The sequence below is a fragment of the Anabrus simplex genome, chromosome 1 (genome assembly GCF_040414725.1).
Source record: "Anabrus simplex isolate iqAnaSimp1 chromosome 1, ASM4041472v1, whole genome shotgun sequence".
NCBI lineage: Eukaryota > Metazoa > Arthropoda > Insecta > Orthoptera > Tettigoniidae > Anabrus > Anabrus simplex.
In genome coordinates, this window is record NC_090265.1 from 999,586,285 (window position 1) to 999,730,463 (window position 144,179).

Below are 144,179 nucleotides of genomic sequence, written 5' to 3' on the forward strand. Positions count from 1 at the left end.
GTGTGACCAGAACAATCAAGCGTTTCTTTCATAATTAAGCCAAGATTTTTAACCGGTTTACTGTGGGGAATAATGTTCCCATTCAGTAGGACAGGTGGGATTGCGACATTGTTTGAGCAGCTCAGTAATTTTCGTGGTCCAATTATGATTGCCTGAGATTTTGTGGAGTTTAGTATAAGAGAATTTCGTTGTGCATATATACTGAGTCATCAGAGGTCATTGTTAATATCTTGTCTTGCAGTGTCGATATGTTATTTCCTGTCACGGATGGTATGTCATTGATATAAATACAGAAAAGTAAGGGTCCTGGAATACTGCCCTGCGGGGCACCACTAAGTTTCATTTTCCATTTAGAGGCCTTGTCGTTTACTGTTACACGCTGTTGATGGTTACTCAAATAATAACTAAGAAACTTAAGCGCAGCCAGGTCGAAATTTAGCAGTTCCATTTACTTTATCATAGTCGGAATTTCTATAGTGTCAAAGGTGCTACTGAAGTCAAGAATGATAAGTTTAGTGAGCAGTCGTTTGTCTATAGCGTTTCTTCTTACCTTCAAAAGTGCTGTCGCGGTACTGTGACCCTTCTTAAATCCAGATTGCAAAAGGTCCAAAGGAGCATTTTTATTTAGGTATTCCAGAACTTGCTCATATACTAAACGTTCAAAGGCTTTAGAAAGCGCAGGGAGTATGAACACAGGACGAATGTCAGAGAGAGATTGTGGGTCTAAACTCTTAGGTACCAGTATAATATTCAATATTGTCTGTTTTCCAGATAGTAGGGAAAATTCCGTTTAGTAAACAGTAGTTCAGTATGTGCGACAGTATAGGCAGGACAGCACCAATAATGTTATGTATAAAAGTAATAGGATTATCATCTACACGCGTGGCCTTTGATTTAATCGAGTACAAAGCCTTTTTAACCTGATTTTCTGTGACACTGTGAAATGTGAATGGTGGATTGGCTGGAGGGGAGGGCGGTGATTCGGTGCAGTTAATTGGGGTAGGTTGAATATTTATTCTACTAGAGTAATCGTTCAGTTCGTCAAGTAGAATGTCAGGAGCTGTCTGGCTCTGTTGATGTTTTAATATTTCCAGAGCTCTAAATTGGTCCCATGCGCGATTGGAATTAAAGTTTTTAGCTAAATTCCGGAAATATGCACATTTTTTATTTCTGATTAAATGCTTTGTGCGATTTCTTAAGATGCGGTAAGATTCGAAGTCTGTGTCATCTAAGGTTTGTTTATAATGTCGAAATAACGAGTCACGGTGGGCCATCATTCTCTTGGTTTCAACATCTAGCCATGGAGAAGGGCGAGAAACCTTTATTCGACGTGTAGGTGTGTGTTTCTTTGTCGCATTAATCGTATAAAATGTCACTTCTTTATAGCTTATCACATGACTATTATTATAATAAAATTACCGTATTTATATTCTGGCTTGTGGACTTGGTGTTTGTCCCAACATTTTCCTCTTCATATTCAGACAACATACTACACTACCAGGCACCAAAGAAACACACAACAGTGATTACATCCCTCCATATAGGGTTTGTTGGGAAGAGCATCCGGCCGTAAAACAGGGCCAAATTCACATTTGCGACACAGTTCGCACCCGTGACCCCACAGATGTAGGAAAAACGGAAGAAGAAGAGGAGGAGGAAGAATATTATTATTATTATTATTATTATTATTATTATTATTATTATTATTATTATTATTATTATTATTATTATTATTATTAGCTTCCGGAATCCGCACGAATCCACCACTCTTACTTGGATCCAAGGACACTAATTTCCTTTTTAGGTATTCTATACCACCTAAACTCTGGAAGTTTGGTCACCTATCAAAATAAATGCCCCCCCAAACTGAAATCCTGGCTACGCTACTGACCTATAGAGAGCGAAAAATCAGGGGCTAAAGGCCCGAATAAGAGGTCAGAGATTGGTGGTGACAAACGGGCGATGGGTTAGGGAGCATTCAGTGGCGAAGCTAAAGGAGATGGACGATGGCCTTATTTCCGAGGGAGGAGAGATGACAAGGAAAGATGGAAAGAAGAAAGAAGCAACAAAGAGGAGGGAAGACGTGGAAGGAGAGGAGATCATATCAGAAGAGAACGGGCAGTGCAATATGGATACAGAAGATCAAAATAGTGAAGGGTCAGTGAGGGTGAGCAGCAAGAAACTGTGAGAGCAGAGTGTAGTGATGTAGCGAGCAAGAAAGGACACGAGAAGACTGATCGGCAGGAAGGTAAAGCAATTCTGAATAAAGGAAGAAGTAGGAGTTTAAAAGACCTCTGGGGAAAAGTACGTAAAGGGATGGTGGATACGGAGGACATAGAACGGAATTGGGCGGTGAAAAAAGGGGGAATGGAGACAAGGGATGAGAGGTCGATAACTACAAGGAGCAGGAATAGAGGGGGACTTAGAAGGGAGGAAGGGAAAGTTATAACCATATTGGAAAATAGGATGTGTGAATATTGAGGGATTTATGAATAAACTAGGAAATAAGAAAGTTCGGGAAGTTATAGAAAGTTTCGATGTTGTGGCACTCTTGGAGACGTGGCTGGAAACAGGGAGGGAGATCTCATGGAAGGGGTTTGTGAGAAAATATAAATATAGAAAAGAGAAGAATAAGGGTCGCGCATCAGGAGGGATGATAGTTTTAATTAGGGAAGAAATTAGTGAAATGGTAGAGGATATAGAGACAGATATGAAATAATCTATATGGTTGAGATTGAATATGTGAGGGGTTGAGGGAAGGAGGAAGAAAATAAATCTAGCGTTCGTTTATTGCCATCCTAGTAGTTCAGCATATGCAAATAAGTATTTTTTGAAGAGTTATTGGTGGATATTAATAGGATAAGAGGAAAGTTGGCAGGAGAAGAGGATATGTTGTTATTCGGAGACTGGAACGCGAGAATAGGGGGACAGAGCCCAGAATATAGTAGGGAGGATGGAATGTGTATGTTGAAAAGTAGAAGGAGTGAGGATAAAATTATAAACAGTTATGGGGAGAAGCTCCTAGAGATGTGCGCTGTGGAGAATTTGTATATTCTGAATGGATGGATGGATGGATGGAGGATGACAGTACGGGGAAATTAACATATGTTACTGAGAAGGGTGGTAGTGTGATAGATATGGTTTTAAACTCGGAGGGAGTGATAGAGGATATTGTAAGAATGGAAATAGGAGACTGGATTGAATCACACCACTTTCCAGTGTGGGTTATGTTGAAAAGGGGGGAAGAGAAGTGTATAAGGAAGGAAGTTGAGACGGAGGATAAACAAGGGAGTATATATAATAAGTATAAATGGTCAGAGAAAGTGGGCCGGGATTGGAATAGAGTAGTAAAGGAGGAAGTACAACTTCTGAAATTTGGGTGGGAAGGTGCGTTAGAGGAGAATAATATTGATAAAGCCTTGGAATTGCTGCTACATCCAACAAAGATGATAGCGCAGAAGGCAGAATGTAGAAAGAGAAATAAAAAAGACGGTGAAGAATGGTTCAATAGAGAGTGTGAAGGAGTGAGGAGGAGGGTGCTGGGGGCGTTAGGAGAGTACAGAAAGAAAGGTGGGGGCACAGAAAGGGAGATTTTCTGCAAATTGAGGAAGGAGTATAGGTTAAAAAAGCGTGGTTAGAGGAACAAATTGAAGCCATAAATAAGGATTGTAAGACTAACAACATTGAGAAAGTATGGGAAAAGATTAATAGAATAATTAAGGGTGGAAGGAATATAGAGAAAACGAGCATTGAGGAAGTTCAATGGGTGAGGTACTTTGGTGAATTACTAGGTGAGAAGGGGGAAGAAAGATGGAGAGGGACGGGGGAAGAAGTAATTTGGAGGAATAGGAGAGTGGCGATTTATGAACTGGACAAGGAAATTACAAGGGAAGAAATTCTGAGAGTGAAAAGCAGAGTTAGGGGTAAGTCGGCCGGGGGATGTAATGGGATAAATAATATGTTTTGGAAAGAATTTGGCAAAAATGAGACAATGAGTTAAACTATTCAATAAGATCTATGAGGGAGGTAAGTACCCGAAGGAATGGGAGACAAGAATTGTATGTCCAATATTTAAAGGTAAGGGTAATAGGAACAGTTTGAACAATTATAGAGGAATACCTCTGTTAGACTCTTTAAGTAAAATATATACTGGGGTGTTGGCGAACAGGTTAAGCGAGTGGGCTGAGGAAAATGAAATATTGACAGATTTCCAGGGGGGATTTAGGAAAAAGAAAAGAACAGTGGATAATATAATGATAGTAAAAACTATTTTAGAAAAGTGTAAGAGCCTGGCTAGAAGTACGGTTTATGTGGCAGCAATAGATTTTGAGAAAGCGTTTGATAAGGTGAATAGAAAGGCTCTATTGGAGAAATTAGGCAGGCTGGGGATTTCGGAAAAGATGTTGAGGGCAGCGGAGGTAATATATAGGGTTGTCAGGTTTTGTGTAAAATTGGGAGACGAGAGACTGAGTAGACCCTTAGAGTCCAAGGTGGGTTTAAAGCAAGGGTGTAAGTTATCGCCATTATTGTTTATTTTATTTATTAACGATATTTTGGAGGGGCACGGGGCAAACAATTGGGCCGTGCCGGTAATAAATGGCCTGGAGGTACCGGGGCTGATATTTTCTGATGATGTGTTATTGATGACTCTAACTTCAGGAGGGATGAAGAGAGCGTTAAATACAGTGTCGCTGTTTGCGAGGAAATGGGGCTTGAGAATTAATGGCAATAAATCTAAAATATAAGTAGCCCATGTAAACAAAGGACGAAAGATGGATGGGAAATGGGTACTTCAAGGAGAAAGGTTGGAACAAGTAAGGAAATTTGAATATTTAGGAGTTATGATTAACAGTAAAGGAACCTCGAACGATCAGATTAGTAGGGTGAAAATAGAGGATTGGCAGCCCTAGCCTCAGTCAGAAACTTGTTAGCTATATTCCCGGGTATTAGTTATAAAGCCTTGAGGCTAGTGCTAAGATCGGTTATTTTCGGGAGGGTATTGTATGGCGCAGAAGTTTGGGGGCTGGATGAGAAAAGAGGGGAATTAAGAATTATTATCAGTAGTTTTGGTAAGATAGTAATGGGTTTGCCGAGGTGCACAGCAAATGCAGGGGCGGAATTAATGTGTGGGGAGGATTTGGAGTCGGAGGGTGTAAAAAGAATAGTTAGATACTGGATGAATTTAAAAAGACGGGAAGGTGGGAGGATTTTACAGGCAGCGTATGAACAGCAACGTAAGAGCATGTATAAAGGCGGATGGCTAGAAAAATTTAAGGGATATTTGGAGATGATAGGATTAGGGCACCTGTGGGGGGAGGTTTGGACGAAGACAGAAGTTAGAGGGATGAGGATGCTTGAGAGGAGGATTAGAGACATTCATAGGCAGAAATTATTGGGGGAAAGTAGACTGAGAAATTCATTGAATGTTTTTATTAAAATAGAGGAGGTAGCAGGGATAAATATTAGATACGTGGACAGGTCAAAAAGGTATGGGATGATGTGGTGGTTGATGGGATTGCATAGGAATAAAGAGTGGCTGCAAGGAAGGGACAAGACAATGTGTATATTTTGCGGGACAGTGAATGAAGATTTTCATTTATTAAGTGACTGTAAATAAATGAGTCAGATAAGACATAGATTACTGAGTGCCGAGCATCGGAAACTATTGGGAAGAGGGGATGAGTAATCTATTTTAAGATGGATTATTAAGCAATGGGAAAGCGGGGGCGAGTTGAACAGGTATTTATGTGCGGTAAAAAGTCCTGTGAGAGCAGGATGAAGGAGGGTGAGTTAGAGGGTGGACAAGGGGGGTATGTGTTTGGAATAGGAATGTATATCTATGGGAAGCGTGTTTAATAATCGGATATTATGCAATGGGATGGAGTTAGTATGAATTTAATAGGTAAGGAGAGTAGTGGTGTTGAGTACATAGTTAAGTGGGTGGAGTTGGGTAAATGATATGTGATTTCATAAAGGTAAGGACTTTTGTTTGTGATATGGCTGGTTAGAATGTAAGTGCTGGCTGTCGATGTTTTGGTATTGATCGGGAGTAGGTCGGGGAACAATGAATGTTACGAAAGTTGCTGTACGCATAAGGACAAGTGATGAGTTTGCTGGATCCTCGAGCCGATGACTGCTACAGCTAATTGTTATCATTTTTGTTATTATTTATTCCTATTATCACTATTATTACATTATTTATTTAAATATTATTATTATTATTATTATTATTATTATTATTATTATTATTATTATTATTATTATTATTATTATTATTATGAATATTATGTTTCAATAGTCTTATTGCTTTGTGAACATGTATTGGGGCGGAAAGCCTGTTTGTTCATAAATAAATACTAATACTAATACTAATTAACTGTTGTACAGTTGAATGTTAAGCTCGGAATACGAATTGTTTATTGGGGATAGCCTTCTTGATATTCTCTGATTCCAGTAGTCTGATTTGGATTAGTTTTTCGTACAACTTTGCTAATCCATCCAGCAGACTAATAGGTAAAAAATTTCTGGGTTGCTATCGTCCTTGTTTGGTTTAGGAAATGTAATAACTCTAGCTAATTTCCACTTGCCTGGGAAAGAGCTTAATTGCAGCGCCGCATTATATATTTCTACCAGGTGTTGGATTACTGATATAGAAGGTTCCTTCAGTGCCCTGTTCGTAATCTGATCCGGGGTTTTCTGGTTTTTCAGTTTGCGAATGAGGTGCCCTTTAATCTCTTCTGTGCACTGCTTTACTAGCCTATTATATTCTGTCGTATCAGCTTGTAGGCGGTACGCCTGCCATCGCTTTCGCACTTGGCGCTTATATTTTAATAGTGCCTGAAGCTTGTCAGGTATATCTGTGTTGTAGCGAGCTTCAGTTGGCAGCCTGGTGTGCTTGGCTGCTATCATTTTGCTCGCATTTACGTTTTCAATGGCCTTTTCTATTTCCTCAGCTATGATGGTTTTAGGCGTGGGGTTCTTATAGTATTTATAGATATCTGTGTACTTAGCCAGTCCAATCTTTTCCAGTTTATGGAATGGGCGTGGTTCTATGCAGGAGTGTCCCCTATGGTGAGTAGTACCGGATTCTGGTCTGAATCTGTGGCTATTGAGGTCATTACCAGTGTGTGCCTGACGTCCTTGCACATGGCGATGCCGCGTACATCAGGCAGATGTCATCCGTTGGTATACTTGTTGGTTCAATGGGCCCTATGGCGTGTATATTGATATTTATGTAGTTAAGGAGAAGTCTGCCTGCCGTATTCTTGGCTCTTGAATTCCAGGTGCCATGCTTGCTATTTAGATCTCCTGCTATTATTACTGGGGTTCCATAGCCGAGGAACAAGTCGAGGTCGCCGGTTTTTAGGGACTGTTTGGGTTGTTTGTAGGCCGATATCAGAGTCATTGTCCCGTGATGTGATATAATTTGTACTGCCGTGGCCTCGAGTACTTTGAGCATTGGAGTAGCTACCTGTTCGTGCTTAATGTGTTGCTTGATTAGGATCGCCGTTCCTCCCATATCTCCTTGGCGATCAGTACGGTAGACCACATACCCTGGGATCCTGAGCTTATTGTTTGGTTTCAGGAATGTTTCCTGGAGCAGTACGATATCTATGATGTACTCCTGAAGGAGATACTTAAGTTCCTATATCTTAGGCTATAGGCCTTGTGCGTTCCATACGAAGCAACGTGTACTACGGGGTACATGTAAATTATTCACTCTGTTGTTGACCATGGTTGATCGTTATGTATTCAAGGGAAACTTGCTTGGAGTACTGTGTATCCTTCCTTGGGGTAGAGGATATTAAACAGCATTTTATTTTGTATTTGCTCTGCGATACCCGATGCGTGCAGTTTTATTGACAGTAGATGGAACTGCTCATAGGTTGGGAGGTTGCTTAGCTGTCTGGCGGCTTCTGCTCTGTCGTCTGACAGTTTGATCTTTCTTCTGGCAGGTATTAATACCTGTTCGCGTTGTGGCCCGGTCACAGGTACTCTGTGAGTGTTAGAAATACCCGCTACTGGGCCAACCACAATTTCTTCTGTCGGGGGAAGTTCAGTCCTGCTGTCAATATTTACTGCAGGTTTTGTTGCTTCCTTTCGTTTCTGTTACCATTGCTTAGCTTTCGCCTCGGCCTCTTTGAGGGTTTTACAGCCTCAGTCGTTTGCGTGCCTCTGCAGTTGCAGCATTTGAAGTCCTTCCAGGTGTTTACGGGGCAGTCCTAAGTTGCATGCCTTTCCGGGCATTTAACACACCTGGGTGCCAGGTGGAAATTTCGTTTTATATGTCCTGGCCTTTGGTACCTTTTTATTACGATGGTCCGGTGTCTCCTGTATCTCTCTATAGTTACAAAGTTTTCTAGGATCGATGTTTCGTTGTGAATTTTCATCCCTTCTTGTGAGGGTTGCTCTCTCTACCGTTTCCCCTGTATTTTCTTGCTATACTGGGTAGGGTTTAGCCACCTGTACGACTCCTCTAACTGGGTAGCCCTTATCCAGTAGCGCTTGCTCTTTTTCTTCCGGCGGTGTATCCAGCGGTAGTTTTCTAATTACCATCTGCAGGGTTTTAAGTGGTTCCGAGTTGTGGGTGAAGTATTGAATCGTATCACCTGTTCAGGTGTCCGACTCGTTGGCTGAATGGTGAGCGTACTGGCCTTCGGTTCAGAGGGTCCCGGGTTCGATTCCCGGCCGGGTCGGGGCTCTTAACCATCACTGGTTAATTTTGCTGGCACGTGGGCTGGGTGTACCGGTATGTGTTTTCTTCATCATCATTTCATCCTCATCACGACGCGCGCAGGTCACCTACGGGAGTCAAATCAAAAGACCTGCACCTGGCGAGCCGAGCATGTCCTCGGACACTCCCGCCACTAAAAGCTATACGACATTTCATTTTTGTACAAGTACCTTCAGGATGAAGAGTTCAACTTCTGGCTGAAATTCTTTCATCATGTGCATCATGTTGGTTTTTTATATAATCAACTTCAAAATCGGCAGGCAGATGTAGCAAAAATTCGTTGCCATGTTTCAAACTTTGTTAAAACTGCTGATGATGTGAGAAATACAATACTGGACTCCAACGAAAATTCTGAAACCAGCCGGTTTCAATTTATAAATAATCTCCAAGTGTCAATTCTGGTGATGCCATCAAATTTTTCTTCCTTCAAATCAGATTTTCCTGAGAAAGAGCTAATTGACCGCGTACGACTTTTTCCTACTTTTGACAAAAAACCCCCTACAAACTGAACTATCTGTTTTATATTCCAGAGAAGAATTCAGATCACTTCCTGGTGCTATCCAGCTGCTTCAGTTCATCATCTCTAACAATCTTCAGTCATCACTTTCAGAAGTATTGAAACTTCTTCGCATTGCAACAACTCTGCCAACTACCACGAGTGAACCAGAAAGGTGTTTCTCAGCCATGAAGAGGATAAAATGTACCTCCGTAGCACTATTGTTGAAGAAAGGCTGACAGCTCTGGCAATGCTGTCAATGGAAACTACTTTGATGAGAAATATACCAATATTCAATGAGAAGTTTATCAACATATTTTCAACCTACAAGTCTCACCGAAAGCAGCCTATTTGTAAATAAGGTAAAATTCCGTAATTATACATGCAGCCCGTCCTAGTGTTAAATGCACGAACCGCCACTGGTAATATGTCGCGGAGGAGGATCACTCAGGCGTGAAGATTTGCACCTTATGTCCTTGTGTTTTTCCTGTGTTTTTAGAAACTCGGTCAAGCCCCATTCACAATGCAAACGTAAACTTAAAATTAACGTTAACTTAGAAGTTAGCGGCCATGTTATCTAACGGAACCGTTCACAATTTGCCGACGTAAACTTAACTGCGAGTCCGTAAAATTAAGGGATTGCAAACTCCAAGCTCTTGCGGTTAATTTTACGTTAGCTTTAAGAACCAGCCAATCAGAGCAGATGTAAACAATATATTTTGTGCATGATATAATGACTTCTTTCGACGAAACACTTGTAATTCTCTTTGAAAAGAATTACAAAGACGCTGTACCGAAAAATAATACATGGAAATAAATATCCCGTAGCAATGAAATCTGACGGTAAATGGCGAGAGACAAGCTCGCAGCCCTGGTGAACGGACGAGAGACCATCCCTGACATAGATAAAACAGTGTCCCTGTGTATTTCTTAATATTATGACGGACTACTACACGAAAACGATGTCATCGGAACAAATAGATCCAAACATCTCATCGGGGTGTGATTGCTAGGGGCACAGGAGACCTTACAATTCTTTTTATTAGGAAAGGGGAATCAAATCGTAAGATAGTGCCAAAAAGTTCAGGTTTCATCCACATGTACAAAACAAACTGATGAGGGTCATTTCTTACATTAGATTACCGAAATCGCCCTGAGATTCAAGGGATGAACCCATTTTCTGCACCGTTGCATAGTTCGCCTTTTCAGGTTCACAGCTCCAAGGATCAAAGCAAGAGGTGTTTGAAGTAATATGAATTTCACTACCCATTGATCCCATTGAGGAATTAAAATATAAAACTGCGAGATAGCCCAACACTTCCGTGTTAAATAACATGGCAGTGTTTTGATTGGCTGCTGTGTAGACCTACTCTTAACGTTCATGTTACGTTCCTCCATTGTGAATACCTCAAATTTTACGTTAATTTTACGATTACGTTACGTCGTTATTAAGTCAAATACAGTAAAGATAATACGCGACACTTACGGATTTCGCCTTGCTAAAATGGGAGACAATTCGACGGTGGCGCTCCTAGTGAGTTGACCTGAACAAATCGCGCTAAATTCAAATATCAATGGAAATGTATATACGGAAATGGATAAATAAATTATGTCTAGAAAGAAAGTGTTATTGAGATATTAACTTCAAAGTTGCTAAAGCAATTCTGGATAAATGAATGAAGAATTATTTAAAAGGTTATTTTTAAAAGACTGAAATTAGACATATAAACAAGAAGTGAAATGGACTGGTGTGAAATGGCTTGATCTTTCATTTATGCATTACATTTTTAGCTTTTGCATTCCTGCCTGAAATCTTACGGTTGGATTTGTCTTTTTTTTCATTTAAAAACATTGTATCATCACATTAAGACACTTGTCAATAAAAATATCGGCACATTCCTTACACATATGATGCAATGAATTAACATTTAATAGCTGGACAATTTTCCTCTTAACATGAAGCCTACTAACGGAAAGATATTTCTTACACATATGATGCAATGAATTAACATTTAATAATAATAATAATAATAATAATAATAATAATAATAATAATAATAATAATAATAATAATAATAATAATAATAATAATAATAATAATAATAATAATAATATTTTTTGTTTTACGTCCCACTAACTACTCTTTTACGGTTTTTGGAGACGCCGAAGTTCCGGAATTTAGTCCCGCAGGAGTTCTTTTACATGCCAATAAATCTACCGACACGAGGCTGACGTATTTGAGCACCTTCAAATACCACCGGACTGAGCCAGGATCGAACCTGTCAAGTTGAGGTCAGAAGGCCAGCGCCTTGACCGTCTGAGCCACTCAGCCCGGCGAATTAACATTTAATAGCTGGACAATTTTCCTCCTAACATGAAGCCTACTAACAGAAAGATAATCTATAAAATCCCGGCTTTAATCTGAGAAGTGGGATAAAAAAAGAAAAGTATGAAAATGTTGTCGATAGTGATGCTTTAAGGAATATTTACGTACCGGTACAATTAGAGCAAAAATGTAACATACCCTTGGCTGTATTGTCGAGAATTTCTAAAGTCGCTGGCCTGGAAATGTTCTGAACAGATCTTATAATTCTTATATAAGCGTAACGTCCCTTCTTTCTTGTACACCTTATCGAAATCGCTACTGTGACATTTCAAAACCCACAGACCACACCTACAACAACACATCGGTATTGAAGATTAACTGCTGCACTATAGAATAAAATATGCGTATTACATTTTATGCCAGTTTTAAAATATGGGTCGAGCAGGTCTGAAGATTATGAAGTACTATAAAGATCTCTGTCACTGGAAGAATATATATGCAAACATAATATTACTTACATGTTCTTGTCACGAGGGGACCTGAAGAACGACCGCGCATTTTTCTCTACTTCGTAATTACTGCAGCCAAACACAGCATATACCTTTCCCATGTTGAGAGGAGATATCAAGGAATGACACACACTACTATTTTTATTTATGTCAACTCACTGAAAACGCATAAATAACACCAAAAAATTCACACAAAAATACACGTGCTCTTATGAGAGAATCACTACTGTTCAGGTCTATCCGCTAGAGTGTGCTCCAGTAGCTGTCCCTCGATATCTCGCTCAGTGTCGCGTATTATCTCTACTGTATTTGACTTAATAACGACGTAACGTAATCGTAAAATTAACGTAAAATTTGATTTACGATTACGTTTGCATTGTGAATGGGGCCTTAGGTAGGTTTCCTCACTCAGCTTTTCAGTGTCATACTATATCTTGAGCTCTTCCTATGTTTCTCAGTAGATACTTGATTGCCTCACCTCTCTGTTTACATCTCCACCCAGTGTTGTAAATACGGAAATGATGAGCTGTTAATTCATATAAAAAATTGGGCGTGGATTGAGCAAGTGATATCAAATACAGTAGGGACAATACACGACACTGAGCGAGATATCGAGGGACAGCTATTGGAGCTCACTCTAGCGGATAGACCTGAACGGTACTGATTCTGTCATAAGAGCACGTGTAATTTGTGTGAAGGTTTTGGTGTTATTTATGCGTTTTCAGTGAGTTGACATAATTAAATAGTAGCGTGTGTCATTCCTTGATATCTCCTCTCAACATGAGGGGAAAGGTGTGTGCTGTGTTTGGCTGCAGTAATTACGAAGTAGAGAAAAATGCGCGCTCGTTCTTCAGGTTCCCTCGTGACAAGAACATGTAAGTAATATTGTTTTTGCATACATATTCTTCCAGTGACAGACATTTTTATAGTACTTCATAATCTTCTGACCTGCTCGACCCATGTTCTAACGGGCTTAAAATATAATACGCATATTTTATTGTATAGTGCAGCAGTTAACCTTCAATACCGATGTGTTGTTGTAGGTGTGATCTGTGGGTTTTGAAATGTCACAGAAGCGATTTGGATAAAGTGTACAAGAAAAAAGGGGCGTTATGCTTGTATAAGAATTATAACATCTGTTCAGATCATTTCCAGGCCAGCGACTTTAAAAATCCTCGACTATACAGCCAAGGGTATGTTACATTTTTACTCTAATTGTACGTAAATATTCCTCAAAGCATCACTATCGACAACATTTTCAAACTTTTCTTTCTTTTATCCCTCTTCTCAGATTAAAGCCGGGATTTTATAGATTTTCTTTCTGTTAGTAGGCTTCATGTTAAGAGGAAAATTGTCCAGCTATTAATTGTTAATTCATTGCATCATATGTGTAAGGAATGTGCCGATATTTTTATTGACAAATGTCTTAATGTGATGATACATTGTTTTTAAATGAGGAAAAAAGACAAATCCAACCGTAAGATTTCAGGCAGGAATGCTAAAGCTAAAAAAGTAATGCATAAATGAAAGATCAAGCCATTTCACAGCAGTCCATTTCACACCTTGTTTACATGTCTAATTTCAGTCTTTGAATAATAACCTTTTAAATAATTCTTCATTCATTTATCCAGAATTGCTTTAGCAACTTCGAAGTTAATATCTCAATACCACTGTCTTTCTAGACGTAATTTATTTATCCATTTCCGTATATACATTTCCATTGATATTTAAATTTAGCGCGATTTGTTCAGGTCAAGTCACTAGGAGCGCCACCGTCGAATTGTCTCCCATTTTAGCAAGGCGAAATCCGGAAGTGTTGTGTATTGTCTCTACTGTATTTGGTGATATACAGAGTGGGTGAAAAGAAGTTCCCGTTAACCTTTCAAGTAGCAGAAGTAGAAAAATAAGAAGAACACTATGCGAGAGCCGGTGAAATGTCATCAGAGTAAGTTCGGTTGACCGGTGTTTCATAGTGCGATTCTGTGGAATTAAAATAAATCTACCAGCATAAAATCACCTTTCTGATACATGATAAGATACGGAAGAAACCTATCCTCATTGTTAAAACTGTGCGCTTTTCTAATAATAATTGTTAAAACTGTAGAAATAATCTGAATAGTTTCATAACCTATATCTTCGGAAAATCCCCCGTGGTGTTTGCAGAATATTAATGCTAATGAATAAGGAAATTACCTGAACATTACACTCGACAAGTTTACATACCGCAGTTTTAATTTATTTCCACGTTTTTTGGCACTTCCTAGTTTAGAAGTTTTTGGTAATCTTAGGGTATGCTGTTTCAAATTGTAATAGTGGCAGCTATATTAGCTTGCTTATTTGTTATTAAACAGTGGTTGTCATCAAGGAAACAGACATTGGACAAGAAACATGTAGTGGTAAGTTTGAAGCCTACTGTCTTGTATGAGGTATCATAATGCTTTCGGTGTCTTCTTGTATTTGATGAGATGTTGAGGACTCATAGTCTTACTTACAAAAAACGCACCTCATGTATTTTTTAATGTTTCATGTGTAACGTACCGGTACTTCTTTCGTTGTTCCAGATTACTGGAGGATCTAGTGGCATTGGGAAATCTGTTGCAATTGAAGTGGCGCGTATGGGAGCGAATGTCACTCTTATTGCTCGAGATGTGCAAAAATTAGAAAGTGCTAAATTAGAAGTTACAAAGAACTGTCTAAATCCTGATCATCAGATAGTTCAATATATTTCTTGTAAGTAAGAATATTCATAAAAGTACTTACCAGTACTAGAATGATTAAGATGTTCTGTGGGTAAGTTAGGAGTCTGTATTGAGTGCATATTTATTTATTTGGTTCATGGTGTGGGTTACTGTAGTCACGTCCTAGTTTGTGAACCATGGGCAACGGCTGAGTGGCCTGTTAAGTGATTGTGAGAGTCAGGATACCAGCTGCTATGGAATGGGAGTGAGCATCTTGGACATTCTGAGTCGTGGCCCTCCTTGTGCTCGGGCAACTAGGACTATACAATCCACCGTGGTTCCTAACCCGTTACAGGAGAGATTCTCAATTGGACTATGTGTAGGTAGGGTAGCATCCTGCTTCGTGAATCTACTGAGCTTAGAACATTTTAACCAAGCCTCGGACGTATGGGAGTAATGGAGTCCCGCTCCAATTTGACAGGCGAGGGACTCCTTGGAAACAACTTGGCAAACAAAATGGAATTCGATGGAGAGCTATCAGTATTAACGGGGCTTATGGAAGAAAGAAAGTAGAACTGGCTGAGTCAGCAAAAAGGATGCATCTGGATGTACTAGGAGTAAGTGATATTCGGGTAAGGGGAGATAACGAAGAAGTGATAGGAGATTATTTCTACCGAAAGGGCACTTGATGGATGTTAAAAAGGGAAGGGCAGAGTATGGGGTAGGACTGTTTATCAGGAATACTATTGCACACAACATAGTTTCTATTAGGCACGTAAATGAGCAAATGATGTGGGTAGATTTGGCAGTTGGAGGAATTAGGTTGAGAATTGTCTCAGTGTATTCACCATGTGAGGGTGCAGATGAGGATGAAGTGGACAGTAAGCAGGATCAGGATACAGAAAGAATGGGTGGCATACAGGGATGGTGTAGTAGAAACAATGAGGGAATGCCTAGGAACTACTGTGTGATTAAAGACGGGAAAAAGGGAACATCTTGGTGGAATGATGTAGTGAGAGCAGCTTGTAAACGTAAAGAGAAGACTTATCAGAAATGGCTCCAAACAAGGGCCGATGCAGACAGGGAATTTTACATAGATGAAAGAAACGGAGCGAAACAAATACCGTAGTTGTTGAATCCAAAAAGAAGTCGTGGGACGATTTTGGTAATAACCTGGAAAGGCTAGGTCAAGCGGCAGAGAAACCTTTCCGGACAGTAATAAAGAATCTTCGGAAGCGAGGGAAAAAGGAAATGAACAGTGTTTTGGGAATTCAGGTGAACTCATAATAAATCCCAGCGAATCACTGGACAGGTGGAGGGAATATTTTGAAAATCTTCTCAACGTAAAAGAAAATCTTCCTGGTGGTGTCGCGAACAACCAAGCTCATGGGGAGGAAGAAATGATGTTGGTGAATTTATGCTTGAGGAAGTGGAAAGGATGTAAATAAACTCCATTGTCATAAAGCAGCAGGAGTAAATGAAATTGGACCTGAAATGGTGAAGTATAGTGGGAAGGCAGGGATGAAATGGCTTTATAGAGTAGTAAGATTAGCATGGAGTGATGGTAAGGTACCTTCAGATTGAACAAAAGCAGTAATTGCACCTATCTATAAACAAGGGAACAGGAAGGTTTGCAACAACTATCAAGGCATCTGATTGATTAGTATACCAGGAAAAGTATTCATTGGCATTTTGGAAGGGTGGTTTGGAGGAAGTTGGATGATAACTTTGTGGTTTCAGACCACAGAGGGGCTGTCAGGATCATATTTTCAGTAGGCTATGAAAAATGTTATGAGAGGAATAGACAGTTGTGTTTGTTTTGTAGACCTAGAGAAAGCATACTACAGGGTACCGAGGGAAAAGATGTTCACCATACTGGGAGACTATGGAATTAAGGGTAGATTATTAAAATCAATCAAAGGCATTTATGTTGACAATTGGGCTGCAGTGAGAATTGATGGTAGAATGAGTTATTGGTTCAGGGTACTTACAGGGGTTAGACAAGGCTGTAATCTTTCACCTTTGCTGTTTGTAGTTTACATGGATCATCTGCTGAAGGGTGTACAGTGGCAGGGAGGGATTCAGTTAGGTGGAAATGTAGTAAGCTGTCTGGCCTATGCTGACGACTTGGTCTTAATGGCATATTGTGCCGAAAGCCTGCAGTCTAATATCTTGCAACTTGAAAATAGGTGCAATGAGTATGGTATGAAAATTAATCTTTCGAAGACTAAATTGATTACATGTTATAATTCTCATATTTTGGTCTGTATTGAATTGTACAATAAAGTCAAAGAAATATTAATGTTTATTTATTCCACCTATTCAATACATGAAAAGTTGAAAGGGAAATAAATGAAATTACACACAACGTTTTCTCTCCAGCTCAACTTTACGTTAACCAATTTAACATTAATAAAGAGACTTCAAACCAAATTTCTCTTTCAACTCTATACAAGAAGCTACAGTCGCTCCTTCCAGCTAATATTTAACACAGCTGCTTACCATTGAGCATTCTTCCTCACTCATGCTTTAAGAAGACTACAGATTTATCTCTTCACACAAGATTTACAACAATCTAACCTCTTTATATCTTAACTACTGTCAAGCATCTCGCTCACCTTTTGAAGTATATTTCCTACATCATCCTCACATTCATTTGTAATTTAAAAAAAAAAAAAAAAAAAAAAAAAAAAAAAAAAAAAAAACACAATTAAGAACAATCAGGATCCTGATTTTTTACCTTTCAGATTGAGATTAAGGCTGAAGATGCCCTTAAATAAAGGGCAAAACATGTCCCTATAATTTTACTCACAGATTTTAATTCTTAATTAAAATCACTTTTTATGTATTGAATAGGTGGAATAAATAAATATTAATATTTCTTTGACTAAATTGATGTCGGTAGGTAAGAAATTCATGCCAGATTGGTGATACAAAGCTGGAACAGGTAGATCATTTCAAGTATTTAGGTTGTGTGTTCTCCCAGGATGGTAATATAGTAAGTGAGATTGAATCAAGATGTGTTAAAGTTAATGCAGTGAGTACGCAGTTGCAATCAACAGTGTTCTGTAAGAAGGAAGTCAGCTCCCAGACAAAACTATCTTTATATCGGTCTGTTTTCAGACCAACTTTTCTTTACGGGAGCGAAAGCTGGGTGGACTCAGGATACCTTATTCATAAGTTAGAAGTAACAGGCAGGAGAGTACTCGGAACAAGGAGATAAAGGCTAATTTAGGAATGAACTCGATGAATGAAGCTGTATGCATAAACCAGTTTCGGTGGTGGGGTCATGTGAGATGAATGGAGGAGGATAGATTACCGAGGAGAATAATGAACTCTGTTATGGAGGGTAAGAGCAGTAGAGGGAGACTAAGACGACGATGGTTAGACTCAGTTTCTAACAATTTAAAGATAAGAGGTATAGAACTAAATGAGGCCACATCACTAGTTGCAAATAGAGGATTGTGGCAACATTTAGTAAATTCACAGAGGCTTGCAGACGGAACACTTAAGGGCATAATGGTCTATAATGATTATTTATTTATTTATTTATTTATTCATTTATTTATTTATTTATTTATTTCAGTGCCAGTTAAGGCTCTTTACCCTCTGTTACACTTCACAAGTTCAGTACGGGCCCCAGGCTAACATCATTACTTCTACCTAATTGAGCACTGAAAGGCATAAAGGTCTATAATGATGTATGTATGTATGTATGAATGTAGTTTTCTAACAACTGTCGTGGTGCAGTCCATTGACCTAAAACTGTCATGTCATGCGTTGCACTGTGGAATGTGAAAGTATCTTCTTGTGCTGCCAACTGCCTGTCCATTTTACTGTTTTTAAGGTTAGATAGTCATTTGTACTTTTATTTACACTTTTTGTTTGAACACGAATGCAATGAATTCACGATGCCAGACCATCCACCATGTCCAATATCAAATTTTAATTTGTAGAACGTGTATTCTAACTTTCTACACTACCGGTGATAAAAGGAAACTAATATTTTATGTTGCTGTTAAGATTATACCTTCGCTTCGGCATGTTGAAACAGTGATTTCATAGATTTAAAATCTAAACTTAATAGCTACCGTAAGAACGAAACCAGTCAACATACAACTGAAAATTGCATCAATGCTATGAATAACGCAATACATTGGAAGTAAGAGGCAGAGTATTGTACAAGCGGCACTTCCTAGCATACTGTATATACTTAAACAGTGAACAGTGAAACAAAACAATATAGTGTAAGAGACATTGGCCGAGCGGAATCACAAAAAAGCAGGACATTGGAGCGTCCCCAGTAAAACTTTTGGGACATTTTGCCAAAAACCGGGACTGTCCCGGGAAAAGTGGGACAAATTGACACCATAATGTATCAACATGAAGTCGACGTATTTGAGCTCTTTTTCTAGTCAGAATCAGACCTGCTACTTTGGGTTCATAGTTAAAGCTTTCGTGGCAGGCACTGTAATATATATATTTTCTGGGCTTATAGGCTGTGGTCCAAGAACGCATCGTAGTCCAAACATTTCTCTGAAATCTGCGTTTGACATTTTCAAGGGTTTTACTGTTTACAACTGCTACGAAGCTTTCAGAGGCATGAAGCAGTATCACAATTCCACCTCAATATATAGTGCAGGTTGTGTTACACGGTTCACCTATTGGTCTGTAGTGATGGGGGGCGGTCACTGATGGGCTTTTCTTATGGTCAATTATTGAAATGAATTGAAATGATGTGCAGCTCGGTGGTGGCCGACTGGCCTTGGTGGAGACAGGCTATTGATGCCTGTTAGTTTTTGTGGCCTGGTGTGGCCAATGTGTCCTCCAAGCAACTTTAATGTTTTAAGTACTGTAAACCAGACTTTGTTGACCAGTTCAGATTCCTCCTTATGGCCACGACATAAAGTGCAGGAACACCAAGTTACTGTCAACTATAGTGTCTTATCACGTCTGGCTACAAAGCAAAGCCATTGAGATCCTGAAGCCCACCAATAGCTTCAGCCGTAAGGAGGAATCTGAGAGGGCTGAGAAAAAGAAAGGAAGAATCCCATCACCCTATTCTGCCATCAATTGTTATGATAGTCGGATTGTTGATGTAAATGCTTTTAATTGCCTGTTATAACATACCTTTGATCTCATTACTTCTTGGTGTGGTCAGCTTCTTGTCCCTTGATATTTATTATATCCCTCCTCCTCTGTTAATTGCAATTTTCTGTTCCCCTCTTATAATTTCTCAATTGCTTGAAGCATACTGAAAATCTCCTCCTGACAACCCCTTTATAGTTTGCAACTACAGTGCTTAAAATCCATCATGTTTTCCTCCAGTTACTGCACTCATTTACACCTAATATTAATTGCCTAGAATTCTGACTAGAATTCCTCTTGCTTATGTATTAGTGCTGGTGTGGTTTGTGGTGTGAGTTACTTTAGTCATGTCCTAGTTCGTGAGCCATAGGCAATGGCTGATTGGCCTAATAAGTGGTCCTGAGAGTTGGGATACCAGTTTCTATGGAATGAGGGTGGGCATCTCAGAGATATTCTGAGTTGTGGCCCTCCTTGTGCTCAGGCGGCTAGGGCTAAACAAACAACTGGTTGTCTCTAATCCATTAGAGGAGAGATTTCACTGCAACTATGTGTAAGTAGGGTAGCATCCTGCTTCACATAATCTTCACTGAGCACACTCAGAACATTTTAAGCAAATCTCCCACTTCCATTTGAAGAGTGAGGGACTGTTTGGAAACAACTTGGCAAACAAAATGGAATTCGATGGGGAGCTATTAATATCAGCTGGTCGTATGCAAGAAAGAAAGAAAAAGTAGAACTGGCTGAGTCAGCAAAGAGAATGCATCTGGATGTGTTAGGAATGAATGATTAAAAAAAAAAAAAAAAAAAATCAGGTAAGGGGAGATAACGAGGAAGAGATAGGGGATTATAAAGTACCCCTAGCAGATGTTAAAAAGAATGACAGAGTGTAGGGAAGGACTGTTCATCATGAGTACTAATTGTATGCAATTTAGTTTCTGTTAAGGCGTTGGCCTTCTGACCGTAACTTGGCAGGTTCGATCCTGGCTCAGTCCGGTGGTATTTGAAGGTGCTCAAATACATTCTTCAAGCGTAAGGCTATTCACTGCTACACATGTGAGGGTGGGGGCATCAGGTTCTTAATAGACTATATCATAACCGACTTTGAATTCAGCAAATCTGTTAGGAATGTGCAGGTATTAAAGGATTTTTTGATGATACAGACCACTATATGATGTGTAGTGAACTAAGTATCTCTAGGTCTAGGATAGAGGAAGTAAAATCTGGTGCAGACAAATAAGTGTAGAGAATCTACAAGATGAGGAAATTAGAAGTATATGGATATGATTAGTAAAAAGTTCCAAACAATAGACAATAAAAAGATTCAGGATATAGAAAGATAATGGGTGGCATATAGAGATACTATAGTAGAAACAGCAAGGGAATGCCTGGGAAAAACTGTATGTAAAGATGGGAAAAAGCGAACATCTTGGTGGAATGATGAAGTGAGAGGGGCATGTAAATGTAAAAAGAAGGCTTATCAGAAATGGCTCCAAACAAGGACTGATGGAGGCAGGTAATTACACATAGGTAAAAAAAAAAAAAAAAAAAAAAAAAGATCCTATCCAATACAGTAATTGTTGAATCTAAGAAGTCATCTTGGGAAGTTTTCTGTAATAACTGGAATGGCGAGGTCAAGCAGCAGCGAAACCTGTCCGTATTACAAGTAATAAATCTCATTGTAGACCGTATTGGACATCAGATATGAACATTAAAACAAGAATAATAGTTAACACCACCTTTCCAATACTTATGCAAACAACCAAGGTGAAAGATTAACCTTGCCTGTACACCTGTAATTAATTTGAACCCAAGAACTCATTCTACTTATTGGAAAGGTGGTGTTAACTATTATTCTTGTTTTAATGTTCATACCTGTCCGTATGGTAATAAAGAATCTAAGAAAGGGAGGGAAAAAGGAATGAATAGTGTTTGGGTGAATTAGGTGAACTAATAGTAGATCCCAGGCAATCACTGGATAGGTGGAAGGAAGATTTTGAAAATCTCAACGTAAAAGGAAATTTTTCTGGTGAAATCACGAACAACCAAGCTCATGGGGAGGTGTACAATGATGTTAGTGAAATTACGCTTGAAGTAGTGGAAAGGATGGTAAATAAACTCCATCATAAAGCAGGAAGAATAGATGAAATTAGACCTGAAATGGTGAAATATAGTGGGTAAGGCAGGGATAAAATGGCTTCATAGAGTAATAAGATTAGCATGGAATATTAGTAAGGTATCTTGTGATTGGACAAAAGCAGTAATTCCACCTACCTATAAGCAAGGGAACAGGAAGGATTGCAACAACTATCAAGGTATTTCACTGATCAGTATACCAGGCAAAGCGTTCACTGGGATTTTGGAAAGGAGGGTGTGATTCGTAGTGGCAAGTAAGTTGGATGAAAACCAGTGTGGTTTCAGACCACAGAGGGGCTGTCAGGATCAGACTTTCAGTATGTGCCAGGTAATTGAAAAATGCTACGAGAGGACAGTTATGTTTGTTTTGTAGATCTAGAGAAGGCATATAACAGAGTAACGAGGGAAAGAATGTTAGCTATGTTTGGGGACTGTGGGATTAAAAGTAGGTTATTGAAAGCAATCATAGGTATTTATGTTTACAATTGTGTTGCAGTGAGAATTGATGGTAGAATGAGTTCTTGGGTTCAAATTAATTACAGGTGTACAGGCAAGGTTAATCTTTCACCTTGGTTGTTTGCAGGGCTTTTTTTCCTGGCAGAATGCACCGGAATGGTGTTCCGGAACCTCTTCGTGGATACAAATCTCTAAAAATTATTTAGACTTCAAATATGATTTTTTTCAGGTTAAGGAATTTTAAAAATATTTTTACTGTTCCCGCGCTAAATGACCTTAATTGAAAAGGAAATGTCGCATATCGCCTTGTTATTTGAAGCATTAAAATCAATCAAAATCGAAAACATTCTTCCGGTTTGCGGGCAGCATGGATATATGGTATTCGTTTTTGTTCTTTCTTTGCTCACTTTGTAGCTGTTTTGTATATTGGTCCTGGTTCTAGTTGTGTTTCGTCTGGATTGCCCTCAATATAGAGTACTGTCGTTCATTGATGTAGGTAATTGCCTATGTTTGTTGCATTCTCAGCCGTAGTTTGTACTACTTCTTACGTGGCAATAGACATAACCTAAATCTATCGACCACAAGGCAAGAATGAAAAGAACTTCAGAATATTTTTGTGTGCCTACCACCAAACGCAAAAATTGCCCAAGCAGTTCTTCAGTCCATCAAGCTGGAGTATCATCAAACTCAAGTGTGGAACTTGAAGCAACAGTCAGGTCAAAAATGTGTGACATCACAAAAAAAACCATGAGATGAACATCATTTTCGGAGACTTCAATGCGAAGATCGGAAAAGGCAGAGGCAGTAACACGGTCGGACCATTTGGTCTGGGCTTTAGAAACGAGAGGGACAATCGGCTAGTGTTCAACCAGGAATAACATCTTGTTGTGCTTAATACTTGGTTCAAACTACCAGCCAGGCGACTCTACACCTGGAAGTCACCTCAAGATACCGCAGAACACATCGTCCGATACCAGATTGATTTCATTCTGGTGAACCAGCGCCTCCGCAACAGTTTCAAATCGGTTAAAACCTACCCTGGAGCAGACATCGGATCAGACCATAACCCTGTGGTGGCATGCATCCAACTGCGCTTTAAGGCAGTTTGTAAGACTATGAGACCTGTGAGGATAGACATCAGCAAGATCAAGAATGAAGAGATTCGTAAGAGGATTCAGCATGACCTATCTAAAGGTTTCGATAAAATGAATGTTGATACAGGTATAGAAGTCTTGTGGACAGAAATGAAACAGATTCTAACAGGCACGGGGAAACAACATTTAACACGTGATAAAAAGATCAAGAAACAACCGTGGATGACCGATGAGATACTGGAACTCATGGATGAGCAGCGGAAATGGAAAAACCGAGATATAAGTACATACAACCAAGTGTACAAAGAAATTAAGAGGAAGATTGTGGCTGCAAAAGGACAGTGGATGACAGAAAGATGTCAAGAGGTAGAAATCCTGCAGCAAAAGAATGACACTTTTAATCTACACAAAAAAATAAGGAGTGTCTTGGGTTATATCGTAATAGAGGGCATCATGTTCTGGTCGATAAGAACAACTGCATTGTGACTGACATCACTGACAAACTCAGGGTCTGGAAGTCATATATAGAACTGTTCAATCGTGATAGACCTAACAAACAAGGTGTGAACGAGACAAACACACGTCTCCTGCCATTTTGAAGGACGAGGTGAGGTATGTCATCTGCCAAACGAAGAATGGAAAGTCCCCTGGACCTGATGAAGTGCATGCACAACTCCTCACACTCCTGGACGACAATGGTATCAGTATTCTGACAGAGCTATTCAACAAAATCTACTCAACTGGAATAATCCCAGAAGACTGGCTTAGGTCCACTTTTATCACTCTCCCCAAAAAGGCAAATGCCAGACGATGTGAAGAGCACAGAACCATCAGTATGATGAGCCATATCCTAAAGATATTCTTAAAGATCATTCATTGCAGAATCCGTGCTAAATGTGAAGAAGTGATAACTGAAACACAGTTCGGATTCAGGAATGGTCTTGGGACTAGAGATGCACTTTTCTGTATTCAAGTACTTGCCCAGCATTGCTTGAAAATGAACAAGAATGTCTATGCATGTTTCATAGACTATGAAAAGGCATTTGACAAAGTCCAGCATGGGAAGTTGATGGAAATTCTGCAGAACATCAGACTTGATGACCGAGACATTCGGATTATTGCCAACTTGTACTGGGGTCAGAAAGCAGCAGTCAAGATTGAGGAAAACCTGTCAGAAGAAATAGACATCCGCCGTGGCGTTCAACAAGGCTGCGTATTATCGTCTTTACTCTTCAACATTTACTCAGAGGTTATCCGTGCAGAAGCTCTGGAAGAACCGTCTACCATAGGCATCGTTATCAACAGGGAACGTCTAAACAACCTCCGTTATGATGACGACACGGTATTGCTAGCAGACAATGCAGAAGATCTTCAAGTATTATTAGACAAAGTGAATGTTGCTTGCAACAACAGAGGACTGAAAATAAACATTAAGAAAACCCAGTTCATGGTCATCAGTAAACGGCAAGACGTCCACGTGCAGCTCACTCTCGACAATGAACCCATGGCTAGGGTTCACCAATACCAGTATCTAGGATGTTACCTCAACCAGAAATGAGACTGCAGCCAAGAAATACGGGTCCGCATTGAACATGCGAGAAGCATTTTCATGCAGATGAAGAAACTGCTCAACAACCACAACCTACAACTAAACCTAAGGCTCTGTCTGGTCCGTACCTACGTCTTTCCCATGTTACTTTATGGAATGGAAGGCTGGACACTTACTCAGGCACTCTGTAAAAGACTGGAAGCATTCAAAATTTGGGTGTACAGACGGATGCTTCGCATTTCGTGGACAGACAAAATAATGAATTCCGAGGTGTTGGATCAACTTGGAAAGAAGACTGAAGTCATGCTGACCATTAAAAGGCGGAAGCTGGAATACTTCAGCCATATAATGCGGAATGATACGTAGAGAATTCTGCAGCTTGTTATACAAGGAAGAATGGAAGGACGTAGGAGTCCTGGTAGATGACGAACTCTGTGGATGAAGAACTTCGTAGACTGGTATGGGTTGGACACGATGGCTCTCTTCCGCGTTGCTGCATCCAAATTCAAGATTGCCATATTGACCGCCAACCTTCACTAGAAGATGGCGCATTAAGAAGAAGAAGATATGGGGAGAATTTTGCATTCAAATAATGCCTGTGTGAATATAGTAAACCACATATGCAGTGAAATGAAAACAAGATTGATAAAAAATGTACTTGATTCAAAGAGCAAGTTCTCTCTCATTCATGATGAATCAACTACTCTTAAGTCAAAAGTCTGTTCTGATAATATATGTTCGCACCTACATTGAAGAAATAAAAATGGCTGAACCGGTCAACCTTTTCATTGATTTAATTGAGTTAGATGACATAACAGCAAATGGAATTTACAAAAGCTTGATGTCTTCTATAGGAGCACTAGAGTTCACAGAAGATTTTCTAAAGGAAAATATAGTTTCACTGACGTGTGATGGTGCCGCAGTAATGTTCGGAGTACATGGAGGAGTTTCAAAACTTTTCAAAGACAGATTTCCTGCCATTGTTTTGTGGCATTGTGCTAGCCATAGACTGGAATTATTAGTACACGATGTTGTGAAAGAGGTTTCTGGCATCAATAGATTTAAGAATTTTATGGACAAATTATATGTTATGTATCATGCCTCTCCAAAGAATGCAAGGCAACTCCAGTCATGTGCGGCTCCACTGGAGATGCAGATTTTAAAAATTGGGAGAATTCTGTTCACAAGGTGGGTTGCATCCAGCTATAGAACTGTTTTGGCTGTTTAACAGGATTTTGAAGTGGCACTGGTACTCCATTTTGAAAGAGGTAAATCAGAAGATGGTTGTGACAGAAAGGAAAAATGCACTTATGAAGGTCTTCACAGGAAAATGACATCTTTGGAATTTATTTTGGATCTGGGATTAATTTGCGATGCTTTGCAAAAACTGTCTGAACTAAGCTTAGATCTGCAGGAGAGAAATGCTGATCTTTACAAAGCCCACAGCAAGATTGAGTGTCTTGTTGATATTTGTGAGAAGAGGAGGCCTCTCCCAGGGCCTTACTATCAGACAGCTCTTTTTTTTTTTTTTTGTTATGGTTACTCTGATATAGCTTCCCAATTGTCTACTTTGTGCCTAAAGATGTCTCTTTCTAGGATGTCTGTTGAACTTATGTTTGCATTTTTGAGGTCCTTTCAAAGTTTGTTAAGCCAGGGTGTTTGAGTTCTTAAGCGAGGTTACATAATTCTTTTTGTCAATTGATTTTCTGGTAATCTAGTTAGATGGCTGAAGAATTTCATTCGTCTTTTCCTGATGTAATTTTCAATGTTTGAGAACTTTTCTGTTGTTTTGGTTCATTGTAACCTGTAACCATCTTCGGTGTATCTTGCTCCTAAGATTTTCCTAATGATCTTCCTCTCTTCCTTTTTTTTTAAATTTTTATTTTTTCAAGTTCTTGTTTTCTGTTGAGTGCCAGTGTTTCACTTGTGTAGAGGACTGTTGGTTTTATGACTGTGTTGTAATGCCAAATTTTTGTATGTCTTGACATGGATTTTTTTTGTAGATGTTTTGGACTAACCCTAATGCTCTTTTAATTTTTTGGAGATGAGTTTGTTGTGAGATCTTTTCAAGGCCTGTCAGTTCGATAAATTCTCCAAGGTGGTGTAGGGGTAGCGTGCCTGCCTCTTACCCAGAGGCCCCAGGTTCGATTCCCGGCCAGGTTGGGGATTTTTACGTGAACCTGAGGGCTGGTTCGAGGTCCACTCAGTCTGCGTGATTAGAATCAAGGAGTTATCTGATGGTGAGATAGCGGCCCCGGTCTAGGAAGCCAAGAATAACGGCCGAGAGGATTCGTCGTGCTGACCACATGGCACCTTGTAATCTGCAGGCCTTCAGGCTGAGCAGCGGTCACTTGGAAGGCCAAGGGCCTTCAAGGTTTGTAGTGCCATGGGGTTTGTTTGTTTTGTATTTTTAGAAGGAACTGTGTCAGTTGTACCATATTTTGTTCTCATGCTCTCAGGTTTTGGACATAAGAATTTAGTTTTCCTGAACAATATTTTTAGTCCCACCTTTTCTGCACTTTCTTTAAGTATCTCGAGCTGTTTAATGGCAGTCTCCCCGTCCTCTGTTAGTATCGCCAGATTATCTGCAAAAGCAAGGTATGGTATGTAGAATTTATCTTTGGGAAAGCCCAGTTGGATTGTCTTCCAAAACTTACATTTCTTGAATTCTTTCTCCCATTCTTCCATAACCTTGTCCAGGACGATGTTGAATAGAATAGGAGAGAGTCCATCGCCTTGTCTCGTGCCTGTTTGAATGTCTCGAGAGGTTCTGAGATTTCCCCCATAAATTTCACTTTAGATTTCGTGCCAGTGAGTGTTTCCTTTTATGAGTTCTCAAGTTTTGGAATCCAGCCCTCTTCTAGAATTTGAAACAGTGAGGGCCTGTTGATTGAATCGTAAGCCTTTTTGAAATCTACAAATGTGCACATGAGAGGTTTTTGTCCGAGAGCTCACATTTTGAGTATGGATTCGAGGTTAAAAATTTGTTTGGGACATGACGTATTTGTCTGAATTCTGCTTGATATTCAGCTAATTTGGGTTCTAATTGCTTTTGTGTTCTCTGCAAGAAACATGCTGATAAAATTTTGTGGGTTACAGATACAAGAGAGATCCCTCTATAATTACTTACGTCTGATTTATCTCCTTTTTTATGTAGTGGATGCGTTAGAGCAATCTTCCAGTCATCTCGGAGCTTTTCAGTTTGCCAAATGTTATGAATTATTTCTGTAATTTCTTTGAGTAAATTTGGGCCTAAATTTTTGAAAAGTTCAGCTACAGTTCTGTCTTCCTGTGATGCTTTGTTGTTTTTAAGGTTCTTGAAGTGTGAATACATTTTTTCTTGTGTTGGTGGTGACGAATTTCCTAGTGTGATTTCTGGCTGTGTTTTCGGGAATCTCTGTGTAGGTTCTGGACTTTAAAAGCTATGCCTAGTCCTGATGCAAGTGTAATCGACTAGTATAACTTGGAAACAATTGTCTAATCCATGGGTAAATAATGGAAATATCGATTATTATTATTATTATTATTATTATTATTATTATTATTATTATTATTATTACTACTTATGAGGTATGGCTATGAAGTTGTTTATATCTATTATTATTGTTATTATTATTATTATTATTATTATTATTATTATTATTTATGTAGTTATGTCAGGACATAATTTGGTATAAATTGTGGTCTTATTACTTGTGTGTTATTTGTGAGGTTATGTCATGAAACATTGCTGTATGTATATCAATAATAATAGTATATAATTTATTATTACCTGTATAGGTGATGTATAAATCCACTGCAGTGTTGTGCAGATGGCTGCCAAATGCAAGATCTAGTGTGGTGTAAGAGCATCAAATATCTATTTATAAGGGGAACTGTGCTTTGTTGGCGGCTTCCTTGCAGTATTTATGACACTGTGGCATATATTTACTGTATGTGAGTGTTTAGTGAATATGTGATCATTTGATATTGGTTTTTTAATGTAAGTCTATTGTGTTTTTTATGCCATAGCCGATTGTTATCTTGTTTTGCCCTCTATCCATAGACAACATTACTAAGAGAGACACTCGATATATTTATTTACTATATTTGCATTTGCCCTAAGTGTCAGCCATTTTGTTCCATCTGCCATCAGTGCTATGGAAACTATGACAAAGACAGAAACTATGCATGCTCTTATCGACGTTGTCAAGGAATTGGAGTCGACACCTGTTGGCACCATTACAATGGACATAGTTTGGACGGATAGATATTACTGTCTTAATCTTTAGGGTCTGGTCCTCTAGGTTGGGGGTTGGGCGTGGGGCAACACCCCCACACCATGAAAAGCAAGTTGTTACGAAACGCCAAGATACAGCCTCGGATTCAAAACTGGATAATAATGATGACTGGTAAGTCAATGATTAATGAGAGAAGGTCACGAAACAATCACAAGCTAAAGTGTGGCACTTGGAATGTACACTCCTGGAGCGGTTAAGGTGTTGATGAAGAACTGAATAGGTATAATCTAGACATACTGGCACTGCAAGAGATGAGATGGCCTGGAGAAGGGATGCATAAAGATAAATTCTATAGCTACTTCTTTAGTGGAAATGCGGAAGGCAAATATCAATTTGGAGTTGGTTTTGCAGTAGCCAATAGAATGAGAGGAAACATTATGGACTTCAAGGCAATCAACGAAAGGATATGCTGGTTAAGAATGAAAGGAAAGTTTTGCAACCTAACAATGATATCATTCCATGCACCTTCGGAAGAAAACGATGATGATGATGATGATGATGATGATGATGAAAAGGACAGCTTCTATGAAGATCTACAATCAGTATACGAAGGTGCACAATCTTACGACGTAAAAGTATTCCTTGGTGACGCCAATGCCAAAGTAGGAAGAGAGACTCTTTCAAGACCCTATATGTGCCCAAATAATCTACACGACTCTTCCAACAACAACGGAATGAGACTAATCAATCTGGCAACTTCAAAAAACTTAAGGATTATGAGCGCCAATTTTCCTCGCAAAAACATTTATAAAGTAACCTGGAAGTCACCTGATGGAAACATTCAGAACCAACTAGACCTCATACTAGTGGATGCTAGACACAGAAATATTACTGAGAATGTAAAACCTCAAAGAGGTGCAGATATAGGATCAGATCACTATCTCATGGTGATGACTGTCCGTGCAAGAATAGAATGCGGTAGAAGCAGGAGAAGAGAAGCAGACCGTAAAATTAACCCAGATCTAATGAGAGAAGATAATATTAAGGAAAGATACGCTCTTGAAATTGGAAACAGGTTTGTCACATTAGAAGATGAGGAAGATATGTAGGTGAACTATGGTCCAAACTCAAGACCGGAGTCCAACATGCTGCAGAAGAGGTGCTGAAACTGTTGGAGAATAGGAGGAGGAGCAGAGGATGGTTTAACGATAGGTGCAAAGATGCTATCAAAGAGAGAAGAGTGGCCAGAATGTCATGGCTGACAAACGAAGAAGATGAAAGAATGAGGTTGGAATACATGGATGCAGCCAGCAAAGCAAGAAAAGTCCTCCAAACAGAAAAGCGTGGGTATATAAACAGAAAGATAACCCTAGCAGAAGAGGACAAAACGTTAGGTAATACAAGAGACTTTTCACAGAACAGTCAGATACTTCAAGAATTGATATACCGCAGGGGTAGATATCATCAAAGATCAAGCAGGACAAATGATAACAGATGAGATGAAAGCTATGGATTAATGGAAAAACTATTTCTAAAATCTCCTGAATGTGGAGGAAAACATCAATAATGCTACAAGAATAGAAGATGCAGAAGAGGAATAATAATAATAAATATACAGAGAAAATAGAGTGACAATACAAACAGGGGAGAATGAATTGCCTAGCAGGGAAGAAGTAGGAGAAATCATAAAGATGCTGAAGGAAGGGAAGGCACCAGGAACAGATGGAATACTTGCAGAGATGTTACAAGACAGAATGCACCACCTGATCTGTCTAATTTGGAGGAAAGAAAGGATTCCGGCAGAATGGAAACAGCCTGTCATCTGCCTGATGTTTAAGAAAGGAGACCCAGTGAGTTGCAACAATTACAGGGGAATCATCTCACTATGTACAGCATATAAAATCTTGAGCATGTTACTAAAACGATTAACACCATACATCGAGGAAGTACGTGGATTCCAGCAAGCAAGGTTCAGAAAGGGAAAATCAACCATTGACCAACTGCATAAAATAAGGCAAGTATTATCAAAGAGTTGGGAATTTCTCAGAGATGCACATTGTCTATTTGTGGACTTCCAAAAAGTATTTATGATAGTGTGAACCGGGAAGCAATATGGCAGGAACTGGAAAGGGCACAAGTTCCCAGGAAACTAATAAAAAATAACATAAGCATGTATACAAGAAGCAACATGCTCAGTGCGAGTGAATGGAAAGAGGTCGGAGAAGTTTGAAGTGAGAACTGGAGTGCGACAGGGAGACTGCCTCTCTCCCCATCTGTTTAATCTGGTACTAGAAAGAGCACTGAGGAAAGTAACAAACCTAGAGACAAGAATTCAACTGGGTAGAAGAATCAACACCCTGGCATACACGGATGATGTAGTCTTGATAGCACAGAATGAGCAAGATCTTGTTAAAATGACAAGGGAAGAAACAATTAGTGTGGGCTTAAAGATGATTGTGGAAAAGACCAAATACCTTGTAGTGAGCAGAGAAAACAATAACAAACCCTTAGATGTAAATGGAGAAATCTTTGAAAGAGTAAAAGCATTTAATTATCTTGGGGCAGTTCTCAGTGAGAAGAATGAGATTGACTGGCAAAAATGAGTGCAATTGGACTAGACAAAAGAGTGACTGAATGGGTTGCTATATTTCTAGAAAATAGATCTCAGAGAGTTAGAGTGGGTGAAGCTTTGTCTGACCCTGTATTAGTTGAGAGGGGAGTTCCTCAGGGCAGTGTTATCGGAACTTTGTTTTCTTATATATATAAATGATATGAGTAAAGGAGTGGAATCGGAGGTAAGGCTTTTTGCAGATGATGTTATTCTCTATAGAGTGATAAATAAGTTACAAGATTGTGAGCAACTGCAATGTGACCTCGAAAATGTTGTGAGATGGACAGCAGGCAATGGTATGTTGATAAACGGGGTTAAAAGTCAGGTTGTGAGTTTCACAAATAGGAAAAGTCCTCTCAGTTTTAATTACTGCGTTGATGGGGTGAAAGTTCCTTTTGGGGATCATTGTAAGTATCTAGGTCAGGGCCTCTCAGGGTGCATGCGCGTGGTGCATGCACTGTGCACGGTGCAAAAGACGACTTGGCTTGGTTGACCAGAGTGCAGACCCCCCACTCCACGATTTGGAGCAATAGCGCTAACTCTCTCTTTCCTTACGCCTCTCTCGCTCGCTCCGCCTGTCTCCCTCTCCCCCACTTGCGCCGTAGCGCTCCAAATCCGGGCTGAGTTGAGCCGAGCATAGCCGAGTAGCCCGGAGACGAAGCGTTGATCCGAGCCATACAGAGTGGCACCGATGCACAGTGCACGGAGCTCTTGTGCCTCGCTCTGTACACGTGAGATTTTGGGCGTTTGAGAGGCCCTGATCTAGGTGTTAATATAAGGAAAGATCTTCATTGGGGTAATCACATAAATGGGATTGTAAATAAAGGGTACCGATCTCTGCACATGGTTATGAGGGTGTTTAATGGTTGTAGTAAGGATGTAAAGGAGAGTGTATATAAGTCTCTGGTAAGACCCCAACTAGAGTATGGTTCCAGTGTATGGGACCCTCACCAGGATTACCTGATTCAAGAACTGGAAAAAATCCAAAGAAAAGCAGCTCGATTTGTTCTGAGTGATTTCCGACAAAAGAGTAGCGTTACAAAAATGTTGCAATGTTTGGATTGGGAAGAACTGAGAGAAAGAAGAAGAGCTGCTCGACTAAGTGGTATGTTCCGAGCTGTCAGCGGAGAGATGGCGTGGAATGACATTAGTAGACGAATAAGTTTAAATGGCGTTTATAAAAGTAGGAAAGATCACAATATGAAGATAAAGTTGGAATTCAAGAGGACAAACTGGGGCAAATATTCATTTATAGGAAGGGGAGTTAGGGATTGGAATAACTTACCAAGGGAGATGTTCAATAAATTTCCAATTTCTTTGAAATCATTTAGGAAAAAGCTAGGAAAGCAACAGATTGGGAATCTGCCACCTGGGTGACTGCCTTAAATGCAGATCAGTATTGATTGATTGATAGACCAAGAAATAATGGCTAGAATTCAAGCAGGAAACAGGTCAAGGTTTGCAGTCGGAAAGCTGCTCAAGTCCCGGCTTCTATCGAGACACACGAAGACAAGGATCTACCGGACTGTAATACAACCCATGGTCCTATACGGAGCAGAGACCTGGACTTGACCCAAAAGACAGAAAGAAAACTCATGGCATTTGAGAATGTTGTGCTGAGACAGATTTTTGGACCAGTGAAGGATAGAGGAGAATGGAGGAAAAGGAAAAAAAACCCTAGAACTTCAGGAATTGTACAAATTGCTAGACATTGTGGCAGTCATTAAAGAAAGGAGGAGGAAGTGGTATGGGCATGTAATGCGTCGAGAAGGTCAGATAACCAGGCAGGTGGTGGAAGAAAACATCAGAGGCAAAAGACCAAAGGGAAGACCATGACTGAGATGGATAGATGGGGTCAGAGAGGATATGAGCAGAATGGGACTAACCAAAGAAGAATACACGGATCGAAAAAGGTGGAGGAGGCTAATTGTCGAGGCCAAAAACCTACTATGGTTTGTGTGGCCAACCTAGTAAGTAAGTAATGTTGTGCAACACACGGTAATAGTCCAGAACAATGTATCTTTGGAACTAGAGAGTTACAGAAAATTCCATTCATTTTAAATTATTGGAGACTCTCGAAATTACGAGAGAACATGTTGTGTCATATTCTTCTAGAAGCCTGGCCAGGCAGTGTATATAAAGAGGCTGTCTTGAGGGTTGAGTAGAGTTGTTTTAGTGATTGTTATGAGTGCAAGTCGTTAATCGAGTATGTGAATTTGTTGCGTTGGTAATTGGTTGAAATGCAAGTGTTGTAGTCTCTTCTTCTGCTTCTTGTTCTTCTTTGTAGCAGTCAAGTGTTCAAAATGGTGGTTTATTGATGTGTGTGTGATGTGTAAATAATTTGTAAATAAAACAATGTACACAATTGACAGCATTTCTTCTGTGCGTCTTTGTGGATACATCAGTTCCTAGCAGTTTTCTTTATTTGTTAAGGCAAGTTTACCATCTTGTTTCTGAAAGCAAAAGTTCTGTGGAGAAAACCCTTTAATTTGGTTTTTGAAGGTCTTGTAAAAATTGTGTGTGTTGTGATTTTTAAAATCATCATATTATTGGGAATATTCAACATTATGTGAATTTATGACATTAGATATATTCAGAATTTAAAATATCATGCTGACATCTGTTGTGAACATATTGTGGATGCTTCATAAGTCTGGGAGTAGTTTTTGTATGAACTTTCTTTGTAACCTACTTTGTTATGTTATAGTGGATGTTGGTGATAACTATGATGCTGTAGAGAAAGCTCTTCATGCTGCTGAAGATGACATGGGACCCATCTATTTACTAGTCAATTGTGCTGGAATGGCAATTTGTGGACGGCTAGAAGATACATCAGTTTCAGATATCAAGGTGAAATATGTACCTGTTTTTTTGGGCACTGATTTAACGGTGTTAAACCTGTCAAAATGGCTTCTATAATTGATACTACAGTATAGATATTTTAATATAATAAATATTCTGAATGAAAAGTTGCTAATTTTTTATTGATACTACAGTTGCCACCATACCCACTGCTGATTTTGATGGCATAAATGATTACATCGAGATCCTTCTAAACTCACTATAATTTTCAAATTGGAAGCTATTTATCCATGACATGGCTGTCAAGTACTGCCTAATCTGGAGTTTGCAAACAATTCACTATGTCAGCTTCCATGCTGCTATAGTTGGTGTTCTGTGGAGATGTCACTGGTGTAAATAGCCTATAATTTATGTTAGGCTGACATACGGTCAGTTTACCTTAATTACCATAAAATGTTGATAAATAGCTAATCTGTGTACATATATACCCAAACAATGTACATTGTCAAGCAAAAAATGTAACACACCCCATTTTTTGAGATATGTATTCTTGATGATCAAAACTGGCATTGCCGGGCTGAGTGGCTCAGATGGTTGAGGCGCTGGTCTTCTGACCCCAACTTAGCAGATTCGATCCTGGCTCAGTCCAGTGGTATTTGAAGGTGCTCAAATACATCAGCCTCGTGTTGGTAGATTTACTGGCACTTAAAGAACTCCTGCCGGACAAAATTCCGGCACCTCGGCATTTCCAAAAGCCATCAAAGTAGTTAGTAGGACGTAAAAACAATAACATTATTGATTGTTTAAGCACTCTTTCTTCTAACCTTACTTAACAATAACACAATTTTAAGGAAAAAGGCCGTGACAAAAATGGATTGAGCAGCAGTCCCTCACATTGGTCCACTGACATGTCAATTTCACTATTCAAATGGCTCTTATACAAGCCATTGGGGTGGTACTCTTGACCACAGAACCTTCTGAACAGGACCCAGGACACTCAATAACGGGTGTTACGACCATTTGTATCAATAACAGCATTTATCATATCTGGCATGCATGCAGGCAATTAAGGTTGAATTTTGAGTGAACGTGTTCCATTTGGCACAAAGAACTGCCCTAAGCTAATGCAGGGTTTGAACAATTTGTCAATGAACAGCACCTACTAGCTTTTCTCACATGTGTTTGATGGGGTTGTCGTCAGTTAAAATTGACAATTCTGGTGTCCTGCAAGATTCTTGATGCACTTTGAGGAGCGCAAGGGTGCATTATCATGCATGAAAACAAAGTTTTCTCTGATGTGAGGGTCAATAAGGATGACGTATTAGAGAAAAATCTCTTTGATCTACTGATATGCATTCAGTGCTCCATTTTCAATAGACATTTCACCCCTCACAGTTACAGCTAGAAATTATTAATCTCCAGTGTGACAGAGAGCTAAAAGGACAATATTTTAGAAACAAAACACCCTTGAGAGATTACTGCCAAAAGTTTCCATCTACATCTCATTTACATAATGACGTAGCTGAGATGTTGTGTACGTTCCGTAAAATATTTATGTGAACAGCCAATTTCGGTTATGAAATTATGTGTCTGTTCCAAGAAAACTGGTTATGTGATGGAAACTTGAAAACTATTCTTAAATTAAAATGCGTGTAGTATGTGACTCTAAATATTGAACCCTTGGTTAACCTGGAAGATGGGGTGCAGGGTCTTTTGTGACCCATTTCAATTATTTTTGTTGCAGTGTCCACATTTTATGACATACAAATTTGAACTGCCAAATACCTTTGCCCACATCCCTTGTGTAATACTTGAGGGCGGTAACGTATTAGCGAAAGTGATATATTGTGATAAAAAGGTATTATTAGCAAGTTATGCTGCAAAGTGTTCCAATGGACTCTCCACCACCAGTCCCATCTACAGACCAAACAGCTGCTCCAGTCTAGCTAGTTCTACTCCAGCAGAAATTAGCTGCCCTATTTTAGTATTTATTGAACATTATGGATAAAATTTATGAAAAACAAGAAGCCCTTCGCATCACACCATCTGGGCCACGCGGTCAGCCCAAGAAACACTGGCTTGATCGTATTCAAGAAGACATGCGCTATCTTCATCTTGTTTCAAATGATGCCCTTAATAGAACCAAGTGGAGATTGGTTTGCAAAACAGCGGATCTTGCTCCATTGCGGGACAAATGCTAAGAGTGATAATGAACTGGAAATAGCAGAATCTAAGAGCAGTATAGAACAGAGTGCAGATGGAGAGGAGAAATTAATACCTGAATAACACTGAATAAATGGAGCATGTTGCCCAAAGAGTATGATGTCAGTATAAACACATTTTCTCACTTAGTACTACGATGCCGATCTAACAGTGCAAAGTTCCAGTGCTGGAATGACCAGGCCGCAGTCAGCCATGAACACTTCTCTGCCATTGTTCCGTTAAATATGCACCTGCTCACTCCAATCAGTGCCTCAGATTAGGGATTGAATAGCTCGAATGCTATGATGAAAATGTTAGTTATGTACCAGTAGTATCAGAAAATTTATGAACCAGAGGAATGGCATGCTTAAGAAGAAAGTTATCTAGCTGCCCAGCTACTTCCTGCCGATATTCAGGAAGGCTGTTATAATCGGTACGACCGGGTGAGTTGGCCGTGCGGTTAGAAGCGCGCAGCTGTGAGTTTGCATGGTAGTGGGTTCGGAAACCACTGTCGACTGCCCTGAAGATGGTTTTCCGTGGTCTACCATTTTTACACCAGGCAAATGCTGGGGCTGTACCATAATTAACGACAGGGCCGCTTCCTTCCCACTCCTAGCCCTTTCCTATCCCATCATCGCCATAATACCTATCTGTGTTGGTGCGATGTATGCAAATTTTAAAAAATTCAGTATACAGCAGTAATCCCATCTTCTTCTTCTTCTTCTTCTTTTATGACCACATAGGATCACTTTAGTCAGTCCGTCGTTCAGGTCTCTTTGAAGGGATTGTTCGGGCTTTGCGGTCCTCCCAGTACTTCTTCAGACGCTCCGATCTTCGTGCCCTTTCCTCAGTTGAAAATGTGCGTGTTGTTGGTTTGTTTTGTGTAAGGGTAAAGCGGAGGTTTGTATTCTTGAGTTTTGTATTCAATTTTATCTTATTTTTGGTGTCTTCTGTTGTAAGGCCTATTTCCTTCAGATCCTCTCTTACTTCTCTGATCCATTTACATCCTGTTGTGGTATTTTTTGAGACGAGATTGTGTTGTACTAGTTGTTTCAGAAGTCTCGAGTCCTGCATCCTCATGATATGTCCAAAGAATCCCAGTCTCCTCTTACGCATAGTATCTGTAATGGGTTCTAGCTCTTTGTACACGACTTTGTTAGGTATTAACCGCCACTGTCCATCTATCGGACATGACTGGCAACAGAAGACACAAAGCACATCACAACAAACAGTGGTCGATGTAATGTTATTGTTGATCAGTTGTACGAGTTTTCTGTATTGTAGGCCTTCACATTTAGTTTTCTTTCGACTCTGTGATATTAGGGCGTCTTACAAAATTATTTATAGCGTACACTGTAGTTCCTTATTCCCCAACTTTACATACTGATTTTCATTAAATTCTGTTTACCCATTTTCTTGTGACTTGGCGCTGATATGGACTTAGCAACAAAAATCCAAATTCATGAATATCAAGGATATCTTCCAACTCAGATTCATTTTTATCACATATTGATGTGCAGATCATTAACTGTCAGATAACTATCAGATATCATTCACATACAGTGAGAGGCTGATGATTGTATTATCCCTAATCCTTGTACTAAGGAACAACACCACCAGAAACCCACCCATTAACTTTTAATTGGTACAGAAATTAGATGATTTGCAGTAATTCCAACCAGTGGAACAAGACAGGCAGATGAAACCTATTTTCTAATTAACCATTTCCTTTTGACTGATATACAGCTACGATGTGTGTGATCTTTTTGTCTTTTACATTTATTATGAAATATAGTATAATATTTTAATATGTGTTATTTTTTAAATTTGCAGCATCTGTTAAACCTTAATATTCTGGGAACTCTCTATCCAATAAAGGCTGTGATATCGCGGATGAAGTGTCGAGGTGAAGGTAGAATTGTGTTAGTTGCATCACAAGCTGCCCTAATTGGTATATATGGATACTCAGTGTACAGTAGTACCAAATTTGCTCTGCGTGGACTAGCAGAGGCACTGCATATGGAGGTGAGAAGAAAGTATTTTCAGAGATTTATAACTCTTACATTGTGATGGTTCATATATCACACCTCTGTTTTATATTTATTATTACATCTATTCTGTATTAAATTATCAGTTCATTTGTTAAATATAGAAACTGGAAAGCTGTCCATAGTAGATTATATATTTGTACAGTATTGTACGTGGGGAAATCAAATCCAAGTATATCCTTTAAAGTTACACGAGTTATCAGAGAGAACACAATGCTAACCAAATCTTGGAGTGGGTGGCAACTTTGTGAATGTGAGTCCTGGAGCAAGCCATTCGTAAGCGTGGGAAATCTCTCACTCTCCAGATTGGACTGCTCTAACCCATGCTGTGTATGTCATGACTCATGACAAGTTGGAGGTACATACAAGCATTTGTTTGACAAGGATCAGAGTCATTAGTCAGCGGTCAGTTAGTTAATCATCAAGTGTCTATTATCATTTGTTTTCTGTTGTACAATGTTCATGGGGTGTCTAAGGTCCAGTTCTATTGGCTACTGTCTCTTGTCTTGTATGAGGGTTGGAACTTCAATAGTGGCAACTATTTAATTACAACTTATACAAAAGATATACATGTTACCAAGTTTTCAGTCTTCGGAGTTGTCACCAGCATTGTGTACAACCCGTTGCCAGCAATGTGGAAGTTATAAGATACCTTTAGCAGCACCTGTTGTGTTAATAGTTGGAATGCAGCTGTCTACTGCCTGATGAATTTCTGGAACCACGAAGTCTTCACAAGTAATAAAAATCATTTTTTCCCATATTTAAAGAATCTTAATAATAAATGTAAGAAATTTATTTTAACTTCAACCTATTCAATACAGTAGAAGATGTTAACATGTGAGTTAAATATCATTAAAATAGTTGAAACATGTTTCGCCCCTTTTGTGGGGCATCATCAGTCATATCAATACCTCAAAGTTCTACCAGACGTCTGGTTAGAAAATTGTAAAACATGTTGCATGAGTGAATACATTAAAAAACACTTACAATGTCTTATCATTAACAAAATATCAAATTGATCAAAAATTATTTGCACTAGTGAACATGTTGGTGAATTTTCACTTAAACAAGGCTGTCATATGTGTAGTAAATGACAATAGTGACAGTCTAAAATCTTATTCGATGCTAAAATTTGAAGACGGTTTAAAATTTGTGTACAAATATTGGGAATTAATGCAGAATACATATAATTACAAATACTGTACACGTATTTTACTTCTGAAATGATATGGAAAAGCATTCCAAATTTGTCCTAATTTCACTTAAATTTGATCTTAATATTACGTTTATGATGTGGTCTAATGGAAATAGCATCAAGATGTGAAAGTTTGTATGTGATTTATGACCAGCTCATGTGAAAACGTTGCATTACGTTGTAAATTCAACTTGGATATCTATGTTGCATAATTGTATTTTAGACCCAAACAAATTAGTTCACTGAAGTGTCCATGGGCTATTCAACCCCGTTGGGCACTCTCTATGAGACGGATTGCCTGTAAACAACAGTCGATATTTGATTCAAATTGAACCTATGTGGAAACATTTGAACTAATGGTTTGAATGTGGGCGGTTGAAGCGTTGTTTATATCTTCCCATTTGACTAGTTATTTAGAAGTTTTAACAGTGTATTTCAGTTGCTGGAGTATGGGATGTCGGTTTATTAGTTGAATGGGTGACAGTCAAAACATTTTGCGATGTAATTACTGTAATGTTGAGCTGTCTTACGTATGTGAAAATCTGAAAGGAAGGATAAGTCCTTAATTAGTTGAGTTGAAATAACGACTGGGAAAGAGGAAGGCTAAATGTGTTGGAGAATTAAGAGAATTATGGAGTTAAGTTTACCTTTAGTGTTGTTGGACTGTTAACTTATTGCTCCAAAAACCTCAACCTCTTTCTCAGTCGTTATTTCAACTCAACTAATTAAGGACTTATCCTTCCTTTCAGATTTTCACATACGTAAAACATAATTGTATTTTAGACCCAAACAAATTAGTTTGCTGAAGTGTCCATGGGCTATTCACCTCCGTTGGGCACTCTCTATGAGACGGAGTGCCTGTATTTGAGGTATTGATATGACTGATGATGCCCCACAAAAGGGGCGAAACATGTCTCAACTATTTTAATGATGTTGAATTTACGACGTAATGAAACGTTTTCACATGAGCTGGTCATAAATCACATACAAACTTTCACATCTTGATGCTATTTCCATTAGACCACATCATAAATGTAATATTAAGATTAAATTTAAGTGAAATTAGGACAAATTTGGAATGCTTTTCCATGATATTGGTATGCTTTTCCATATCATTTCATATGTAAAATACATGTACAGTATTTGTAATTATATGTATTCTGTATTCATTCCCAATATTTGTACATAAATTTTAAACTGTCTTAAAATTTTACCATCGAATAAGATTTTAGACTATCACTATTGTCATTTACTACACATATGACAGCCTTGTTTAAGTGGAAATTCACCAACATGTTCACTAGTGCAATTTGTTTTCAATCAATTTGATATTTTGTTGATGATAAGACATTGTAAGTTTTTTTTAATGTATTCACTCATGCAACATGTTTTACGATTTTCTAACCAGACGTCTGGTAGAACTTTGAGGTATTGATATGACTGATGATGCCCCACAAAAGGGGCGAAACATGTCTCAACTATTTTAATGATGTTTAACTAACACGTTAACATCTTGTACTGTATTGAATAGGTTGAGGTTAAAATGAATTTCTTACGCTTATTATGATGCATGTCTGCCACATTTTGGCATGCAATGCAGATTCGCCGCAAGCATCTTGAAGACCTTAATGACACTGTTATGCTGTACGACCTCTGGCACATTCAGTCTTTATCCATCTCCGTTGTTCCTGTTTCAAAAACATTGTGATAACACTACCTTAGACCGCCAGGTAACATGAGGCTCTGTTTCTCTTGCCAGTTCGCATGGGCGTGATGTGGGAAGGGAGAGTCCATGTTCTCTGAGGTAAGGTAGGTATGTAACTAACGTGTGTTTTCAGTGACGTTATTAGGTTCTGTTGCATGGTGTCTCTACAGCAGTGTTGCCACTATTAAAGTTCCAACCTTCATATGTGTTCATGAACTGCTACAGTCTATGGCCTGGTTTCAAGGTGTAGATGCAAAACATATGTGTTTTTATTTTTTGAAAAGTGAACGGTATGATTATACTTGTGTTAAAATCAGTGAGTGACAAAAAAATGTACTTTATAACAAAGGTGATCTGAACCAAGATGCCACATGTCAGTGAAACACTGAAAGTTGTGTATATTGCCCAAAGTAATGAAGTTTGTTGTTGTCATCATTGTTCGTCTTTGCTTACATGATTACTACAAATGATAGTAGATTGTAGTGTCTGATTTGCCATGTACAGTATTAATTTTAGCTTTAGATTTGTATTTATATGTTAATGTATTAGGGGGAAACTTCCCAGTCTGTCAGTTGTTTATTTTGAAGTGTTATTTATGTGATTATTACTAGTGTCTGTTGAAGTGGATCTCCATAGATTGTCACATTCGGGTATAACTAAATAAATCCTTGTGAAGGTTTTATTTGAAGTAGATGACCTTGGTGCAGTTCTCATTCAGAGGGTTAGGTAGGGCCCCGTAGCTGATTTATTAGTTCAAAGCTTTATGTACATAACCTAGGAGAGAAGATAAAATTTATCATTATCTAAATTCAAGGGACACATTTTAGTGAACTCCGGCACCTGAATTACGGATATTTCAGAGTATTACAATTATTTTATTTATTTCAGGTAAGTTAAGTAGAATCTACAAAGTTATCAATGGTGACCAAAGTTTTTGCAATTAAATTCTAACATTCAAAACTTTCTGAATATTAGATAAACGTAAGATAAGAGTAATTGTGAATATCATAGTAATAGTTATCATGGAAGGAACCTTGCATTTTACTTGTTATAATACAGGCTTGCAGTGTTAATGTGGGTATCATTACAAGTGGTTACATTCCTCACTTTGGTTATATATTGATTTCCTATTGTAATGGGTAAAACATTTGTCAATGTGGTCAGAAATCAGTCATAATGATAATATTTTACATCCCTTCAGTTGCTATAGGCATTGAGAGATGTCAAAGTGTCAACATTTTGTGCCACAGGAGTTATTATAACGTGCTGAAGGCCAGTGTCATGTAGGTACCATGCTTAAACAGCCTCAAATGCTACCAACCTTAGTTGGAATCAAAACCACAATTCTGGGAAAGGAAGACATTAACTAACTTATTGCTGTACTGGGATCGGCCAGCAGTAATCAAATATGTGCATCAGAAGTTTGATATTGATTTTTTTGTTAAGAAATTTCCATGCGATTCAAAAGCTAGAAGCAAACACAACAATACTATTACTTCTTGGTATAACCAAGAATTACATTTTTTTGAACTTTGAAACATACAGGATGGAAAAATTAAATGTATCCTCCTCATTCAATACATATCATAATTCCATCATTAGATGGAGCAATAAAATTCAAATGGGTTTCGACTCGTTTGAGCCATCTTCAGTGAAATGGGGGGTGGTGTTAAAGTAATTGCGTAATACAAGTTAAAAATGTGCTAAAAACATAATGAAGAAACAAAAGAGACATGACAGAAATAAATAACAATATACAATATTTATATCACTAGATGGAGCAATAAATAACTCTCTGAAACAAATTCAGTGAGAAAAGGTTAATATAAAACATAATTGAATCCAAAAAGTGTGCTAAAACTAAGAATAAAATAAAATGATACAGACGAAAACGAAACAGTAAGTGCTAAAGGTGAGGTTGTGGACCTCTTAGTCCAAAAATTTAGTTTGATAAACAATTCAAAAACAAGACATGAGAATCATGTCAAAAGAGCAAGGAATTAGGCCTTTAGCATATTAATGATTCTCATGTCTAATGAAGTTCCTTAAATAATGACTATACTTCATGTTAATGTTTTAAATTATGAGAATTTTTAGATTATGTTATAGCTAAACAGGTACCTGTTTTGGTATTGAGGCGATGGTAAGGCTGATGATGCCCTTTAAATGGGGCGAAACATGTCCCATGTTCATAGTTTAATGTGAAAGAACATTAATCTTATGATTGATTGTATTGAATAGGTGGAAAATAACACACAATAAAATGTTACACATTTAAAATAAGTGGTATGTTCCAAGCTGTCAGTGGTAAAACAAATAAGTTTGTGTTTTTAAAAGTTCACAATATGAATTCAAAAGGACAAGTTGGGACAAATATTCATTTATAGGAAAAAGGATTAGAGATTGGAAAAATTTACCAAGGGAGATGTTTGAATGCAGATCCATGGTGATTGATTGATTGATTGATTGATTGATTGATTGATTGATTGATTGATTGATTGATTGATTGATTGATTGATAATGAAAATACTTTGTGGGTTATTAGTAGATTTGTCTTCCAGTGGCTTTTTTCTTTTAGGAATGTTAAACTTTGTGTTTTGGAGGAGAAAACTGATACACCTGTTCCGTGATTTTCTTCTTTTTTTCCCTCCCTTCCCTTTTATCCAAAAATGTTTCAAACTAAATTCGAATGTCAGCTTGAAAAGCTGTCGTCGTTAGTGTTACAGGAAGAATAAGCATTTAGATTTGTTTTTTATACTCCTCTACTCTTAGGGGGAATAAAGCAGTGCCTTAATATTTGTAGCCTGGAATCAAAGAAGCAAGCTAGCTTGTGATTTGATGTGTTTTTTGACATTGTGACCATAGCTTCATGACCTCCTGTTTTATGTAGAATTCAAACCAGAGGGATATGACTTGCCATTTCAAAAAGCCCATATGCATGGTCAGATTCGAACCATTGAAGTTTTATTCATGTACTAGCAATTACCCACTGCTTCGCTCGCGTGAATTTCGTAATATGATCAAAATAATTGTTTCTCGGCTTTGTACCAAGACAATATCTGAAAATTCCTAAAGTATAAAAACTCACCACGAAGTTGAGTTTCATTTACCCCAGAAATTCTTTGTAAACCATGTTTGTGCTATTACCTTTTGGGGTTAAGACGATCATGCGACATAGAACTGTACATGTGAGAAACAGTCCTCTCTCAAGTAAAAAAATTAAATACCGGTACGTGTTTTTTTATTTTTAAGGGAGATTCCAAATACCTATTCCCACAACTGTAACATCTACAGTTTTTGAGATATACATATGAATCCCTATAAAAAGAATTCAACCCCTTGATCAGTCCTTCCCCCACCTATATCTAAGTGTATTTTCCGAAAACAAAAATACACGTTTCTTTATTTTTAAAGGAGATTCCAAAAACAAATTATCACGTCTGTGACATCTTCAGTTTTTAAGATATAAGTATCCGCATAAAAAATAATTCAACTGCTTTTCACTTCTTTTGAACCCCTGTTAACTGCTTTCTCTGAAAACAAAAACGTACAGGTTCCTGTATTTTTAAAGGATTTTCGAAATAGCAAGTTTCTTGTCTCTAACATGTTAAGTTTTTGACATGTAATGTAGATATACCGGTATTCATTTTAAAAATTTACCCGCTTTTCCAGTTCTTTTCAGTCCCTTGACTGGATTTTCCAAAAACCAAAAAATACGTGTTTCATTACTTTTAAAGGAGATTCCAAATGCCAGTTTTCATGTCTGTACGTTTGTAACACCTTCAGTTTTTTAAAGATAAATGTATACTTATAAGAATAATTCAACTTCATCTTCTTCACTTCTTTCCACCCCTCTCCCACCTTAAATGGACTTCCAAAAACAAAAATTCGTGTTCTTTATTTTGAAAGGAAATTCAAAATACCAACTTTCACGTCTGTCACAGCTTTCGTTTTTAAGGTAAATTATTCTCATAAACATATTTCAACTCCTTATGTACTTATTTTCAACCCCACACCCCTTACGTCGATTTTCCAGGGAAAAAAAAAAAGTGTGTTTCTTCATTTTCAAGGAGATTCCAAATACTAATTTTCACGTCTGTAACATCTTCAGTTTTTCAGGTATAAGTATACCCTTAAAAGTAATTTAACTCATTTTTCACCCCCCTTTCTACCCGTTAAGTGGATTCCCCCCTCCCCAAAAGTGTGTGTTTCTTCATTTTTAAAAGAGATTCCAAATGCCAATTTTCATGTCTTTAAAATTTCAATTTTTGAGATATAAGTATCCTTACACAAAGAATTCAACTAATTCTTCAATTCATTCACCCCCCCTTAAGTGGATTCTCAGAAGACAAAAGAACATGTGTTGCTTTACTTTGAAACAAGATTCCAAATACAGATATTCATGCCTCTAATATGTTCAGTTTTTGAGATATTCCTCATAAAAAAGAATTCAACTCCTTTTCCACCCCAGCCCGTTAAGTTGATTCCCCCCCTCCAAAAATGCATGCTTCTTTATTTTTAAGGTGATTCCAAATACAAATTTTCCCATGTGTAACCTTAATTATTTGAGATATAAGTTTCTCCAGAAAAAGAATTAAATTTCTCACTTCCTTTCACCCTTCCCCTTAAGTGAATTTTCCGAAAACCAGAAAAATTGATTTTTATTCATAAAGGAGCTTCGAAATGACAATTATCACGAATGTAACATCTTCAGTTTTGAGATATATGCATCCTCATGAAAAATAATTAAACTCCTTTTTCACCGCCCCCACCTCCAAGTCCTCCCCCCCCCCCCAAATGCGTGTTTATTTTTAAAGGAGATCCAAATACTTTCACGTTGGCAACATCTTTAGTTTTTTTACATCAGCTAGCCACAAAGGAGCCGGGAATTGGTCAGAGGAGCGCAGGAAAGAATTCAGCGAGAAAATGAAGGAATACTGGGCCAACCGGAAGGCTCAAGAGGCCACTAAGAACACAATCCAGTATGCTAAAAGGGGCAGACGAAGACAAAAACAAAGCTAGAACACAAGCACCATGGTCCACAGATGGCCTAAACGCAAAGAAAAAAAAAAGGAATTGAACTAATTTTTCAATTAATTCACCACCCCCTTAAGTGGATTTTCCAAAGAAAGGAAATTCCAAGTACAAATTTTCATATCTAGCATCTTCAGTTTTTGAGATATAAGTATCCTCATGAAAAGTATTCAACTCTTTTTCACTCTACCCCCGCCCGTTAAGTTGGTTTCTCCCCACCCAAAATATTCCGAATACCAGTTTTCACATTTGTAACATCTTTATTATATTTTTTTGGGTGTATATATATATATATATATATATATATATATATATATATACATACATTCTCATACAAATAATTCGACTAATTTTTCAATTCTTTCACCCCACCCCCCGTTAAGGGTTTTTCTCGAAAACCGAAGAATACGTGTGTCCTTATTTTTAAAGGAGATTCCAAATACCAATGTTCACATCTGCAGCATGTTAAGTTTTTGAGATATACTGTAGATACATACATACATACATACATACATTATCATTATAGACTGTTATGCCTTTCAGCGTTCAGTCTGCAAGCCTCTGAGAATTTACTAAACGTCGCCACAATCCTCGATTTGCAACTAGTGTTGTGGCCTCATTTAGTTCTATACCTCTTATCTTTAAATCGGTAGAAACAGAGTCTAACCATCGTCGTCTTGGTCTCCCTCTACTTCTCTTACCCTCCATAACAGAGTCCATTATTCTCTAACCATCGTCGTCTTGGTCTCCCTCTACTTCTCTTACCCTCCATAACAGAGTCCATTATTCTCCTACGTAACCTATCCTCCTCCATTCGCCTCACATGACCCCACCACCGAAGCCGGTTTATGCGTACAGCTTCATCCATCGAGTTCATTCCTAAATTAGCCTTTATCTCCTCATTCTGAGTTCCCTCCTGCCATTGTTCCCACCTGTTTGTACCAGCAATCATTCTTGCTACTTTCATGTCTGTTACTTCTAACTTATGAATAAGATATCCTGAGTCCACCCAGCTTTCGCTCCCATAAAGCAAAGTTGGTCTGAAAACAGACCGATGTAAAGATAGTTTCGTCTGAGAGCTGACTTCCTTCTTACAGAATACTGCTGATCGCAACTGCGAGCTCACTGCATTAGCTTTACTACACCTTGATTCAATCTCACTTACTATATTACCATCCTGGGAAAACACACAACCTAAATACTTGAAATTATCGACCTGTTCTAGCTTTGTATCACCAATCTGACATTCAATTCTGTTAAATTTCTTACCTACTGACATCAATTTAGTCTTCGAGAGGCTAATTTTCATACCATGCTCATTGCACCTATTTTCAAGTTCCAAGATGTTAGACTGCAGGCTTTCGGCACAGTCTGCCATTAAGACCAAGTCGTCAGCATAGGCCAGGCTGCTTACTACATTTCCACCTAACTGAATCCCTCCCTGCCATTTTATACCTTTCAGCATATGATCCATGTAAACTACAAACAGCAAAGGTGAAAGATTACAGCCTTGTCTAACTCCTGTAAGTACCCTGAACCAAGAACTCATTCTACCATCAATTCTCACTGAAGCCCAATTGTCAACATAAATGCCTTTGATTGATTTTAATAATCTACCTTTAATTCCATAGTCCCCCAGTATAGCAAACATCTTTTCCCTCGGTACCCTGTCATATGCTTTCTCTAGATCTACGAAACATAAACACAACTGCCTATTCCTCTCGTAGCATTTTTCAATTACCTGGCGCATACTGAAAATCTGATCCTGACAGCCTCTCTCTGGTCTGAAACCACACTGGTTTTCATCCAACTTCCTCTCAACGACTGATCGCACCCTCCCTTCCAAGATGCCTGTGAATACTTTGCCTGGTATACTAATCAATGAGATACCTCGATAGTTGTTGCAATCCTTCCTGTTCCCTTGCTTATAGATAGGTTCAATTACTGCTTTTGTCCAATCTGAAGGTACCTTATCAACACTCCACGCTAATTTGACTACTCTATGAAGCCATTTCATCCCTGCCTTCCCACTATACTTCACCATTTCAGGTCTAATTTCATCTATTCCTGCTGCCTTATGACAATGGAGTTTATTTACTATCCTTTCCACTTCCTCAAGCATAATTTCACCAACATTATTTTCCTCCTCCCCATGAGCTTGACTGTTTGCAACACCACAATGATGATTTCCTTTTACATTGAGAAGATGTTCAAAATATTCCCTCCACCTCTCCAGTGATTCCCTGGGATCTGTTATGAGTTCACCTGAATTACTCAAAACACTGTTCATTTCCTTTTTCCCTCCCTTCCTAAGATTCTTTATTACTGTCCAGAAAGGTTTCCCTGCTGCTTGACCTAGCCTTTCCAGGTTATTACCAAAATCTTCCCATGACTTCCTTTTGGATTCAACAACTATTTGTTTCGCTCTGTTTCTTTCATCTACGTACAAATCCCTGTCTGCCTCGGCCCTTGTTTGGAGCCATTTCTGATAAGCCTTCTTTTTACGTTTACAGGCTGCTCTCACTTCATCATTCCACCAAGATGTTCGCCTTTTCCCATCTTTACACACAGTTGTTCCTAGGCATTCCCTTGCTGTTTCTGCTACAGCATCCCTGTATGCCACCCACTCACTTTCTATATCCTGAACCTGCTTACTGTCTACTGTTCGAAACTTCTCACTAATCATATCCATGTACTTCTGTCTAATTTCCTCGTCCTGGAGATTTTCTGCCCTTATTCGTTTGCAGACAGATTTCACTTTCTCTACCCTAGGCCCAGAGATACTTAGTTCACTACAGATCAGATAATGGTCTGTATCATCGAAAAATCCCCGAAAAACTCGTACATTCCTAAAAGATTTCCTGAATTCAAAGTCTGTTAAGATATAGTCTATTATGGATCTGGTACCCCTGGCCTCCCATGTGTAGCGGTGAATAGCCTTATGCTTGAAGAATGTATTCGTAACAGCTAAACCCATACTAGCACAGAAGTCCAGCAAACGCTTCCCATTCCCATTAGCTTCCATATCTTCCCCACATTTACCAATCACCCTTTCGTATCCTTCAGTTCTATTCTCAACTCTCGCATTGAAATCGCCCATTAGCACTATTCTATCCTTGCTGTTGACCCTGACCACGATGTCACTCAATGCTTCATAAAACTTGTCAACTTCATCCTCATCTGTACCCTCACATGGTGAATACACGGACACAATTCTTGTACTAATTCCTCCCACTGACAAATCTACCCACATCATTCGCTCACTTACGTGCCTAACAGAAACTATGTTGCGGGCAATGGTATTCCTGATAAAGAGCCCTACCCCAGACTCTGCCCTTCCCTTTCTAACACCCGTCAAGTACACTTTATAATCTCCTATCTCTTCCTCCTTATCTCCCCTTACCCGAATATCACTTACTCCTAGCACATCCAGATGCATCCTCTTTGCTGACTCAGCAAGTTCTACCTTCTTTCTTCCATAAGCCCCATTAATATTGATAGCTCCCCATCGAATTCCATTTCGTTCGCCAAGTTGTTTCCAAGGAGTCCCTCGCCTGTCAAATGGGAGTGGGACTCCATTACTCCCATAGGTCCGAAGCTTGCTTAAAGTGTTCTGAGCTCGGTAAATTCATGAAGCAGGATGCTGCCCTACTTGCACATACACAGATACACTAATTTTAAAAATTCACCCCCTCTTTTTCAGTTCCCCTTAACTGGATTTTCTGAAAATATATTTATGTTTCTTTACTTTTACAGGAAATTCCAAATACCAGTTGTCAAATCTGTAATATGTTACGTGTCTGAGATAATTTGCAGATATAGTCCTTTTAAAAATTCACCCCGTTTGTCACTCCTGTTCACCAACTATTCATCGGATTATCCGAAAACGCAAAAATACATGTTTCTTTATTTTCAAAGGAGATTCCAAATACTAATTTTCATGTCTGTAACATCTTCAGTTTTTGAGATACAAGTCTCCTTATAAAAGGTGTTCAACCATTTTCTCCCCTTAATGAGATATTCCGAAAAAAAAAAAAAAAGTGTTTCTTTGTTTTTAAAGGAGATTCCAAATACCAATTTTTACGTCTGTAAACTTTTAAGTTTTTGAGATATAGATATCCTCATTTTAAAATTTCACCCCCCTTTTTACCCCCTTAGCGACGGAATATCCAAAAATCCTCCCTTAGCGAGCACCTACATGTTAATATGAATGTATCTCCAAAATTTCATTTCTCTATGTCCAGTAGTTTCGGCTCGGTGATGAAATTTATTTTGTGTGATGATGAATCAGTCAGTCAGTCAGGACAAGTTATTTTTTATATAGATGTTGTGTATTCAGCCCTAAGGCTAGTTTGATCCCCCACAGCTCCGCCAAGGGCTGTCATAATAGCCTAGGCATCACTGTAGAGGTGTACTAGAGGAATGAGGTAGTTTCCCGTTGCTTTCCTCACCGAGCCAAAAGTTGCTATTACATATCAGTCTGCGAAGCCCACTGATATGGATGCACCAACCGACCCTATGAGCGATATTTTCACACCATTCATAACAGGGACTGGCTGTATAAGGAATGGCATTACTAACATCACTCATATCTCAGTCACTTTCATATTGTCATAGCCAAGGATGAGACTTAGACAGGTCAATGAAAGTAGCAAATTTATTCTAGCCCATAGCAGAAGACATAGTGCACTGTAAACACTACATCTTGCCAGCAAAGGCATGTTTTATTCATATACTAGCAAATGTATCCATGCTTCACTACGGTATTCTACAATGTATATGGATATCGAAGTAAATTACTGTACATGAAGTGAATAAAAATTTTTTAAATTGCATGTCTCTTGGTGTTATCCGAGAAAAAGCATAGGGAGGTCCGCAGACGTTGTTTCCAATGTGAAAAGTGCGAGTTGCAGAGTTGTGATGATAACGACAGGTCCACTTGTCTGCCGCAATTCACTATGCGTAACGTCAGTCACATTTTGATGGGTAAATTTGTTTATAATCGGGGGCACCTATACCTAATGATAAAGAGAATCAGGTAAAAGAGTTTTTAAAAAATGCACGCTCCCTTGCCTTCTGCTAGTCAAATCAAGAAGGGGATTATGCATTACAATGGTACACAGACGTTGGAGGACTACCCCATTCCTATTGCTAGTTAAAGTCGATGTGGGGAGTACTGATTACAACAGCAGACGCCCTCCTGCTGAGAGCCACTATTGATTTGTAAAGTATTAATTACAATGTAAGACACACCCCTTACTAGATCGCTACAAATCGACTTAAATTAATAAATGTAGATCGACATACGGAAGTATATGCATGTTCACCTTCATTTACAGAATAACTGCTGCTAAGCGATGCATTCATATTGAAAAACGGATTGTATAAAAAGATGACTCTGGCCTCATTTAGCTATCTAAATGGCTGGCCCTATGATACTTCCTCGTATCTCATCTATTTAAAGGCAAGATTATTTTAGAAACGTTGAATAGGGTTAAATTTGTGTAAGGTTTTCAAACAGTGAATTACTTTTCAGATACTTATGCGACAGCTTCAAACATAGAATTTTGCTGGGTTGGCCAATATTCGTGTAGAATTTGATGATCCCATCTTTCCTATAAGTGAATCAAACCATCAATTATACGTGTGCAAAGTGCAAAATTTAGGTAAATCCAGAAATAGAGCCAAATTTAACATAAGGGATAGATATATGACAAAACATCACAGGACCAAAGTTGTAGATCACTCCAAATTGAACGGAGATTGTGCCATCCGTTTTGTGATATGACTTACCATTTAGCCACCAAATACCTCGAAAGGAAGGTCTGCACCGTCAATAAATTGCCTCCATATTTCAATTTTTTTGGGGGGTAAAAAAATAACATTTTTAAACATCTCGTAAATTTTCCATCTGTTACAGGCAAAAAGCTATAATTTTTCCAAATTTCTATTTTCTAACTTGTCTGGGAGATTGTGCTGCCATCTTAATATGGGGGAGGGGGTAAAAAATTAGGACTTTCAGGAAACTTTTAAGCCCATGAAACCTATAGGTTATCGCTCAGGATAAATATCACCGACTGCGTTCTTATGCAGATTTGAAACTCCCAACGTGTAGGAAGTAGGAATAGATGATTCCTCAATAAGATTCAGATATCAAGACTGAAGTGGTTTGGTCACGTGAAGAGGATGCCAGTAAACAGAACTGCAAGGAAGGAATTTGACAGAAAAGTAGAAGGAAGACGACCCGTGGGAAGGCCACGAAGGAAATGAATAGATTTAGTTAAGAACGATGTACTGCTGAGAGGTCATGATTGGGACAAGTTGGTGGAGGAATACTGGTACAAGGACAGGATGAGATGGAGGAGGGTCATATACCACACCCGGGAAACTGGAGATGGTTTAGGATGATGAAAGATGATGATGATGATAATAAAATATAAAAATTGATTTGACATGAGTAAACACAACTTCTTTCAGCTCTCCTAATTTTTTGACAGTTTGCACATTCAATAGTTTGCCAGAGTGGGGACGATATATTTAAAGATGTGAAGATACACTTACTTTACATAATTTCTACAGAATCTATATTTAATATTTCACAAATTTCTACGTTAAATAGTTAAGTTGGTATTGTTTTTCACCAGGTAACCTGTCCTGCTAACAGTAGTACTTCTAGAATAATGTTAAAGATAATTGCTGTATCTACAGTAACTCATTTTACAAACTCAGTCTATGGCTATCTCTGGGAAACATGTAGATGGATGAGCATAATTCTTGTTGATTTTCAGAGTGTAGTTTTAACAAGATTCTTGCAAATTTATCCAGTGTAAACAAATGTACTAGAAATTATAAATGGAGTTTTATATGTGTGAATAATGTTTATGAACAATCATATGGTATTTCCTAATAACATGTACAATAAACTTAATGTTGAGGATGTTGTCCATGGTCCGCCTTATCAATACTCACATATGTAACAATTAATTAATTCACAAATTTATTTTAGGTACATGTTCTGAGATTTTTCAGATCACTTCATCAGCCTATTATGCAATATCAACATAACATATCAAGGAACCTTTCCACTCTATATTACTACATTCCACTTAAAATTTCTAAAACCCTGGCTGTGTTATTAAAATATTACATGGATACTCGTTACAGGATTATACTCGTCATTGAAACAGTTGTCATAATTTAAAAGTGTGCCATATTTCTTCACTTCTGTTCGGAAGCTCTAAACTGCTGAAATTGATAGTTCATCTATCACTTCATGTTGTTCCATTGCCTCTTTTTACTTTTATGACCAATCCAAATAAAAGGCTCTTCCACTGATCCTCTTCTGTTTATCCTATGTATGTCCAAGGTGGATCCTTGTTGTTTTTCTATTATTATTAGTCAGCCATGTTGCCGCTCCCAATCTACAACAGAGGTGCTCACGCTGGGCATTTTCCCCCGCGAGTGCCCAGCACTAAGTCGGTGGGCAGGCAGGCGATGAGTGTATGCTATTCATCCACAATGACGTTATGTCAAAAGCCGTGACGGTTGGGCGAATTTCTCCCAATCACTCTCGATCACTGTGGCGATACACGAGTTTGAAATGAATGAATAATACAAATTTAACTTTTTAAGAAATAGAAATACTGTCATTTCCATCCAAGGAATTGTAAATTGTAGCTTGTACGCTTAAACGGTTTACCTTTCTAAATTGTAAAACAAAAATTATAACATGTTAGTGTTCTTTGAATGTATAAACATAAGAAAATAAAACTGACTACATCAAGCACAGCATAAATCATACAGGAATATCTTGAAAAGTTAGGTTTTCTTGCGATTATGTAATAGACAAGAAAAATGTTCCACCGATCAATACATTTATTGTGAATGAATTATTGCACTAGTACCGGTTTCGACCTATCTTGGCCATCATCAGCTAGCACACAAATTTACAGTCATAGGACAAAATTACAAAAATGTTACGTAAGAGCATCCGGATGTCTAATGAAAAATGGAAGTAAAATATATTGCAGTATGTTGCGTTAAAATATCTCTGATTAAAAGTGGTGATGGTTAGAATAAACTAAAACCTATTGATTGAGCATGGACATGAGTACATAAACACATTAAAATATATATGCCACATCATAAGACACTAAAAAATATAGCACATTAAACACATTAAAACATGGTATATTTTAAAGATGTCTATTAAAGTTTGAGTTCATGTTGCGTTGCATTCATTCTTCAATCCTCTTGTAGTTCTTGTGTTGATTAAGTTGTATAGGTGAATATCGAGAATGTTCTATGGCTGATATACTTTGTATTGGTATGTTATAAGAACTCTTGTCATTAAAATTTGAAAATTGAGTATTGTGCAATTTAACTGTTGATGTAGTCAGGTAAGATTTATATATACAGCAAGATAGGGTTTAATTTTAGAGCAGTTGGTGGTGACACTTCTCTCGTCTATGCACGTTATATGGTTGTTATCTGTAAAGAAAAGCTAATATGAGTATGGCGTATGTATGAAGGAATGCCTGGATGTGTGTGTGAAATGAAAAAAGTACTTGCTGTTGTTGCTGTGGAGGTTGTGTACCGATTTGTTTGGAGATTTGTTGTGTTCTGCTATGAGTACGTCTGGGGCTCATGTGAGTTGTGTGGAGGGATGTTGGTGGAGGGGATATAGTATATATATATATATATATATATATACTATAACTAATATCTTTAAGAAGCACAACCTGAAAATAGCATTCAAAACCACACACAACAGCACCAACACTATACACAACACCAAAACAGTCAATAATAATAATAAATACAACCAATCAGGTGTCTACCGCATCAAATGTAACAACTGTGACACAAGCTACATTGGACGTACAGGTAGAAACTTCACCATCCGTTATAATGAACATATAAATGCAGTAAAGCACTACCATTTCTCATCAATAGGCCAACATGTAGAACTATCTAAGCACAACTTCAGACATCAATAATGACATGATGATATTAAACATAAACTCTAAGGGCCCCCTGCTCAACATAACCGAAGATTTCTATATTTCTTTGGATCAATACGCTAACCCCAATCATAACATTAACGACATTACAGAGAAAACCAGTACCATCTTTGACAAAGTCATTCCTGCAATAAAAAATGACTATCTCAAATTAGTAAACACACGTCATAACAAACCGACGAATCACAAACCTAACCCCGCCCCTACCTTCACAATAGCCACTCCTCCATCCGCTCTACCAACATCCCTCCACACAGCTCACATGAGCCCCAGACGTACTCGTAGCAGAACACAACAAATCTCCAAACATATCGGTACACAACCTCCACAGCAACAACAGTAAGTACTTTTTTCATTTCACACACACATACCAATACAAAGTATATCACCAATACAAAGTATATCAGCCATAGAACATTCTCGATATTCACCTATACAACTTAATCAACACAAGAACTACAAGAGGATTGAAGAATGAATGCAACGCAACATGAACTCAAATTTTAATAGACGTCTTTAAAATATACCATGTTTTAATGTGTTTAATGTGCTATATTTTTTAGTGTCTTATGATGTGGCATATATATTTTAATGTGTTTATGTACTCATGTCCATGCTCAATCAATAGGTTTTAGTTTATTCTAACCATCACCACTTTTAATCAGAGATATTTTAACGCAACATACTGCAATATATTTTACTTCCATTTTTCATTAGACATCCGGATGCTCTTACGTAACATTTTTGTAATTTTGTCCTATGACTGTAAATTTGTGTGCTTGCTGATGATGGCCAAGATAGGTCGAAACCGGTACTAGTGCAATAATTCATTCACAATAAATGTATTGATCGGTGGAACATTTTTCTTGTCTATTACATTGAATCCAATCAATACGGAATATGAAACTTGTAAATAATAAAATTCTTGCGATTATAGCGTTTTTTTCTTAAATATTGTACCCCATTCAGCGTTTTTTCTTAATGACAATCGAACGTCACTGTTCTCTTCCTGCAAAGTGCGTTCGCCCTCTCGCTTCACTGCGCGTATGCTTGCTACGTAAACTGCCCGCATTTACGTCACACCAGCCCGGCAGCACTGGGCTAGCCTCAATAGCGCCCAGCTGAGCACCTCTATCTACAAGCAAAAAAATAGTCAAAATCATAAATTCTGATGTTGTCCTTCTCTAGTCCCATTTTTGTATGGGGTTGGTTGTGAAGTGAGATAAACCTTCATAGCGAGTTTTTATGACTGGACGTTCTTCCTGACATCAGCCTCATCAGAAGATTTAATGAGATGAAATAAAGGACAAGATATATGATAGTAGAAAGAGAGAGGGTGAAACCCGGTGCCCGCACATAGCCTACTCCTGTCGAATAGCACCAAGGGCGCTCAGTGCTTAACGTCACCAGTAGGGTAAACTTAATATTCATCTTGATCCTGATTATTTTCTTGTTTCCTTTTGTTTCCTCAACCATATAACCTCAAAAATGGAGTATACTTCTCAGAATGAATTATAATTTCCAGTTAAAATTAATCACATCCATAAGATACCAATCTACTTTGTACAGAAGATTCTAATTTTGAATTCCAGGAATGTAAAATTATCTCACTTAATGTTTTAAATCTGTTTTTATATCCCATATTTTTGAAATTGTGTACTATACTGTGCTGTATTATGAATAATTGCTTATGGTCATACATTTTTTTCAGTGCAAACCGTATAATGTTTCGGTAACCTTGGCTCTACCTCCAGACACAGATACTCCAGGCTTCGCCAATGAAGAGAAGACAAAGCCCCTGGAGACTCGTTTGATAAGTCAGTCTGCAGGACTACTATCACCCCAGGTGGTTGCAAAACAGCTCATCAAGGATACAATGGTCAGTGGTTTCAGTATCATTTATTATAAAAATTAACAGAGTACTCATGCATATCTCAAGTACATTTCTCTTCCTGTCTGGGCTCTTTATTTCTATTCCTCTGAACCATTCCATAATCTTATATTACACAGATTCATAAACAACCTTTCCTACATTTGTGAGTTTTGGCTTATGGAACTTCGGTGTTTTGGCAGGTGAAAATAATTGCGACAGTTCTGTAATTTGATACAGTGTAACTATTTGTATCGTGGAATCGAGTGCCATTAACAAATTTTCTATATTTTGTTTGTGTGCTGTATAATTAGTGAAATAGCACCAGAATCAAAGAAAAACCAGCTGCAGATTGAGCACAGGACTGCCATCCCAACAGAATACACTGTGAGGAAAGACATATGAGATGCTCCAGTCTAAGGTATTCATGGAATTAATCGTGAGTACTGTAGTAGACAAAATTGTGATGAATGAATATATAATTGTGCACAATGTGCAAAGAGTAAATATAAATCAATCTTTTGTACAAAACTATTTAAGGGATTCAGTTCGCATTTTGCATGTCAGGGCGTGGTATCTCTCACATGGTTCAGTACATCTTTTATATGCGCAGCCTGCACCCGGCTCATGATATCGTTTCACACCACAGTGCTTGGAGTGAAAACCATGAATGGAAAATCTTGTACCTATGTGCTGCAGGTTGCATCCATTCACGGTTGATCATTGCATCTGCTGCATAAAACTTGTCACATATAGCAGTTTTCTTTACTTTTAGACATACCAGAATATCTAAGAATGCTGGCATTGCGGGTAGCAGAAAGTTTAGACGTAGCTCCTCAGTGAATAAGAGCTCTCTAGCTAATTCATGTGATACGAGACAGAGTTAGTTTAGACAGAGTGCTCTTTTCAGATATGTTGGTTCAACTTTTGCTAATTGTTTCATCTGTTCCTTTTGAAGGCATGTCCACACATTTTCCAGGCCGTATACAACTGCTGATCTAATCTTCAAACCGAAAAGCTTTATGACTATTGTGATGGATAATTGCCTGGGAATCTAATATTATTCATAGCTTTGATTTCATCGTTCACTCAGGTGTAAGCTGAAATTGTTACTCGAGTCTGGAAAGTCACTCCTAAATATTTGAAATTAGTCACTGCTTTGAGTTGATACTTCCCTATGTAGAAAAGGGACTTGCTTCCCTTCTTCCTGGAAAGTCATGGAGACAGTTTTGTCTTTGTTCATTTTCATCTCATTGCATTGTGCCCATTTTCTGAGGTCGTTGAAAACTGCCTGGAGCTGCTTGTGCAAGGTTGACGTCAGTGCCATATCATCTGTGTACATCAGTAGCCTTATGTCGTCCTTTGTTATTGTCGTAATGCCTGCTGTAGCAACTATGAAGAGGAGTGGACTGAGTGACCTTGTAGAACACCTGTTATTTGTTCTATCAGCTGGGATGTAGTGATGCTGTTGTCAATCTGTATGTAGTCACTCTTCATTATGTCTCTGATGAGAGATAACTAGTAATGGTGTGATTTAATCAATCCCTCCAGTTTGTTTTTTAGAATTGTTCTGGTGATAATGTCGAAAGCCTTTGTATAATCTATAAATATGGCATGAAGTTTCCCCTCTCTACTGCTAGCACTGCTTTGATGTCATCCTGGAGGTATTGTATGGTATGATTGACAGACCTACCTCTCCTAAAACTGAACTGGGTGTCTGGCAGTTCACCGTCCACCATTTTGATCAGCCTTTTACACAAAAGGGTGGTCAAATCTTTAGAAGCCTACGTACTAACATGTTGCCTATGTAGCTATTTGGCCTCCCATCTCACCTTTGCCCTTGTAGAGCATTTTCACTGTTGATTTTTTCCAGGACTGAAGTATCTTTCCCTGTCGCAGGCACTCTTCAAAAGATCTAGGGGAACCTGGGGTAATTAGAACGTTATCATATATATACCATATGTAGGAAAATAAAATACAAAATTGATAGGGAATTACATCTTCAGGTTGTTCAGAATCTGTATGTCACATTTCATTGGTTAATATTAATTGTTAATGAATTTATAAGTGCTCATATTTTGGCATGACCAAAAAGTAACTAATGATATTTCTGCATTCCCACACATTATACAGTGTTACTCAATTTGTACAAGAGTTTTTCTTTTCTTTTTTCAAATATTTGTGTTAAGTACCATTTTATAGTTATGATTGGCACAATTTTGAGTTAAATTTGTTTAACATTAATTAATTCTGAAATGTGTTCTAATTACCCGTATGTACTTGAACTTTGGGGTAATTGGAACATTAAAGATCTGCAATAAATTTACAGGGGGTAAATAGAACATTTACGGGGTAATTAGAACATGACCAAGTGTGTAATCTTTAGGGCTAAGTTCTTTGCTATCAACTACAGCCTGAAACAAGCATGGAATAACATTTTGCTGGATTGGAACAGGAGAAATCCAGGAGTCAAACTGCCAAAGCATATGTTTGGACCATACCTTGGAAAGTTATGCACCTCCAGTTTCAAGAGATCATATTTAACTTCAGGATTTGAATGTACAGTTCGTTTCCTTTTGAACAGGGAAACATTTCCAGAAGAAGATTATGATCCTTTGGCTTTAACCCACTTTTTAAGACAAAAGCTGTGACAAACATTCCTGCTGTTTCTGCTGCCAATGGCACCAATAATATCCCATCAGTACCAGACCCTGAAGTGTCAAATTCTCCACAACCATTCGTCCCATCAGTAGCAGTCCCTGAAGTGTCAAATTCTCCACAACCATTGGTGCTGGTTCCAGAGATTCCAAACGCTTAACACCAAAGAGTATCAGTATCTGTACCTGAAATTGAAAGTGTCATTAGAGAATCCTTAAGTAAGAAGCTTAATCAGGCCCAGAATAACCCAACACCTCAACAAGGAGTTAGACCTAAACGAACGAAGTTCACAGTATGGTGAAATTGTGACCTCCGAAGAAGCTCTACAGAGAATAAAAAATGGCAAAAAATCAAAGGAGTCATGCAGAAAAAAAACAAACTGTAAATCCATTCCTCCTAAGAAAACCAGGAAGGCAAAACTAAAATATTTCACCTCATCATCTGATAGTGATCAATAGAGCCCGGATTTCCATGCAAATACATGTTTTTAAATAAGCTAGTTACACTTCTCAAACTTTTGCAAATATTAGTTTTATGGCTTAACGATTCCAAATAACCATTCTTTATCCGTGCATGTTTGCATGTTTTGGCCTTTTAAGAAAATGCATGCATAATGCATATTTTGAAGATTTTGGATGTAATAGCGAATATTTGGATGTTTATATGGCATAGAATGACATTTCTTCTAACTTTGGTGCATATATAATGTTAACTTGGATGATAATGCATTTTATGAATTTTCGTTTGCAGAATTTGGGACCATTTTTCCACGTTATACAGTATGTCTATTACTGAGAGACGAGAATGTATTCCTGGCATCCTATCTGATGACCAAAGTTAGTACATACGGCAGAAGTCCTATAATCCAATTAACAAAACACTTTCTTATCTGTTGCTTGAGTAAACATTGATGTAAGCCGTTAGTCCCCAAGTCAATCTCTGTAATTCTTAGGAATTAGTTGTCCCAGTTATACACTGCTATGAATCGAACCTTAAATTGTGCATTACTCATTGACAGCTCATTTGGCGGCTCATTTGTTGTATCTCTTGTATCACACTTCTATGACTCCGCGTTACTGAGATAGCAGCTTACAAACCTTGATTTTGCACTGAACCCTCTTTTGTTGTTATCATGAAATATCCTACCCGGAACTCTTACTCATCATACATCTTTGTTATCACAGCATGCAAACAATACCAGTTATTGAGGACATTCAAACGTGTCTGCAGTCATCGCATGGAGAAGTAGCTGCGGCAGCTGCGGATACTGTAGGTCGAACAAAGTGATCCGTACAAATCCTAGCTTTGAATTCATCAAGCTTATATAAGACGGATTGTGGTAAAAATGCAAAAGACGTACAATTTGACCACAATTTGTCCCAAATGTCTTCATTTAAGTGTGCACCTGTCACTTCTGCTGACGTAGAAAGATCATTTTCTGTGTTTACGAATATGCTGACAGATAAAAGACGATTGGCAGAGATTACTGAGAAACTGAATTTTGATAGTGCATATTTTCCGGTTTATTGTGCATGTTTTGCCATATTATAGTGCATGAATGCATGCATATTTTGAGATTTGATAGTGCATGGAAAGCTGGGCTCTAGTGATCAGGTTTCATATGTAGATTCAGGTGACTTTGCCTGGATAGAATCATCCGATAGTGACAAAGACACTCTTTGCAACATTTCTTCGGAAAACATTTGTAACGATAAGTATTACAGTGTGTATTATGACCATCAGTGATATATTGGTAGGGTTTTGTGCACAAACAATGATAAATCTACAGCACATGTTTTTTTTTTTTTTTGCTAGTTGCTTTACGTCGCACTGACACAGATAGGTCTTATGGCGACGATGGGACAGGAAAGGGCTAGGAGTGGGAAGGAAGCGGCAGTGGCCTTAATTAAGGTACAACCCCAGCATTTGCCTGGTTGAAAATGGGAAACCACAGAAAACCATTTTCAGGGCTGCCGACAGTGGGGTTTGAACCTACTATCTCCTGAATACACAGCACATGTTAACTTTTTGAAAGAAGTGATGCCAGGATTATATGACTGGCCAAGAAAAGATGATATCGGAGAAGTTTTGAAAAGATATATATTTTATGGCCCTATAAATCTGATTGGAAATGGTCCATTTTCAATCAGATCAACAAAAATCATAAAACGTAAGTATACGGAAATGAGACAAAGACTAAATCATAAATGAAAATAGTTTTGTTTCGGTTATTTATTATGCAGTGCTCTGAAAATGTGATGTATTTTACCCAATTTCAAATTTATGTTGCTCAAAAACCTGTAAAGATATTTCAATTCCTTGTAAATATGTTATCTTCAAGTGTTCCTTCACATTTCTGTGTAATCTAATATTGTCTGATAATGAAAATGTTGCTTAAAAAAACAATAAAATCAGCTCTGTGTGAAAAAGTGAAAAGCGTGTATGGATTTTAGTCTTTTCATGATAAGTCCTGAACAAGTGATTTATTTTCAGTAATATTCTCAGGGCAGATGAACAGAAAGTACAGTATGTTCCTATAGGGATGTACTGAAACACTACCGATAGATGTCTCACGTGTAGTACCCGGTATGTGCTTGTCGATCGTCATTTGTTTGTGTGTATTTTTAATGGAAGTTACTTAGTTAAATGCTGAAGTTAAGGATTTAATATATCGTTACGACAACAAAGACGACAAGAAAATTGTGATGCCTGACTATTGCTGTGTCCCAATGTCCCAAAATCAAGGTCGACCGTATTCATACCATTAATTTTCTAAGCAAGATGCTTTCCGTAAAAAGTAGTTGCATGCGATTCGTAGGCAGGACCTACGAAATAAAAATATGACTCCTAAAAATATGACTCCAGACTTTGGTCTGCTCGAAACATTTTACAGTTGAAGATTATGTCATTACTGAAACTGGTAGTACATTCTTAATATGACCTATTTCAATAATTTTAGGCGAAAGACGAAGACTTAAGGAGAATGCTGTACCTTCGATATTTTCATGGTGTGGCACCGGTACCTTGGAAATAACTCAGAGAACAAGAAGATATAGAAGTAGGAAAACAGCCATAACACCGTGTGCGATACGGTACCCTGAATCACACAGTGACCTATAATTTGACGCTAGAACACCATCAATTTCAGACTTCCTGAACAGGAAATAACTCATTACTTCCAAATTTGAAATTTTTATACCGGTATTTGTCTTTTGGTCCGAAACAAGATCCTGAAACTCGTGCGCTACACGGAAATGAAGTTCAGTCGTACTGGATGTAGCCCCAGGCACTGCTGTCACATCAATGTCGTGCCTTATGTACGCCAATAACCGGCAAAGAAAAGAAAAAATACTGTATTTGGAATGTTTTCAAAATGTTATTTGTACTTTAAGAATTCAATCTTAACAAAAACGCTAAAAGAAGAAGGACTTGCTGCATTTATTCCTTACTGGTACCTATCAGTCAACTCTTGCATTTTTCCGGATACTTTTTTGTCCCTTTTCTTTAATTCTGCTTCCAAATCGGCAATCGTCATTGCACCTATACCATTTCCCGTCTTGTTGAAAACATTAGCAGAATATGGTAACTCCATTTTAATGCATTTAAAGCAAAAGTTTCGTTTCGATGATCGCAAATGTAGGAATACTCCATATAAGTCTCATGTAAAACAATCGAGCAGCGGAAAGCACATACCGGGTATTACCATTACGCTGCCTAGCGGACAAGTTTTGCATGATACATCCCCATTATGCCCTCGTATTATACACTGCAGGAATACCAGATTAATTCTACTTGTTCCAATAACCCCGGTTGGGGTAAATAGAACACTGAAGTACAGGTCAGGTGAAAAATGTAAAAATTCTCCAAAATATTATAATTTATAGGTTGTCAAAATTACTAAATAATCTAGAGGTCACAATAAGTTCATTAAGCCCTATTTGGTGTGTCTCATTTGTTTAGTTTGATATTTATTTGTGTTTCATTTCAGAAATATTCTCCTACTTACCCCGGGTTCCCCTACCATAGATATTATAAGTAACGGTAGGGCTGCTTTGATGTGTTCGTTGTGTATTTTATGCAGTCCACAGGCTTTACAATCTTTTGAGTGTCGAATTATTCCCTTAATCTCTTCGATGATGAACAGCATAAGGTCCCCTTTAACAGATAGCGGATAATACAGTGGGCATGTGCCTCTTTCCTGTTGGATTGTGCGCAGATGTGCTTTCCGCACTTCTGGTGGGATATTCGTGGGGGTATTTTGGCTGTTGTGGTCTGAGTGTTTGTTATAAATCACATTCAGCTTCTTCTATTTACCTCCTTTCTTATTTTTCCTGATATCTTTTGTGGGCCTCTTGAGTTACCACTTTGTATTCTCTTCTTTTTCTCACATAGTACTTCAGTGAAGTCTGTGTCTGTCTGTCAACTGCTTGGTGCAGAGCTCTCAGAGTAACTTTGCAGGCTTCATAGCAGGTTTTGTTGAACTAGGGTTTTGCTGTTAAGCATGTAACTTTTGTGGGTTTTAGTGGCTGTATGTAAAACTTCCTCCAGTTTTAGAGCTGCTTCATCAATGTCTTCTGCTTGTAGTGAAGTTGCAATTTGCTGATTATCCTCTTCAGACATTAGCATTGCCATGGCATCCCATTTTCACACCAGGGAAATGCTGGGGCTGCACCTTAATTAAGGCCACGGCCGATTCCTCCCCACTCCTAGGACTTTCCTATCCCGTTGTTGCCATAAGACCTATCTGTGTCAGTGCAGTTTAAAGCAAATTGTAAAAATACAAAACAGTAGCATTGTGTTTATCTTCCTTGAGACCCTAGAGACTCTAGAGAGGTTTGCATGATGGCTCGCATTCTGCAACTGAAGTATAGTTACCACTGGTAAGTGTTTTCTAAGTGGATCCTAAGTCACTTTTTGTTCCAATACATTGAATTTCGAGTTTATGAAAACAAGGTCAGTTGTGCTAGAGCTGTTATGACAGATGATGTAGGTTTTGAGATTCCTGATGTTGATTAGCTTCAGTTCTTCTGTTTCCATGAATTCTAAAACATCTGTTGTTTTTCGTGACCATTGGTCTGCTCGGCAATTAAGATCCCCATTGATGATAGCATGATCTGGTAATGTGCCCATTGACTGGCTCAGTTCATCAATTATTTATTCAGTCATGGCATTTGGTTGGAAGTACACACGTATAACACACATAATCTGGTTCCCACAAGCTAATTACGTGATCTATGTATTATGGAGAAAGACGTGAAATGTTCTTTAAGTTAGGCCTCCTTAGTGGTCATTTTTCTGCCAGAATGTGAGCTACACAGTGATCATTTGGTTGCCACTGTGATTGTGGGAAAGTTTCTAATAGAATTACCACACAAAATTATGGAGTTTGTAATAAAAAAAACTGGAGGAATCTGTGCAGTTCAGTATAAATGTTAAATTTATGTGAAGACTAGAAGGAACAGATTGCTCAGAGAGATAAAAAAAATCAGAACTGAAAGCAGAAGTACATAAAATCCAGTTATGATCAGTTGGAACAATGTCAGTATAGCATGTGTGGCATTCTGCAGGATTCAAATGAGGACACTGACAATCTGGTACTGAACATTGCACATGGCATTGGTGCTGAAATAAAACTGTGTGATACTGACCAGAGCAACAGGGTTGGTCATAAAAATGGTAATAAAATCCGGCCCACTATTGTAAAGAAGACAAGTTATTGCACCAGGAAGGAGCTATTTATTAAAAGGAATCTGAAAGGAGCTCGTGTGATAATGTCTGCCAGGCTGAAGGTTCTGAAGGCAGCTATTTTAAAGTTTGGCATCAGAAATGTTTGGACTAGTGATGGTGTAATCCTGGTCAAGAACCCTGATGGCAGCATGTAGCACGCTACACTCTCTCTCTCTCTCAGATACAGTGAAACCTCGTTAATTAAAAATCGTTCGGATGAAAAAATTTGTTTTACAATGACGTGATTTCCAATTAACTGCCAACTCATAATTCAGAAATGCCAACCCTTGCAGCGTCACAGAATATTCCAAGACTGCATGCAATTAACCTTGATTCACAATTTAACCTTTCAAATGCCATGAATAAAAAACTATTTCCAAAATTTATTCATCCAACAAGGCACATTTACAGTATTCAAATAATGCTTTTGTATAACTCACTGGGAAACATAACCTCATGCAATGAAATTAAAAAGAGAAAAGAAAAAGGATTCAAAGACGAGGAGAAATCTACACTGGCTCCTCTGTGCAAGTGCTTTATTCATTGGATTACTGTACTGTATGCATTTTAGATGCCTTGTACTTGCATGGAAAGTACCCGATGCTCTTAAAACATCGTGCCTTATCAAACTTTCCAATGACGAGGGGAGAAAGTCTCTCCCTTCTGTCTACATTACAACACAGTACAGTGACTATCCTTGTACGATTTCCCGCCATTGCAGTTCCCTCGTAATTCAGAAATGCCAGCTCTTGCGGCGTCGCAAGACCCATTAATGCATGCAATCACCTTGATTCTCAGTTTAAACCTTTCAAATGCCATGGTAAACACTATTTCTGAAATGTATCCAACAAGGTGCATTTACGTTATTCAAATAATGCACTTGGATAAAATGCAGACAAACATAACCTCACACAATAAAAACAAAAACAAAAACAAAAAAAACAACAACAACAAATTCCACAATTCAAAGACGAGGACAAATATTGCCGGCTCTCCTGTGCAAATGCTTTCTCCCTTGGATTACTGTACCGTTTGCCTTTTTATATGCCTTGTACTTGCACGGAAAGTGCCAGACGCCCTTAAAACTTCGTGGCTTATCGAACTTTCCTATGGCGAGGGGTGAAAGTCGCTCGCTTCCGTCTGCATTACAACACAGTACAGTCACCCCTACCCTTGTACGACTTCCCGGCTGGCACTTCTCTCCTTTAAAACTGTAAGTCCTTTTGGACTGGGCATTAAAAAAGTGCAGTTTCACCGGCACTGACAATATTGCTCAGTGCATATGAATTGATTATATGAGCCATGCTCTTTCGCCAATTGTCGGCATCGCCAGTGTTCGCAGATTATGTTTCTCCACACACCGCCTGCTACGTGATATTGTGGCATTCCTTAAAATGCTGAATACAAAAGAATTATGATTTCACTTGAACTTAGCAAATACACACTGCACACTGTAGACACTGAAGGGAATGAAAGTTAAAGTGCAAAAACTGGGCAAGTTGGCCGTGCGGTTAGGAGCGTGGAGCTGTGGGCTCGAACCCCATTGTCGGCAGCCCTGAAGATGGTTTTCCGTGGTTTCCCCATTTTCACACCAGGCAAATGGTGGAGCTGTACCTTAATTAAGGCCACGGCCGCTTCCTTCCCATTCCTAGGCCTTACCTGTTCCATCGTCGCCATAAGACCTATCTGTGTCAGTGCGACGTAAAAAAAAAAAAAAAAAAAAAAAAAGAAGAAAGAAAGTGCGGAAAGCTACCCCTACAAGTTCTGGAAGACGTGTTTTTTCATGATGCAGAGAAATTTTGAATATAAATTACTCTGTAAAATACTATTTAAAAAAAAAAAGCGTAGACAGGCTGAGTGGCTCAGACAACTGAGGTGCTGGCTTCCTGACCCCAACTTGGCAGGTTCGATTTTGGCTCAGTCCGGTGGTATTTGAAGGTGCTCAAATATGCTAGCCTCGTGTCAGTAGATTTACTGGCATGTAAAAAGCACTCCTGTGAGACTAAATTCCAGCACCTCGGCGTCTCCGAAAACCGTAAAAGTAGTTTCAGGGACGTAAAGCCAATAACATTATTATTAAAAAAAAACTAGTTAGTTTTGTATTAAAAGTCTGAATTTCGGTAATGGGACCGACATTGTTCTTCAAATTATGAATTATCTGTATTTCGAATGAAATAATTTAAATAACTTGCAAAACCATACCTCATGTTTCCGTCAATGAGAGCTGCTTTGAATTAGGCGAGATTTTGAATTAACCGATTTTGAATTATCAAGGTTCTACTGTAGTCAAAATAGATTTTGAAGATGATTATGTAATGCACCAACCTCTTTCAGGGATGAGTTAGGGCATCAGAGATAAGGATTGCATTAGTAGATTGAAAAAGATTGCAGAAGGGAAGAGTTAATTAGAAATTTTTCACACTAATATTAGAATCATAAGGAAAAATAACACTTTAGATTTTGTATTGAAAGCATATGATCTTAGATTTGATGTAACAATTTTAGCAGAAAGTTTGTCACCGAGTAATGTACTGTAAATATAAGTAACCACGACATGTACAAATCTTATTGCAGTGAGTGTTCATTCAACAAGCAATTAACAAATGTGATGTTGTATTAATGGTTAAAACTGGTTTGGATCATGAAATGGAAATTCTTGAGTACGATGACTTTCAATTTCTCAGAATAGTTAATTAACTATGATAACAAGATAGTAGCCATTACAGGAGTATATTGGTCACATGAATATCACAAGCAGTGGTTGCTCGGTATATTAGATTATGTTATCCCAGAGCGATGCCATGTTGAAACTGAACTGATAAATGGGGACACAGATAACATGACTGTGATGAATATCTCAGTATTTTGCAAGATAATAATTTCCAGTCCTTAATAAACCATCCTACCCATAGTATCTGATACAAGTATATCGTCTATTGATCATGCTTTGATTTAAAGTAGATTGAGAAATGATGGCATTCTGTCTGTTGTCTCTCGGAGTAACATTCCTGATCATTCTCGTATAATAGTAAGCCCTAGCATTCAGAATGCCTCAATCCCTAGAAATATTACATGAAGTAAATTTAACATGCCAAATATACAACAATTTTGACATAACTGTTTTAAAATAGATCATACTGAACTCAAAAAAACATTTAAGTCAAATAAATTCGGGAGATATCTTAAATAGCAATGATTTAGATATTGAATTCGATAAATTAATGAACACAGAAGCTGTATGAGCATGCTGTGCAATTGAAATCAAAGGAAGTTTAAAGAACAGAATGGATTATGGTTTGGTGAAATCTATTTATTCAAGATACAGTTTTTATCAACTGTATTTAAAATGTGAAGATAAATTGGAAATTATAGAACAGTACAGGAAATATAGGAACAAATGAAATTATCTAATTGTGAAAATGAAAATGGATTATTACAGGAATCTGATCAGTAGCAATGGAGTAAAGATATTGGCTGTAATTGATTAATTGATGTACATCTAAAATCTTGATTGGATGATGAGATGTAAAATTTCAACTGCTTATTATTCCATGACTCTGCCTTGTGGTCGTCCACTGTCGAGTGCGTTTGTTGGGATGTGGCCACTGTCTATGGTGGTTGCGTTTGGAGTGATGCTCTGTCTAGGCATTTTGGCTCAACGAAGTTACTACTTGCTGCCCTAGTTACGAGGCTGAAGAGGCTCTAGAGCCTCTTATGTAAAATTGTGTTTTATTGGTGTTAAGTTATTTTTAAAATTTTTATTTATTCTTCAATTAGGTGATTATAAACGTATAACTTTAAATTCTGTTGTTTTAAAACCTACTGTGAGTTGTGCTACTATTTAAAAAGGATTCTTTATGGACCACTTTGTTGGTAAGTTTTGAAATACCTTTTTTGTTTTTTAAAGAAGGTATCTTGTCTACTATAACAGTCTTGGCGCATGGAGCGTTTAAACTAAGAAATAATACAACTAAACCTGTGGTCACCATAATTAGTTGATGTTGCCTGGTATTATAACTTAAAGACTGTTCTGAGTGCAGCTAATGTCTAATATCACATTATTATCATTCTTAACCCATCAGCGCCGACCTCTATACGTGGTATAGACCCTCTTTTCTTCCGTAGCCGCCGACCTCTATACGTGGTATAGACCCATACAGGGTTTCGCATTTACGGCTATAGCGCGAAGAGTTTTTGAGTTATGGATATGCAAATTGTTTTGTTTCCAAGAAAACATTTTTGGGTTTATTAGTGTTGTAAATAAGAATTGAAAATCATTAAAAGAAGTTGTTTTTAAAAGGATAAGTATTTGTCAAGTAAGTCTGAGCACTAATCTCTGCTTTTTTAAAACGTCTGTTTGTTTCATTCTTTCCCACAGAACAAAATAAAGAAATTCTGAGAAGTTTGTCTTTTCGCATGATGTTCTGTGCTCTAATTTTCCATTAAGAGTGCGGTTTATATATCATATTGTCTTTATTTCTCAGCTTGTAATATTTTCTTAACTCTCCACGAGCGCACTGTGTAGGCAAGAGTTAGTGCTGCTTTTTTTCATACGATACGAGAACCACTTGTTCATGGTATATATCTTGTTTGAAAGACGATGTCTCGTCCTTTTATCTGAAATATGTATTGATTTGGTTTTTTCGTCATAAATGTTATTCCCCTCATTCAGTTTCATCCTGCTGCTTTCGGTCTCGCTGTAGCTTCATCAGTCCGTGTGACGCGCCGCCCTCGTTGGCTAACTCCAGCCGTGGTTTGACTGACAGTAACATGCTTGAAATATTGTATAATTCAGATGAAAGTTTAGTCGGAAGTATTAGTGACAGTATTAGCAGCATTGATAATGAAATAGATGATGTGGCTGTAGCGGATGCGTGGTAGATGATGAAAGTGATGATGAGGAGGAACCAGTACTTGGAAATTTCGTGTGGGAGGCTATGGATAATTGTACAGGTCAAAGGGAAGTTTTCAACAGTGAATTCAGATTCCTGATTTCTCTAATATTCAGACAAGTCACAGGGACAAACATCGGGTTCAGCTGATGGAAGGTTTGTTTACAAAATATGCTCGCTCGGGCTGGAAATGAAATATTCAAGGCTGGCGCGCATCAGATAATACAGTTCCAAGGTTGCAGAAAGACATTTTACCAGGAAATTAGCACTCAAGAGGGAGAAATCCAAACCTCAGAGACGTATCGTATGTTCAAAACACGGTGAAAAGACGACGTCTGTGTACTGCTGCCAGGAGTGTGACTTGGGTCTCTGTCTTGAAGAGTGCTTCGAATTCTACAACATGAAACTAAATTACTAAGGAAATGTGAAACAATTATGTAATTATCTGCATGTACATAGTTCTATCATAAGGAATTCCAAATTTTGTGCAAATTGGGCTACTCTTATACTTGTAACGCTCGAAGTGAATCAATGTATTTCAGTCGCGCAAAGTTGAAATCTCTTCCGGTCGCGGGGTATGAAGCTCTTTAAATAGCTGCGACGCTGAAGGGCTAATATTTAAATTTGAAGGACTCAAATGTGTACTGCTTAACCTAATTTCTTGGTAATATTATTACACGTAGGTTCGTTTAGTAGCTAAACCCATTCATTTTCTACAGAAAATTGCAGTTGCTATTTGTCCGTTTGGGGCCTCGTTCTCTTTAACGTAATAGATTTATTAATTTTCTCGTGACTTCTATTCTTGTTATTGTTGTTGTTGCATCATTTTATAACGGTTATACCATTGTTGTTACAAGATGATGTGTATTGATAAGATAAGACATGCGTTGCGTGACCTTTATGAGTTTGTTATTGTCTGCCGGAAAGCGTTGTTGATTAGACGCTTGAGTTATGTATACATCAAGTTTTGATTGATGCTGACTGTGTTTACTAATACCTCATATTAAATAACATTTTCGGGGAAATTTAAGAAATGTGATCTCTACTATATTTCTTCTGTTTTATTTGTGGTGGTGATTTTGCAAATATTAATATTTTTCTTGAGTGAATATACAGTGTTTAGGCATATTGCGGGCTTGCAAATTTTCACGTTTTGTCTTTTGCCTTCTGACATTCAAGGTGTTTTAAATTGGTTGGGATGTTTCTCCTTTCTTTTTTAATTTTCTTGAATTTATTTTGTGTGACCTACTTTTAAAAGGGATTTGTAATTTATTATGCACTTCAATCTCCTATTAGAAAATTTGGTATACTGAAAGATGTACCCCATTCTTTGTCATCGTAGTGCACCGTACAGGGTACATCATTCGTATTGTGCCTTTTCCCTCACTGCCTCAAATACTCCGGCTAATAATCTAATATAAAATGTTGGATAGACAAATAAATATAATCATCTCCTAAAAATTCAGGACGACACGCAGGTAAGAATAAAATAATTACATCAACTTAGGTCTGTGACCAAATCATATTACCATCATCTGTATCTGCAAAAAAAAAAAAAATCATTTGTATATTCTATCCCATCCAACATGTGCATTCATTTATCTACACCGATATTGGCTTATTTCGGTGAATAACACATGAGAACCATATTTTGTTATCAGATCATATATTCGTTCGTTGCACAATACCTTTCAGGGATACTCATTTCAATTAACCTTTTTTATCGTGGACTCAACTGAGAAATGCATAGCCTTTTCCCCAAATCCGTCCGCAAAACCAATTCCAATTAATTGTAGCCAACAATAAAATAGATCTTTGACTTTATCTATTGATTATTTATACGTACTCCATCTAATATCTCTTCCAATAATGAATTGAATAAATAACAAGAATTCCGGTTGAAATCCTTATCTCCTATTTTATTGAAAGTTCGTTGTACTTGGAATAAAGTATAATTACAATTACATATTCAGTTACACTCTTAGGAATTCCAATTCCAAATTGAAATACAATTCAATATTTTCTTATCATATAAAAAATCGTTGACATTAACATTACAATCTCGTTTCAATATTTTTGAAATATTAATAATTCATCGAAATATTATTGAAACCTTATAAAATATCCCCTAAACATTGTCGAGATGTCATTGGAATGGTTGAAATACCTTGGAATGTTGGCAAAATAATGCTTTAGATATTCCTTAAAAATTGTTGAAAAGTCACTGAAGTGACTGAAGCACCTTGGAATATCAGCGAAATCATGTTTAGATATTCCTTAAAAATTGTTGAAAAGTCACTGAAGTGACTGAAGCACCTTGGAATATCGGCGAAATCATGTTTAAATATTTCTTAAAAATTGTTGAAAAGTCAATGGAATGACTGAAGCACCTTGGAATATCAGCGAAATCATGTTTAAATATTCCTTAAAAATTGTTGAAAAGTCACTGAAATGACTGAAGCACCTTGGAATATCGGCGAAATAATGTTTAGATATTCCTTAAAAATTGTTGACAATTCAATGAAATGACTGATGCACCTTGGAATATCGGCGAAATAAAGTCTAGATATTGCTTAAAAATTATTGAAAAGTCACTGAAGTGACTGAAGCACCTTGGAATATCGGTGAAATAATGTTTAAATATTCCTTAAAAATTGTTGAAAAGTCACTGAAGTGACTGAAGCACCTTGGAATATCGGCGAAATAATGTTTAGATATTCCTTAAAAATTGTTGAAAAGTCACTGAAGTGACTGAAGCACCTTGGAATATCGGCGAAATAATGTTTAGATATTCCTTAAAAATTGTTGAAAAGTCAATGAAATGACTGATGCACCTTGGAATATCGGCGAAATAATGTCTAGATATTGCTTAAAAATTATTGAAAAGTCACTGAAGTGACTGAAGCACCTTGGAATATCGGCGAAATAATGTTTAAATATTCCTTAAAAATTGTTGAAAAGTCACTGAAGTGACTGAAGCACCTTGGAATATCGGCGAAATCATGTTTAAATATTGCTTAAAAATTGTTGAAAAGTCACTGAAGTGACTGAAGCATCTTGGAATATCAGCGAAATCATGTCTAGATATTCCTTAAAAATTGTTGAAAATCAATGAAATGACTGAAGCACCTTGGAATATCAGCGAAATAATGTTTAAATATTGCTTAAAAATTATTGAAAAGTCACTGAAGTGACTGAAGCACCTTGGAATATCGGCGAAATAATGTTTAAATATTGCTTAAAAATTGTTGAAAAGTCACTGAAGTGACTGAAGCACCTTGGAATATCAGCGAAATCATGTTTTGATATTCCTTAAAAATTGTTGAAAAGTCACTGAAGTGAATGAAGCACCTTGGAATATCGGCGAAATAATGTCGAAATATCAAGAATATTAACTAAGTACCACTCAAATATCAATTAGACATCATTAAAATATCATTTGAATTTCATTGATTATCCCTACAAAATTCATATGTATGACCTTTGCTTTCTTTGTTTTCTCAAGTCTTCATTGTGTAATAACGAAAACAACATAAGTAAGTTCCATAAACATGGTTGAAAAATTACCATACAGCTATATATCGACTCAAATAAAACCAAAAATAAAATATTCTTTATACTAGGTAAACCAATTTGGTCCTAAAACCATCTGAAAATAAATAGGAGTAGCCTATCATAACATAGATGTGCAAACAAGCCAATCAAACATCTAGGAATGCAATACTTTCATTCGTAAATAAATATCTTTCCGCGAAATTAAAACAGAAAATGGTATCGGAAATTTACCTGTCCACAAGCAGTAGTCATTTCAGTCATGAAGACGTTTCCTCCCTCCAAACATGCGTTTGACAGAAATTCAACTTAGGCTTAGCTTATTATGTGAGATTCTAAAAAAAAATATATGTTAACTTTCAATCGCGAATGCCTTGTCTTAGGATATCATTTTTGATGACCGTATACCATAAGTAGCCTGTAGGTTCATTAACCTCTTACAATCGTATGCATGTGCCACATAACCCGACTTCGTATACTGCTACGTAATTCACATGACGAAAACATCAACTATAACGTAACATTAGCGTTATGTTGCTTAAATATTACCAACTGCTCAAATCTAGTCGTATTTCACCGAATACACATTCTGTCAATAACAATTCCTAATTACTTATTCACTTCCCTATCTCCATTATTTTAGCCTATAATCTCTTAAGATTATCGATCATAACAACGATTCCAGCTAACAAAATCATTCGTTGCGTCACATATGGTGCAGTATACGTATATTCCATGCACATAATCTCATCACCTATCATGGGTTTACGGTATTCCGTAACACAAGCAATCACATATTCTCAGCAAAAGAACACGAGTGTTAATATTTCAGGTTCTACTTTCTTACTTTTGGTGTCAAGTTATCGTCAAATTAAGTTCTATTAATTTAGAAGACGGTCTAATACCATTCTGCATTGGGCTGGAGTTGAATTACCCAATGAAAGGCATAAATCTTCAGAATCACATTGATAATGTCGGTTTTCCAAAGCTTCACATAAAATAAACAAGCATTCCTACTCATTGATTATAGATGTGAAACGTCAAAGACTACCTAACTCCATATCTTAAATAAACTCTAAGGATTCCTTTTTAATGACCCTACTCATAGAACTTTTATCTTGAAGAAATAAACATTAACCATACTGCAATCATATATTAAATTAAATATTTACTATCGTTCATCCAAATATACGTAATTTTAACTACGAAAATTTAAATATAAGGAACTTGACTTATCTTGCTTTTGTTATTCGACTGGGATGGTCTTCATTCTGGATCTCCCTCGGCTCCCGACTCGAGTTGCGGTTCACGTCATCGTTGGTTACTGGTGACTGGCCTCGGGTGTGGGTGATGACGGCTGGCAAGGGCTCCCACCGGATTGTGATCCCATTCTTCTGGTTTATTCAGCCATCGTATCTCCGTCGATTACGTGCGGTAGAAACATAATGAAGGATAGCATTAGGTGCATTCTCCAGACAGGGAATAAATAGTTTTGAATATATATTTTAGCTATCTAGTAAGTTATTCGTCAAGATGCAATATTTAGCGCAATACTTTAAGTATTTCTTGTTTGTCGCTAGTTTAAACAATAAGCTGCCGATCTCTAAATCTTCTTTAAGATTTCGGCTATGAGTTCGTATTGGCAAGTCTTATGGGCGATATCTTCCTCTTTCCTTTCACTTTTTTCACGCCCGATGCTTTTAGTTCGTATTTTATGGTTTATATACCGCCGTAATTATACTATTAGCAGTTTTCTTCTCTGAATTCAACCTTTTCTTTTCTTGAATACCAATTCTTGCTCACAATTTCGTTCCGATGATCAATACGATTTTTTTAAAAGCGTCGTCTTTTTTTTTACTCGGGGCAACAATCTGATTCTTTTATCACGGCCATTTGGATTGCTAAGGTCCGATCGTCGCAATATCAACTCATGGCCTACTTGACTGGTTATATCTGCATTTTCTCTCTAGAATATGTAACCTCCGTCATTTTTATCGCGATGCATGGCAGGTATTAGGGATGTAACTCCCGATCATGACGCAAATCGGGCAATGAAATGGTACATTTTACTTCCCCGTCAAAAGGTAAATAAATGTACTGCTCGCAGTATATTTATTTCGTTTCTACTTCTGTATAAAAATGGAGCTTTCATTGATCCTTTTGTTTCAGATCGTCCCACATAAACTTAATAACGCGTTTTCTTTAATATATAGATTCTATTCCTGGTCTTCTTCATAATACAATTTTAGATTAGATGCGTTATATACATTTCTGTAGGTTCCAGTTAAGTTCTCGACTACATATGCGTTGTTGCCTAACGCTTTCCTTATTACGTATGGACCATCATACAAATGAACAAATTTAGCGAATATTCGTTCTGATACATTGGAATTAGGTGCTTTTCGAATCAATACTTTGTCATTACTCTTAAAGGGTAGATGGAACTTTTTATTCTGGACCCTTTTTAACCGTTTATTTGCTTGCTCTACGAGTTTGGCTGTCACCATCTGGTTGATCTCAACGCTACTGGGGTTGGGTTCATCATTTTTCCCTATAACTTTATCCCAAGGTCTTTGTGGTTGTTCATTCAAGTGTATCATACGGGGTATCTGATTAGTTGATTCATGGATAGTATTATTCATGCATTCCTCGATTATATTTATAACGTTGATCCATATCCAATGGCTTTCTGAACAATATATTCTACAATATTTTGCTATCTCCCGCATACATCGCTCTACGGGGTTCGCTGACGGGTGTCTAACCGAACAGAGTACATGTTTAATCTCCAGGTTCTGCATCATCTCTTCAAACTCTACTGACGTAAAATGGGTTCCCCTATCAGTTAATATTTTTTTCGGCTTTCCCATTTGAGGTATTATGTTTCTACTTATTGCTTTAAGCACCTGCTTAGATGTTGCTCTTTGGATTGGTTGTAATACCATGAATTTTGAAAATACGTCCATGGTAACGATTATATATTTATGTCCTCTAACAGCTGTTGGCAACTTTCCAAATATGTCCATTGCAAAAATTTCTCTCGGTGCTGTCGGTATTATAGCAATCGGTTCATGCTTGGTTAGGAATGAATTGTATTTTGTTCTTTGACAGATATCACATGTTTTAATCACGTCCTTGATGGTTTTCGTGATTCCTTTCCATGTGAACCTCTCCAGTATTGTTTTTGTTATCTTTTCTATTCCCCCATGCCCGATTATTCTGTGAGTATGCCAAATTAGTCCTTTTTGTAATGATGCTGGTACTACTATTCTCAATTTATTGAAATCCTTGTTAATACGTTTCATTAGCATTCCGTTTTTTAATACATATGGATTGCTTTCATCTTGTAATTTCCCGTTTTCTGAGTCATCGTGCTCAATCCTCCTGATTTCCAATATTAAATCTTCGTCTGCTCTTTGCAATAGTGCGATATCCCCTAGTTTTCCCAGAAATTCCTCATCCTGTTGTACCAATTCAATATGCTGATCAAGTTCTTTCTCTACCGGGTTTCTACTAAGTGCATCCGCAAGAATATTGTCTTTTCCACTACAATGTTCGATTTTAATGTTAAACTGTTGCGTAAACAACATCCATCGTGTGATTCTTTCACTCGACATGGCTGCTTTTAACCCAAACTGCAAAGCTTTGTGATCTGTTCGGATCTTTACTGGGAAACCGTATACTATCTTCTTCCACTGCTGTAGGGCATATATAATAGCTAGTAATTCCTGTTCAGTCGTCGTGTAATTGATTTCGTGGTTACGTAATTTTCTACTGGCAAATGCTAAATAGGTTCGACTCTTTGGGTCCTCTGTCATTTCCTGATATAAGCACCAATTCCTATACTGGAAGCATCAGTCTGTATTATAAATTCCTTAGTGTAATCAGGATATCCCAGCTTTATGCTATTAGCTTATAATTTCTTCATTGCGAGGAACGCTTCTTCGGTCTTTTCGTTCCACTTCCATTTGTTGTTTGCCTTTAACAACTCTTGCAAAGGTGCTGCCGTTTTAGTATACCCTTTGCAATGGCTAGCAAAGAATTGTGTCATTCCCAAGATTTGCCTGACTTGTTTGATCCGCATTGGGCGTGGGAATTCGCATATCGCTCGAATTTTTATTGGGTTCGGTTTTACCCCATCTCCATCAATGATATGTCCAACGAATAAAATTTGTTCCTGACATTATTTTGATTTTTCCAAATTGATTTTAAACCCTGTGTTTTCTAAATTCTCTAATAACCGATCGAGTTTATTACAATGATCATCAAATGTTTCACTTGCCAATACCAGGTCATCTACGTAACACGTCACGTATTCTTTTACTTCAGGTAACAAATTTCTATCCAGGGCTCTTATCAACACGGCGCAGCTGTTTTTTAGTCCAAAGGGCAATCTGCAGTACGCGTAAGTTTGATTGTTGAACATAAAACCGGTTAGTAGTCTGGACTTCTCTTCTAGCAATATATGATGAAATGAAGTAAAATCTAGGCTTGTGAAGTATTTCATATTTCTAAATCTCCTTATTATTTCCTTGATCTTTGGGACTTGATCATACTCTGGGATTAGTTTTTCATTTAATCTCCTAGCATCTAGGCACATTCTTAGCTTTCCATTACTTTTTTTACCAATAACGATCGGGTTCAGGTATGGTGTTGTTGTTTTAACGATTATTCCGTCATCCATCATTTCTTGAATAATTTTCTTTACTTCTTGAAAATACTTTTCGGGAACATCGTATAATTTTCCTTTGAACGGTGTCCAATCGTTAACAATTATTTTATATTTGAAATTCGGTATCTGACCAGGTTTGTCTTTAAAAATCTCTGAGTGCTTCTCTATGATTGCGTATAACTTAATCTTTTCTTTGGCCTCTAGGTTGGTTTCAGCATTTTTTTCATAAACTTGGTTCTTCTTTTTCTTCATCGACCGCTAAAAGCATTTCCAAACTTTGTATTATTTCTTCTCCGTTCTCGGCTTCAGTCAGTCTCCCGCTTGATTCATATTCATCCATTAGCCCCTGTACTTCCAATCCTTCGAATTTCATATGTTCTATGTCTTGAATCTCTTTCCTCAATTTAATTCTCTCTTTAGTTATCCATCATCCTCAGTGATAGGAAACGTTATTTCTTGCTTTCTTAGGTCTATAGTCATTTCTGTAGTTGTCATAAAGTCAATCCCAAGGATCACAATGTATCTTATTCTACTCATCACTATGAATGGTTGTTCGAATACTAGTTCGCCGATCCTGATTTTCAAATATGTTTGTATTTTGCATTCAATTGATTTATCGGGTATTATTCCCCGTATCTTTGTCTGGGCAATTAGTATTATGGGTACCTTCTCCTTTCGACTGATTTCGTCGAATAATGCTTTCGATATGACGCTAATACTTGCCCCAGATTCGATTAAACAGTGTGTCTTCAATCCATTTACTCGTATCACAATAATAGGCAAACGTGCTTTATTTTCTATACTCCTTTCCAACGGTTCATCCAATAACTCGTCCGGGTCTACGTCCCACGATTCGATTTGTAATATGTACCAATTTCCAATTTTGTTATATGTTTCATTCCAAGTACAACTTATTTCATTTGCTAATTCAACATCGGCGTTTTTTTACTCCCGACGTCCAATTCGTATGTTTGGGCATCTGGGTTTAGTTTATGTTCGTCTCTCTTTTTCCTTTTAAATTCTTGGAGCTCCAAACTTTCGGCTCCTTCTAAATCCCATTAATGTTCTGGTTATTAATTGCTTCTTCCCATTTCTTCTTTTCCTGGGTTTCTCTCCTTGAGTTTTGATTATATTGCCTGTTTCTGTTTTCTCTATCATAGTGATTATTTATTTGTGTTCCTCGATATGTTGTATTTCGTCTAAAACTGCCTCGATTTCTGCCGCCTCTGTACTGAATGGATGGTCGATGATAAGGCACAAATTTTTCATGTATTTGCCTTTCATTCTCATGACCATTCTGTTTGCACTTACATCGGCTTTGCTCTCTTAATCCCCCTTCGTCATCACTGTATTCCCTTTTCTTGGGATTCTTATCGGTATCTCTTCGCTCAGGAAACGATCTTATCCGATTGTTTTCCCAGTTCAGCACATTTATCTCCTGGTTATTTGTATTTCTATTTATTTTTGGCGCTGTGTGACTAGATGTCATATCGAGTTGCCTCAATATATTCTCCATCTCCACTGCTGATTTTACATTTGCCGCCGCCAGCAATCTTTGAGTTTCCGGAGGGAATTGTTTTTGAATAGTTCTTATCGCTTCCAACTCACTGGGCGCTGAATCTAGGTCTTGGAACCTATGGAATTGGTACGAAAAATAATCGCTGTATCTAGTCTGCCCTATTGATGAATATTTTCTAGAATACAGTTCCAGCCTAAGGTTCTGTTGGATTTCTGGGTTCCAAAATCTTTTTAAGAAAGCAATCTTAAATTCCTCATAATGGTGAAATGTATATTTAAATGCTTGATACCATACGTTCGGATTGGCATCCAGATGTTTCTCAATCACTCTGAGCTTCTTCTCGTCGGGAATTCTATTCTCCCGGAAGTACTCTTCCATTTCTCTTAAAAATCTCTTCGGAGACATTGCTGCAGAGTTATTGAAATGCTTAGGTCTGTCATCGTAAGTTTTGATGATATTGATTATCGCTGGGCTTCCATTCCCATTATTTCCAATCATCATGTCCTTGCTACTTCGTTCTGTTTCTCCACTTATCGTGGGTGTCCCTTCTCTTTCGTTGATCTGTATATCCACCATCCTTTGCTCGTTTAATTGTTTTGATACCTCTGCTTTTGTTATCTGTATTTCCCCTCTGATGTTCTGAATCTCTTTCTTCATTTCGTCTATTCCTTGCTCTGTTCTAAGCATTCTCTCTTCTGTTTCGTTTTTATTCTTTCTCATTTCATCATTTATCATCTCCATTTTGTTTCCAATCTGGTCACGTGCTAGAGTGAATTTATCCTCCATAGTTTTGTTTGTCGACATTACATTTTCATTTATCTTCTTTAACTCCTCATTATATTGACTCCATTTTCCCTGTGAATCTATACTTATCGATTCCATATTCTCGGTCAATTTCTTGATCTCGTCTTCTTTCAATCCTTGGATACAATTCTTACTTTCCGTTAGCTCGCTTCCAATTTTATTTATTTCACCGTAGATCTCTCTGTTCTTGTCTTCCATTTTCTCCATCATTTCTGTTTGCAGATCATCTAATCTGGCTTTCATCTTGGAAACTTCTTCAGTTTTTCCAATTCCTGTTTTTATCATTTCCTCTTGTCTCTTCTCCATTTTTCTCATCTCTTCCATCTGGTTTCGATGCCTTTCTTCTTGCTTCTGCTGATATTCTTCTTGCTTCTGCTGATGTCTTCCTAATATCTCTTTTAACTGCTTCTTCTGTCTTTCTTCTTGTCTCTCCTCTTGTTTCATCATCATTTCTCGTAACATTTCTATCATTCCTTTTTGTTCTTCTTTCGTCTTCTCTAGATCCTCGGTTATCTTATTTATCTTCTCCTCCTTTTCTTTCAATCTCTCCTCCTGTTCTTCTTTAGCCTTTTCGAACTCTTCGATTATTCTGTTTATCTCCTCATCCTTTTCCTTTTGGTATTCCTCAACTTGTGACCTCAATTGATTAATAGTCGCCATTTTATGTCTATTATTGCTCAACTTCGCTAAAGACTCTATTTTGCTAATTGTTTATAGTTTACAACCAATAAAATATATCAGTATTTCAATTCAGTATGAGATCAACAATCCGGTCCTCCCCACATAACCAACCATTCCATCGCCCCAGTTATTTATGAAACTTGAGAAAACAAAGAAATCATTCTTGATATTTCGGAACTTATTAACTTATTTGCTATCTCTACCTTAATAGAAAACCAAAAATCATACAGCGATCTAACTTAACATTATTAGCTATCTTAACTAACTACTTATCTGGAATATTCCTGCTACATATTCATTATCATTATCATCCACTTCTTCTTCAACTCCCATTCTCGATCATGTAACTCCTTGCCTAGTTCTCCATTCCTTTTTCTCTAGGTTTACAATTATCGACTCTAAATCATTTGCTTCCTATCAGTTCTGCTTCATATCTGGGTAAATCTTTCTCACATCCAACATTTTCTATCTAACTCTTCATGTTACATCTCAGTTTTACTTCGTTCCTGGGTGTCAATTATTGCAATTATTCTTCTCTAACGATGAGCGTTAATTAATGTCGCAGCTATTTTCCAGAGACTGCTCCGCATTGTCAAATAATGTGCTAACAGTTATCTAATAATTTGGTTTAGCATCCACAGCCTTGCTTTAACAATGAGTGCAAACTAATGCTATCATCTTATCATCAGACTGGGTGTCCTCAATTTACTTCCATGTTAATGTTAATGCTGTGCCCCTGGGTATCCTCAGTTTCTGCTCCACGAATGGGCGCCAATTTATGCACCGTACGGGGTACATTATTCGTATTGTGCCTTTTCGCTCACTGCCTCAAATACTCCGGCTAATAATCTAATATAAAATGTTGGATGGACAAATAAATATAATCATCTCCTAAAAATTCAGGACGACACGCAGGTAAGAATAAAATAATTACATCAACTTAGGTCTGCGACCAAATCATATTACCATCATCTGTATCTGCAAAAAAACCATTTGTATATTCCATCCCATCCAACATGTGCATTCATTTATCTACACCGATATTGGCTTATTTCGGTGAATAACACATGAGAACCATATTTTGTTATCAAATCATATATTCGTTCGTTGCACAATACCTTTCAGGGATACTCATTTCAATTAACCTTTTTTATCGTGGACTCAACTGAGAAATGCACAGCCTTTTCCCCAAATCCGTCCGCAAAACCAATTCCAATTAATTGTAGCCAACAATAAAATAGATCTTTGACTTTATCTATTGATTATTTATACGTACTCCATCTAATATCTCTTCCAATAATGAATTGAATAAATAACAAGAATTCCGGTTGAAATCCTTATCTCCTATTTTATTGAAAGTTCGTTGTACTTGGAATAAAGTATAATTACAATTACATATTCAGTTACACTCTTAGGAATTCCAATTCCAAATTGAAATACAATTCAATATTTTCTTATCATATAAAAAATCGTTGACATTAACATTACAATCTCGTTTCAATATTTTTGAAATATTAATAATTCATCGAAATATTATTGAAACCTTATAAAATATCCCCTAAACATTGTCGAGATGTCATTGGAATGGTTGAAATACCTAGGAATGTTGGCAAAATAATGCTTTAGATATTCCTTAAAAATTGTTGAAAAGTCACTGAAGTGACTGAAGCACCTTGGAATATCAGCGAAATCATGTTTAGATATTCCTAAAAAATTGTTGAAAAGTCACTGAAGTGACTGAAGCACCTTGGAATATCGGCGAAATCATGTTTAAATATTCCTTAAAAATTGTTGAAAAATCAATGGAATGACTGAAGCACCTTGGAATATCAGCGAAATCATGTTTAAATATTCCTTAAAAATTGTTGAAAAGTCAATGAAATGACTGAAGCACCTTGGAATATCAGCGAAATAATGTTTAGATATTGCTTAAAAATTATTGAAAAGTCACTGAAGTGACTGAAGCACCTTGGAATATCGGCGAAATAATGTTTAGATATTCCTTAAAAATTGTTGAAAAGTCACTGAAGTGACTGAAGCACCTTGGAATATCGGCGAAATAATGTTTAGATATTCCTTAAAAATTGTTGAAAAGTCAATGAAATGACTGATGCACCTTGGAATATCGGCGAAATAATGTCTAGATATTGCTTAAAAATTATTGAAAAGTCACTGAAGTGACTGAAGCACCTTGGAATATCGGCGAAATAATGTTTAAATATTCCTTAAAAATTGTTGAAAAGTCACTGAAGTGACTGAAGCACCTTGGAATATCGGCGAAATCATGTTTAAATATTGCTTAAAAATTGTTGAAAAGTCACTGAAGTGACTGAAGCATCTTGGAATATCAGCGAAATCATGTCTAGATATTCCTTAAAAATGGTTGAAAATCAATGAAATGACTGAAGCACCTTGGAATATCAGCGAAATAATGTTTAAATATTGCTTAAAAATTATTGAAAAGTCACTGAAGTGACTGAAGCACCTTGGAATATCGGCGAAATAATGTTTAAATATTGCTTAAAAATTGTTGAAAAGTCACTGAAGTGACTGAAGCACCTTGGAATATCAGCGATATCATGTTTAGATATTCCTTAAAAATTGTTGAAAAGTCACTGAAGTGACTGAAGCACCTTGGAATATCGGCGAAATAATGTCGAAATATCAAGAATATTAACTAAGTACCACTCAAATATCAATTAGACATCATTAAAATATCATTTGAATTTCATTGATTATCCCTACAAAATTCATATGTATGACCTTTGCTTTCTTTGTTTTCTCAAGTCTTCATTGTGTAATAACGAAAACAACATAAGTAAGTTCCATAAACATGGTTGAAAAATTACCATACAGCTATATATCGACTCAAATAAAACCGAAAATAAAATATTCTTTATACTAGGTAAACCAATTTGGTCCTAAAACCATCTGAAAATAAATAGGAGTAGCCTATCATAACATAGATGTGCAAACAAGCTAATCAAACATCTAGGAATGCAATACTTCCATTCGTAAATAAATATCTTTCCGCGAAATTAAAACAGAAAATGGTATCGGAAATTTACCTGTCCACAAGCAGTAGTCATTTCAGTCATGAAGACGTTTCCTCCCTCCAAACATGCGTTTGACAGAAATTCAACTTAGGCTTAGCTTATTATGTGAGATTCTTAAAAAAAATATATGTTAACTTTCAATCGCGAATGCCTTGTCTTAGGATATCATTTTTGATGACCGTATACCATAAGTAGCCTGTAGGTTCATTAACCTCTTACAATCGTATGCATGTGCCACATAACCCGACTTCGTATACTGCTACGTAATTCACATGACGAAAACATCAACTACAACGTAACATTAGCGTTATGTTGCTTAAATATTACCAACTGCTCAAATCTAGTCGTATTTCACCGAATACACATTCTGTCAATAACAATTCCTCATTACTTATACACTTCCCTATCTCCATTATTTTAGCCTATAATCTCTTAAGATTATCGATCATAACAACGATTCCAGCTAACAAAATCATTCGTTGCGTCACATATGGTGCAGTATACGTATATTCCATGCACATAATCTCATCACCTATCATGGGTTTACGGTATTCCGTAACACAAGCAATCACATATTCTCAGCAAAAGAACACGAGTGTTAATATTTCAGGTTCTACTTTCTTACTTTTGGTGTCAAGTTATCGTCAAATTAAGTTCTATTAATTTAGAAGACGGTCTAATACCATTCTGCATTGGGCTGGAGTTGAATTACCCAATGAAAGGCATAAATCTTCAGAATCACATTGATAATGTCGGTTTTCCAAAGCTTCACATAAAATAAACAAGCATTCCTACTCATTGATTATAGATTTGAAACGTCAAAGACTACCTAACTCCATATCTTAAATAAGCTATAAGGATTCCTTTTTAATGACCCTACTCTTAGAACTTTTATCTTGAAGAAATAAACATTAACCATACTGCAATCATATATTAAATTAAATATTTACTATCGTTCATCCAAATATACGTAATTTTAACTACGAAAATTTAAATATAAGGAACTTGACTTATCTTGCTTTTGTTATTCGACTGGGATGGTCTTCATTCTGGATCTCCCTTGGCTCCCGACTCGAGTTGCGGTTCACGTCATCGTTGGTTACTGGTGACTGGCCTCGGGTGTGGGTGATGACGGCTGGCAAGGGCTCCCACCGGATTGTGATCCCATTCTTCTGGTTTACTCAGCCATCGTATCTCCGTCGATTACGTGCGGTAGAAACATAATGAAGTATAGCATTAGGTGCATTCTCCAGACAGGGAATAAATAATTTTGAATATATATTTTAGCTATCTAGTAAGTTATTCGTCAAGATGCAATATTTAGCGCAATACTTTAAGTATTTCTTGTTTGTCGCTAGTTTAAACAATAAGCTGCCGATCTCTAAATCTTCTTTAAGATTTCGGCTATGAGTTCGTATTGGCAAATCTTATGGGCGATATCTTCCTCTTTCCTTTCACTTCTTTCACGCCCGATGCTTTTACTTCGTATTTTATGGTTTATATACCGCCGTAATTATACTATTAGCAGTTTTCTTCTCTGAATTCAACCTTTTCTTTTCTTGAATACCAATTCTTGCTCACAATTTCGTTCCGATGATCAATACGATTTTTTTAAAAGCGTCGTCTTTTTTTTACTCGGGACAACAATCTGATTCTTTTATCACGGCCATTTGGATTGCTAAGGTCCGATCGTCGCAATATCAACTCATGGCCTACTTGACTGGTTATATCTGCATTTTCTCTCTAGAATATGTAACCTCCGTCATTTTTATCGCGATGCATGGCAAGTATTAGGGATGTAACTCCCGATCATGACGCAAATCGGGCAATGAAATGGTACAGTAGTTATTGAGAGCTCTCAACAGGTATGGTCATGTGACCATTTGATTGAAAGGTTGGTTTTAAAGAACTGCAGTTCGTGTGTAAAATTTTAAATAGTGTAAAATGTAGTTGTGATTAAGTTCATTAAGTACCATAATTTAAACTTTCTTGTAATTGATACTCAAGATGCACATTTTTACTCTAATGGATTTATTTATGTACAAGTTATTCATATTTTTAAAAATTGGGAATGCTTTTTGTACCAGTAGGTGCACCTCAACTCTGCACATTCAAAAGAAGCACCGTAAAGAACTCTATCAAACAAAACGTGAAACTGCTACTGCATGAAGTTGGGACATTAATCCGAAGATCTCACTACTGAATAACTGAGAAATTTGTCATTTCTAAGTTTCCTAAACTGATTGGATTTATTTTGTGTGTTTTGGTGTACATCAAGAAGTTTGAAATTTTCTCCACAGATTTTTCTACAAAAACTGAGGTTACTCATTCAGATGCAAGGTGGAATAATTTGTTATTGAAAGATTTTGTGTTTATAGGTTTTCTCAAGTGAATTAACTTTCATTAATTTTTGAAAATATATTTCAAGGTTTGCAACACTTCCTTCTCTTCCCGCCAGCTTTGGTGTCTGACCAATCAAATTTTGTCTGTAATTATTTTTCAGCCTATCACAGGCTTCTTGTTGGTTTTTGGGTGTAACTTTTGATTCTGCCAATAAAAATGAGAGGGTGTGTCCGGATTTAGTCCAGAATCCTCTTAAACCACCCCTTTGGGTATATAAGTTGAGGCTTTTCAAGTTTCCTTGTCTCATTGTCGAAGTTCTGAGTGTGTGTGTTAAGACAGGAGGAGGGGTGCCTCATTCTTCGGCAGGCAGAACACCAGTCCAGGTAATGGCCATCAACTTTCTATCTTTATCCGAGGGGAAGGTTCTAAACTTCAACTATGTAACCATCTCATTCTGAAATGTAATAGACTTCTTTTCTAATGTAAACTTCATAAAAGTCTTTAACTTGGGGATAGAGAGTGTGTTACTATCTCAAGTTCCCTTTCAATTTAATTTGAGTTGACTGTGATTTTGTAACCTTTTCTCTTTTCTGTAAAGTGTTAAATTAACCTTCATTCGAGTCACCTCAGTAGCGTGGGATTAGCCCCTGTATCATCGGGCCGAGAACCCAATTAGGGTTTATGCTTAATTTTCTAGGAGCGCAAGTGTACGCCTCCATTCATTTTGTGTTCGGGCCAGTAATTTAACCTGTTCTTTTTCCACGAAGGCACAGTAGGTTGGGTACTAGTTACCCCTGTGTACTAAATTGTAAAATTGCAAGTTGGGCCTAGAGAGGCCAGACATTCGTAAGATTTTGTAAGAAATTGGGAGCGCAGTCTCCTCGGTTAATGTAGGAGAGCATGTAAGCTCTTTTCTGTGATTGCTGTATTATTGAGGGTGCCTTTGGAAGACTGCTTTGTAACTGCTGGAGCAAAGTGCTCTTAAATGGTGTTTTGAGAGATCTCTATACTTATCTATCTAAACTCTACATCATGTGGAAACTTGTAAATTTGGAGCCTGAAGCTCAAAACTTGTAAACTACCTATCCTTGGGTTTTCTGTTTTGTATCTCTATTGCTATTTTGTACCTGATTACCAGTACCTGAAAATATTGTTTGTTAAGTTAGAGATTTTAAAATAAATATAACCTTTATTTAAAGTTTAAAATTAATTTTTGATATCGTAGTTAGACCCATTTAAGCCCACACCTTCTTTCATCTCTCTGTGTTCCACAGATACCCCAGAACACTTTTAATGATTTTAAATTTTTTGAAACGATCATTAACTGTAATGCTACCTTTTTTTAAAAAAACTTCTGAAGGTATTAACTATGAGTTTGGAAGATCCCTTCCTTTTAATTGATTCAGTGTATGAATTAATTTCTTTCTAACTTTTTTAAAATTTAGATTCATTTCAGTTTGTTTCCTTCATTTAATGAAATTATTAATGTTTGTTACTATCTAAATTTTTTTATTTGATTTAAACTATTTATGCTATTTAAACTCTTTATGGTGTAGGTAGCAGGTAGGGGTCCTTTTCGGAGGCAGCCCTATCCAGGGAGTGGCGCCTCTGCCTGTGTGAGTCCCAAAGCACACTGACCCAGTGTGTAACATTTGGTAAGGGTCCCAGCTCAGGGTTACGAGTGAAGACCTCAACGACTTCTACAGCGGAGAAGGTGGACTTCGGTACGGTGTAGATGGCAGAAGAGGTAGCCCAGTATTCAGGGATTAATACGAGTACAACCTGCTGCCTTGTAGGTTGAGGTGACTGGACACCGAAGGCATTTCCGTCTGTGTTAGGCTCAGCAGATCAACAGAGGGATTACTGAAGAAGTTGCTTTCAAGAATAATATGAGCCTTGGATGTAGGAATTCACGACAACGACATCAGTTTGGTGCGAATGACGGTTTACAGCCTGATGTTACACCAGCTACCCAAACCAAACGAAAACAAATTATCAGAGTGGGAACATTAAATATCCTGACATTGACAAACAAAACTGAAGAGCTGGTCGACCTCATGGAAAGGAGGAAACTTCTGATCATGGGCCTGAGTGAAACAAAGCGGAAGAAAACTGGGAAAATGAATATCAGATTGGACTATAGTCTCTACTGGTCTGGAAATGAAGTAGAGTCTAAGAATGGAGTAGGATTTTTAATACATAAAGACATAGATGCTTGTAGTGAAGTTGAGTTTGTTAGTGAAAGGATAATTAAGTTATCTGTGAACTTAGGAGGGGAAAAGTACAATGTGATCCAAGTCTATGCTCCACAGGTAGGATGCTCAAAAGAGGAAAAGCCCAACTTCTTTAATAACTTGGAAAAACACACTGAGTATGACAATCTAATTGTAATGGGTGATTTTAATTCACAAGTTGGCTCACAATGAACAGGATATGAATCCATACTGGGGCCTTATGGAATGGGAAACAGAAATGAAGAGAGAGAATACATGCTAGATCTATGCATGAGAAACAACCTGATAGTGAGTAACACTTGGTTCAAGAAAAGAGACTCCCATAAAATCACAGGATATAGCTGGGATGATAAAATATGTACAATAATAGATTATATTCTGATAGATCAAAATGTATGGAAAAATGTCAATGATGTTAAGGTCATTCCAAGTGAAGACTTTGGTGGAGACCATAGACTGTTGGTTGCAGTTATTGCAGGGAAAAGACCTCCCAAAGTCTGTAACAAAAGAGTCCCAAAAATAAAAACTTGGCGACTAACTGAGCCAAGTGTAAAGGAAGAATTCATGGAAGGTGTCTGCAGGTTGTTGCCAAAAGAAGAACTGAAATTGGTAGATGAAGAATGGGATACTCTAAAGAAGGTTGTAGTTGGTACAGCAGAAAATGTATGTGGACGACAGAGTCAAATAAGAAAACCTAAAGAAACTGCCTGGTGGAATGATGATATTAAAAAGGCTATCAATGACAGAAACCATGCAAGAAGATCCTTATATCAAGCAAGAACGTGGGGAGATGAACATGAAATAGAGGAGAAGCTGTCACTTTACAGAAAGAAAAAAATTACATGCCAAACAGTTGGTTGTAGCTGAAAAGCAGAAATGCAAGGAAGATCTGGCTACCAAAATAATGCAGGATGGAAATAAAAAAACTATTATACAGTATTGTTAAGAATAGAAGAACTCAAAATGAATCTATCCAATCTGTAGAACTTCCTAATGGTGAGGTGACTAGGGATAAGACCAAAATATTACAGGAGTTCCAAAGGCACTTTGAAACTTTGCTGAAATGTTATGAAAATGTCACCCCATTAGACGACGAACCTTATGATTTTGGCAGCACAAATACCACTAATCTGACATGGTTGGAAGTAGAGACAGCAATATCTAAGCTGAAAAACAACACATCAACTGGATCAGATGAATTAAGTGTTGAGATGATCAAAGCACTAGGAGAGGTAGGACAACATTTTATGTACAGGGTACTAGATAGAATCTGGGAAGAGAATGTAATACCCAATGACTGGAAACAAGGAGTCATCATCCCATTGTTGAAAAAAGGTGATAGAAAGAAATGTACTAACTACAGAGGTATAACTCTGCTGTCACATGGCCTCAAAATCTATGAATCCATCCTTGAGAGCAGGATTAGAAAATATGTTGAACCTACACTTGAGGATTTAGACCTCATAGATCAACTATAGACCTCATTTTTGCCACCAGAATGCTCTATGAGAAGTATTGGGAGAAAGGTAAAACACTTATAACTGTTTCTCTGGACATCGAGAAAGCATATGACCATGTACCACGCAGGCATATGTGGGAATGTTGGAGACGTAAGAAGGTGCCCGATGACATCATAGCACGAGTACAACAATTATATGATGAAACCAAGTGTTGTGTCCAGGTCCAAGATGGAAGGTCAGGTTGGTTTGAAACGAAGAGTGGAGTTCAGCAAGGAAGTTGTCTTTCACCACTTCTCTTCATAATCATAATGGATGAAGTTTTAAAAGTGGTTAAGAGAAAGGATCCAACAACTAATGCCCTGGTTTTTGCTGATGATGTAATGGTATGGGGTGAGACAGAAGTGGAAGTACAAACTAGACTAGATCTCTGGCATGAAGCTTTTACAACCTTTGGTCTCAAAATCAGCAAAACGAAGACAGTTGGCTTGGTGATGAGTAGAAACTCTCCAACTGTTATGTAAGAATTGGAGATGAGGAGATGGATATTGTTGACAACTTCCAGTATTTAGGTAGTGTTCTGTCATCAGACAATACCATACATCAAGAGATTAGTAACAGAATACAGAAAGCTTCCAAATTCTGTCGCGCTGTACGTCAAATACTTTGGGATGAAACATTTCCATTAGTTTCCAAGATCAGCTTGTACAAAGTATATCTAGTACCTATACTGACGTATGGCCTGGAAGCAGCAACACTTACTGGACCAACAAAGAGTCGTCTTTAGGCAATAGAAATAAAGTTTCTCTGTTCTTGTCTACAAAAAACAAAAATGGATAAAATAAGGAATATGGATATCCGACAACAGCTTGGATTGGAAAGAAGCTTGCTGGAGACTCTAGGAAAGAATGAACCCTCACAGGACTCCTCGAACATACTTTGACCACAATGTTCCTGGGAAGAGACCAAGATGAAGACCTCGTGATGTTTGGGAAAAACAGATAATGAAGGACCTTGAAATTAAGATGCGAACTGGTGTCGCATATATGAGCAGAATCTGTGGATGGATAGAACAAACTGGAGGAGGCTCGTACACAACCGCACCCGGCTTGCTGGAGCGAAGAAATTATGATGATGAAACTATTTATGGTCTTTCGTGGTATTTCTCATGAATTGTTTTATCCATTGCCCATGTTCCACCCTCGGTTGAGGTTCTTTTGACCTGCGTTTGCCCATATTCCATCACTTCCCAGTCCTGTTCCTTGTGTTTTAGTTGAGGCCTACCCTAAGTTGTTGGCGTGATTTCACGCTGGGATGGCCTCTAGGCTTTCTTGTGGTGCTGCTGGCACTTGACACTATGTGTTTGCGATGTCCCCATCATTTGTTTGGTTGTCTTTGTGTTCAGTTGTTGGTACGCCATAAGCTGTGAGCTTGCATTGGGAGATAGTAGGCTTGAATCCCACCATTGGCAGCCTTGAAAATGGTTTTCCAGGGTTTCCCATTTCTACACCGAGCAAGTGATGGATCTGTACCTTAATTAAGGTCACGGCCACTACCTTCCCAATCCTAGCCCTTTCCCATCCTTCCATCGCCAAAAACCTTTGATGTGTTAGTGCGAAGTTGCACAAGGAGACAAATAATTTTAAATTGTATATTTTGTGAATGCACAGAATATCAATCTCTTATGGTGATACCTCGAAACAATTGCCACAACATTATTAATGATATTGAAACTACTCTTGCTATTTATGAATTGTATACCTGGTAAGTGGCTATGGTCATCCCACCCTTATCCTAAACTATTCATAATATGCCACCATAGTGTAGTGTAAATGCAACAACACATAATGTGTCTCTCTGTATTTACTTACCATAGCAGATGTTCCTCCCTATAAAGTCCTACTACCTTGGTATTCCTCTTTGGATAAGTCTCCGCTATCATAAGTGGTTCGTTGCCATGACAGTGTTGCTACTATTTGTGCTGCTCTCTGTGATCTTTGTGTAATCTTAGTTATTGTTTGCAGGATGGAAACTTCTATAGTACAGTGGGGTTTGAGAGTTTTCTACTAAAAATCCTGTGTGCTGGAATGGCTCCTGTATCTTCTCTTTCTGAATTTATACTTCAGGTATGAAATAATTAATTTTCTGCTGCACTGTAGTGTTAGTCAATTTCAGTTTTTATTTTTATATTTATATTATATTTATTTTGTTTTTTATATTTATATGGTTGTGGCATCATACACAACCATTAACCTGGCTCAAGGGAGATAGGTCAACTTCCCTATACTTAACTTGTGTAATTCTTGTCTGGCGCATCCATGTTGCGGGGGTGGGTATCCTCCACATCAATAGGCCGGTGTGAAGGAGAGCTAAGTTCAGGCAGGGACCCAGTCTTACGGGGTATAACGTGGAACCCATGCCCAGGGTTACGGGTGAAGACCTTAACGGCATCTTAGACAGAGAAGGAGACTTTTGGAATGGCGAAGATGGTGGATGAGGCAACCCATCCTCTCTGGGGAAAATTAGAGGAGGAAACCACTGCCTTGTGGAGAAGAGGGGTCTTCAAAGGCTAAGGGAGTAAACTCCGAAAGAAAATCCTCAGATGCGTTAGGCTTAGCAGGTCAGCAGAAGAGTAAATTTGTACTTGCTTTCAACTATAATACAAGCCTCAGATGGAAGTTTCAAAATGGACATGGAATTGACAAGTCTCTGGCCACAGTTGCACAGTATGATGGTAATCCTGATGTTCGTGCAAGTGTTAGATCGGAGATCAAAACCCGATTTGGAACAATAAATGTTTTAACAATGAATGGGAAGGAAAATTAATTGATTGACCTAATGGAGAGACGAAAACTGGACATCCTAGGATTAAGTCAAGTAAAAGGGAAGGGAATGAAGAATGGGTAACAGTCAAGAGAAAAGAAATGTAGTGGGATTTGTAGTGAATCAGAATGTTGAATCAATAGCTGAAGTTGAGTATGTAAATGAAAGAATTATAATAATGCACATACATGTAAACAAGGAACTACTGGAGATAGTACAGGCGTATGCTCCACAGACAGGATGTAACGTGGAAGAAAAAGAAGAGTTCCTCAATGAACTGGAAACACATATTGTTGGAGATGAGATCATAATAATGGGACATCTGAATGCTCATGTGGGAACAGATAGAATGGGACATATGAGAATGTTCTGGGCCCACATGGGTATGGTGATAGAAATGAAGATGGAGAGAAACTGTTGGACTTTTGTATCAGAAATAACCTGATAATAAAGAACACACGGTTTATGAAGAGGAATAGCCATAAAATCAGCCAATATAGTTCGGATGGACAGTATGGAACACTCATCAATTTTATAATAACAGACTGAGAATGGGGAAGATGCGTCATTAATACAAAGATAATCCCCATTGAAAGGATGGAGGGTGATCATAGATTATTAATTGTGGAATTAAAACAAGTAAAAATCCATAAAATTGTATTGGAGGAGAAACCAATGATCAGGGTTTGGGAATTGGAGGAGGATAAAAGAATGGCATTCCAAGATTGTATAAAAAGGAAACTGCCTAACACGAAAATACGAATTGGAGAAGAAGAGTGGGACAATTTAAGACAGACCTTTCTGGAAGCAGCAATTGAGGTATGCAGAAAAACAAAAGCAAAGGTTAAGGGAAAGGAGACACGGTGGTGGACAGACAAAATAAAAAAAAAAAAAAAAAAAAAAAAAAAAAAGAAAAAAAGAAAGGAACAAGGTGAAGAAAGAAACGGGTAAGGAAAAGCAAAAATAACATATCAGAGGGATGAGAATAAGATAGAATGGTTACATGTGGAAATCAAAAGATTGAAACTACAAGTAAAGAGGAGTATCAGGGAAGAAAAAGAGAAATGTTGGGGAGAGTTTACCAAAAAAATTGAGCAAGATAGTCGAGGAAATCAGAAACTGTTATACAGAGTAATAAAATCGAAAATAAGTCAAGAAAAAATCAAGGCATTAGAGAGAGAAGATGGATCCATAGTACATAACAAAAAGGGTCTTCAGAAGGTGATGGCAAAGTTTTTGAAAAATATAATGAGGATGACTGCTCGGAGGAAGAAGGAGATGAGAAAATGAAAATAATATATGGAGAAAGAGAAGAGAACCAGACAACATGGTTGGAACTTGAAAGGGCAGTGAAATCAATGACCAAAGGTAAAGCAAGTGGAAAAGACGAATTCAGTGCTGATATGATTAAGGCATCAGGAAGCATTGGACTACAGTGGCTATATCAAGCCCTCAATGCCATATGGAAGGATGAAAGGATACCTGAAGATTGGCAACAAGGAAGCACTGTATCATTGTTCAAAAAAGGAAATAGGAAGAAATGTGAAAATTATAGAGGTATAACCTTATTACCACATGCGCTAAAAATAATGGAGAGTCATAGACAAAAGACTGAGGGGATATAATTGAAACACAGTTAGAGGAAGAACAATATGGCTTTAGACCGAATAGATCAACAATAGATTTGATATTTACAGTGCGAACGATAATGGAAAAAACACCTGGAAAGGAACAAGGAAATGATCTTCGTATTTTTGGATTTGGAAAAAGCTTATAATACAGTTAAGAGAAAAAATGTATGGGAATGCCTACGGAAAAGGAATGTACCAATATCATTAATTAACAAGATAAAAATGTTGTATCATGAGAGTAAACGCGGTGTACAAGCGGGGAGTGGTGACTCTGAAACAAATTATACAAGAAAAGGTCTCAAGCGAGGAAGTGCACTGTCACCATTATTGTTTGTTATATTGATGAATGAAATCATAAAACGTGTAAAACAGAGTATCAGTAGTGATGAAGTGAATGCTTTGGTATTTGCAGATGATGTGGTGATTTGGGGAAAGGGTGAAAAGGAAGTACAAAGGAGACTGGACGTTTGGAATGAAAATCTGAAGGAGTTTGGAATGGTAATTAGTAAAAAGAAAACTGTAATCATGCACTGTGGAAAAGAGAAAAAGAGAAGCCAAGTGAACATAGACGGAGAACAGTTAGAAAATGTAGAACGGTTTCCATATCTGGGTAGCATTATTAATGGAAGTAATTAAATCAACCCTGAAATTAATAACAGACTAGGTAATGGTACAACATTTTATCAAGTCAGAGAGCTTTTATGGGATGACAAAGTACCCAAGAGAACGAAATTAACATTATATAAACAGTATTTCATACCAGTTGTAACATATGGACTAGAAACGCTGGTAACTAATAAAAGACAAGATAGTAAGATCCAAGCAGTAGAAATGACATTTTTAAGAACATTGGTTAAAAAAGCAAGAAGAGATAGAATTCAAAATATTAAAATTAGAGAAGAGCTAAAAATAGAACCGTTAGTACAGAACATACAGAAAGCAAGGCTGAGATGGTTCATACATGTAAAAAGAATGGGAAAGGAACGGGTAGCAAGAAGGGAATTGGAAAGTTAAGGGAAAGAGACCAGTTGGAAGACCGAGAAGATGGATGGATCAGATTTGGAAGGACATAAGAGAAGCTGGATTGGATGTGGCAGAAATAATGGAGCAGGAAAAGTGGAAGGAGAGAAAGGAGTGGAGGAGGCTTGTTAACCACACCTGGGCGACTGGAGTGGGACATTGATGATAATTTTTAAATGTTATTTACATTGGTTGTAAAAAAATCATTTTAGTCACTGGAGATAAAATTATACTTTTCTAGACCAGTGTTTTGTGTAAATTATGAATATATCATCTGTTTATTAATGTCACATACAAATTTTAAATTACACATAATACACAAGAGCCTTCTTTATCCAGCCCTCATTAATGCAGATCTCCGGTTTATCCAGATCGAAAATAATAAAGAAATATTTTTACTTGTACAGTATTTCTTTTACGGGGTCGATTCCTCTTGAATATCTTTTCCGCCAAGGATAGCTAAGGACAGGAATTGGAAGTAAGTCGGCCGCGGTCTATCAAAGGTACCGTTCTGGCATTCACCTGGAATTGAGAATGGGAAACCGTGGACTCTTCTGAGTTCCTTGACACATTTGCATGCATTCCCGGATGCTCGGACGTTGATGTGAACGATGTAAGTGACTGGTTGAAAAATTACTATAATTCAGGCTACGGCATAATGGCAGATGAATAAATCATTGCCTCTTGTTCCTCGGCAGGTAATGACGAGAGTGATGGTGAATTCAAAAGTGAAACCGGAGCTCCATCAAAAGAAACAATGACTCATGGAGATGCAACAATGCAGATGAACAGACTGATGGCCTATTTAGAATCTCAGTAAAATGTCTTCTTGATCATGGTGCGCATAAATGCTATTCAAATGTCAAAGAGAAAAAGGTCACACGTTATTTTAGTGCATAAGTCAGTCTTAAATGTACGAAAGTGTTCTTATATTTTTTTGTACAGTTGAAAAAAGGTATTACTGTACAACTTATGTTAATATATTATATAACATGTACTGTATTTGTTTTTTAGTTTTCCCGGATTATCCAGATTTTTGATAATCTGGATCAGTTCCGGTCCCACTTAATCTAGATAAACGAGTTTCTTGTGTATATTAAATTGTTGGATATACATTTAAATGTTACCAATGCAACAATACACTTATTTAAAAGCAAGATAGCAAACCAAAGATAAACAACAACAACACCACCACCACCACCACCACCACCACCACCACCGCCGCCGCCGCCGCCGCCGCCGCCGCCGCCGCCGCCGCCACCACCACCACCACCACCACCACCACCATATTTGACGCCTTCTGGCTGTCTGCTAGTCAATTTCGACGTTCTGTTTTATTCTAGGCCTACTAGATGGCAGACTGAGTAAACCGAAACTCTTCGGTGTCTATGGCTGAGATTTTTAACGAATTTTGTCGGGTAAACACCAAATGTGTTACCAGAGATCTTTTACATGCCGACATCGTATGACATAGTATGTCGAGTGGTTTTCCCCCTTTCAAAAATCCGACTACCTCTGCCGGGTTTGAACCCGCTATCTCGGGATCCAGAGGCTGACATTCTACCACTGATCCACAGAGGCAACTATAATAATAATAATATCGTCTTGCCATGAACAAAAAAGGCACGATGGAGAAATTGGAGGCTAATGAAAGGAAGATTTTGAGGAAAATCTTGGGTCCAGTCAAAGACAATGATGAGTTCACGAGATGGCACCACCAGGAGTTGTACTCGCATTTGGAGAAAATAACCGACGTGATGCGGAAAAGGAGGATTTTTTATGGACACATGGCCCGAATGAAGTCAACACGGTTAACCAATCGCATATTCACTTTCCTCCAAGAGAGAAAGGCAAAGGGGGCATGGTTCAGTGAGATACAGAAAGATCTGCAGGTGATTGGGATCTCATTTGAAGATATCCAGGAGCGTGACCCACTTAACCCGCGAGGCCTCGCCGCGCGGTCTTTTCGACCGCACATTCATTTATTCACTTGTAATGTGCAATGAACTTACATCTCGTCTTGCTCTTGCTTCTCTTATCCTTCGCTGGAGAGTTGACAACGCTAGTGCAGTAACAGTTAATCTAAATTTGTTGTCCATTGTTACCGGGAGGAAGAAACTCTGACCTCGACGGAAGTTGCGGTCTTTTCCACCGCGCGCGAGGCCTGGCGTTTGGCGTTGTTCTTTTGTTTGTGTTCCGTAAAGATACGTTTGCGTAGCATTTTGGGTATTGAAAAAGAGGCCCAACGTCACCAAACTGTAAATCAGACAGACAATGGTCGCTATGCTTATTGTGACAGAAAGAAGAATCGGAAAACCAAAACTAAATGCATTTCATGTTCACGTTTCATATGTAAAGAGCACACATGGCCATCATGTGTCCAGTTCGCGGAGAAAAGTGTTGAAATCGTACAGGAGGAGGGGGATGATGACTAAATTCTTCAGCATTTGTGAGATCTGGCAAGTTCTGAACGGTTTTCCTGTATTGCACTCAGTGTTAATTTCCGAGATTTGTTTTGAAGCAGTCATAGGTGACGAAAATTACTAATGACTGGTGCATTGGGACTTGAGTGGGTTTTCATTCTTTAATGTTTATTATTGTTTACATTTTACATTTCCCGAGTTCAATTTTTAAACATCGGTAGCCATAAGTTCTGACGGACAGATGTTCAAAGTAGTCAATTGAAATGAATATATCTTTATTTTGTGTCTTGTAGAATATTTTCTCAGCTGATTAGACAAACATTTGTGCAATAAAGCTATGATATGACATTTCGGTGTATTGTGTTCGAAAAAATAATTTGTGCATTAAATAATGGCCCATGGATTCTGTGCGGTCGAAAAGACCGTGCGCGAGTTCTGGCGAAAAAATATCAGTGCGAGTTCTCCTGGGTTAAGAAAAATATCCAAGAACATCAGAGTTTCCAACCAAAGCCAAAGCTGAAAACTGGTAAGGCATGGACGAAAGAGTGAAAGGAGCAACACCGTCTATGAATGAAGGAGTTCTGGACGAACATTAAAGCTCAAGGGAAACCGTTGAAATGACGTGATCCTTAGTTGGCCGAAACGAAACCAGAAGAAGAAATAATAATAATAATAATAATAATAATAATAACAACAACAATAACAGTAATAATAACTACTACTTTACATGCCACTAACTACTTTTACGGTTTTCGGAGATGCCTGCTGGAATTTAGGCCTGTAGTAGTTCGTTCGCATGCCAGTAAATCTGTCGACACGAGGCTGATGTATTTGAGCACCTTCAAGTTACACTGGAGTGAGCCAGGATCCAACTTGCCAAGTTGGGATCAGAAGACCAGCTCCTCAACCATCTGAGCCACTCAACCTGGCAAGATGCATAATACTAAGTATGATCAATGTCTTCAGATGGGAAATACAAGTTGTACCTACACAGCTGCCGAAATGTCCCTACGTTTTCTCTACTATGTTATACAGGGTCTTTATTTATGCTTGGCAGGGACTTTCTCGCTTGACCTTGGCCGCTAGTAACAGTTTAGTTGCCAGCTACCGCGCGTGCGTATGTACGGCAGAATACGGTGCTCAACATTATCATGCATTTTACTCACCATGTTTACAGTTTATGCTCAAAATCATTATCATGCATTATCATGCATTTATCATGCATTTTATTCACCATTTTTACAGTTTATGCTGAAAATGTTCGCCATGCGCTGCCAAACATAATCGGCATCTCCTAATGAAGTTTTTGGTTACTCTACCAAGTTCTTCAGCACTGATGGATGCAATTGCAACCCTTATATTGTCTTTAAGTTTAGTGTGTGAGGGTTGTTCCCATAAACTACATTTTTTTAACATTCATCGCAAATAAAAATCACATGCCGTTAAATCTGGACTACGAGGGGGCCACAGATTTTTACTTATGGTCCTTGTACCAAACACGCTTCAGTAAGGAGATAACGACCTTTATGTCTATTTTTATTGTTTACTGAACCTGTACGTTTGAATCTCTTGGTCAGTTGTTTTATTGTCTGATTGATAGAAGTGTTTCTCCCTGGAAATTTTGCTCGAAACTTTTGTCTTGTCCTAGTACACGATTTTCTGCACTTAATATAAGTATTGTGCAGATATACATGTTCACGTAATGAATATTTCACATACATTACAGCACTATACATAATCGCAATAAAACTCTACACAATACAACATACAGTACGCAGTAGCTTCATTGAACAGCCTACTATCTCGGAGCTCAGCTCTCAGCAACTGCAGGAAATGCTGAAAACCGTGCGCGCCAGCAGCCGGTAGCGGCCTGTTATCGGCGGCCAAGGTCGAGCGAGAAAGTCCCTGCCAAGCATAAATAAAGACCCTGTATTTCCCCCCCACTTTGAATTTTAGTCTCTGTTATTTTGTTTATGGGTATAAAGTCATCGTCGTCGTCGTCATCATCATCATCATCATCATCATCATCATCATCAATGTCCCACTCCAGTCGCCCGGGTTTGATTTTTATTGGTTGTAAACTATAACATATCATCTTATCCTAATTTGAAATAACCTGACACTGATATGTTAACATGGTAGAGATTAATGCACATCATGGCCCGTTTAAACAAATAGGGAACATGATTAGCTCAGTGGGTTAGCAGCTGGCTTCCCTCCCGAAAGGCTGGGGTTCAAAGTCCAGTCATACCTGGGGTGAGATTTTCATCTTATCAATGACTAGTTTAAAATTACATAAATTAACCTAGCCTAGGCCTGTACAAAATTAAATCCATGTCCATATACGGGGATCAGACGGTTGTGAATGTAGAACTGGTGATTAGTTACCCTCATACTGCTGATGTCACATACCCAACACTTTGATGCTCTCTAAACAGTTCTCAATACCGCAAAAATTATGTATTATTTCTGGTCGTGCTATTTGTATCTATTTTAACAAACCCTAGCAAACATACATTTACATCACTAAGACTTAATCCGACTAAAATGCATACATTCTTGGCCCCTGATATGTCTTTTGTCTACTGGTACCGGTAAATATTTAAGCCTACTCAGATTAATCTTGACTATACTTATTACTTTAGAGTGTTGCATTTCCAAACCAGCACAAACGTTTGAATTTAGAAAAAGTGTCTGAGCCAGTTTGACAGTATGTTCCAGAGAACTAAAGTTGAAATTATGTTCCCCAGCTGACTAGAGCAACGGCTGACTGATCATATTTAACTGAAGGGGAATACTTGAGTTAATTTAGTCATAGCTTTTAGTTTCTTTTCATTGTTGTTATACCCTACGGTGTTCTTGTGCTTCAACTGTTCAATTTTACTGGCATTTAATATTTTAATAATACCAATATAGTTGGTCCGTTCTTGGACATTACAAATTTTCCAGCAAACTCATTCCTGGTTGCCAGCATTTCGCTCCAGTGTGATAAGTTGGGCACATCAGTTGGTAAATAGCACATCCACCAAGACACATGGCAAGTTGGCACCCACGGTATGCACTAGCCATGCGTATATTTTTAGGTATAGATGGGCCTTACTGTTCTTCAGATGACATACACTGAGTGTTCAAAAGTCAAGGGAAGGGGTGTCCCATTAGAAAATGTCCCGTGTATGACCCCGGAGATTGCGGCTAGCTGCAGCGTAGCTGAGCAGTCTGTCACAGGCACCAGTGTCGTGAAGATGGCAACACGTTGCAAGTTAACCGCCTTTGAACATGGGTTGATCATCGGCGCGTGGCGCACGGGTCATAGCATTATGGAGATTACACGTGAATTCCGTTTTCTGAGGTCAGTAGTGTCGAGGGTGGATCTCAATATTGCAGAGATGATGTTACCACCCGCGTAAACTGCCACGCGGAAAGACCACAGGTGTTTAACGAACGGACATCACGTCTCCTCCTCCTCAGAACCATATTGGGCGCTCAGTAGGCTGCTGTTAGTCAGATCACCGCCCAGTTGCATGTTAGCAGTCAGGAACCCATTTTGTCGCTATTGTACCAAAACTGCTCTTCCTATCCATTATTTCCCTTAAGACTGGTTACACCTCCCAGCCACATATTGATACACACTCCATCAGACCAATTTTTGTCGAGTTCATTTTCCTCCGCGCATGTGTAAAGGAAAATGTATCATGTGCTACACTCTCATGCGCTCATCTGCTCAATATAACTGGAATCGGGATTCATCGGATCATAACACGCGTCGCCACTGTTTCATGGATCCTGCGTGTAAACAAGATTGTGTCCAGGTGGAAGGTGGCTCAGTTTTGGTCTGGTCTCAATGAGGCCCCATTGTCCAGCTGCAGGGAGCGGTGACAGGTGCACGTTATATGGACATTTTTTCAGACCATCTTCATCCCACCAGGCAAGTTGCCAGTGCGGTTAGGGTCGCACAGCTGTGAGCTTGCATCCAGGAGATAGTGGGTTCAAACCCAGACCTGAAGGTGGTTTTCCAGGGTTTCCCATTTTCACACCAGGCAAATGCTGGGGCTGTACCTTAATTAAGGCCACTCCTAGGCCTTTCCTGTCCCATCGTCGCCATAAGACCTATCTGTGTCGGTGCATCCATCTCTGGCCCTAGATTACCCTGATGGAGATGGCATGTTTCAACTGGACAGTGCGCCATGTCACCACTCTATGGTGGCACGCGGGTGGTTGGTGGTTGGTGAAGTTACGACCATGGATTGGCTCTCCAGAAACCCCAATCTTAATCCAGTCGAGCATTCATGGGATGCTGTCGATGTTGGTGTACTGTCCATGAACCCCGCATTAATTACACAAGACCAATTGGATGCCGTTATGCATCACTAGACCAAGCGCCAAAAGTTGGTTGCGAGATAATCGTTTTTAAATTTGGTTCTATGTGTAAATTCAAGCGAACATAATTTTGCTAAATATGGTATTACTGGTGTTGTAGGATAATAGACTGTGCCTTCTCACCAAATTTCAACATTTTTATACTCGCACTACATAGATTTTCTTGAAGAAATGGCACTTAGTCTACTGATGCAATTTAAGGTTTTTCTCAGGTGCGAATAATGTATCACGATGCTACACCAATAACCCCTAACTGTTGAGTATCTACTGAGTAAAACTTCAAAAAATATAACGTGGCGGCAGCCATGATTAAAAACTGAATCTCCTACTGTCTGAAAAGGACCGCTAAGTGCTTGATCCACCGCGAGCTGCGCCACAGCTCCGGTACATTTTTCAAGTTTTAGATGGAGAAATTCTAGAAGGGAAGCTATTCTCTAAAGTCGTTGCTATAACGACTTACTGATTTGAGGAATTTCAACTTATCTGAGTCAAATACAAATGGTAAGATATGAGCCATTGTAGTCTATACAATTTTTGAATGGATTTTCCTTCACAATAGGCCTATTATATTCTGAGAGTACAGTATTGATGTGATATTTTTAAGCCTATGGGTAAGTTTTGTTCTGCTTGAGACAGAAAATGTGATTAAAGATATTTTCTCCCATAAATACACACAAATCACTGGACAGGTATTAAGATTGTTGCTCTCAGTTCATTCAATCTTGAAATCAGGATCTCCATTAAATCCATCTATGTCATCCACGATGTCAGAATCTGCTTGAAGTTTCTGGTAAAATTGTTTGGCATCTGCAGGTATTAGGTGCATCAGCGAACCAAAGTCTCTTAGTTTAGCTTCAGAGATAGGTTTTCCTTTTGGCCACAGAGGTATTAATGCCTGGTGAAAGGGAACTCTACTTTTCCGTGGTCGTCCCTGTCTTGACTTATTTAGATTTACTTCCTGAGATTCACCATCAAATTCTAGAGAATGATTCTCAGACGCAACCTTCTTAGCAAGCTGCATTAGTAGCATTGTCCTTCTCCTTACTTTTGGAAGTACTTGATACATCGCTGAACTTCATCACTTGATAAACCACTCAGTGTATCACCACGTAAAAATGTCAGCACTATCGAAAACGCAGGCTCCCTCGGTGTCATCCGCGTGCAATGTGAGGAATGTGGCGCTAATGATGAAAACTGGAAAGTTGCATAGTCCACTGATGCAATTTACATTTTTACTGATTCCCGCTTTGTCACTTAGGTTTTCTGTTTACTAACAACTAATGGCCTCTTGTAATGCAGTGGGGAATTTTTTATAAATAGTTCAAGCCTTTCTCTACAAGATGGAGCTAAAATCTCAATTTTCGTCAAATGGCGCTTAGTCTACTGATGCATAACTGCATCCAATTGTGTGTAGCAGTGCAAGATGCATGGGTCCAAATCCCTCCAGAATGATTCCAACTCCTTGTAGAGCCGATGTCTCGCCGTATTGCTGCTGTTTTGAGGGCTCGCAGAGGAGCAACTCGTTATTAACATTACATTCAGTGTCTTCCCATGACTTTTGGCCACCCAGTGTACAAAACTGCCGGAAAAGAAAATACCAAGATGAAACTGGAGAGAATGAAGTAGTAACTCCTATCTCTTTCACTGAAAAACTTTGAATTGGTTTTTTTCATCAAAAGGTACTTGAACACATTGTAAGGGAAACTGTTCAACATCTTGTAAGTAAAACAATTTCCCAGATTTTACTCGCAGCCTTCATGAACTAAGAAATTTTGTGGGGTTTCTTATTTTTTCTGGATGTCACAGATTACCTTCAGAAAAAGTGTATTGGTCGAAAGATGAAGACTTTGGTGCAGACATTTTTAAGGAAGCAATGTTAAGAAATAAATATCTGAAGTTGAAGAGACTATTTCATTTCTGCAATAATGATTTTATCAGTAAAAACAAGAGTGACAAGGGATTCAAGGTATGGCCTCTGGTCAAGGTAATGAATGCAGCTTTTCAACAGTTTGGAGTGTTTGAAGAAGGTCTAGCGGTGGTTGAAATGATAGTGGAATACTGTGGAGATAATGATCTGAAACCATTTATCAAAGGCAAGCCTATTAGAATTGTTTAAAAGTTATGGGCCCTGTTTGGACCTAGTGTTTACTGTTTCAGTTTTAATCTGTATTATGGAAAGAATCAGACTGAGGGTGAAAGACAGGATATGGTACTAGGATCCCTTGTTGTTCTGAACACAATAGACTGTGTGGACAATCCTAAGAGTCACATAGTGTTCTAGACAACTTTTCCACTATCAGAGGCCTCATGATCCATCTCTGATCCGCAGGATATAGAGCAAAAGGTACTGTACAGGAGAATCGAACAGGTGACTGTCCTTTGAAAATGAGTAAGGAGTTGAAGAAAAATGTAGAACCTATTGTCAAAACTGCAATGTGACCCTCTGCATACAATGTTTCAATGTGTGCCACAAGAAATTAGAGTTGATGTACATGACTGCTGTTATGTAAGTCAATAGAGCTTGGAGACTCGATACAACTCCCAGCATAATGATGGGTATTATCTGCTTATCTGTGACACTTATCCTAAATGTTGCTTCCTATTAAAGATGTATCTTAACACTTTTAAACATTTTTGAGTAAAAATCTCTTTAAAAAATAATTTGGGCATTAATGGGTTAAGTTGGTCAATTAACTGTTGTTATGCAGCTATGTTATGCAATCCGAAAGTTCCTCTTCTACTTACAGAAACTCACCAATTTTCGGGCCACAGAATGCTTTATGACACTTGTTGGTAACTTGAACTGCGTTTTTCTCTTTCCACCAGAACCGCATATTGCACTTTGACCCTGAAATCTTTTGGCCCGCTACCCTATCGCTGTGAATCTCGGCATAAGTAATTACCATGAGTTTATACAGTGCAGTATTACTTGCACACTGTGGATTTAATAAGTTAGAATATCACAGAACACAAACAAAATACTTGCATAGAATATAATATGTTCATAACAGACTGCACAGAGCATTACTGCAACAGATCAGCACCAACTCGCACAATGAATTAGTGGAGCGCTAAAATTTGGAAATACCATATTTCAGTATACCAGGTGGTGTCCCTACAAGAGTTCTACCGGGTGGTTTTAATTAAACTGATGGTATTCAGAATGGTACAGCATGGGCTGTGATGTTTGTAGGATTCATGGTGCTGTAAGCAGTTGGAACGTGGTATGGGTGGAGGAAAAATGCAGGAAAGATCAAACACATGATAATGTTGGTCGTGGCATGTTTATTAGGAACTATGGTTACAATAACTGTTCAATATGGGCTCCTCCTGACTCAGCAATTTGCTGCATTCTTTACACGGCAGGGTCAAAGTTGTTCCGCAGCACATCTGGTGAAATTAGAGCGACATGTCATATGCTAGCCTTTAGATGAGGCAGAGGCTGGATATATCCCTGATATAAGAAATGAATTGAAACAAGTTGTCCACTTACATGTGCGGCAAAAACTGATGGGCAGACTCATGGTATTGTGGAATATCTAGGAGGTTTTTATTACAATATAAGAATACAATACAAGAACACACCCTGATAGACACAATCTTATATAAATATCCACACAACCAGAAGTTAAATGGATTTAGGTCGGGGATCTTGAAGGCCACGTATGTGGAAATTGCCTAGAGATGATGTGGTCTTTACTGAAGGTTTCTTGCAGCAACTCTTCCACCTCGTGAACGACATGTAGTGTTGCCCCATCTTGCATGAAAATATTGGTGTGATCGCAGTTGCGTTCTTGCAAAGCTGGAACCACCTGTTGCACAACAATGTCCCTTTAATGTGGAGATGTCACAGTACACTTTCCAGGCCTGTAAGGTGTCAGTTTCCTCAAAGGAAATGGACCAAGAATGAAGGAGCTTGTGAAACCACACCAAACAGTCTCATAAGCTGAGTGCAATGGGTTGTTTCTGCAAAACGTGGATGAGTTGAATCCCATGTGCGACTGTTCTGTGTATTCACTGTACTGTCCAGAGTAAAATGTGCCTCGCCAGTCCACAGAATATCCTCGACCACAAGTTGTCCACTTACATGTGCGGCAAAAACTGAAGGGCAAACTCATGGTGTTGTAGAATATCTAGCAGCTTTCAATTGATGCACAGTATGAATCTTGTAGGGATACCAGCGTAAAATGCACCACAAAATCTTGCGAACTGTTGAGCAGGGGAGAGAAAATTCATGTGACACAGTTTGAGTACTGCTTGCAGAATTTGAGGCAAGAAAATTGAGGGATGGGCTGCTGTCATTGCCCTGGTGCGACACCTAATTCATCTGTTTTCTTGAATTTCTTCATCATGTTCTTTAGCCCATTAATTAATTATCAACGAACATTCAATTCACAAAAGGAATCATAACACGGATCACCAAGCAGCAACCAGGGAACTATCACGATGGTTACTCAGTGACACCAGAAGAACCTATATGTCACAGTTACGGAAAGTTGCGCATTCTGACTGCTTAAAATGCCATATTTTCACCTGGTGGCAAAAGTTGGAACCAATTATTTATCTTACATAATTTTTTGAGGGCATTGCTTGATTAGCATGTCTACAAAGTTTCAGACTCCTGTGATCAACACAGCCTGTGCTGTACCCTCTGAACATCATCATTTTATTTATAACCAACCTGTAGAACTCTTATAGGGATACCAGCAGTGTTACTTGCAATCTGAATTTTGCAACACTCACAGAATTTCTTTTTTGTAATATCTGAAGCCATCTCTTTTCGGTTTTGACTCGGTCAGTGTACGACTGTTAGGTTCTTCAGTCTAATTTATAAACTTTTAAATTTATAAACTACTTGAAAAAGAACACACGTGGGGATAAATGAAAAAGGAAAAATTTAATTAAAATAGAATGGTATGTTTTGTTCTTAAAAGAACATCACCAGATTCTATCAAATCACGCTAAAATATTTAGAAAAGTATAAACATTTATGTTTATTTCCGTTTAATTACTTAAGAACTTGAAATCTGGAAGTTATCTTAACGAAGCCCTGTTTTCTCTCCACTTTAGTGTGGAACACAGAAATGCAAGATACAAGATAATACAAAATGTCATTACTAATGACTATTGAAGGTGGTATGGTGGTGGTGATTATTGTTTTAAGAGGAAGTACAACTAGGCAACCATAACATTATCAGAGAGAAAAAATTGAAGGGGTCAGACACTTAAAAAATGAAGGTATCAGCCAAAGAAAGACAAGGGCCACAAAGGACGTGAAACTGAAAGACTCCCTAAGATTTGCAAACCTAATACCGGTAGGGTCAGAAATGAACAAGAGTTGGTGAAGGGAGGTCGGATAGGATAGTTGAAAGTGAGGAGCTTGCCACAAATTATTGGAAGCAATGCCAGGACTTAGCTAAGGGCTGTATGGTCTCTAATCCACAATTCCAATTCAAGAGCCTCTGAGGCCCTTTTAAGTTGCCTGTTACGTCACGCAGGGTGTACCGTGGGTGTTATTCTACTGCCTCCATCCACAGGGGTTGACTGTTGAAGTCATATCAGTGTAGAATATAGATATTTGTTTGTTCCTTTCCTGTACTGATATTATTGATAACATCAATGTATAGAATTAAAAATAGTGGAGAAACAGTATAGAATGAATATTGCAGACAAAGAAGCTAAATTTCTCTTCTTTTACTTATGAGGGAAGCAAGGACGATTGAAATGTTTTGGTTCTTTTTGTGTTTGTGTTTTGCAGTGGGATTGTGTTTCTTAGTCTGCTTCATCTATTATATACTGTATATTTCTGTTACTGCATTGTTCAAAATTTTAACTGGGGGTATCTTAGTGAAGAGGCAGCTTCTTTATCAGAGGAAGCTCTGGAAATAAAACATTATTTGTATTTTTGTCTTATGTTTTCCTTCCAGGTGATGCTAATGGGTCTTTTCCGTGCAATCTGTGTTGGCTACCTGATATCTTTCCACAGAATCATTCGCAATTGTATGAAGACTAGAGATAAGACGAAGAAGTCTGAATAAGTAACTTGTGGATAATATTCAGCATTTTCTGTATTTTGTGATATTTCTATTTTTGCTCTTATTTCCATTTAATTGATAGATATTACATTGTCTTTTTATTTGGAGAACACAGTTTCATTATAGGTAATGAAGTTATTGACAAATGTAAGGACCAGTGACCTTGTAATATGTGTAATATGTATGCATTTATGTTCTTTATGAGTGCTCAAAACATTCCAAAAAAGCAATTTTAGGCAGAGGGTACCAGTTTTTGCTCAACATAAATTATTCTAAGAAAAGAAAAGTATTAAATCCTGTATTTCTTAAGAAATAATATTTTTCTTCATAACTGTGTTCATGTTTCACGCAAATATAAATTCCTCACTTCTGTGAAACTCATTCAAAGTTACCTGCTTTTGTTGCTGCATAGTAGGTGACAAAAAAAAAAAGAAAAAAAGAGGTACCTAACATACGCTAAAATTCCTGAAATTATGGAATTTTGAGGTATTTGTTACGGTTTATTAGTTGGTTTTTTAAACCAACAATTTGATAGAATTTATTTTGAGCAAAATGGTTCACTATCTGCTTTCATATGTTATTGTTTTCTTTAATATGATTTCCGATAGTCACAGGGAAGTTTGTTTCTTGATACTCTGAAGTTAAGTTTATGATGGTGCTTCTGGTGATTGCAATATTCTAAATTACTGAAAGATATGGAGAGAAACTGTCATGAAAATGTGTGGTTAATTAATATGTTAAGTTCAAGGGGCATTCCAAAGTGAGATAATGAAATGAAGGACACCAAGGAACATGGAAATGTAATGACATCCAAGTAAGAAGAGATCAATATTTGTCTAAGAGAGGTTGGTTAGGAAAGATGAAAGAAAGAAGAAAGTGTACTGTGATACACTTTTCATTTCTCCTCAGTTGTGTGTTGGGTACTAAGTCCAAATTGTACTTCCTCTGAATCATTTGACTGTACCAGTATAATAAAAGACTCAGATTTTGTTTTGAGGATTGAGATCTTGACACACTACTACTATGCCAAATTGCATATCAATGAAATTACAAACTTTCTTTCATTGAAATAAGAAAATAGTTGATCAAGAGGGATTATTTAACGAAAATGAAAGAACAGAATGTAGCAGAAATGATAAGAGGCTGTGTATGAACTCTGCTTGGGCTCCAGATTTCCTGTGTAGTTTTCATCAGCAGTGAGTTGGATTCAGGGTCATTAGATGATTGCTAGAGATTCAGAAGTAAACTGACTCCCTTGATCGGTGAAGATAAATTTGAGCTTCCCCATGCGGGGTATGATGTGATGTTATCCCTCTTAAGACCAGTTTGGAGTTGGCCTTCTACATCGGATATAGAACTACAAATTTCGAGAAGATGTCCAAACTCACAAGAATGAACTTGTTATTTTTGCACTGTTTGTAGCTGCCGCTCTGCTGGAATTCTGGTTTTTTTTTTTTTTTTCCTTATGTATTTCGAGATCTCCCAAATGAACCATTTCGGTTTGAACCCGTTCAACTTTCTCCATGACACTGATTATGCATGAATTAAAGTGCCCTTTTAGTTCGTCCTTGGTGTTATGGCATGTCTCCTGTACCTGGTCTAGCGTCTGCGTTAACTCCCGTGCTGTCTGCACCCAACCTATTGCTCTGTTAGTTCCTGTTTACTAATATCCCATACGGCCTGCATGCCATCTAACTTATGTCCCACCAATATATTAGACTGTTCAAACTTCTGTGCTCAGACGAAACACTAGCGGTCTGCACTCTGCCTGTTTGCTCCTTTAACTTATCTCACATGCAGCCTGCATTTTGTCAAACTTCTCATCATTTGAACACTACTAAGAATGAAGTAGAGAAGGGAAGTAGAGTTTTGTCGTCATCTAAAATATCATGTGAGGGAGGAGGGAGATTGGGCTGTGCTTCTGCGATGTCGTTTTTGATTATATTCCTTCTCTCCAGAGCTTTGCATGAACTGTCAGATTGTGTCACATCGTTACTTCACCAGGTCGTGCTCAAAGACAGACCCTCTAGACAGCGCAGAATAAACATCTTTTCCAAACAAGAACGAGAGGCAAGATGTCCTGTTATGATGACAAAGGAATCTCCAAAGAACTTTTATTATTTGTGCTTGTTGTCCTAATGTTTTTTCTTTATACAGCTGAAGAGGACCACTAAGTGGTTGAAACATGTCCTGTAAGTGCTAATTTATGTTCAATTTTGCCTGAGGCAATAATAAAGTATCGATTAGGTGGTTATTTGTACTAACTTCTTGATTATACTCATCGATACGGTCATAAAATGAACAACTTGTAATATAATCACAAATAACATAAAAAGAGGGCCAACCAGCACTTATACTGTAGCACAATAATTCTATAATGGTCACTCTAGGCCATTTCATACAGCTACTCACTCCTTAACAAATTACCATTTTACATAATTTAAAAATAAACAAACCAAAGCAAAACATGGAAATATTGACTGGGCGGACCGATCAACAACCTGGTGTATTTATTTCCATGAGCCAAGTCAATACGGACCAATATAAGGCCAAAAATGGTCAAATTTGTGAATTCCAAAACAAACGTTCGCTCCCATTTGGCGAATTACACAGTGAGAAAATAAACCTTACATATTGACTGACCTCACATGCTTATTATGCCTGAAAATCTAATCACAAATCACTCCAAAGGAAAACGACGACGACAACACCACCACCACTGTCTCCTAGCTTGAAAGAAATTAAATTTAAGTTACACAGATCCATTTATTTTCCTAGTAACATAATTGAATTTGATGTCTAGTACAATGTTTACCAAATCCTGAATTTCCCAATAAATGTTGCCTATATTAGCCTATGGATGGTTATGTAATGTGGAGTCTAATGAAATCATAAATAACAAATTCTATTGTTTATACAGGGGAACTACAACAATTGTGAGCCCGTTGTGAGTTGGGGACCATTGCTAGTATAGAGCAGTATAGTGTTCTACAGTGTTCTAACTATCAAGTCTAGCCCCATTCAGAAACTAATGTTCATCTAAAATATGTTAATGATGCTCTAAGGAAAACCATCTAAAATGACAAAGAGAAAGAAAACAAGCCTTACAAGTTGGAGCTCAATGGTGATGGGATGATCAGGTACACTAGATGATGCCACCCGAACTAAGATAAAGCTCTCTGGCACTTGGATAAGGCTCTTAAAACTTGGGTGCCATGATGCACCCGCTTGCACCTGAGTACCAGACTAGCATTTATCTCAGGGGTGTTTGGTTCATTTCTAAAACTCTGAAATCAAACTGTATATTCTAATAAGGTACTCAAGCAGTACTACAGGGTAAATGGGGCATGCAAATTTTATAAGGATAAGGGTTCATCCATGATAAAGCAAAGCAGGGTGAGATGGAAGACTCCACAATAGGAACGGGAAGATAACGTGATTGCTCACCATGGGCAGGACCAATTATGTACAAGAAAAATATAATGGAACTGTTTCCTTTTGAAATGCAGAAAGGAGCAATTTATTTACCTGATTTACCGGGCGAGTTGGCCGTGCGGTTAGAGGCACATGGCTGTGAGCTTGCATACGGGAGATAGTGGGTTCGAGCCCCAATGTTGGCAGCCCTGAAGATAGTTTTCCGTGGTTTCCCATTTTCACACCAGGCAAATGCTGGCGCTGTACTTTAATTAAGGCCACAGCCGCTTCCTTCCCACTCCTAAACTTTTCCTATCCCATCGACGCCATAAGACCTGTGTTGGTGCGACGTAAAACAAATTGTTAAAATAAAAAAAAAATACATTCTTAAAGGAACCTGAAAGTGAACAGACAAACCCATACAATATCCATCATACCATCATGTTGACTGTAGCAATGACCAAATGGGGCCAAACAGTGACCTGTGTACTGTGACACGTCAACCCGTATCGATCGAACCACTGACCCATATAGGTTAAACCTATGACCATTTGGGGCCAGGGGCACTAGTGCAAAGAGACCTTGAAGTCGCCTCCATGTTCCCTGAGATGACTTACCCTCAGCGTTATTTACACATATGTAGCCTGGAATCCTACCCAAGAAATGCTATCGTTAACAAGAGGGGATTCGGCGGAAGGACCTTAACCTAACCATCCGGATGTACGAGTATGCCAGTATCAGCTCGTCTAAATGAGCCTTATCTTACTATTTGCACACTTAATTCAACACATAAAATTCTATGAAGGTGTCTCTGAAGCATCACACAATTCTGTCATTCACCAGTCATGGTCTTAATCACAAGGTTTTAGGGACCTTTGCTTGAGAGGGAAGGGTAACTTGTTGGCGTAAAAATAGCCTGACTCTTGGCAACCACCACCACCATTATTATTATTATTATTATTATTATTATTATTATTAACTCCATTTAGCTCCATTTAATTGGGAATAATTAAAATGCCACCACATTATCACTCATGTGGAAATTAACCTCTCTGATCTTTCGGGTCGTAGTACTTGTACTGGGCTGTAATCCCGTGCCCACTCTGTAAATCAGTCTCCATACCCTGTTATCATCTGGCTTCCTCAGGGTTGCGTTCAGTTTGATGTAAGGAAACTAATGTCTAACTTACAAGCTTAAAGGGCTGGAGGAAATAGGCATGCTCTATTCTGCTCCAAAATGAAATTTTCACAGACATAGATATTGAACCTTTTCTGGCCACTACCGAAAGCTAAAGCCAAGTATCCTTGACAACAGATGTGGCAATGCCCAAGGCCGGTGCAGGATTCGAACGCACACTTCTCTGCACCCTTGATCTTGATTACCGGCACTCTTGGGGTGGTTTATTTGAGTCTAGAAACTTATATCTAGCTTACAGGCTTAAGGGTGTGGAGGAATATTCAGGACGCTCTATGCCATGGCAAATGAAATTCTCCCAATATGAGCAAACTAATATTTAATAGCCTTGATGACAAATAGAAGAACTGTAACATAAATTGATACATATGATTACATAGGTCATTAGGACCATATTTTGGAGTACGTGGCCCTCCAAAGTTAAAAAAAATTCACATGACGAAATGATTTTGAATTTTCTTCAGACAACTACACCCCCATTAATGATGCAGTAAAGTATTGTAATTACAAATGCGTCAGTGAACCCTATATTACATTCCCTTCGACACTGGGAACAAAGTTAAAACTAAACAAGAATAATAATTGAAGCTGTTTGAGTGGTTAATGCCCACCTACCATTTACACATTAAAAAAAAAAAAAAAAAAAAAAAGTTATACACTTAAATGTAATGATCCAATACTTGCGCCTGAGAAAATACGAACCCAGAATCATTACGTGACTAAAGCCAAAACTTACTCAAAACAAAACCACACATATCAGCAAACAATAAACAACAAAACAATTAAACAATACAAAATCAACCACTGGCTGTGTGTACATTTCTGTCTAGGTCAAGGAAAATCTCGGTCAAATTCGTGTTGGTTTTGCTGGGATTCGAATCATAGATCTTCGGCCATTATGGTGGGTCACTGAAAAGAAAACCCCTAAATACTTTATTTAAGAAAGGGGTTCCTACCACCTACATTCATTCATTAATTAATTGCCTGGCCTAATGGCCAAACTATTTCCTGGTATTTAAAACAAATCTTAAAAAGATTTAAACCTTCCTTGTGGAATCTAAATACAGTACAGACTTGGTCAAATGTGTTTCCTTTCTCTCACTCCAGTCATCATTCTCCTAAAGGCCATTCATTAACACTGACAGTTGAGGGTTGACACATAACAGACATGGTCTGCCCTATGAAATGCTGGTGCAGTCCTTCACCACAAAAAGCCCTTTTAAATATCAACTCTGCATGAAAACCTCATAAAACCAAACCAAACCCCATGGCACTACAGCCCTCGAAGGGCCTTGGCGTACCAAGCGACCGCTGCTCAGCCCGAAGGCCTGCAGATTACGAGGTGTTGTGTGGTCAGCACGACAAATCCTCTTGGCTGTTATTCTTGGCTGTCTAGACCGGGGCCGCTATTTCACCATCAGATAGCTCCTCAATTCTAATCACGTAGGCTGCGTGGACCTCGAACCAGCCCTCAGGTCCAGGTAAAAATCCCTGATCTGGCCAAGAATCGAACCCGGGCCTCCGGGTAAGAGGCAGGCACGCTACCCCTACACCACGGGGCGGGCTATGAAAACCTCATACAATACTTAAAACGTCTCGTTCTATTGAGAACATAATCTCTGAAATCCCGTCTCACACAAATGTTGTTGCCAATACCTTTGGCAGGATAAGCAAATCACAACTTGTAATAATCATATTGTTAAAAGGGATTTTCTCGCTATCCAATTCCTGCTGACACAGTCTCAAGAAATATAGACCGGGTTTCATGACCTGATCGCGTCCAAGGTAAAACAACTCTCTTAAACTCAAATGACCTGTCATATTTTTAAAATATACTTCTTTAAAATTCAGGGAAGAAGAGGAAATGAATATGAAAGTGCTTCCTTACGGAAAGCATCGCTCATAGTACACCATACAGCAAATCTACAGCCATAGACTTTATGCTACAAAACTCCTACTAATTTACATTTTTTTAAAATCGAGTGCATTCCTGATCCAACCAACATGCTTCAAAGACCTACATTAATTAGGCTCTATTTACATGCATCTTAATCTTTAAACTAATGCACTCACAAAATAAAAAAAATTCATATTCTGGAACTTTACATCTAATACGTTCCCAAAAATTGAACTTCATGATGATTGTGAACTAATAATTAAAGTTCAATAATTGCAAAGATCCCTTCATGATTTCTTGCTAAATTTAACTAAACTCACTCAAAAGCTTCCTATACTAAATCCCTAAATAGAATAAATATACATACACGTTCGGAAAATTTCTATGTTCATGAAAATACAAGTTCGAATAAGTTCGAAGCTACACATTCATAATTACTTCTAATGGAATTATGCACTTACCTGTTTACTGCATTGTGTTTTCCATTCAAGCCTCGGGAAGGCCCATGCTGCAAAGACTTAAAATTCTATCACAGCGGTGATCGTCCTTGGAATATCACTGGTCCAGAACTGAGTCGCTGTTTGCTGGTCCATGGTTAGAATCTCGTTCTCCACTGAAGAAAGCTGTTGCATCAACACAGAATATTAGCCACATGTTCACGTAACTTCAAATCACACTCTACAGTGATATCAAGGCTATTGTCCCGCACTGAATTTAAGCCCGATTGCCTGGGTTTCGGCGTGGATTACTGTTAAAAAAAGCTATTTATATATCTTTCGATAGTGAGCTAGCCCACACTTAACTCCTTTCTGTGATATTGTACCCGGAAAAGTGTTTTATGTCTTTGAGGCGCTTGATATTAAATTAATGAGCATGGATTTTATCTAGGGAGTGGCTTTATCATTGGAGTTGGTACAGAGAGGGGTATAGTTATCAATCTTAGAGATTTTTTTTTTAATAATCTGAATTTATTGATTATTGAAAGCAAGTTGATATCACCTTCGTACAGCAGCATGGAGGTGTTGTGGTTGGTTAGCAACTCCGAGTCCTGAGATGGTGCCGGATACGGCCTGGGCGGGGACCACACCTGCTTGGATGAGAAGTTCTAGAATTTCTTGAAGTTCTGGAATGTCTCGAAGTTCTGGAATGTCCCAAAGTTCTGGATGCACACGTTCAGAGTTCGATTTGAGATGTGATTCATATGTGAGTTTTCTGCACGGTACTCCACTCATTCATGGCACTGCTTAAACAGATGCAACCTTTCAATGATTGTTACTACACTCTTAACATTGAATTGAAACGTCCTGCAATAATCACTCAGAGAACAGGATGATTTTGAAAAGCTTACAGTAAATCAGGATGTTCTGTAGGATTACAGTCACCACAGTTCTTAACACATAGTTTCTGAAGATTTAGAACACATTGGCACATTGGCAATGAACTGAATAATGAAATAACACTCTGAAACTGTTCCGTCAGTAGGCAAAGCGAATAATGATATTTGAAACAAAAGTCTAATTTCATAAATTATGGATTCACTCAAAATGCTGGAAAGTTCTATGCTTTCTGGGAACGTGACATGCGTATTCTGAGTTATCACAGTCTTTAATGAGGATAAGAATCTAAACACAAGTCCCGATGCAGCACTTGGAGAGTATTGAATATTTTTACAATTAAACGTAATGTTTGAACGTCCCTAAGTTTCAAAATTCTTCACAGAACGTAAATTCGAGGGGCACTTGGAAAAAAAAGTCATATCGTTCACACGAAAGTTTATGTTGGTAGGACACAAGTTCAACCTACACGTTCGGAAAATTTCTATGTTCACGAAAATACAAGTTCGAATAAGTTCGAAACATATGTTCCAACATGGTACACAACACTCATGAAAATCCTAAGTTCTTTCAATCATCCTCGGATAACCAAGTCCCAACGTGGCACTTCAAGAAAATGACAAAGTCCAATGTGACACTCGAAGAATATGACAGTCCCAACACAACACCTTGAGAAAATAACGAAGTTCCAGCTCTTGGATTTCGAAGACTTTTCAACTATAAGTTCAGCACACACAATGCTCTTCCTGTCACCCGTGTCGCGGAGACGGTGGAGCGACAGATACTGAATTCATAGGTCGGGTGGTCCTCCTTTTATACCCGTTCGCGTGGAAGTGTCTAGAACCTGGGTATTATCTACCCTTATATCTTCTAAAATATTCGGTGGATTTCCCTGAAATCTTGACAGATTGCGTCCATAGTAATGGTTTTTATGATGGCAGTGTCGAAATAGCGATAGTTTAGCGCAAAATAGACTTTTGCGGGTAAGGTAGGACATTACCATATATGGTCACATATAGCGTGCTCAAGGAGGTCACGTCACTCGCTGCGTACGTCATTGAGTTCGGCAGGTTGCACACCTTCCACCTCGCGCGAAGTTCAATAAACATACTTTGGACTTCTCTCGTAGCGGCGTTACTGGTACAATATGGTTGGCACTGTTTCTCCCACTGGCATTCAGACTTTCACTGAGAATAATAATCACAAATCCGTCTCTAAATGTCAAAGGAATTTTTCTAAATTCAGGTGCTATCAAACAAATACGTCATGAACTGTTTCTGAGTAAGACTTTATATATCTAACCACAGTATTTCTGCTTATTGTCTCAGATTAACACCGGACAAAGAGACTGACTTTTGCGATGAGTCGTGTGGAGCAAGCCTTGTGACTATCCCCTGATTGACCTGGGTGCGGTTTGTCTGTCCTATTTATTTAAAACTGACACAAGATGGCTGACCCTAGAAACCTCCCAGGGAGGATATCAATTTATTCCACTGATATCATGAATATCAGTGAAGCAGTGCATTCAAGCGGTAGCTGAGATGATCTCATGAGTCTTGATTGTATGCAGAAATTAATTCGGTCGTAAAATTCTTGCAATCGCCCAAAGCATCATTCCTGCATTTGAAGCAATTGGGGAAATTCCTGTAGCAGGCCACCTGTTCTCTGTATTGCATGGAGACGCTTCCTTTATGTGATAGTATCACAACTGTGTAATTTACATTACTCAGGAATATATAGCACATCCCTTCTGGTCAATTTTTATTCTAAATTCTGAAGAGGCATACAGCGTCATTTGTTGTCCTAATTACAGTGTAAATCGAGGTGCAAATTTAAACTTCACTTTTTCGTCCTGCTAGGCTGGCTATGTGTATATATTTCTGTCCGGGGTGTTGGCTCTCTGTGATTTTCATCCCCATGGCATTATCATGCGGTACACACTCAAGATCTACCCTCTTCTGTTTCCATCCCACAATTATCATCATCACAGTTGCTCCTTGCTTGGAAATTTCCTTAGCATCAGTCCTCAAGCGTCTCCCTCTCATATCCGCGCACGGTAAATACAGAACATGTTGAATTACATTTTAAATGTATTTGCCTGGATCACTAATTCGTGGCTCTGGTACGGCGCAATATTTAACAAAGCCGAGCTTTCCATCAAAGTACATTGGCCTTCATCAGGGCATGTGAAGGTCTACCTCCGGCAGTGAACAAAGAAATTCTTCAAAGAACGTTGAAGTCGCTACCATACTGTCTACGGCCCTGCACTAACTGGACTTTGGATTTGTTGCACTGTGCTGTGGTGATCATTATTTGAATAGAGCCATCACGTCCTTTCCTGATCTGGTAATTTCCTGTTTCTGCTTTTCTGGGACAAGGCTAGCATCTATTTTCTTTGGAGACATTCTACTCGCAATTTTGCATAGTTTCACAATGGCTAATTTATTATCAAAGATTGCATTAAACTGGGTATAAAATTAAACTGTTCCCATTAGGGACTTTCACAGTTGTAAGATATGTCAGAATTTCAAAATAATATTAATGTTGGGATATATTTCAATGTTGGCATCAGTAAACTAAGTCTTGTTGGAGGCATGGCTAAGGAAATTTCTCCTCTCTCCCTTGTTCTGAAACTTAGGTGATCCAGTTTTAACTGCCTCACTTGGAATCCCCATCTTAAACCATTCCTCAGCTTCTGTGATGTCCTCCTTCATTCAGCAGCATGATATGGTACCAGGCTATCGCTGCTCCAAACTCCCTTGCGATCTACTTTCTGTACTATTGTGCAATATTATGTAATACATGTTGGATTTCTACTGTAATATGAATGAATAACGCTAATGTTGGCTATACACTGGTGCAAATGACAATTGAATTTCTAATTTCCAAAAGTCGATTTTTAAATCTGCGAGTATTATCACACCATACAGTAGGGAAGCAGAGTCAAAACAAGAAAAATGGTGCTGTTGTATAAAACTTCATGAAAGTGCAGAATAATATGCAAAGATTATGAAAATTACTCAATATCAGTCTTATACGAGTGTTGAAAGGCTATTTTTTCTAATACCAGCTCAGTAGACCAAGGAAAGATATAGAATTACCATAGATTCTGTGAAATTATATGCTATAGTGAAATTTAATTTGACATTTGTTTGCAATTTTGACAGTTTGTGTAGTAAGAAGAATTTGTTAAAGAAAATGAGGTCTGTTTTAAATATGCAAGAGCTGCAGTATGATATAAATGATGAAGTTGGTACCGGAGTTCGTTGGTTAAAGCAATATGTTAGCATTTTCAGATTTGAGAATATGTTAACCATAGAAAGATGGGAGAATTCTAGACTTCCTAGACCATTGGAAGCTGGGTATTTTTGGATGGGAAGAGAGTAACTATTGATGGGAAGACCTAATATCTAGGTCGTTGAATCTAAAATAACTAATATCCATGGAAGGTTGGATGGAAGAGAGAAGTTTGACACAAGACTCCACTGGGACCTCATGTTTGCTATTCCGTGCTCACAAGAGGTGACCTCTTGGAGAGTGAGGAGGATTTATGAATACCTTTTTAATTCTCTGTAGATGTTCTGAGAAGTTTCTTTTTCTGGTAAATGCTAAAAGAATGCAAAGGTCATAAAATATTGGAATTTAATACTGTATTATAGAAAAATATATGTCCCTTCAGAGTTACTGAAACAAATTATTGGAACTGAAGAAAGATGTCAGGAACTTATTGTGTATGTAAATGATGATATCACTCATGTTTTAATTTTTACCTTTCTACTGGATCATTTTCTACTGTAATACCCATAACGGTTTCAGTTATCTATTACCGTATCACTTTCAGTTCTCTTTAATTGTTGGTAACTTCATGTGAATGATTGGATATTCATATATAAATTTGTATTTTAAATTGAAGATTTCATGCAAATACTGTTGTTTGTTTACTGAACTTTTATAACTTTCCATAGGCCTCTCATATTTGAGTTCTTTTAGTTTATAACAACATTTTAAAAATATTTTTTATAAGTATATACTTTGATAAGATATCATGCCAAAGGTAAAAATGTCCATGCAAGTAAGACTGATGTATTATTTTTCTTTCCTATTTTTACACCAACAAATGCTGGGGATGTACCTTAATAAGGCCTCGACCAGTACCTTTCTAATCCTATCACTTTCCTGTCCTGCTTCACCAAAAACCTTTGATGTGTTAGTGCGACGTTAAACCACTAGCAAAAAGAAACAAAAAGTCTTTGTTCCTTATTTTTTCTTATGTGTTTTATTGTTAGATAGCTATCAGTGGTAATTATGTTCTTTATAGAATATCTGTTGATTTTGGGTTATTAGAATATCACTTTCTGTGTACTTTTTTTTCTTTCTATGTACAATACTGGCCTTATGAGATAAAGAGAAAACTGATGTCATTATGCACTTTGAGAGCTAAGATTGCAAAATTTGTACTTTGTTCTTTATTAGAGATAAGGTTAAAAAATGCAATTTGGTCAGATCCAGAAAATGATGTATTTAAAGTGACTTATGACTATACTTCATGAAGAATTTTGGTATTATAGTTTTGCTGTTATGAAATTGTATTAGGATATATTTAGAGAAAAAGAAAAGAAAAGGAAACACACTTCATTTTATACCAGTTAAATTATGTTGTTGTTTGTTGAGTATTCAGCCTGAAGGCTGGTTTGGTCTTCAACAGCTCCATCATCAGCTGTTATAGATGGCCTAAGCATCATTGAAGAGGCATTCTAGGCAAATGAGGATTGAGGTAGTTTCCTGTTGATTTCCTCACCGAGCCAGAAGTAACAGTAATAACATTATAATAACCATATTTACCCACATCATTTTTTCACCCTTAATTTTGAAAATGAAAATCTGAGGGGCAGGGGGGGTGGGATTTGTATAATTTTCCTGTCATCAGTGTATTTTTTTAAACTTTTTTTTTGGCGAAATGTGAGGTTGTGAAAACATTTAGGCTATGGCTAAAGAGGTGTTTTAAACATACCATTGGTCCATTTAAAGAAATATGCACCTAATGGTGTGTAATATGACGTGGCTAGACAATACAGAAGTTATTGTACAGTACAGAAATACAAAGCTGTCCTCAAGGACACAGTGCAGACAAATGTGCAGACAAATGTATCGCCCCATGATTCTCTAGTAAGGGACTCAACTTTTAGAGCCAAGCGTTAGGTAACGTATCAGGGAACTGGGTTGATCACCACTTGAATGCCGTTATGCATCAATAGACTAACTGCCGTTTTAAGAAAATAAATATTTTACTGTTTTCATGTAGAGGAAAGATTAAACTACTTGTAAAAAGTCTCCACTGTGTTGCAAGAGAACTTTAGATGTCGGTTAACTGAAAACCTAAGCGACATAATGGAAAAGAGTTCAACTGTAAACTGCATCAGTAGACTATGCGACGTTCTAGTTTATATCATTAGACCACAATCAACAAGGGGGAGAAGGTCCACCTATTGAGTACTATATATAATATGTTAATATTATTTATTACATTGGGACAAGTTTCAACCTTTGTACTGGGTCATCTTCAGCTTTAAATTATGAATGGAAAAGAACATTAAATGTAACTTGAAAACACCAACGCCTAATAGAACAGTATTGGTATGTCTTGAAACATTGATGAAATATGTTGAGGTTATACAACATCAATCTAATGAAGCATAACGGCATCCAATTATTCAATATATCCACCACTTTCTCTGTTATTTCTGTTCACGATGTCATCTGACAATGACGAAATGATTGCTTTTGATGTCGTGCTCAATTCTTTAAATGATTTTTCAAAATGCTTAATTTCTTCAAAAAATGCATGACAGTCTACATAAAGACCATACAACAGAGGCAAGTACGTTAAAAATACATTGTGTAGCCGGTGCATTCTGGAACCTGCATAATTTAATGCATAGATCGGAGTTACTTAACATACGGTCTTGCCAAGGTGAACAGATTATTATTATTATTATTATTATTATTATTATTATTATTATTATTATTATTATTATTATTATTATAATATTATGTTCATTTCTGTAAAAATGGTTACCTTTAGAAATATCCGTCTACCCATATCCCTATTGTTTCAATGGCTACCAACAGTTTGTATGTGGTGAATGTGAAGCGCTAGCAGCAGTATTGCAGTAACAGGACCGCTCGGCAAGCTACGCAGAGTGTTGATCTATGATAGTATGCTTGTAGTAACCACATGAGAGAAGCGCACTTGGTCATAACATATACCAGTCTCGCTGCTAATTATTTTTACATATATAAGTGAATTGTGATTAGTGATGGGTAAGGAAAGTGGGAGTTACAATGTACTGTTTCCGAGATTGTGTTTGCAAAAAAATTCAGCAGTCATGCTACAGCATGTGAGTTTTGTGTTGAGCCATCACATGTTCACTGTTGTTGTAAACAAAGAGAATAGTGCAGTGTGCCAAGAAGACATCTTTATCATTTCTGGGGCCCAAAATAAGGTCAGCATCCAGAAATTGAAAACTAACTGTTGCAACTGGATTAAGAAATGACATTTATTCAGTTTCACGTGAAATAGATATTGCAGATGAAAGCAATGTTGGAATCTCATAGTTCAAAGCAAGCAGTGCGTGGCTGTGTATATTATTTTATGAAGAGGAATAACCTTTCTCTTGGAAAGAGGCCATACCAAAATTGTAGTGGAATTCCATCAGTATTTTAGACTCAAAATTAGATTTGCATAATTTTTTTTCTCTGGCCACATTTTTTGTGATTGAAATGACTAAAAAATGGGAAAATTACGTGGGTAAATACAGTACATATAGTAGCCATTCTAAAGTAACGGAGAGGAAGAAATCAAGTCATATTTAGAAACTGAACACATGTTCATCTTCCTATCAGAGGAACAAATCAAGTCATTTATAGAAAAGGAACACATGTTCATCTTCCTATCTTTCTGTACACTATATATATAATATATCAATCAAGGGAGGATTTTGTGCAAATGAAGTATGTATATAGGGAATTCTGAAATATTATGTTTGTATGAATCATTAGCACAATTATTATGATCATCGAACAAAGGCAAAGCCTTGGCCTTGCAATAATGCTAGAATCTGTAGAATGGGACAATATAAGCAATATCAAATCAAATCAAATCAAATCAAAATCTCTTTATTTGCAAATGAGGTGTCTACCTCGGTGGCAAATGGTACACTAAAATACATTATTGTCAAGCACTAAATATTAAATTATCAAGAGAAGAAAATTTTTCCTATAATACAATATTATACAATTTACGCTAACAATGTTTTCTATTAAACACACAGCTCATCCTTAATAAATTTATATTGTTTACAAAATTCTACTTATAATATCTTACAAACATAGTCAACTCATATACAGTACGGTATGTGAAATTACTTCTAATAATACTATACAACTGGTATAAGATTAAAATTAACATTGAATTTATTTACATATTTATATTTTACCCATTTTGGAACCTAAGTAGCATAACGACCTGCTGCGTCTTAACCAGAGCCCCTTTTGCCACCACTTTTCAGAGTTCCTGAAGGGCCTTCACAGCTACCGTAGCGGTCCCAGGGCCCTCGAAGTCCCCACTGTACTTCACCCCTACAGGCAGTCCCCTACTTGGGCTGTCCAAACTCCTTAGACCAGGGGATGGAATTAATTTAATCACACACATTTATTATTTACAATATCCTGCACTGGTCGAATGCCCTCTAACATTTAATTTATTATCTCTGTTGTTGTTTATTCTCTTCTTGAATATCTGTACAGATTTTGGAAAAGGATCAAACACTACCCCTGGTAAACTGTTCCACTCCTTCACGCCCTTCCCAATGAAAGAAAATTTACCCCAATCGCTTCTGCTAAAATTTCTTCTAATTTTGTACTTGTGGTCAGTTCTACCAATATAATTATTTTCCAACCGAAGCCTTTCACGGATATCTCCCCATGCTTCTTCTCCTGTATAGGCTCTATATAATCCTATAAGTCTACTTTTCTCCCTTCTCTTACTTAAAGTTTCCCACCCAAGTTCCTTTAACATTTCCGATACACTACTCTTTCTCCTGAAATCCCCTGTTACAAACCTTGCTGCTTTCCTCTGCACACCATCTAGTTCTTTTATTAGGTTTTCTTGGTGAGGATCCCAAACACTGTTTGCATATTCCTGTTTGTAAAAGTTGTAACAGTTGATTTGGCTCCATTAATCTTCATATTATTTTCTTCAACCCATTCCTGGATACTGTCAAGGTCCCTTTGTAATTCTGAACAATCCTCAATGTTATTTATTTCCCTATAAACAATTATGTCATCTGCATACAATCTTATTTTCGATGTTATATTGTTCCCTAAGTCATTTGCGTATATTAAGAAAAGTAACGGACCGATTATACTACCCTGTGCAATTCCCTTCCAGACTTTCTCTTCCTGTGATATATTATTTCCTACTTTGACTTTCTGAACCCTTGAATTTAGAAATGTTCTTATCCAACGTATAACCCTTACGTCCAATCCTATTCCCTCCAATTTCTTTAATAATATTCCATGTTCCACTCTATCAAAGGCTTTGGAAAGATCAATGGCTATGCAATCTAACTGGCCTCCTGAATCTAACTGATCTGATATGTCCTGCTGAAATCCCACCAGTTGTGCCTCGCAAGAAAATTTCTTTCTAAATCCATACTGGCTCCTCATGAACCAATTTTTATCATCACATATCCCTCTGATGTACTTTGCTATTAAACTCTCCAGTATTTTACAAACTATACTGGTCAGGCTGATTGGTCTGTAGTTCTCTGGTTTCCTTTTATCACCCTTTCCTTTATAAATTGGTATTATTATAGATTCCTTCCATTCCTTTGGTATCACACTATTATTTATGACATAGTCAAAGAGAAATTTTAAATAAGGCACTATATACCACCCCATTGTCTTTAATACCTCCCCAGTAATTTGATCACTTCCTGCTGCTTTTCCTTGCTGAAGCAGTTGGATTTCTCTGAAAATATCTTCATTTGTGAATGTGAAGCTTCTTGTTTCCCTCTGTGTCTCTCCCTCTCTATCTTCTGTTACGGTTTCCAAGTCCTGACAATCTTCTACTGAATCTCGGAATTCCCTACTAAAGAGGTTTGCTTTCTCAGTATCTGTTAAATAGTGTTCACCCCCTTCTCCCACCATTGTAGGAATTTGGATTCCTTTTCCTTTCTGATTCCTAATATATGAATACAGCTTTTTCCATTTCCCTTTGTGGTCATTACCCTCTTGAAGAATGCCATTCATATAATTCTCTTTTGCTTCCTTTTTCACTCTATTCAGTTCCCTCATTAGTTGTTTTCTAGTTTCTCTATTCTCCCTACCTTCTTTGATTTTCCTGTTTACTATTCTACATTTTCTTTTTAATTTTCTTATTTCCCTTGTATAATAAACAGGGTCTGAGGTCATTTTACCCTTCTTAACAGGTACAAATCTCTTCTCTCCTTCCCAAATTATTCCTTTAAATTTAGCCCAAAGTGTATCCACATTATTCCCTTCACTTATCCAACAACTGAATTGTGATTTAAGGTAAGTCCCAAATTCATCAACTTTAGTTTTTCTGTATAATTTCTTGTCTTTTGTGACCCTCTTATTAAGCATTTTTGGTACGAGTCCTACATCCATTATTACAGCCTTATGGTCACCTATTCCTTCAATTACCTCAGTTTTATCAAATATTTCCCATGGTTTAACCAAGAATACATCTAGCAAGTTATTGAGACGAGTTGGTTCTTGTACTACCTGTGTAAATCCTCCCTCCCAAATTAACTTATTTGCCAGTTTCTGTTCATGGGCTTCACTTGCAGCTCCATTCCATTCAACTTCAGGCAAGTTTAGATCTCCCCCAATTATTACCGTATCATTATTGTTTTTATGAGTATAATCTATTATTTTCTCAAATATTTCCATATCTCTTTCCTCTCTTCCAGGCCTATATGTTCCTATAATTCCCACCTCCTTCATATTATCACAAACTAATTTTATCCCTAATATTTCATCCCTTTCATCAGTAAACCATTCATGCGAACAGTAAGTTTCCTTCACCAGAATAAATACCCCTCCTCCAATAATCTAAATGGATAACAGAAATGTAGAAAGGAAGAGTGGGTTACCTAGGCAATAAGTGAAAGAGATACAAAATATTAGATCATGCATATTCGGGAGACAGTGTGTTCAATTCCCACCATTGGCAGCTCTGGTTTCCCATTTTTCATAATATACTATACCTTAATTATAGCCAAGGCCATTTCCATCCCTTTCTTATGCCATTGTCTCTAAAAGCCTATCTAATTTAGTGTGACGTTTAAACCACTACGTCGTTGCCATAAGACCTACCTGTGTCCATGCAACATAAAGCCAATTAAAAAAAAAAACACTAGGAAAAAAGAAATTATGCAGTTCTAATAGTAAAACTTGTTGTTTTGCATCCTTGCCTTTTTAAAACTTCATAGATGCAGAAATCAGATACAGGAAATTTTTTATCTATGGTACATTTGGGGATCCCCTGATTCCTCACTTTAGCTTTAGGAGGGTGCTTTTCATATGCAGTATTTCAGTAAATTATTAGTTCAAAGAAAATTGTATACTTAAATTTTTGAGAAAACTAGTTGAAAGTAGCTAGTCGATTGTCTTTTAAGGTTTGTTATACTGCACATGAGTGACAGAAATATTTTTTAAAAGAATTAAAATTTGCCTTATGTTGCGCCGACACATACAGGTCTTAAGCGATGCTGAGATAGGAAAGGGCTAGGAGTGGGAAGGAAGAGACTGTGGCTTTAATTAAGGTACAGCCCCAGCATTTGCCTGGTCTGGAAATGGGAAACCACGGAAAGCCATCTTCAAGGCTGCCGACAGTGGGGTTCAAACCCACTCTCTCCCGAATGCAAGTTCACAACTACACGACCCACACCGCAGTGCCAATGGCCAAAATTAATATTACAATATGGAACTTCTTCATAAATAAGTTCTTTACTGTTGCTTATAATACTTCTGAATTTAACTCAAGTGAATTGTTCTAATCACTAGTAGTTACATGTATACCTTCATTCTGTGCAGAGAATTCAGTTACAAAATACAGTTACCCGTGACTCTAAGGAGGCATTGCGTAGGTCAATGGTGCTGACCTTGAACCTATGATTGCATTGGAATTAGCAATTCAGAGATTTCATTCATTTGTTTATATGGACTATATGTTATCAATACTGTACTGGTATTTTATTTGTAGATTTGCGAGATTTCTCCAGTATTTATGACTATTTTTGAGAAGAGGTTAGTAATGCATTACATTTAAGTTAATTTTAATCACATAAATATGCAGCACTAGTCAGGTTTGTTTCAAATAAGATTAAGATCAGAGGTTACATGCCATTAACTATTCATGGGGTATAATCATTTTTATTTATGTGACATCAACAGATGTTTTTGTTTAAACCATGGTGTTCAAAATGATATATTTATTACCATCTTTTACTGTGAAACTATATGAAAGTAATATTTGTTATATATTTACTGTCTTTTATGTATTGTATTTGACTAGCTTGATACTTCATTTCTTTATGATAGCATGAATAATAAAGCTATACTTTATACTTGTTATCATACTTTTTGATGATAATTCTTGTAGATGAAAAAATCCCAGCTGTTTTCTGTTTAACCCACGATTGGTCGCATGTGAGCATTTTGTTCACAGCTTCCCCAAAAATATGATTGTTGCTACATTCCTGAAGTTCTAAGCCTAGTTTTTATTCTTTCTAGCCGACTTTCTATCCTTTCCCTATATCCCATTACATTTTGGAAATTATTTGTCTCTCTTTAAGACTCTGCGCTACTATGAGCATTTCTTAGATCATGCAGTCACTCCCCATATGCGGTTTTCTGGAGAATTGTTGTTGGTAGTTCCTTTTATTCATAAAATATCTAAACATTTAGCTGAGTGTTCATTCTCAAAATATTTCAGTTATTGAGAAGTAGTGACTGCGTGTATGATGTATGGTTTCCTTGTATGAAAATGAGTCAAGGAAAGAGATTAGTTGAATGAACATTGCTACAGAATCAAAGTAAGCTGTACTTCTCAAGTACTCTTGTGTATGCGAGATCTTTATTCCGTTCTTGAATGCCTATCAGAAGTATGTACAATGTTTTGTTTCGTAGCCATAGGATATGAGGCTAAATTAGGAAGAAAAAACCCCATTAAAACCTTGTTAAGACGTTTCTGCAGGACAAGGAAAGGTGGTGGTGGTGATGATTATTAAAGAAGAAGTACATCTTGGCAAACAGCGTCAGAACAAGGAAAGAGATTGTGTTAAGCGAGAAAACATGCTATTGAATACACAAATATAAATTATTCAACAAGGATATCTAAACACTTGATATGCGAGTGCATTTACATCGTATATGTCTGGGTACAGTGATGGCTATATCATACCATTTCTAAAGAATGAAAGGAGACTATTAAAAAGTGTGAAAACATGAGAAAACAATTATGAAAATCTTTCCACTGGGGTTCATAAAATAACAAGTGTATCGAAAGGTATCAAAAACAAAATATGAAAACATTTGCATTGGGGCTCATAAAATTATCAGCATATTATTGCAGTACACACTCTTTCTAAAACAAATGTTAGTCGAAGCCTTCTGTTTCAGACCATTGGGTTATTAAACATTGTTTTGTGGTCGCACTCTTCGACCGTGCATTATTTGGAGGTTACACTCGGCCGTGTGCAAGAGAAGAACTTTGGCCACCATTTTGAACGCATTTAAACTTCATCCAACTCGAGAAAAAGCTTGGAGGTGCGAGTTTCAACGTTTGCACCACCTCTATGCACATGTAAAAGGGTTGGCAAGAGATGCAAGAACTATTATAAGCTGTTATTAATTTTCTACAGATGAATATTGTGTACAACGCAAACATACTTAGGAAAATAGATGGAAACTAGGATAGGGAAAAAGATTGTAGCAACACAAACTTTGAAGAGATGTCTGAATTACTGGGTCTTCTGTATAAGGCTGATTTAAAGAAGACTCATCATATCAATATACAGGGGCTATGGCTTGATGAAGGAATGATTCATGTTTTTGAGTATGGTATCAATGATGAGATTCTATCTATTACTTCGTGCTCTGAGATTTTACACCACAAATGACTGAAACTTGCAGAAGGCAACTGACACTGGCAAATGTTAGGAAATTATTTGAAGATTTCATTTCACATTGTCTAATTATCAGATTGGGAAATATCCAACAGCAGATGAGATGCTGGAAGCTTTTCATGGCCTTTGTGCATTTAGGTTATGTATTGAAAACAAATTTGCTAAGTATGGCATAAAAAATGTATTGCCTAGAACAGTGTATTTATTTTGGTCGTGGCTGGACGATCGCATGTGTGATGGATGGGCTGTGACTGAAACACTACACTAGCATGGGGATTTATTATGTTTGGGTAATAATAGCATGCACTATATTAAGTACTAACCTTGTCACAGGCGATGTTGAAAATGGTGTCCTTCATTCACACATTGCTGGTATCTCTTGATGAAATTTCTATTCACACACTCCTGCTTCCTTAATTCTCCTGATTTCTGTTGTTACCGTATATTATTTTTAAGTATTTCTTCAGTGTGAGGATTATTCCTGTACACTTTACTTATTTTAGTTTCCTCCTAAATAAACGTCAGACCGGGCGAGTTGGCCGTGCGCGTAGAGGCGCGCGGCTGTGAGCTTGCATCCGGGAGATAGTAGGTTCGAATCCCACTATCGGCAGCCCTGAAAATGGTTTTCCGTGGTTTCCCATTTTCACACCAGGCAAATGCTGGGGCTGTACCTTAATTAAGGCCACGGCCGCTTCCTTCCAAATCCTAGGCCTTTCCTATTCCATCGTCGCCATAAGACCTATCTGTGTCGGTGCGACGTAAAGCCCCTAGCAAAAAAATAAAAAATAAAAAAATAAACGTCAGAATAATGAGGGAGGGAGGGGGAGGGTGGATAACCCTTTTAAAAATGATCCTGTCCTGAAAAAACTCCATTATATCATCCTTGGAATCAGCAGCAGTATGGGCTGTGGCAAAAATATTGTTGGAAATATCAATTTTGTCTTGGACAACAATTAAAAAAAGGGTGCGAGTATATTTCTGTGGTATCCCTCTGAATTTACCTATTGTTAACATATATAGGCCCTGTTATTCATTGTGGTGTTAAAGCTCATCATATGCCAGCTTTGGCATCATGCAATGGAATTTCATGAATTAACTAGGGATTTTCAGTGCTCCAGTACTGGTATGTATTTTTTGTGAAGCAACATGACCACTTTGATGAAACCATGCCTCGTAAAAAAAAAAAAAAAGTGGATGAACAATGCCATCAACAATCATTATCATCATCATGAATTCCTTGTGAGCCGGAATGTTTTGTAAAATCCAATTACAAAGAGTGACTCGATTACAGTCATCAAGGGGTCGTAAATTCATGGACGATAGTTTACTCTAAGTTTTGAAATGTAAAAGGTTGGTAGCTGTATGGACTGAGATATTTGAAACACCCATTTGCTATGCAGTAAGTGATAGTAATTTTTTTGCTGTTCTGAGAGTTCAAATGATGTGCTAATTTTGGTGATTTGCCCCCCTTAAAACCCCTCTTTTATGCTTAGGAATTGCAGTGTTTGGTGATCCCCTTGTTCTTAATTTATTAACAAGACATTAACAACATTAACAAGACATCTCACAGTCTCCCTACTTGGAGTTCAAGTGCCTGAAAATGTGTCCTGAAATTGTCTACACACCTGTCTACATGACTCAGTTTTTACGGTGTCATACTGAACCCGACAGGGGCATGATCCAAGGACCTTGGGTTGATATCGATCTCAGTAATTACGCACGCAATGCTATTAAAGGGAAAGAACGCTGAAAATGATTAATATTCATATCATTAATAGAGGTCATACCGAAACTAATTAATATTCATACCATTGAGATAGATAAATTGTGTATTTTAAAATTATTTTATGAGATTTCTTTGTCTGCGACTTACTGCGCAGTATTATCCTTTGTGTAGCGGGGGCCCCGCAGATGAAACCAAGCCAACTTAGACCCGGGAGGGGTTATGAATGGGGATTCCCTGTGACATCACTCGAGAGAAGACATCCCTCCTCAAGGCTCACAGAATGAGGGGAAACTAACTTTTTCGAAACGGAATATAGGAGCCATCTTGGAATCGGACTGGCCAACTTAATTACCGACGAGGTAGAAAATTAATAAAACTCGAATTAGGGGCTCATCTCCCGATTTAAAAGGGATGAATGCTACTGGGACATTTATTTAGAGTGTTTAATGTCCTCTTCCGTGATAACTTTCAGCAGGAGAAAGAATACTGTGTTGTTTCTGCGTGGAAAAGTACTGGGGCCATCTGGTTAGTGTCATGACAGCTCCTCGAGACCGGGACTTCACCCCGTGTGGTGGGGGAAGCAGAACATATTTTAATTAATTTAAAGAGATTCACCGAAGGATAATTGAGTGGTTATGTCTCAATCGCACCAACTAGATACTGGTCACCGACCAATCGTACTATTTTACCTCGAGTACGCCGGGAATAGGCGATACGCAAATTAGTGGAAGGGGTATCGCTCCCTAGTAAAAACTACTGCAGAAGGGGAGAAGCGTCAGTCGGGATTTGTGGCTTACAGGCGGCGAAGCTACGTGTTGTCGAGCTTCCAGTGATCTTTTGTTTGAGTGAATTTCAATTTAATTTACAAGTGAAATCGCGTACTGTGCGTAAATATTGCAGAGATTGGATAGACGTGATGCTAGGGTCTAAACTTTAAAGATCAGAGACGTGTCGCGAACATTAAATATAATTTGTAATAATATTATTATTATTATTACTACGGCGCTACTGTGTCGAGTAGTGACAAAGGTACGCGGAATCCGATACTGAATCGCGGATTGCGGAGTGAGGTCCGGTATCGTGGCTGGACGTTCACACCGAATGTAACTAAATAAATCTTGGAATAAATAGTGACGTGTTGTGTGCCTCAGGAATATTGCCAGCGGTTTCGTCAACCTAGAACAATGGACTCCCAGTTGGAAAGAAGAATGGTGCCTCCAGTAACTGCTGTGGTGCTTATGGGTCAGCACTAAACCCACAATGGACTCCCTGAGCTGACAACGGGTCATCGAGATGGAGATGAGTATAAATCATAATTAATATGACGTAATCAGATTGGGCGGGGAACAGTTATCATTACCTGACGCTATAATGTTAAAGATTGTAACTTCAGTAATGTAGATGTGCTACCATGATACACGTAGCTTCTATTTACTTTATTTAATTAGTAACACGTCTGAGCAATCAATTGTAAATAAAGGGGTAACACGATAAGTTTGCATGCAGTAATAGATTGACTTAATCATTTTATTTGGGAAAACTTGTAATTATTGATGCGTCAGGAGACTAATTTTTAGTAATTCAGAGTAATTCAAGTTAGGTTGTAGTTAGTCCAGCGAGGATATTGCATGGCTGGTAAATAGTGTAATTTTATTCCGTGAGCACCCAGAGCTACGAGATATGACTTCGGAACTGACATCCCAGGCCTCCACTGACATATATTTAGATAGGAAGTGTACGATTTTAATTGGCAGGCTTATCACAATTTAAGTGCAAATTGAGGAATATTTAATTCATAATTGTATTACCGTGTGACGATTTATCAGAAATCACGATTTAGATATGGATTAATTACACCGTCATTAAGAGGAAGTTAATTATGATCACGCAGTATGGTCTAATTTCCAGGTAAGTCGTGTAGGGAGATGGTGTAATGATGAACCCAATAATAATAATAATAATAATAATAATAATAATAATAATAATAATAATAATAATAATAATAAATTGTAGTTATGGTAATCAAACAAGTATTGGTATCATAGGAACCGGTGTCGCGTCGCGGGATCATGATATTGTAAACGAATGTGTGTGTTGAATTGAAGTGAAGTATTGAGAGCCGATGTAATTTTGTTTAAGGAACAATGAGGCTCAGTTTATTAGTGAACGATCCCCGAGATGGGGTGTTTTGTTAAGAAAGGGCGTTATGCCTGTGAAGGCCGAGGCCAATGACCACCCGCCGTGTGGGGGCTGAGGGCAGTTGACCTACTGAGGAGAAGTGTCGGTTTTTTGTGTATTCTCGTCCGCTCGTGTAAGAGGGAGCCTTGAGTTGAAGTGAATGAGGGCGAAAGAATCGCTTAATAATGAAATATTCAACACGCCAGACTGATGTAGTCGCTAATAAATGACACGGCGATTGTTACCAGTACTTGTTAGTTTACTGCCATTACACACTTGAGTATAACGTAGTTTAGGGTTTTCAGAGTCCCACTTCCATCCCAACGGGTGTCAGTTCAGTTCCCGACAGCGGCATTGGTACCCCAATGCTCAACCGAAGGCTGGATGTCTCACGTGTTTACTGTATATAATTTGTGTTCTTTAAGGGTTTATGTATCTTGTTGTGATTATAATTGAGTTACCGATGGTGTTGACCATCGGGGTGGTGAAATTTTTACAAGTGAGGGTCGGTTCAAACCCGGGCGTTTGTTCCACATTTTTATGAGTTCCTTCGTGGTACTTCGTTGGGGAATAGCTGTGTGTTTAGTATAGGGATTGCTCAGATTCGTTGCATGCATGTTAATCCTATTGGTCAATGATATCACATAGCCTCAGTGTCTATGATAAGTGTTTTCCCGTTCGAATCTCGTCATAATGGATCGCTCTGCGATAGATAATACTCGGATCCATCACAAACGACTGAAAGTCGATAACAAACAACAACAATTGATAATAATCCATGTAATTCATTTGTATATAAATGCGTCATTACCATCATCATCATTAAGGCCTAATAAACCACGTGTATTAATCTAAACTTTAACCCGAATGTGTTCTCATTGTAATTAGGTATGACCCGTCTCCTACCCTGTATGCCCTTAAGCTTAGTCGAGTTAAGCGCCCATTTGTTTTATTTCAACCCGTTAACGCCCTGTAGATATCATGCCGGAGCCATTAGGTGTAGGGACGGGTGCAATACATACATACATACATACATACATACATACATACAGACATGGACAAAAGTATTCATACCCCTACCCATACAACACAAAATGCTTTATTGCTGGACCAAAACGGAGTACAGGTCTAAATTACAAAATCAAACGTATACCTTGTGCAGTAGTGTACATTAAAAAGCACAAAATAAACTGGAAGTAAATAACAGTACATAACAAAAGCAACAAATGAGTACTCCATGACACTATTTGTCTGGACATAAGTATTCATACCGTATGCCAGAAGAGTTCACAACTCAATGAAGAGACAGATATTACCAACTCGATCAGTAGCGCGTTTGTTTGCCTTTTCTGTATATTGTTTCTTTTAACCTGCTGGCCATTGAGAACACCAGTTTCCGTGTTAGTTCAGATTAAATGTTCCCCCATTCTTGTTGTACCGGTAGTAACTGTTTCGTGTGCTCTACTTGTTATGTGGTATTTTCTTATTCTGGGCTCCAATTCTTTCCATAGATGTTCGATGGGGTTGGAATCCGGCGATTGGGGAGGTGTTTTTGCTAGTTGTTTTACGTCGCACCGACACAGATAGGTCTTACGGCGACGATGGGACAGGAAAGGGCTAGGTGTGGGAAGGAAGCGGCCGTGGCCTTAATTAAGGTACATCCCCAGCATTTGCCTGGTGTGAAAATGGGAAACCACGGAAAACCATTTTCAGGGCTGCCGACAGTGGGGTTCGAACCTACTATCTCCCGAATACTGGATACTGGCCGCACTTAAGCGACTGCAGCTATCGAGCTCGGTGGAGGTGTTTTTAGTGTGTGCGGCGTGTTGTAGAGTACCCACAAACGAACAATTTCCGCCGTATGTTTGGAGTCATTGTCGTGTTGGAAGTAAAACTCATTGGAAATCCCAAGCTTTTTGGCGCTTTTGCGAAAGTTTTCTTTCGGGATATTCTGATAGTGAAATCTGTCCATGGTCTCCTCGATAAAAACCAACTCCCCAACACCTGAAGCGGCCATTGAGCCCCACACCATAACCCTACCCCCACCGTGCTTCACAGTGGTAACGAGGTCCCGCTCATCAAGCTCTGTGTTGGGGCGTCTCCATACTAAAATGCGTCCATCACTTCGGAAAATATTACAAGTTTTCTCATATGTAAACATCACTGTCGACCAAAACGCATTATCTTTCGCCACATGTTCTTTTGCAAATTGTAGTCTCTTCCGTCGATTCACTTTCGTTATGGGCGGTTTCATTCTTGGGACCCTAGATCGATACCCAGGGAGTGAAGGGCCCTCCTTACTGTTTTGTGTGACACTGCATGATGGAAATATTCTGCCAGCTGCGATACTATTGCCGAAGATGTAGGCCTACTGTGTGGTTGCTTTTTTAATTGTGGTTACTATGAACCTTTCTTCTCGTGCGGTCAGTTTCTTCGGGTGTCCATTTTTTTTCTTGCTTATAAGGACACACTCTTCTTTTAACCTTTGTATGATGCTTTGCACAGTTGGTTTACTTCTTTCTATGATGTTTCCGATCTCAGAATACGATTTTCCTTGGTGGTGAAGGCGTAGAATAAGTCGTCTCTCTTCAACAGACGTTTCCTTAGTTTTCCTCGCCATTGGACTAGTACCGTCTCTGACCAGCTGAACAGTCCGTCTCTGTCTGCATCTACTACACAACTAATGCCACGGAACATCGCAGGATTCTGTTTACTCGTTTAAACCCCATTTTTACATGTAAGGTATGAATACTTATGTCCAGACAAGTAGTGCCATGGAGTACGCATTTTTAACTTTGTTATGAACTGTTATTTATTTCCAGTTTATTTTGTGCTTAGTAATGACCACTGTTGTACAAGGTATACGTTTGGGTTTGCAATTTTGACCTGTCTACTTATTGGTCCAACAATAAAGCATTTTGTATTGGATGGGTAGGGGTATGAATATACTTTTGTCCATGTCTGTACATTAAGACCACGGTCGCTTCCTTCCAATTCCTAGGCCTTTCCTATCCCATCTTCGCCATAAGACCTATCTGTGTCGGTGCAACGTAAAGCCACTAGCAAAAAAAAAAAAGCGGGAATTTATTAGTTGCCATTTCCATGGTCTAATAGACTAATGTACATAACGGAAACACAGCTTTCGAAATAATTTGTCGCTGTTGTGTTTTACGTATGTAATGTGAATGTAAATCACTGCACTCCACTGCACTTGGCAGAGACAAGTGAACACTGTCTGCATAAGGAAATTGCCAGGTTAGGGCTGCCTCAGAACCTGCTTTTTGGCCCACTGCGATACACCATGTGGGTAACATCTGTGTTTTTCCGATCAGCTCGCTTGCATGCGGTCGTCTGGTCAAGATCGAAAATGAACGCACTAAGGCCCACCATTCCCAATCGGAGAGCTCACCCTGTACGGAGTACTCAGCCACCAAATCATCATCTACTGAGGAGGCAGTGGGGACTGAACTACTCATTATTATAGAGGGTGATGACGATGATGGAAAATGGCGGGTTTGCTGGACGAAAGAAGGAAAAGCAGTTGTCCTAATTTTGTTGTGCTTTTCATCCACACGGTGGCACTGTTGCAGTGGAACTGCAATAGTTATCATTGTCGCCTTGCTGAGTTGTGTCAGCTGTTATACATCATTGCGGCCGCTATAGTCTATCTGCAGGAATCTCAATGAGACCTGGACACGACACGACTATGCAAAGATATATTTATTCCGAAGAACGAGTTGCTATGGATAGTGAGGTGACTGGAGGTGTTTGTACCCTAGTCCGATCCAGAAACTTCAGTGACAGTGCTGCTACATGCTCAGCTAGAGGCAATTGCAATTCACACTTCATTTCCAGCAATTACAACAGTGTGCAATGTGTACTTTCCACCCGACTTTAATCTTCACATACTTGAGCTACACGATCTGGTACCGGGAGAGTTGGCCGTGCGGTTAGGGGTGCGCGGCTGTGAGCTTGTATCCGGAAGATAGTGGGTTCGAATCCCACTGTCGGCAGCCCTGAAGATGGTTTTCCGTGGTTTCCCATTTTCACACCAGGCAAATGCTGGGGCTGTACCTTGATTAAGACCACGGCCGTTTCCTTCCAATTCCTAGGCCTTTCCTATCCCACCGTCGCCATAAGAACTATCTGTGTCGGTGCAACGTAAAGCCACTAGCAATAGCAAGATCTGGTTGCTCAGTTATCTCCTCTTTTTCTCATGCTGGAAGAAGTGAATGCCCGAACACCCTCTGGAACTCTCCGTCTTCCTGCGCTAGAGGGATACTTAGTGAGTGATTGATCAACCAGTTCAATCTTTGTGTGCGCAATTCAGGGGGACCTACTCACTTCAGCAGCGCACATGACACATTTTCCCACCTGGATGCCGCCTCGTGTAGAAGTGTACTAGTTCCCGTGTTGTGTTGGCAAATACATGACGAGCTTTGTGGCAATGACGATTTTCCCATTCTAACACTCTTGAATCAAAATAGAGCGAATAGCTAAAACATTGGCTACTTCCCTAGGCAAATTGGCTGAAGTTTTCCAAATGTTTAGTAATTGCCGATGAAGTGCTGGGGCCTGTTGATCACGTTTGCTTAATTACAACTGCAATTCTGGCTGCTCTCGAGGAAACAATATCTTCCTCGCAGGGAACAGGTCCCATGGTGGGCCGACAAAATTGCAGCAGCCATACGTGATCGTCAGCAGGCTTCTAAGTATTAGTGTTGGAATCCTACAATGGTCAGTCATATAACATTTAAGTAGTGATGGGCAACGCTCTCGTTCGAGACTGACGTCGAGACCGATTCTCCTGTATCGTGAGTTGTGCGACCTCTCAGTAACTACGAATGTAAACTGACAGTATATCATCAGCAGTCATTGCGCGAAATAACGTTCTCATATAGAAACGTGAGAGCCAATAAATTTTGTCAAAAGTCTGGAAGAGTACTGTTGTTCAACTATGAACCCCTTCATACCATTAACGAAAGTGAAAACAGAATGTCAGTATCTTAAACTGTTCACGACTTATTTGGGGTGGACATCTTAGCTGACTAACCCTGCATAATTTGTGAATAACTGTAGATAGGATGTACACCTACTTGGATACTAGTGGCGTGAATTATTCGAACGTGAGACTGGGAAAGATGTGCTTTGCTACATATGTAAGCACCATTACACATGCGTGGAATGTGTAATCTAAAATGCTTTTCGCTTTCATCGATCTACAAACGATCTACGTAGAGAGCCATTCAGAAGTCCTTTCTTAGGGAGGAGTACGTAGTCGCCGTGCTTTCTTAACGTGGAAAAGTCACTCAACACTTACTGATGGTATGTGGTTATCTCCTCCCTACACCATTGGTTATTCAGGGCAAATATGCAACGTTTATTGAGAACATGTCCCTCTGGCTCTTTCGTGTCTGTTTAAGAAATGCATATTCTTCGTATTACATTCAAGAAAATGGAATGCAACAAGGATCTGTACAGAGTGTCACACTGTACGCATTCACCATCAACGGCGTAGTTGCTGCTGCTGTTGTGCCCGCAATCGTTCCATCGCTCTGTGTAGATTATTTTTTTTAGTTGTACATTTGAGCTCCAGAAGGATGGCGGTTGCTGAGAGATAGCTACAGCAAGCTATTGACCGAGTTGACAGGAGGATCCTACAATGTGGTTTTCGAATTTCAGCGGTGAAAACCTCAGGTGTACAGTTCTGTTGATGTGTGGTTTGCGTGAAATTCCATTTGTGAAATCGGTATTCTTCCAAAGAGAGACAACTGCAGGTTTCTGGAACTCTATTTTGTTAAGAGACTAACATGGCAGACCCACGTGTGCCAACTGGAGATAGCTTGCTTAACTGTTTCTCATCAGCACTTCATAGCGGGCTGACTGCGCTATACTGCTACGTTTTTACATTGCTACGGTTCTTTCCTGGATATACTATGGTATTGCGATTTATGGTTCAGCATCAAGTTCTCAAGATCTGCTCAGGCAGCATACACCATTGGGGAGTTAGGCTGGCAAGCGGAGCTTTCCGCACTAGCCCAATTCCCAGCTTACTTGCTGGATCGGGAGTTCCATCTTTGTGAAGAAAGCAGCAGCAGGTGCTCCTCACGTTCACTGCCAAAATGTTCGGCTCCATAGCAAAATGGTTAGCGTGGTGGCCTTTGGTCACAGGGGTCCCGGGTTCGATTCCCAGCAGGGTCGGGAATTTTAACCATCATTGGTTACTTTCGCTGGCACGGGGGCTGGGTGTATGTGTCGTCTTCATCATTTCATCCACATCACGACGCGCAGGTCACCTACGGGAGTCAAGTCAAAAGACCTGCACCTGGCGAGCCGAACATGTCCTCGGACACTTCCGGCACTAAAAGCCATACGCCATTTCATTTTTACTGCCAAAATTAATGAAATGCTGCAACATACAAGCTATCAATGCCAACCCGGTGGTAGCTGGACGAGGGAAATAGATGATGACCAGGAGAGGTGCGAAAACCAGCCGAATGCTGCACGTCCGATTGGGATTCAAATTGATAGCTTATGTCATGAGCTGGATGTGACTATTGGCGGTCTTCTTCAGTGTAACTGTAGAGAAGTACCTCGGTGGCTAGCTCTGCGACTGGATATATGGCTAGATCTATTCCGTGGACCTAAGGTGAACACGGATGCCTGTGTCTATCGGAAGTACTTCCAGGACTTCATTCATCAGTATCCGGACGGGCAACATGTCTTCATGGACGATTCTAATATAGGAGAAAATGTTGGATGCTCGTTTGCCTCCGATGATGTCATGTATACGGTGACCTTTCATAGCTTAGCATCGAAGGAAATTGATGTTAAAGTTCTGTCATAACATTGAAATAGATAAGAGTAGGATTGAGTTAAACAAATTGTAACTAGAAGCTCTAGGGCACTTTCCGACGTCAGGAATTGGATTAACAAACTAAATCTGTAAACGTTTGGAACATTCTAAGACAAGGGAATACCGGTAAGTCTACAAATATGTTATGAGATGAGCTGAAGACACTAAACGTCGGATTTGCTTAATTTTATCTTTAGTAATTTAACTTGAAAGAAATGATATAAAGATTGATTTGTGACATACAAGTTATGAAAAACTTTGAATTTCATTTGAAATAGAAGTCGTGGTATTCTAGAACAGTACGGGAGAAGAAGAAACCCAAGTAATAATATATGTAAAAATTGATAAAAAGCATCGGTCAGAAGAAAGAACTCCCTGTGGGTGGGGTCAGGAAAATAACACCCACGGTGACCCCTGTCTGTCATAAGAGGCGACTGAATGGGATCCCAGGGGCTCTGAACTTGGGAGCATGGGTAACGATCACGGGGCCCTTAGCTGAGTCCTGACATTGTTTCCACTTACTTGTGCCAGACTGCTCGCTTTCATCTATCAAATCCGACCTCCCTTGGTCAACTCTTGTTCTTTTCCGATTCCGATTGTATTAGAGCATTCACGCTCTTCGTAGCCTTTGTCTTTGTTTGGCCGATACCTTCATTTTTCGAAGTGTCGGATCCCTTAGACTCTTTCTCCGTGATTAGTGTAATATACCAGGTGGCTCTCGAACGCCGTACTTTCTACTTATAAATGCCCCGCATGCACAAATGATGGACGGGATGTCTACCAACTGATTTTCACAGGGGATCAGCAGCAGTGAATACACAGACATTATTTTAAGCTGGACAACCTGGTCGGAGTGCAACAGAAGCTCCAAACGGACGTACGCCTTCTACACACATATTTCGCCGAACAGTATTAGTTTTTGTTTCCAGCTGATGAGTCCAAATGACACGTCTGGACGAAACTCTGCATAATGCACACGGCCTAACCACCAAAAAGCTGGTTCTATTCCTGTGATTATAAACTCTTATCGAGTTGAATGTCTACACGTGAATAAATTAATAAGTTATAAAATTTCATTTACTGCATCTTTGGCGTGTCTACAAACAGTAGCGGCGGTTAGGGGCTAGGGTGAGGAGGGACAGTCGCTCCCACTCCCACTTTCTAGAGTAAATATTACATTTTATTCCACTTCAGCCAGCAGGAACTAGGAATTATTTTTTAAAATAGCTATTTGTACAAGCCTTGTTGTCTTATATGCTAAATCTTTCCTTTATTGTATAGTGCTACGGCAAGTAGCGGAGACTTTGCATGTGCTGTGAGGAGGGGTAGTAGGGGTACATATTTTTTTGCCGTGGTCGTGGCCACTGAGTTATAATTCACCCGCTTGCCGCACGCATTCGTCAGTCTGGCAGTCTCTTTATTGTCTGTTAGTTTCTTAGTGTGTATTCAAATACTAAATTATTTTTAATTGCATAACCATGCCGTACATCTGTGTAATTGTACCGGGATGCCAGTATCCAGTAATCGGGAGATACTGGGTTCGAGCCCCACTGTCGGCAGCCCTAAAGATGGTTTTCTGTGGTTTCCCATTTTCACACCAGGCAAATGCCGGGGCTGTACCTTAATTAAGGCCACGCCCGCTTCCTTCCAACTAGGCCTTTCCTATCCCATCGTCGCCGTAAGACATATCTGTGTCGGTGCGACGTAAAGCAAATAGCAAAAAAAAAATAAAAAAATAAAAAATAAAATAAAATAAAATAAAATAAAAAAAATAAAAAGAAACTGTACCGGGCGAGCTGGCCGTGGGGTTAAGGGCGCGCAGCTGTGAGCTTGCACTCGGGAGATAGTAGTTTCGAATCCCACTGTCGACAACCCTGAAAATGGTTTTCCGTGGTTTCTCATTTTCATACCAGGCAAATGCTGAGGCTGTACCTTAATTAGAGTCACGGCCGCTTCCTTCCTATAAGTTCTATCTGTGTCGGTGCGACGTAAAGTAAATTGTAAAAAGGATATATTTAACTGTAATGGTAATTTCAACACGAGATAATACCAACTTTACTTTCACCGGACTAAATTATTTCGTTTGTATTATGTTATTTTAATCTCCAGGACGAGGAAATTAGACAGAAGTACATGGATATGATTAGTGAGAAGTTTCAAACAGTAGACGGTAAGCAGGTTCAGGATATAGAAAGTGAATGGGTGGCATACAGGGATGCTGTAGTAGAAACAGCAAGGAAATGCCTAGGAACAACTGTGTGTAAAGATGGGAAAAGGCGAACATCTTGGTGGAATGATGAAGTGAGAGCAGCCTGTAAAAGTAAAAAGAAGGCTTATCAGAAATGGCTCCAAACAAGGGCCGAGGCAGACAGGGATTTGTACGTAGATGAAAGAAACAAAGCGAAGCAAATAGTTGTTGAATCCAAAAAGAAGTCATGGGAAGATTTTGGTAACAACCTGGAAAGGCTAGGTCAAGCAGCAGGGAAACCTTTCAGGACAGTAATAAAGAATCTTAGGAAGGGAGGGAAAAAGGAAATGAACAGTGTTTTGAGTAATTCAGGTGAACTCATAATAGATCCCAGGGAATCACTGGAGAGGTGGAGGGAATATTTTGAACATCTTCTCAATGTAAAAGGAAATCATCCTTGTGGTGTTACGAACAGCCAAGCTCATGAGGAGGAGGAAAAT

The 144,179-nt window shown here is 38.2% G+C and overlaps 1 protein-coding gene across 2 annotated transcripts; it reads left to right on the top strand.

Annotated features, from left to right (window-relative positions):
* Window positions 1-13,998: 13,998 nt before the first annotated feature.
* Kdsr (3-ketodihydrosphingosine reductase) lies at window positions 13,999-111,125 on the top strand. Of its 2 annotated transcripts, XM_067149084.2 has the most exons (7): window positions 13,999-14,461; window positions 14,627-14,795; window positions 34,602-34,744; window positions 38,732-38,923; window positions 57,615-57,782; window positions 93,393-93,494; window positions 109,570-111,125. In XM_067149084.2, exons 1-7 carry the CDS (start codon window positions 14,357-14,359, stop codon window positions 109,678-109,680), a joined length of 990 nt encoding a protein of 329 aa, XP_067005185.2. In that variant the 5' UTR covers window positions 13,999-14,356; the 3' UTR covers window positions 109,681-111,125. The 2 variants fall into 2 exon arrangements, with proteins under 2 accessions (XP_067005185.2, XP_067005194.2); XM_067149093.2 differs by lacking the exon at window positions 38,732-38,923.
* Window positions 111,126-144,179: the final 33,054 nt, after the last annotated feature.

Bases quoted from the DNA above. Each gene is read 5' to 3' on its own strand.
- Kdsr (XM_067149084.2), top strand. From the start codon at position 14,357: ATGCTGTTTCAAATTGTAATAGTGGCAGCTATATTAGCTTGCTTATTT. The intron at 38,924-57,614 runs GTGAGAAGAAAG...CATTTTTTTCAG, and splicing joins CAGAGGCACTGCATATGGAG to TGCAAACCGTATAATGTTTC. The intron at 93,495-109,569 runs GTATGAAATAAT...TTTTCCTTCCAG, and splicing joins TTTCTGAATTTATACTTCAG to GTGATGCTAATGGGTCTTTT.